The sequence below is a fragment of the Schistocerca serialis genome, chromosome 7 (assembly GCF_023864345.2).
Source record: "Schistocerca serialis cubense isolate TAMUIC-IGC-003099 chromosome 7, iqSchSeri2.2, whole genome shotgun sequence".
Taxonomy (NCBI): Eukaryota; Metazoa; Arthropoda; class Insecta; order Orthoptera; family Acrididae; genus Schistocerca; species Schistocerca serialis.
Genome location: NC_064644.1, coordinates 2,067,009 through 2,211,187, shown reverse-complemented (window position 1 = coordinate 2,211,187; position 144,179 = coordinate 2,067,009).

Genomic DNA, 144,179 nt, shown 5'->3' with positions numbered 1-144,179 from the left:
TCGGAAATGAGATTTTCGTATCCCAAAAGAAAATCCAGTCGTTTCCATAGAAACGTTACTCGATTTAGAAGGAAATGTCTTAGAACACATAGTACTCGTATTTCATAGCGACGCAATTTCCGTGTGAATTCGTCAATGTGTGGGAGTGAGGGATGCAGTAAAGAAGGATTAGTGGATCGGAAATGTGATTGTCGTATCCCAAAAGGAAATCCTGTCGTTTCCATCGAAACGTTACTCGATTTAGAAGGAAATGTCTTAGAACACATAATACTCGTATTTCGTAGCGACGGAACTTCCGTGTGAATTCGTCAATGTGTGGGAGTGAGGGATGCAGTAAGGAAGGATTAGTGGATCGGAAATGAGATTGTCGTATCCCAAAAGAAAATCTTGTCGTTTCCATAGAAACGTTACTCGATTTAGAAGGAAATGTGTTAGAACACATAGTACTCGTATTTCATAGCGACGCAATTTCCGTGTGAATTCGTCAATGTTTGAGAGTGAGGGATGCAGTAAAGAAGGATTATTGGATCGCGAAATGAGATTGTCGTATCCCAAAAGAAAATCTTGTCGTTTCCATAGAAACGTTACTCGATTTAGAAGGAAATGTCTTAGAACACATAGTACTCGTATTTCATAGCGACGCAATTTCCGTGTGAATTCGTCAATGTGTGGGAGTGAGGGATGCAGTAAAGAAGGATTAGTGGATCGGAAATGTGATTGTCGTATCCCAAAAGAAAATCCTGTCGTTTCAATAGAAACGTTACTCGATTTAGAAGGAAATGTCTTAGAACACATAGTACTCGTATTTCATAGCGACGCAATAACCGTGTGAATTCGTCATTGTGTGGGAGTGAGGGATGCAGTAAAGAAGGAATAGTGGATCGGAAATGAGATTGTCGTATCCCAAAAGATAATCCTGTCGTTTCCATAGAAACGTTACTCGATTTACAAGGAAATGTCTTAGAACACATAGTACTCGTATTTCATACCGACACAATTTCCGTGTGAATTCGTCAATGTGTGGGGGTGAGGGATGCAGTAAAGAAGGATTAGTGGATCGGAAATGTGATTGTCGTATCCCAAAAGAAAATCCTGTCGTTTCCATAGAAACGTTACTCGATTTAGAAGGAAATGTGTTAGAACACATAGTACTCGTATTTCATAGCGACGCAATTTCCGTGTGAATTCGTCAATGTTTGAGAGTGAGGGATGCAGTAAAGAAGGATTATTGGATCGCGAAATGAGATTGTCGTATCCCAAAAGAAAATCCTGTCGTTTCCATAGAAACGTTACTCGATTTAGAAGGAAATGTCTTAGAACACATAGTACTCGTATTTCATAGCGACGCAATTTCCGTGTGAATTCGTCAATGTGTGGGAGTGAGGGATGCAGTAAAGAAGGATTAGTGGATCGGAAATGTGATTGTCGTATTCCAAAAGAAAATCCTGTCGTTTCCATAGAAACGTTACTCGATTTACAAGGAAATGTCTTAGAACACATAGTACTCGTATTTCATAGCGACGCAATTTCCGTGTGAATTCTTCAATGTGTGGGAGTGAGGGATGCAGTAAAGAAGGATTAGTGGATCGGTAATGAGATTGTCGAATCCCAAAAGAAAATCCTGTCGTTTCCATAGAAGCGTTACTCGATTTAGAAGGAAATGTCTTAGAACACATAATACTCGTATATCGTAGCGACGGAATTTCCGTGTGAATTCATCAATGTGTGTTAGTGAGGGATGCAGTAAAGAAGGATTAGTGGATCGGAAATGAGATTTTCGTATCCCAAAAGAAAATCCAGTCGTTTCCATAGAAACGTTACTCGATTTAGAAGGAAATGTCTTAGAACACATAGTACTCGTATTTCATAGCGACGCAATTTCCGTGTGAATTCGTCAATGTGTGGGAGTGAGGGATGCAGTAAAGAAGGATTAGTGGATCGGAAATGTGATTGTCGTATCCCAAAAGGAAATCCTGTCGTTTCCATCGAAACGTTACTCGATTTAGAAGGAAATGTCTTAGAACACATAATACTCGTATTTCGTAGCGACGGAACTTCCGTGTGAATTCGTCAATGTGTGGGAGTGAGGGATGCAGTAAGGAAGGATTAGTGGATCGGAAATGAGATTGTCGTATCCCAAAAGAAAATCTTGTCGTTTCCATAGAAACGTTACTCGATTTAGAAGGAAATGTGTTAGAACACATAGTACTCATATTTCATAGCGACGCAATTTCCGTGTGAATTCGTCAATGTTTGAGAGTGAGGGATGCAGTAAAGAAGGATTATTGGATCGCGAAATGAGATTGTCGTATCCCAAAAGAAAATCCTGTCGTTTCCATAGAAACGTTACTCGATTTAGAAGGAAATGTCTTAGAACACATAGTACTCGTATTTCATAGCGACGCAATTTCCGTGTGAATTCGTCAATGTTTGAGAGTGAGGGATGCAGTAAAGAAGGATTAGTGGATCGGAAATGTGATTGTCGTATTCCACAAGAAAATCCTGTCGTTTCCATAGAAACGTTACTCGATTTACAAGGAAATGTCTTAGAACACATAGTACTCGTATTTCATAGCGACGCAATTTCCGTGTGAATTCTTCAATGTGTGGGAGTGAGGGATGCAGTAAAGAAGGATTAGTGGATCGGTAATGAGATTGTCGAATCCCAAAAGAAAATCCTGTCGTTTCCATAGAAGCGTTACTCGATTTAGAAGGAAATGTCTTAGAACACATAATACTCGTATATCGTAGCGACGGAATTTACGTGTGAATTCGTCAATGTGTGGGAGTGAGGGATGCAGTAAAGAAGGATTAGTGGATCGGAAATGAGATTTTCGTATCCCAAAAGAAAATCCTGTCGTTTCCATAGAAACGTTACTCGATTTAGAAGGAAATGTCTTAGAACACATAGTACTCGTATTTCATAGCGACGCAATTTCCGTGTGAATTCGTCAATGTGTGGGAGTGAGGGATGCAGTAAAGAAGGATTAGTGGATCGGAAATGTGATTGTCGTATCCCAAAAGGAAATCCTGTCGTTTCCATAGAAACGTTACTCGATTTACAAGGAAATGTCTTAGAACACATAGTACTCGTATTTCATAGCGACGCAATTTCCGTGTGAATTCTTCAATGTTTGGGAGTGAGGGATGCAGTAAAGAAGGATTAGTGGATCGGAAATGAGATTGTCGTATCCCAAAAGAAAATCCTGTCGTTTCCATAGAAACGTTACTCGATTTAGAAGGAAATGTCTTAGAACACTAAGTACTCGTATTTCATAGCGAAGCAATTTCCGTGTGAATTCGTCAACTTTTGGGAGTGAGGGATGCAGTAAAGAAGGATTAGTGGATCGGAAATGTGATTGTCGTATCCCAAAAGGAAATCCTGTCGTTTCCATAGAAACGTTACTCGATTTAGAAGGAAATGTCTTAGAACACATAGTACTCGTATTTCATAGCGACGCAATTTCCGTGTGAATTCTTCAATGTGTGGGAGTGAGGGATGCAGTAAAGAAGGATTAGTGGATCGGTAATGAGATTGTCGAATCCCAAAAGAAAATCCTGTCGTTTCCATAGAAGCGTTACTCGATTTAGAAGGAAATGTCTTAGAACACATAATACTCGTATATCGTAGCGACGGAATTTCCGTGTGAATTCATCAATGTGTGTTAGTGAGGGATGCAGTAAAGAAGGATTAGTGGATCGGAAATGAGATTTTCGTATCCCAAAAGAAAATCCAGTCGTTTCCATAGAAACGTTACTCGATTTAGAAGGAAATGTCTTAGAACACATAGTACTCGTATTTCATAGCGACGCAATTTCCGTGTGAATTCGTCAATGTGTGGGAGTGAGGGATGCAGTAAAGAAGGATTAGTGGATCGGAAATGTGATTGTCGTATCCCAAAAGGAAATCCTGTCGTTTCCATCGAAACGTTACTCGATTTAGAAGGAAATGTCTTAGAACACATAATACTCGTATTTCGTAGCGACGGAACTTCCGTGTGAATTCGTCAATGTGTGGGAGTGAGGGATGCAGTAAGGAAGGATTAGTGGATCGGAAATGAGATTGTCGTATCCCAAAAGAAAATCTTGTCGTTTCCATAGAAACGTTACTCGATTTAGAAGGAAATGTGTTAGAACACATAGTACTCATATTTCATAGCGACGCAATTTCCGTGTGAATTCGTCAATGTTTGAGAGTGAGGGATGCAGTAAAGAAGGATTATTGGATCGCGAAATGAGATTGTCGTATCCCAAAAGAAAATCCTGTCGTTTCCATAGAAACGTTACTCGATTTAGAAGGAAATGTCTTAGAACACATAGTACTCGTATTTCATAGCGACGCAATTTCCGTGTGAATTCGTCAATGTTTGAGAGTGAGGGATGCAGTAAAGAAGGATTAGTGGATCGGAAATGTGATTGTCGTATTCCACAAGAAAATCCTGTCGTTTCCATAGAAACGTTACTCGATTTACAAGGAAATGTCTTAGAACACATAGTACTCGTATTTCATAGCGACGCAATTTCCGTGTGAATTCTTCAATGTGTGGGAGTGAGGGATGCAGTAAAGAAGGATTAGTGGATCGGTAATGAGATTGTCGAATCCCAAAAGAAAATCCTGTCGTTTCCATAGAAGCGTTACTCGATTTAGAAGGAAATGTCTTAGAACACATAATACTCGTATATCGTAGCGACGGAATTTACGTGTGAATTCGTCAATGTGTGGGAGTGAGGGATGCAGTAAAGAAGGATTAGTGGATCGGAAATGAGATTTTCGTATCCCAAAAGAAAATCCTGTCGTTTCCATAGAAACGTTACTCGATTTAGAAGGAAATGTCTTAGAACACATAGTACTCGTATTTCATAGCGACGCAATTTCCGTGTGAATTCGTCAATGTGTGGGAGTGAGGGATGCAGTAAAGAAGGATTAGTGGATCGGAAATGTGATTGTCGTATCCCAAAAGGAAATCCTGTCGTTTCCATAGAAACGTTACTCGATTTACAAGGAAATGTCTTAGAACACATAGTACTCGTATTTCATAGCGACGCAATTTCCGTGTGAATTCTTCAATGTTTGGGAGTGAGGGATGCAGTAAAGAAGGATTAGTGGATCGGAAATGAGATTGTCGTATCCCAAAAGAAAATCCTGTCGTTTCCATAGAAACGTTACTCGATTTAGAAGGAAATGTCTTAGAACACTAAGTACTCGTATTTCATAGCGAAGCAATTTCCGTGTGAATTCGTCAACTTTTGGGAGTGAGGGATGCAGTAAAGAAGGATTAGTGGATCGGAAATGTGATTGTCGTATCCCAAAAGGAAATCCTGTCGTTTCCATAGAAACGTTACTCGATTTAGAAGGAAATGTCTTAGAACACATAGTACTCGTATTTCATAGCGACGCAATTTCCGTCTGAATTCGTCAATGTTTGGGAGTGAGGGATGCAGTAAAGAAGGATTAGTGGATCGGAAATGTGATTGTCGTATCCCAAAAGAAAATCCTGTCGTTTCCATAGAAACGTTGCTCGATTTAGAAGGAAATGTCTTAGAACACATAATACTCGTATTTCGTAGCGACGGAATTTCCGTGTGAATTCGTCAATGTGTGGGAGTGAGGGATGCAGTAAAGAAGGATTAGTGCATCGGAAATGTGATTGTCGTATCCCAAAAGAAAATCCTGTCGTTTCCATAGAGACGTTACTCGATTTAGAAGGAAATGTCTTAGAACACATAGTACTCGTATTTCATTGCGACGCAATTTCCGTGTGAATTCGTCAATGTTTGGAAGTGAGGGATGCAGTAAAGAAGGATTAGTGGATCGGAAATGAGATTGTCGTATCCCAAAAGAAAATCCTGTCGTTTCCATAGAAACGTTACTCGATTTAGAAGGAAATGTCTTAGAACACATAGTACTCGTATTTCATAGCGACGCAATTTCCGTGTGAATTCGTCAATGTGTGGGAGTGAGGGATGCAGTAAAGAAGGATTTGTGGATCGGAAATGAGATTGTCGTATCCCAAAAGAAAATCCTGTCGTTTCCATAGAAACGTTACTCGATTTAGAAGGAAATGTCTTAGAACACATAATACTCGTATTTCGTAGCGAAGGAATTTCGGTGTGAATTCGTCAATGTGTGGGAGTGAGGGATGCAGTACAGAAGGATTAGTGGATCGGAAATGTGATTGTCGTATCCCAAAAGAAAATCCTGTCGTTTCCATAGAAGCGTTACTCGATTTAGAAGGAAATGTCTTAGAACACATAATACTCGTACTTCGTAGCAACGGAATTTCCGTGTGAATTCGTCAATGTGTGGGAGTGAGGGATGCAGTAAAGAAGGATTAGTGGATCGGAAATGTGTTTGTCGTATCCCCAAAAGAAAATCCTGTCGTTTCCATAGAAACGTTACTCGATTTAGAAGGAAATGTCTTAGAACACATAGTACTTGTATTTCATAGCGGCGCAATTTCCGTGTGAATTCGTCAATGTGTGGGAGTGATGGATGCAGTAAAGAAGGATTAGTGGATCGGAAATGTGATTGTCGTATCCCAAAAGAAAATCCTGTCGTTTCCATAGAAACGTTACTCGATTTAGAAGGAAATGTCTTAGAACACATAATACTCGTACTTCGTAGCAACGGAATTTCCGTGTGAATTCGTCAATGTGTGGGAGTGAGGGATGCAGTAAAGAAGGATTAGTGGATCGGAAATGTGTTTGTCGTATCCCCAAAAGAAAATCCTGTCGTTTCCATAGAAACGTTACTCGATTTAGAAGGAAATGTCTTAGAACACATAGTACTTGTATTTCATAGCGGCGCAATTTCCGTGTGAATTCGTCAATGTGTGGGAGTGAGGGATGCAGTAAAGAAGGATTAGTGGATCGGTAATGAGATTGTCGTATCCCAAAAGAAAATCCTGTCGTTTCCATAGAAACGTTACTCGATTTAGAAGGAAATGTCTTAGAACACATCACATAATACTCGTACTTCGTAGCAACGGAATTTCCGTGTGAATTCGTCAATGTGTGGGAGTGAGGGATGCAGTAAAGAAGGATTAGTGGATCGGAAATGTGTTTGTCGTATCCCCAAAAGAAAATCCTGTCGTTTCCATAGAAACGTTACTCGATTTAGAAGGAAATGTCTTAGAACACATCACATAATACTCGTACTTCGTAGCAACGGAATTTCCGTGTGAATTCGTCAATGTGTGGGAGTGAGGGATGCAGTAAAGAAGGATTAGTGGATCGGAAATGTGTTTGTCGTATCCCCAAAAGAAAATCCTGTCGTTTCCATAGAAACGTTACTCGATTTAGAAGGAAATGTCTTAGAACACATAGTACTTGTATTTCATAGCGGCGCAATTTCCGTGTGAATTCGTCAATGTGTGGGAGTGAGGGATGCAGTAAAGAAGGGTTAGTGGATCGGAAATGAGATTGTCGTATCCCCAAAAGAAAATCCTGTCGTTTCCATAGAAACGTTACTCGATTTAGAAGGAAATGTCTTAGAACACATAGTACTTGTATTTCATAGCGGCGCAATTTCCGTGTGAATTCGTCAATGTGTGGGAGTGAGGGATGCAGTAAAGAAGGATTAGTGGATCGGTAATGAGATTGTCGTATCCCAAAAGAAAATCCTGTCGTTTCCATAGAAACGTTACTCGATTTAGAAGGAAATGTCTTAGAACACATCACATAATACTCGTACTTCGTAGCAACGGAATTTCCGTGTGAATTCGTCAATGTGTGGGAGTGAGGGATGCAGTAAAGAAGGATTAGTGGATCGGAAATGTGTTTGTCGTATCCCCAAAAGAAAATCCTGTCGTTTCCATAGAAACGTTACTCGATTTAGAAGGAAATGTCTTAGAACACATCACATAATACTCGTACTTCGTAGCAACGGAATTTCCGTGTGAATTCGTCAATGTGTGGGAGTGAGGGATGCAGTAAAGAAGGATTAGTGGATCGGAAATGTGTTTGTCGTATCCCCAAAAGAAAATCCTGTCGTTTCCATAGAAACGTTACTCGATTTAGAAGGAAATGTCTTAGAACACATAGTACTTGTATTTCATAGCGGCGCAATTTCCGTGTGAATTCGTCAATGTGTGGGAGTGAGGGATGCAGTAAAGAAGGATTAGTGGATCGGAAATGTGATTGTCGTATCCCAAAAGAAAATCCTGTCGTTTCCATAGAAACGTTACTCGATTTACAAGGAAATGTCTTAGAACACATAGTACTCGTATTTCATAGCGACGCAATTTCCGTGTGAATTCTTCAATGTTTGGGAGTGAGTGATGCAGTAAAGAAGGATTAGTGGATCGGAAATGAGATGGTCGTATCCCAAAAGAAAATCCTGTCGTTTCCATAGAAACGTTACTCGATTAAGAAGGAAATGTCTTAGAACACAAAGTACTCGTATTTGATAGCGAAGCAATTTCCGTGTGAATTCGTCAATGTTTGGGAGTGAGGGATGCAGTAAAGAAGGATTAGTGGATCGGAAATGTGATTGTCGTATCCCAAAAGAAAATCCTGTCGTTTCCATAGAAACGTTACTCGATTTAGAAGGAAATGTCTTAGAACACATAGTACTCATATTTCATAGCGACGCAATTTCCGTGTGAATTCGTCAATGTTTGGGAGTGAGGGATGCAGTAAAGAAGGATTAGTGGATCGGAAATGAGATTGTCGTATCCCAAAAGAAAATCCTGTCGTTTCCATAGAAACGTTACTCGATTTAGAAGGAAATGTCTTAGAACACATAATACTCGTGTTGCGTAGCGACGGAATTTCCGTGTGAATTCGTCAATGTGTGGGAGTGAGGGGTGCAGTAAAGAAGGATTAGTGGATCGGAAATGTGATTGTCGTATCCGAAAAGAAAATCCTGTTGTTTCCATAGAAACGTTACTCTATTTAGAAGGAAATGTCTTAGAGCACATAGTACTCGTATTTCATAGCGACGCAATTTCCGTGTGAATTCGTCAATGTGTGGGAGTGAGGGATGCAGTAAAGAAGGATTAGTGGATCGGAAATGTGATTGTCGTATCCCAAAAGAAAATCCTGTCGTTTCCATAGAAACGTTACTCGATTTACAAGGAAATGTCTTAGAACACATAGTACTCGTATTTCATAGCGACGCAATTTCCGTGTGAATTCGTCAATGTGTGGGAGTGAGGGATGCAGTAAAGAAGGATTAGTGGATCGGAAATGTGATTGTCGTATTCCAAAAGAAAATCCTGTCGTTTCCATAGAAACGTTACTCGATTTACAAGGAAATGTCTTAGAACACATAGTACTCGTATTTCATAGCGACGGAATTTCCGTGTGAATTCGTCAATGTTTGGGAGTGAGGGATGCAGTAAAGAAGGATTAGTGGATCGGAAATGAGATTGTCGTATCCCAAAAGAAAATCCTGTCGTTTCCATAGAAACGTTGCTCGATTTAGAAGGAAATGTCGTAGAACACATAGTACTCGTATTTCATAGCGACGCAATTTCCGTGTGAATTCGTCAATGTTTGAGAGTGAGGGATGCAGTAAAGAAGGATTATTGGATCGCGAAATGAGATTGTCGTATCCCAAAAGAAAATCCTGTCGTTTCCATAGAAACGTTACTCGATTTAGAAGGAAATGTCTTAGAACACATAGTACTCGTATTTCATAGCGACGCAATTTCCGTGTGAATTCGTCAATGTGTGGGAGTGAGGGATGCAGTAAAGAAGGATTAGTGGATCGGAAATGTGATTGTCGTATTCCAAAAGAAAATCCTGTCGTTTCCATAGAAACGTTACTCGATTTACAAGGAAATGTCTTAGAACACATAGTACTCGTATTTCATAGCGACGCAATTTCCGTGTGAATTCTTCAATGTGTGGGAGTGAGGGATGCAGTAAAGAAGGATTAGTGGATCGGAAATGAGATTGTCGAATGCCAAAAGAAAATCCTGTCGTCTCCATAGAAGCGTTACTCGATTTAGAAGGAAATGTCTTAGAACACATAATACTCGTATATCGTAGCGACGGAATTTCCGTGTGAATTAGTCAATGTGTGGCAGTGAGGGATGCAGTAAAGAAGGATTAGTGGATCGGAAATGAGATTTTCGTATCCCAAAAGAAAATCCTGTCGTTTCCATAGAAACGTTACTCGATTTAGAAGGAAATGTCTTAGAACACAAAGTACTCGTATTTGATAGCGAAGCAATTTCCGTGTGAATTCGTCAATGTTTGGGAGTGAGGGATGCAGTAAAGAAGGATTAGTGGATCGGAAATGTGATTGTCGTATCCCAAAAGAAAATCCTGTCGTTTCCATAGAAACGTTACTCGATTTAGAAGGAAATGTCTTAGAACACATAGTACTCATATTTCATAGCGACGCAATTTCCGTGTGAATTCGTCAATGTTTGGGAGTGAGGGATGCAGTAAAGAAGGATTAGTGGATCGGAAATGAGATTGTCGTATCCCAAAAGAAAATCCTGTCGTTTCCATAGAAACGTTACTCGATTAAGAAGGAAATGTCTTAGAACACAAAGTACTCGTATTTGATAGCGAAGCAATTTCCGTGTGAATTCGTCAATGTTTGGGAGTGAGGGATGCAGTAAAGAAGGATTAGTGGATCGGAAATGTGATTGTCGTATCCCAAAAGAAAATCCTGTCGTTTCCATAGAAACGTTACTCGATTTAGAAGGAAATGTCTTAGAACACATAGTACTCATATTTCATAGCGACGCAATTTCCGTGTGAATTCGTCAATGTTTGGGAGTGAGGGATGCAGTAAAGAAGGATTAGTGGATCGGAAATGAGATTGTCGTATCCCAAAAGAAAATCCTGTCGTTTCCATAGAAACGTTACTCGATTTAGAAGGAAATGTCTTAGAACACATAATACTCGTGTTGCGTAGCGACGGAATTTCCGTGTGAATTCGTCAATGTGTGGGAGTGAGGGGTGCAGTAAAGAAGGATTAGTGGATCGGAAATGTGATTGTCGTATCCGAAAAGAAAATCCTGTTGTTTCCATAGAAACGTTACTCTATTTAGAAGGAAATGTCTTAGAGCACATAGTACTCGTATTTCATAGCGACGCAATTTCCGTGTGAATTCGTCAATGTGTGGGAGTGAGGGATGCAGTAAAGAAGGATTAGTGGATCGGAAATGTGATTGTCGTATCCCAAAAGAAAATCCTGTCGTTTCCATAGAAACGTTACTCGATTTACAAGGAAATGTCTTAGAACACATAGTACTCGTATTTCATAGCGACGCAATTTCCGTGTGAATTCGTCAATGTGTGGGAGTGAGGGATGCAGTAAAGAAGGATTAGTGGATCGGAAATGTGATTGTCGTATCCCAAAAGAAAATCCTGTCGTTTCCATAGAAACGTTACTCGATTTACAAGGAAATGTCTTAGAACACATAGTACTCGTATTTCATAGCGACGGAATTTCCGTGTGAATTCGTCAATGTTTGGGAGTGAGGGATGCAGTAAAGAAGGATTAGTGGATCGGAAATGAGATTGTCGTATCCCAAAAGAAAATCCTGTCGTTTCCATAGAAACGTTGCTCGATTTAGAAGGAAATGTCGTAGAACACATAGTACTCGTATTTCATAGCGACGCAATTTCCGTGTGAATTCGTCAATGTTTGAGAGTGAGGGATGCAGTAAAGAAGGATTATTGGATCGCGAAATGAGATTGTCGTATCCCAAAAGAAAATCCTGTCGTTTCCATAGAAACGTTACTCGATTTAGAAGGAAATGTCTTAGAACACATAGTACTCGTATTTCATAGCGACGGAATTACCGTGTGAATTCGTCAACTTTTGGTAGTGAGGGATGCAGTAAAGGAGGATTAGTGGATCGGAAATGTGATTGTCGTATCCCAAAAGGAAATCCTGTCGTTTCCATAGAAACGTCACTCGATTTAGAAGGAAATGTCTTAGAACACATAGTACTCGTATTTCATAGCGACGCAATTTCCGTGTGAATTCGTCAATGTTTGGGAGTGAGGGATGCAGTAAAGAAGGATTAGTGGATCGGAAATGAGATTGTCGTATCCCAAAAGAAAATCCTGTCGTTTCCATAGAAACGTTACTCGATTTAGAAGGAAATGTCTTAGAACACATAGTACTCGTATTTCATAGCGACGCAATTTCCGTGTGAATTCGTCAATGTGTGGGAGTGAGGGATGCAGTAAAGAAGGATTAGTGGATCGGAAATGAGATTGTCGTATCCCAAAAGAAAATCCTGTCGTTTCCATAGAAACGTTACTCGACTTAGAAGGAAATGTCTTAGAACACATAGTACTCGTATTTCATAGCGACGCAATTTCCGTGTGAATTCGTCAATGTGTGGGAGTGAGGGATGCAGTAAAGAGGGATTAGTGGATCGGAAATGAGATTGTCGTATCCCAAAAGAAAATCCTGTCGTTTCCATAGAAACGTTACTCGAATTAGAAGGAAATGTCTTAGAACACATAATACTCGTATTTCGTAGCGAAGGAATTTCGGTGTGAATTCGTCAATGTGTGGGAGTGAGGGATGCAGTACAGAAGGATTAGTGGATCGGAAATGTGATTGTCGTATCCCAAAAGAAAATCCTGTCGTTTCCATAGAAACGTTACTCGATTTAGAATGAAATGTCTTAGAACACATAGTACTCGTATTTCATAGCGACGCAATTTCCGTGTGAATTCGTCAATGTTTGGGAGTGAGGGATGCAGTAAAGAAGGATTAGTGGATCGGAAATGAGATTGTCGTATCCCAAAAGAAAATCCTGTCGTTTCCATAGAAACGTTACTCGATTTAGAAGGAAATGTCTTAGAACACATAGTACTCGTATTTCATACCGACACAATTTCCGTGTGAATTCGTCAATGTGTGGGAGTGAGGGATGCAGTAAAGAAGGATTAGTGGATCGGAAATGTGATTGTCGTATCCCAAAAGAAAATCCTGTCGTTTCCGTAGAAACGTTACACGATTTACAAGGAAATGTCTTAGAACACATAGTAGTCGTATTTCATAGCAACGGAATTTCCGTGTGAATTCGTCAATGTGTGGGAGTAAGGGATGCAGTAAAGAAGGATTAGTGGATCGGAAATGTGTTTGTCGTATCCCCAAAAGAAAATCCTGTCGTTTCCATAGAAACGTTACTCGATTTAGAAGGAAATGTCTTAGAACACATAGTACTTGTATTTCATAGCGGCGCAATTTCCGTGTGAATTCGTCAATGTGTGGGAGTGAGGGATGCAGTAAAGAAGGATTAGTGGATCGGAAATGTGATTGTCGTATCCCAAAGGAAAATCCTGTCGTTTCCATAGAAACGTTACTCGATTTACAAGGAAATGTCTTAGAACACATAGTACTCGTATTTCATAGCGACGCAATTTCCGTGTGAATTCTTCAATGTTTGGGAGTGAGGGATGCAGTAAAGAAGGATTAGTGGATCGGAAATGAGATGGTCGTATCCCAAAAGAAAATCCTGTCGTTTCCATAGAAACGTTACTCGATTAAGAAGGAAATGTCTTAGAACACAAAGTACTCGTATTTGATAGCGAAGCAATTTCCGTGTGAATTCGTCAATGTTTGGGAGTGAGGGATGCAGTAAAGAAGGATTAGTGGATCGGAAATGTGATTGTCGTAACCCAAAAGAAAATCCTGTCGTTTCCATAGAAACGTTACTCGATTTAGAAGGAAATGTCTTTGAACACATAGTACTCGTACTTCACAGCGACGCAATTTCCGTGTGAATTCGTCAATGTTTGGGAGTGAGGGATGCAGTAAAGAAGGATTAGTGGATCGGAAATGAGATTGTCGTATCCCAAAAGAAAATCCTGTCGTTTCCATAGAAACGTTACTCGATTTAGAAGGAAATGTCTTAGAACACATAATACTCGTGTTTCGTAGCGACGGAATTTCCGTGTGAATTCGTCAATGTGTGGGAGTGAGGGGTGCAGTAAAGAAGGATTAGTGGATCGGAAATGTGATTGTCGTATCCGAAAAGAAAATCCTGTTGTTTCCATAGAAACGTTACTCTATTTAGAAGGAAATGTCTTAGAGCACATAGTACTCGTATTTCATAGCGACGCAATTTCCGTGTGAATTCGTCAATGTGTGGGAGTGAGGGATGCAGTAAAGAAGGATTAGTGGATCGGAAATGTGATTGTCGTATCCCAAAAGAAAATCCTGTCGTTTCCATAGAAACGTTACTCGATTTACAAGGAAATGTCTTAGAACACATAGTACTCGTATTTCATAGCGACGCAATTTCCGTGTGAATTCGTCAATGTGTGGGAGTGAGGGATGCAGTAAAGAAGGATTAGTGGATCGGAAATGTGATTATCGTATCCCAAAAGAAAATCCTGTCGTTTCCATAGAAACGTTACTCGATTTACAAGGAAATGTCTTAGAACACATAGTACTCGTATTTCATAGCGACGGAATTTCCGTGTGAATTCGTCAATGTTTGGGAGTGAGGGATGCAGTAAAGAAGGATTAGTGGATCGGAAATGAGATTGTCGTATCCCAAAAGAAAATCCTGTCGTTTCCATAGAAACGTTGCTCGATTTAGAAGGAAATGTCTTAGAACACATAATACTCGTATTTCGTAGCGACGGAATTTCCGTGTGAATTCGTCAATGTGTGGGAGTGAGGGATGCAGTGAAGAAGGATTAGTGGATCGGAAATGTGATTGTCGTATCCCAAAAGAAAATCCTGTCGTTTCCATAGAGACGTTACTCGATTTAGAAGGAAATGTCTTAGAACACATAGTACTCGTATTTCATTGCGACGCAATTTCCGTGTGAATTCGTCAATGTTTGGGAGTGAGGGATGCAGTAAAGAAGGATTAGTGGATCGGAAATGAGATTGTCGTATCCCAAAAGAAAATCCTGTCGTTTCCATAGAAACGTTACTCGATTTAGAAGGAAATGTCTTAGAACACATAGTACTCGTATTTCATAGCGACGCAATTTCCGTGTGATTTCGTCAATGTGTGGGAGTGAGGGATGCAGTAAAGAAGGATTAGTGGATCGGAAATGAGATTGTCGTATCCCAAAAGAAAATCCTGTCGTTTCCATAGAAACGTTACTCGATTTAGAAGGAAATGTCTTAGAACACATAATACTCGTATTTCGTAGCGAAGGAATTTCGGTGTGAATTCGTCAATGTGTGGGAGTGAGGGATGCAGTACAGAAGGATTAGTGGATCGGAAATGTGATTGTCGTATCCCAAAAGAAAATCCTGTCACTTCCATGGAAACGTTACTCGATTTAGAAGGAAATGTCTTAGAACACATAGTACTCGTATTTCATAGCGACGCAATTTCCGTGTGAATTCGTCAATGTTTGGGAGTGAGGGATGCAGTAAAGAAGGATTAGTGGATCGGAAATGAGATTGTCGTATCCCAAAAGAAAATCCTGTCGTTTCCATAGAAACGTTACTCGATTTAGAAGGAAATGTCTTAGAACACATAGTACTCGTATTTCATACCGACACAATTTCCGTGTGAATTCGCCAATGTGTGGGAGTGAGGGATGCAGTAAAGAAGGATTAGTGGATCGGAAATGTGATTGTCGTATCCCAAAAGAAAATCCTGTCGTTTCCATAGAAACGTTACACGATTTACAAGGAAATGTCTTAGAACACATAGTACTCGTATTTCATAGCGACGCAATTTCCGTGTGAATTCTTCAATGTGTGGGAGTGAGGGATGCAGTAAAGAAGGATTAGTGGATCGGTAATGAGATTGTCGTATCCCGAAAGAAAATCCTGTCGTTTCCATAGAAGCGTTACTCGATTTAGAAGGAAATGTCTTAGAACACATAATACTCGTATTTCGTAGCAACGGAATTTCCGTGTGAATTCGTCAATGTGTGGGAGTGAGGGATGCAGTAAAGAAGGATTAGTGGATCGGAAATGTGTTTGTCGTATCCCAAAAGAAAATCCTGTCGTTTCCATAGAAACGTTACTCGATTTAGAAGGAAATGTCTTAGAACACATAGTACTTGTATTTCATAGCGGCGCAATTTCCGTGTGAATTCGTCAATGTGTGGGAGTGAGGGATGCAGTAAAGAAGGATTAGTGGATCGGAAATGTGATTGTCGTATCCCAAAAAAAAATCCTGTCGTTTCCATAGAAACGTTACTCGATTAAGAAGGAAATGTCTTAGAACACAAAGTACTCGTATTTGATAGCGAAGCAATTTCCGTGTGAATTCGTCAATGTTTGGGAGTGAGGGATGCAGTAAAGAAGGATTAGTGGATCGGAAATGTGATTGTCGTATCCCAAAAGAAAATCCTGTCGTTTCCATAGAAACGTTACTCGATTTAGAAGGAAATGTCTTAGAACACATAGTACTCGTATTTCATAGCGACGCAATTTCCGTGTGAATTCGTCAATGTTTGGGAGTGAGGGATGCAGTAAAGAAGGATTAGTGGATCGGAAATGAGATTGTCGTATCCCAAAAGAAAATCCTGTCGTTTCCATAGAAACGCTACTCGATTTACAAGGAAATGTCTTAGAACACATAGTACTCGCATTTCATAGCGACGCAATTTCCGTGTGAATTCTTCAATGTTTGGGAGTGAGGGATGCAGTAAAGTAGGATTAGTGGATCGGAAATGAGATTGTCGTATCCCAAAAAAAAATCCTGTCGTTTCCAAAGAAACGTTACTCGATTTAGAAGGAAATGTCTTAGAACACAAAGTACTCGTATTTCATAGCGAAGCAATTTCCGTGTGAATTCGTCAATGTTTGGCAGTGAGGGATGCAGTAAAGAAGGATTAGTGGATCGGAAATGTGATTGTCGTATCCCAAAAGAAAATCCTGTCGTTTCCATAGAAACGTTACTCGATTTAGAAGGAAATGTCTTAGAACACATAGTACTGGTATTTCATAGCGACGCAATTTCCGTGTGAATTCGTCAATGTCTGGGAGTGAGGGATGCAGCAAAGAAGGATTAGTGGATCGGAAATGTGATTGTCGTATCCCAAAAGAAAATCCTGTCGTTTCCATAGAAACGTTACTCGATTTAGAAGGAAATGTCTTAGAACACATAGTACTCGTATTTCATAGCGACGCAATTTCCGTGTGAATTCGTCAATGTGTGGGAGTGAGGGATGCAGTAAAGAAGGATTAGTGGATCAGAAATGTGATTGTCGTATCCCAAAAGAAAATCCTGTCGTTTCCATAGAAACGTTACTCGATTTAGAAGGAAATGTCTTAGAACACATAGTACTCGTATTTCATAGCGACGCAATTTCCGTGTGAATTTGTTAATGTGTGGGAGTGAGGGATGCAGTAAAGAAGGATTAGTGGCTCGGAAATGAGATTGTCGTATCCCAAAAGAAAATCCTGTCGTTTCAATAGAAACGTTACTCGATTTAGAAGGAAATGTCTTAGAACACATAGTACTCGTATTTCATACCGACACAATTTCCGTGTGAATTCGTCAATGTGTGGGAGTGAGGGATGCAGTAAAGACTGATTAGTGGATCGGAAATGTGATTGTCGTATCCCAAAAGAAAATCCTGTCGTTTCCATAGAAACGTTACTCGATTTAGAAGGAAATGTCTTAGAACACATAGTTTTCATATTTCATAGCGACGCAATTTCCGTGTGAATTCGTCAATGTTTGGGAGTGAGGGATGCAGTAAAGAAGGATTAGTGGATCGGAAATGAGATTGTCGTATCCCAAAAGAAAATCCTGTCGTTTCCATAGAAACGTTACTCGATTTAGAAGGAAATGTCTTAGAACACATAGTACTCGTATTTCATAGCGACGCAATTTCCGTGTGAATTCGTCAATGTGTGGGAGTGAGGGATGCAGTAAAGAAGGATTAGTGTATCGGAAATGTGATTGTCGTATCCCAAAAGAAAATCCTGTCGTTTCCATAGAAACGTTACTCGATTTAGAAGGAAATGTCTTCTAACACATAGTACTCGTATTTCATAGCGACGCAATTTCCGTGTGAATTCTTCAATGTGTGGGAGTGAGGCATGCAGTAAAGATAGATTAGTGGATCGGTAATGAGATTGTCGTATCCCAAAAGAAAATCCTGTCGTTTCCATAGAAGCGTTACTCGATTTAGAAGGAAATGTCTTAGAACACATAATACTCGTATTTCGTAGCAACGGAATTTCCGTGTAAATTCGTCAATGTGTGGGAGTGAGGGATGCAGTAAAGAAGGATTAGTGGATCGGAAATGTGATTGTCGTATCCCAAAAGAAAATCCTGTCGTTTCCATAGAAACGTTACTCGATTTAGAAGGAAATGTCTTAGAACACATAATACTCGTATTTCGTAGCGACGGAATTTCCGTGTGAATTCGTCAATGTGTGGGAGTGAGGGATGCAGTAAAGAAGGATTAGTGGATCGGAAATGTGATTGTCGTATCCCAAAAGAAAATCCTGTCGTTTCCATAGAGACGTTACTCGATTTAGAAGGAAATGTCTTAGAACACATAGTACTCGTATTTCATAGCGACGCAATTTCCGTGTGAATTCGTCAATGTGTGGGAGTGAGGGATGCAGTAAAGAAGGATTAGTGGATCGGAAATGTGATTGTCGTATCCCAAAAGAAAATCCTGTCGTTTCCATAGAAGCGTTACTCGATTTAGAAGGAAATGTCTTAGAACACATAGTACTCGTATTTCATAGCGACGCAATTTCCGTGTGAATTCGTCAATGTGTGGGAGTGAGGGATGCAGTAAAGAAGGATTAGTGGATCGGAAATGAGATTGTCGTATCATAAAAGAATATCCAGTCGTTTCAATAGAAACGTTACTCAATTTAGAAGGAAATGTCTTAGAACACATAGTACTCGTATTTCATACCGACACAATTTCCGTGTGAATTCGTCAATGTGTGGGAGTGAGGGATGCAGTAAAGACTGATTAGTGGATCGGATATGTGATTGTCGTATCCCAAAAGAAAATCCTGTCGTTTCCACAGAAACGTTACTCGATTTAGAAGGAAATGTCTTAGAACACATAGTTTTCGTATTTCATAGCGACGCAATTTCCGTGTGAATTCGTCAATGTTTGGGAGTGAGGGATGCAGTAAAGAAGGATTAGTGGATCGGAAATGAGATTGTCGTATCCCAAAAGAAAATCCTGTCGTTTCCATAGAAACGTTACTCGATTTAGAAGGAAATGTCTTAGAACACATAGTACTCGTATTTCATAGCGACGCAATTTCCGTGTGAATTCGTCAAAGTGTGGGAGTGAGGGATGCAGTAAAGAAGGATTAGTGGATCGGAAATGTGATTGTCGTATCCCAAAAGAAAATCCTGTCGTTTCCATAGAAACGTTACTCGATTTACAAGGAAATGTCTTAGAACACATAGTACTCGTATTTCATGGCGACGCAATTTCCGGGTGAATTCTTCAATGTGTGGGAGTGAGGGATGCAGTAAAGAAGGATTAGAGGATCGGTAATGAGATTGTCGTATCCCAAAAGAAAATCCTGTCATTTCCATAGAAGCGTTACTCGATTTAGAAGGAAATGTCTTAGAACACATAATACTCGTATTTCGTAGCAACGGAATTTTCGTGTGAATTCGTCAATGTGTGGGAGAGAGGGATGCAGTAAAGAAGGATTAGTGGATCGGAAATGTGATTGTCGTATCCCAAAAGAAAATCCTGTCGTTTCCATAGAAACGTTACTCGATTTAGAAGGAAATGCCTTAGAACACATAGTGCTCGTATTTCATAGCGACGCAATTTCCGTATGAATTCGTCAATGTGTGGGAGTGAGGGATGCAGTAAAGAAGGATTAGTGGATCGGAAATGTGATTGTCGTATCCCAAAAGAAAATCCTGTCGTTTCCATAGAAACGTTACTCGATTTACAAGGAAATGTCTTAGAACACATAGTACTCGTATTTCATAGCGACGCAATTTCCGTGTGAATTCTTCAATGTTTGGGAGTGAGGGATGCAGTAAAGAAGGATTAGTGGATCGGAAATGAGATTGTCGTACCCCAAAAGAAAATCCTGTCGTTTCCATAGAAACGTTACTCGATTTAGAAGGAAATGTCTTAGAACACAAAGTACTCGTATTTCATAGCGAAGCCATTTCCGTGTGAATTCGTCAATGTTTGGCAGTGAGGGATGCAGTAAAGAAGGATTAGTGGATCGGAAATGTGATTGTCGTATCCCAAAAGAATATCCTGTCGTTTCCATAGAAACGTTACTCGATTTAGAAGGAAATGTCTTAGAACACATAGTACTCGTATTTCATAGCGACGCAATTTCCGTGTGAATTCGTCAATGTTTGGGAGTGAGGGATGCAGTAAAGAAGGATTAGTGGATCGGAAATGAGATTGTCGTATCCCAAAAGAAAATCCTGTCGTTTCCATAGAAACGTTACTCGATTTAGAAGGAAATGTCTTAGAACACATAATACTCGTATTTCGTAGCGACGGAATTTCCGTGTGAATTCGTCAATGTGTGGGAGTGAGGGATGCTGTAAAGAAGGATTAGTGGATCGGAAATGTGATTGTCGTATCCCAAAAGAAAATCCTGTCGTCTCCATAGAAACGTTACTCGATTTAGAAGGAAATGTCTTAGAACACATAGTACTCGTATTTCATAACGACGCAATTTCCGTGTGAATTCGTCAATGTGTGGGAGTGAGGGATGCAGTAAAGAAGGATTAGTGGATCGGAAATGTGATTGTCGTATCCCAAAAGGAAATCCTGTCGTTTCCATAGAAACGTTACTCGATTTACAAGGAAATGTCGTAGAACACATAGTACTCGTATTTCATAGCGACGCAATTTCCGTGTGAATTCTTCATTGTTTGGGAGTGAGGGATGCAGTAAAGAAGGATTAGTGGATCGGAAATGAGATTGTCGTATCCCAAAAGAAAATCCTGTCGTTTCCATAGAAACGTTACTCGATTTAGAAGGAAATGTCTTAGAACACAAAGTACTCGTATTTCATAGCGAAGCAATTTCCGTGTGAATTCGTCAACTTTTGGGAGTGAGGGATGCAGTAAAGAAGGATTAGTGGATCGGAAATGTGATTGTCGTATCCAAAAAGGAAATCCTGTCGTTTCCATAGAAATGTTCCTGGATTTAGAAGGAAATGTCTTAGAACACATAGTACTCGTATTTCATAGCGACGCAATTTCCGTGTGAATTCGTCAATGTTTGGGAGTGAGGGATGCAGTAAAGAAGGATTAGTGGATCGGAAATGAGATTGTCGTATCCCAAAAGAAAATCCTGTCGTTTCCATAGAAACGTTGCTCGATTTAGAAGGAAATGTCTTAGAACACATAATACTCGTATTTCGTAGCGACGGAATTTCCGTGTGAATTCGTCAATGTGTGGGAGTGAGGGATGCAGTAAAGAAGGATTAGTGGATCGGAAATGTGATTGTCGTATCCCAAAAGAAAATCCTGTCGTTTCCATAGAGACGTTACTCGATTTAGAAGGAAATGTCTTAGAACACATAGTACTCGTATTTCATAGCGACGCAATTTCCGTGTGAATTCGTCAATGTGTGGGAGTGAGGGATGCAGTAAAGAAGGATTAGTGGATCGGAAATGTGATTGTCGTATCCCAAAAGAAAATCCTGTCGTTTCCATAGAAACGTTACTCGATTTACAAGGAAATGTCTTAGAACACATAGTACTCGTATTTCATAGCGACGCAATTTCCGTGTGAATTCTTCAATGTGTGGGAGAGAGGGATGCAGTAAAGAAGGATTAGTGGATCGGTAATGAGATTGTCATATCCCAAAAGAAAATCCTGTCGTTTCCATAGAAGCGTTACTCGATTTAGAAGGAAATGTCTTAGAACACATAATACCCGTGTTTCGTAGCAACGGAATTTCCGTGTGAATTCGTCTATGTGTGGGAGAGAGGGATGCAGTAAATAAGGATTAGTGGATCGGAAATGTGATTGTCGTATCCCAAAAGAAAATCCTGTCGTTTCCATAGAAACGTTACTCGATTTAGAAGGAAATGTCTTAGCACACATAGTACTCGTATTTCATAGCGACGCAATTTCCGTGTGAATTCGTCAATGTGTGGGAGTGAGGGATGCAGTAAAGAAGGATTAGTGGATCGGAAATGTGATTGTCGTATCCCAAAAGAAAATCCTGTCGTTTCCATAGAAACGTTACTCGATTTACAAGGAAATGTCTTAGAACACATAGTACTCGTATTTCATAGCGACGCAATTTCCGTGTGAATTCTTCAATGTTTGGGAGTGAGGGATGCAGTAAAGAAGGATTAGTGGATCGGAAATGAGATTGTCGTACCCCAAAAGAAAATCCTGTCGTTTCCATAGAAACGTTACTCGATTTAGAAAGAAATGTCTTAGAACACAAAGTACTCGTATTTCATAGCGAAGCCATTTCCGTGTGAATTCGTCAATGTTTGGCAGTGAGGGATGCAGTAAAGAAGGATTAGTGGATCGGAAATGTGATTGTCGTATCCCAAAAGAAAATCCTGTCGTTTCCATAGAAACGTTACTCGATTTAGAAGGAAATGTCTTAGAACACATAGTACTCGTATTTCATAGCGACGCAATTTCCGTGTGAATTCGTCAATGTTTGGGAGTGAGGGATGCAGTAAAGAAGGATTAGTGGATCGGAAATGAGATTGTCGTATCCCAAAAGAAAATCCTGTCGTTTCCATAGAAACGTTACTCGATTTAGAAGGAAATGTCTTAGAACACATAATACTCGTATTTCGTAGCGACGGAATTTCCGTGTGAATTCGTCAATGTGTGGGAGTGAGGGATGCAGTAAAGAAGGATTAGTGGATCGGAAATGTGATTGTCGTATCCCAAAAGAAAATCCTGTCGTTTCCATAGAAACGTTACTCGATTTAGAAGGAAATGTCTTAGAACACATAGTACTCGTATTTCATAGCGACGCAATTTCCGTGTGAATTCGTCAATGTGTGGGAGTGAGGGATGCAGTAAAGAAGGATTAGTGGATCGGAAATGTGATTGTCGCATCCCAAAAGGAAATCCTGTCGTTTCCATAGAAACGTTACTCGATTTACAAGGAAATGTCTTAGAACACATAGTACTCGTATTTCATAGCGACGCAATTTCCGTGTGAATTCTTCAATGTTTGGGAGTGAGGGATGCAGTAAAGAAGGATTAGTGGATCGGAAATGTGATTGTCGTATCCCAAAAGAAAATCCTGTCGTTTCCATAGAAACGTTACTCGACTTAGAAGGAAATGTCTTAGAACACATAGTTTTCGTATTTCATAGCGACGCAATTTCCGTGTGAATTCGTCAATGTTTGGGAGTGAGGGATGCAGTAAAGAAGGATTAGTGGATCGGAAATGAGATTGTCGTATCCCAAAAGAAAATCCTGTCGTTTCCATAGAAACGTTACTCGATTTAGAAGGAAATGTCTTAGAACACATAGTACTCCTATTTCATAGCGACGCAATTTCCGTGTGAATTCGTCAATGTGTGGGAGTGAGGGATGCAGTAAAGAAGGATTAGTGGATCGGAAATGTGATTGTCGTATCCCAAAAGAAAATCCTGTCGTTTCCATAGAAACGTTACTCGATTTACAAGGAAATGTCTTAGAACACATAGTACTCGTATTTCATAGCGACGCAATTTCCGTGTGAATTCTTCAATGTGTGGGAGTGAGGGATGCAGTAAAGAAGGATTAGTGGATCGGTAATGAGATTGTCGTATCCCAAAAGAAAATCCTGTCGTTTCCATAGAAGCGTTACTCGACTTAGAAGGAAATGTCTTAGAACACATAATACTCGTATTTCGTAGCAACGGAATTTCCGTGTGAATTCGTCAATGTGTGGGAGTGAGGGATGCAGTAAAGAAGTATTAGTGGATCGGAAATGTGATTGTCGTATCCCAAAAGAAAATCCTGTCGTTTCCATAGAAACGTTACTCGATTTAGAAGGAAATGTCTTAGAACACATAGTACTCGTATTTCATAGCGACGCAATTTCCATGTGAATTCGTCAATGTGTGGGAGTGAGTGATGCAGAAAAGAAGGATTAGTGGATCGGAAATGTGATTGTCGTATCCCAAAAGAAAATCCTGTCGTTTCCATAGAAAAGTTACTCGATTTACAAGGAAATGTCTTAGAACACATAGTACTCGTATTTCATAGCGACGCAATTTCCGTGTGAATTCTTCAATGTTTGGGAGTGAGGGATGCAGTAAAGAAGGATTAGTGGATCGGAAATGAGATTGTCGTATCCCAAAAGAAAATCCTGTCGTTTCCATAGAAACGTTACTCGATTTAGAAGGAAATGTCTTAGAACACAAAGTACTCGTATTTCATAGCGAAGCCATTTCCGTGTGAATTCGTCAATGTTTGGGAGTGAGGGATGCAGTAAAGAAGGATTAGTGGATCGGAAATGTGATTGTCGTATCCCAAAAGAAAATCCTGTCGTTTCCATAGAAACGTTACTCGATTTAGAAGGAAATGTCTTAGAACACATAGTACTCGTATTTCATAGCGACGCAATTTCCGTGTGAATTCGTCAATGTTTGGGAGTGAGGGATGCAGTAAAGAAGGATTAGTGGATCGGAAATGAGATTGTCGTATCCCAAAAGAAAATCCTGTCGTTTCCATAGAAACGTTACTCGATTTAGAAGGAAATGTCTTAGAACACATAATACTCGTATTTCGTAGCGACGGAATCTCCGTGTGAATTCGTCAATGTGTGGGAGTGAGGGATGCAGTAAAGAAGGATTAGTGGATCGGAAATGTGATTGTCGTATCCCAAAAGAAAATCCTGTCGTTTCCATAGAAACGTTACTTGATTTACAAGGAAATGTCTTAGAACACATAGTAATCGTATTTCATAGCGACGCAATTTCCGTGTGAATTCGTCAATGTGTGGGAGTGAGGGATGCAGTAAAGAAGGATTAGTGGATCGGAAATGTGATTGTCGTATCCCAAATGGAAATCCTGTCGTTTCCATAGAAACGTTACTCGATTTACAAGGAAATGTCTTACAACACATAGTACTCGTATTTCATAGCGACGCAATTTCCGTGTGAATTCTTCAATGTTTGGGAGTGAGGGATGCAGTAAAGAAGGATTAGTGGATCGGAAATGAGATTGTCGTATCCCAAAAGAAAATCCTGTCGTTTCCATAGAAACGTTACTCGATTTAAAAGGAAATGTCTTAGAACACAAAGTACTCGTATTTCATAGCGAAGCAATTTCCGTGTGAATTCGTCAATGTTTGGGAGTGAGGGATGCAGTAAAGAAGGATTAGTGGATCGGAAATGTGATTGTCGTATCCAAAAAGGAAATCCTGTCGTTTCCATAGAAACGTTACTCGATTTAGAGGGAAATGTCTTAGAACACATAGTACTCGTATTTCATAGCGACGCAATTTCCGTGTGACTTCGTCAATGTTTGGGAGTGAGGGATGCAGTAAAGAAGGATTAGTGGATCGGAAGTGAGATTGTCGTATCCCAAAAGAAAATCCTGTCGTTTCCATAGAAACGTTACTCGATTTAGAAGGAAATGTCTTAGAACACATAGTACTCGTATTTCATAGCGACACAATTTCCGTGTGAATTCGTCAATGTGTGGGAGTGAGGGATGCAGTAAAGAAGGATTAGTGGATCGGAAATGTGATTGTCGTATCCCAAAGGAAAATCCTGTCGTTTCCATAGAAACGTTACTCGATTTATAAGGAAATGTCTTAGAACACATAGTACTCGTATTTCCTAGCGACGCAATTTCCGTGTGAATTCGTCAATGTTTGGGAGTGAGGGATGCAGTAAAGAAGGATTAGTGCATCGGAAATGAGATTGTCGTATCCCAAAAGAAAATCCTGTCGTTTCCATAGAAACGTTACTCGATTTAGAAGGAAATGTCTTAGATCACATAATACTCGTGTTTCGTAGCGACGGAATTTCCGTGTGAATTCGTCAATGTGTGGGAGTGAGGGTTGCAGTAAAGAAGGATTAATGGATCGGAAATGTGAATGTCGTATCCGAAAAGAAAATCCTGTCGTTTCCAAAGAAACGTTACTCTATTTAGAAGGAAATGTCTTAGAGCACGTAGTACTCGTATTTCATAGCGACGCAATTTCCGTGTGAATTCGTCAATGTGTGGGAGTGAGGGATGCAGTAAAGAAGGATTAGTGGATCGGAAATGTGATTGTCGTATCCCAAAAGAAAATCCTGTCGTTTCCATAGAAACGTTACTCGATATACAAGAAAATGTCTTAGAACACATAGTACTCGTATTTCATAGCGACGCAATTTCCGTGTGAATTCGTCAATGTGTTGGAGTGAGGGATGCAGTAAAGAAGGATTAGTGGATCGGAAATGTGATTGTCGTATCCCAAAAGAAAATCCTGTCGTTTCCATAGAAACGTTACTCGATTTACAAGGAAATGTCTTAGAACACCTAGTACTCGCATTTCATAGCGACGCAATTTCCGTGTGAATTCTTAAATGTTTGGGAGTGAGGGATGCAGTAAAGAAGGATTAGTGGATCGGAAATGAGATTGTCGTATCCCAAAAGAAAATCCTGTCGTTTCCATAGAAACGTTACTCGATTTAGAAGGAAGTGTCTTAGAACACAAAATACTTGTATTTCATAGCGAAGCAATTTCCGTGTGAATTCGTCAATGGTTGGGAGTGAGGGATGCAGTAAAGAAGGATTAGTGGATCGGAAATGTGATTGTCGTATCCCAAAAGAAAATCCTGTCGTTTCCATAGAAACGTTACCCGATGTAGAAGGAAATGTCTTAGAACACATAGTACTCGTATTTCATAGCGATGCAATTTCCGTGTGAATTCCTCAATGTGTGGGGGTGAGGGATGCAGTAAAGAAGGATTAGTGGATCGGAAATGTGATTGTCGTATCCCAAAAGAAAATCCTGTCGTTTCCATAGAAACGTTACTCGATTTAGAAGGAAATGTCTTAGAACACATAGTACTCGTATTTCATAGCGACGCAATTTCCGTGTGAATTCGTCAATGTGTGGGAGTGAGGGATGCCGTAAAGAAGGATTAGTGGATCGGAAATGAGATTGTCGTATCCCAAAAGAAAATCCTGTCGTTTCAATAGAAACGTTACTCGATTTAGAAGGAAATGTCTTAGAACACATAGTACTCGTATTTCATACCGACACAATTTCCGTAAGAATTCGTCAATGTGTGGGAGTGAGGGATGCAGTAAAGACTGATTAGTGGATCGGAAATGTGAATGTCGTATCCCAAAAGAAAATCCTGACGTTTCCATAGAAACGTTACTCGATTTAGAAGGAAATGTCTTAGAACAATTAGTTTTCGTATTTCATAGCGACGCAATTTCCGTGTGAATTCGTCAATGTTTGGGAGTGAGAGATGCAGTAAAGAAGGATTAGTGGATCGGAAATGAGATTGTCGTATCCCAAAAGAAAATCCTGTCGTTTCCATAGAAACGTTACTCGATTTAGAAGGAAATGTCTTAGAACACATAGTACTCGTATTTCATAGCGACGCAATTATCGTGTGAATTCGTCAATGTGTGGGAGTGAGGGATGCAGTAAAGAAGGATTAGTGGATCGGAAATGTGATCGTCGTATCCCAACAGAAAATCCTGTCGTTTCCATAGAAACGTTACTCGATTTACAAGGAAATGTCTTAGAACACATAGTACTCGTATTTCATAGCGACGCAATTTCCGTGTGAATTCTTCAATGTGTGGGAGTGAGGGATGCAGTAAAGAAGGATTAGTGGATCGGTAATTAGATTGTCGTATCCCAAAAGAAAATCCTGTCGTTTCCATAGAAGCGTTACTCGATTTAGAAGGAAATGTCTTAAAACACATAATACTCGTATTTCGTAGCAATGGAATTTCCGTGTGAATTCGTCAATGTGTGGGAGTGAGGGATGCAGTAAAGAAGGATTAGTGGATCGGAAATGTGATTGTCGTATCACAAAAGAAAATCCTGTCGTTTCCATAGAAACGTTACTCGATTTAGAAGGAAACGTCTTAGAACACATAGTACTCGTATTTCATAACGACGCAATTTCCGTGTGAATTCGTCAATGTGTGGGAGTGAGGGATGCAGTAAAGAAGGATTAGTGGATCGGAAATGTGATTGTCGTATCCCAAAAGAAAATCCTGTCGTTTCCATAGAAACGTTACTCGATTTACAAGGAAATGTCTTAGAACACATAGTACTCGTATTTCATAGCGACGCAATTTCCGTGTGAATTCTTCAATGTTTGGGAGTGAGGGATGCAGTAAAGAAGGATTAGTGGATCGGAAATGTGATTGTCGTATCCCAAAAGAAAATCCTGTCGTTTCCATAGAAACGTTACTCGATTTAGAAGGAAATGTCTTAGAACACATAGTACTCGTATTTCATAGCGACGCAATTTCCGTGTGAATTCGTCAATGTTTGGGAGTGAGGGATGCAGTAAAGAAGGATTAGTGGATCGGAAATGAGATTGTCGTATCCCAAAAGAAAATCCTGTCGTTTCCATAGAAACGTTACTCGATTTAGAAGGAAATGTCTTAGAACACATAATACTCGTATTTCGTAGCGACGGAATTTCCGTGTGAATTCGTCAATGTGTGGGAGTGAGGGATGCAGTAAAGAAGGATTAGTGGATCGGAAATGTGATTGTCGTATCCCAAAAGAAAATCCTGTCATTTCCATAGAAACGTTACTCGATTTAGAAGGAAATGTCTTAGAACACATAGTACTCGTATTTCATAGCGACGCAATTTCCGTGTGAATTCGTCAATGTGTGGGGGTGAGGGATGCAGTAAAGAAGGATTAGTAGATCGGAAATGTGATTGTCGTATCCCAAAAGAAAATCCTGTCGTTTCCATAGAAACGTTACTCGATTTAGAAGGAAATGTCTTAGAACACATAGTACTCGTATTTCATAGCGACGCAATTTTCGTGTGAATTCGTCAATGTGTGGGAGTGAGGGATGCAGTAAAGAAGGATTAGTGGATCGGAAATGAGATTGTCGTATCCCAAAAGAAAATCCTGTCGTTTCAATAGAAACGTTACTCGATTTAGAAGGAAATGTCTTGGAACACGTAGTACTCGTATTTCATACCGACACAATTTCCGTGTGAATTCGTCAATGTGTGGGAGTGAGGGATGCAGTAAAGACTGATTAGTGGATCGGAAATGTGATTGTCGTATCCCAAAAGAAAATCCTGTCGTTTCCATAGAAACGTTACTCGATTTAGAAGGAAATGTCTTAGAACAATTAGTTTTCGTATTTCATAGCGACGCAATTTCCGTGTGAATTCGTCAATGTTTGGGAGTGAGGGATGCAGTAAAGAAGGATTAGTGGATCGGAAATGAGATTGTCGTATCCCAAAAGAAAATCCTGTCGTTTCCATAGAAACGTTACTCGATTTAGAAGGAAATGTCTTAGAACACATAGTACTCGTATTTCATAGCGACGCAATTTCCGTGTGAATTCGTCAATGTGTGGGAGTGAGGGATGCAGTAAAGAAGGATTAGTGGATCGGAAATGTGATTGTCGTATCCCAAAAGAAAATCCTGTCGTTTCCATAGAAATGTTACTCGATTTAGAAGGAAATGTCTTAGAACACATAGTACTCGTATTTCATAGCGACGCAATTTCCGTGTGAATTCTTCAATGTGTGGGAGTGAGGGATGCAGTAAAGAAGGATTAGTGGATCGGTAATGAGATTGTCGTATCCCAAAAGAAAATCCTGTCGTTTCCATAGAAGCGTTACTCGATTTAGAAGGAAATGTCTTAGAACACATAATACTCGTATTTCGTAGCAACGGAATTTCCGTGTGAATTCGTCAAGGTGTGGGAGTGAGGGAAGCAGTAAAGAAGGATTAGTGGATCGGAAATGTGATTGTCGTATCCCAAAAGAAAATCCTGTCGTTTCCATAGAAACGTTACTCGATTTAGAAGGAAATGTCTTAGAACACACAGTACTCGTATTTCATAGCGACGCAATTTCCGTGTGAATTCGTCAATGTGTGGGAGTGAGGGATGCAGTAAAGAAGGATTAGTGGATCGGAAATGTGATTGTCGTATCCTAAAAGAAAATCCAGTCGTTTCCATAGAAACGTTACTCGATTTACAAGGAAATGTCTTAGAACACATAGTACTCGTATTTCATAGCGACGCAATTTCCGTGTGAATTCTTCAATGTTTGGGAGTGAGGGATGCAGTAAAGAAGGATTAGTGGATCGGAAATGAGATTGTCGTATCCCAAAAGAAAATCCTATCGTTTCCATAGAAACGTTACTCGATTTAGAAGGAATTGTCTTAGAACACAAAGTACTCGTATTTCATAGCGAAGCAATTTCCGTGTGAATTCGTCAATGTTTGGGAGTGAGGGATGCAGTTAAGAAGGATTAGTGGATCGGAAATGTGATTGTCGTATCCCAAAAGAATATCCTGTCGTTTCCATAGAATCGTTACTCGATTTAGAAGGAAATGTCTAAGAACACATAGTACTCGTATTTCATAGCGACGCAATTTCCGTGTGAATTCGTCAATGTTTGGGAGTGAGGGATGCAGTAAAGAAGGATTAGTGGATCGGAAATGAGATTGTCGTATCCCAAAAGAAAATCCTGTCGTTTCCATAGAAACGTTACTCGATTTAGAAGGAAATGTCTTAGAACACATAATACTCGTATTTCGTAGCGACGGAATTTCCGTGTGAATTCGTCAATGTGTGGGAGTGAGGGATGCAGTAAAGAAGGATTAGAGGATCGGAAATGTGATTGTCGTATCCCAAAAGAAAATCCTGTCGTTTCCATAGAAACGTTACACGATTTAGAAGGAAATGTCTTAGAACACATTGTACTCGTATTTCATAGCGACGCAATTTCCGTGTGAATTCGTCAATGTGTAGGAGTGAATGATGCAGTAAAGAAGGATTAGTGGATCGGAAATGTGATTGTCGTATCCCAAAAGAAAATCCTGTCGTTTCCATAGAAACGTTACTTGATTTAGAAGGAAATGTCTTAGAACACATAGTACTCGAATTTCATAACGACGCAATTTCCGTGTGAATTCGTCAATGTGTGGGAGTGAGGGATGCAGTAAAGAAGGATTAGTGGATCGGAAATGTGATTCTCGTATCCCAAAAGAAAATCCTGTCGTTTCCATAGAAACGTTACTCGATTTAGAAGGCAATGTCTTAGAACACAAAATACTCGTATTTCGTAGCGACGGAATTTCCGTGTGAATTCGTCAATGTGTGGGAGTTATGGATGCAGTAAAGAAGGATTAGTGGATCGGAAATGAGATTGTCGTATCCCAAAAGAAAATCCTGTCGTTTCCATAGAAACGTTACTCAATTTAAAAGGAAATGTCTTAGAACACATAGTACTCGTATTTCATACCGACGCAATTTCCGTGTGAATTCGTCAATGTGTGGGAGTGAGGGATGCAGTAAAGGAGGATTAGTAGATCGGAAATGTGATTGTCGTATCCCAAAAGAAAATCCTGTCGTTTCAATAGAAACGTTACTCGATTTAGAAGGAAATGTCTTAGAACACATAGTACTCGTGTTTCATACCGACACAATTTCCGTGTGAATTCGTCAATGTTTGGGAGTGAGGGATGCAGTAAAGAAGGATTAGTGGATCGGAAATGTGATTGTCGTATCCCAAAAGAAAATTCTGTCGTTTCCATAGAAACGTTACTCGATTTAGAAGGAAATGTCCTAGAACACATAGTACTCGTATTTCATAGCGACGCAATTTCCGTGTGAATTCGTCAGTGTTTAGGAGTGAGGGATGCAGTAAAGAAGGATTAGTGGATCGGAAATGTGATTGTCGTATCCCAAAAGAAAATCCTGTCGTTTCCATAGAAACGTTACTCGATTTAGAAGGAAATGTCTTAGAACACATAGTACTCGAATTTCAGAGCGACGCAATTTCCGTGTGAATTCGTCAATGTTTGGGAGTGAGGGATGCAGTAAAGAAGGATTAGTGGATCGGAAATGAGATTGTCGTATCCCAAAAGAAAATCCTCTCGTATCCATAGAAACGTTACTCGATTTAGAAGGAAATGTCTTAGAACACATAGTACTCGTATTTCATAGGGAAGCAATTTCCGTGTGAATTCGTCAATGTGTGGGAGAGAGGGATGCAGTAAAGAAGGATTAGTGGATCGGAAATGTGATTGTCGTATCCCAAAAGAAAATCCTGTCGTTTCCATAGAAACGTTACTCGATTTTCAAGGAAATGTCTTAGAACAGATATTACTCGTATTTCACAGCGACGCAATTTCCGTGTGAATTCTTCAATGTGTGGGAGTGAGGGATGCAGTAAAGAAGGATTAGTTGATCGGAAATGAGATTGTCGTATCCCAAAAGAAAATCCTGTCGTTTCCATAGAAACGTTACTCGATTTAGAAGGAAATGTCTTAGAACACATAGTACTCGTATTTCATACCGACGCAATTTCCGTGTGAATTCGTCAATGTGTGGGAGTGAGGGATGCAGTAAAGAAGGATTAGTGGATCGGAAATGTGATTGTCGTATCCCAAAAGAAAATCCTGTCGTTTCAATAGAAACGTTACTCGATTTAGAAGGAAATGTCTTAGAACACATAGTACTCGTATTTCATAGCGACGCAATTTCCGTGTGAATTCGTCAATGTGTGGGACTAAGGGATGCAGTAAAGAAGGATTAGTGGATCGGAAATGTGATTGTCGTATCCTAAAAGAAAATCCTGTCGTTTCCATAGAAACGTTACTCGATTTACAAGGAAATGTCTTAGAACACATAGTACTCGTATTTCATAGCGACGCAATTTCCGTGTGAATTCTTCAATGTGTGGGAGTGAGGGATGCAGTAAAGAAGGATTAGTGGATCGGTAATGAGATTGTCGTATCCCAAAAGAAAATCCTGTCGTTTCCATAGAAACGTTACTCGATTTAGAAGGAAATGTCTTAGAACACATAATACTCGTATTTTGTAGCGACGGAATTTCCGTGTGAATTCGTCAATGTGTGGGTGTGAGGGATGCAGTAAAGAAGGATTAGTGGATCGGAAATGTGATTGTCGTATCCCAAAAGAAAATCCTGTCGTTTCCATAGAAACGTTACTCGATTTAGAAGGAAATGTCTTAGAACACATAGTACTCGAATTTCATAGCGACGCAATTTCCGTGTGAATTCGTCAATGTTTGGGAGTGAGGGATGCAGTAAAGAAGGATTAGTGGATCGGAAATGAGATTGTCGTATCCCAAAAGAAAATCCTGTCGTTTCCATAGACACGTTACTCGATTTAGAAGGAAATGTCTTAGAACACATAGTACTCGTATTTCATAGCGAAGCAATTTCCGTGTGAATTCGTCAATGTGTGGGAGAGAGGGATGCAGTAAAGAAGGATTAGTGGATCGGAAATGTGATTGTCGTATCCCAAAAGAAAATCCTGTCGTTTCCATAGAAACGTTACTCGATTTTCAAGGAAATGTCTTAGAACAGATATTACTCGTATTTCATAGCGACGCAATTTCCCTGTGAATTCTTCAATGTGTGGGAGTGAGGGATGCAGTAAAGAAGGATTAGTGGATCGGAAATGAGATTGTCGTATCCCAAAAGAAAATACTGTCGTTTCCATAGAAACGTTACTCGATTTAGAAGGAAATGTCTTAGAACACATAGTTTTCGTATTTCATACCGACACAATTTCCGTGTGAATTCGTCAATGTGTGGGAGTGAGGGATGCAGTAAAGAAGGATTAGTGGATCGGAAATGTGATTGTCGTATCCCAAAAGAAAATCCTGTCGTTTCCATAGAAACGTTACTCGATTTAGAAGGAAATGTCTTAGCACACATAGTACTCGTATTTCATAGCGACGCAATCTCCGTGTGAATTCGTCAATGTTTGGGAGTGAGGGATGCAGTAAAGAAGGATTAGTGGATCGGAAATGAGATTGTCGTATCCCAAAAGAAAATCCTGTCGTTTCCATAGAAACGTTACTCGATTTAGAAGGAAATGTCTCAGAACACATAATACTCGTATTTCGTAGCGACGGAATTTCCGTGTGAATTCGTCAATGTTAGGGAGTGAGGGATGCAGTAAAGAAGGATTAGTGGATCGGAAATGTGATTGTCGTATCCCAAAAGAAAATCCTGTCGTTTCCATAGAAACGTTACTCGATTTACAAGGAAATGTCTTAGAACACATAATACTCGTATTTTGTAGCGACGGAATTTCCGTGTGAATTCGTCAATGTGTGGGTGTGAGGGATGCAGTAAAGCAGGATTAGTGGATCGGAAATGTGATTGTCGTATCCCAAAATAAAATCCTGTCGTTTCCATAGAAACGTTACTCGATTTAGAAGGAAATGTCTTAGAACACATAGTACTCGAATTTCATAGCGTCGCAATTTCCGTGTGAATTCGTCAATGTTTGGGAGTGAGGGATGCAGTAAAGAAGGATTAGTGGATCGGAAATGAGATTGTCGTATCCCAAAAGAAAATCCTGTCGTTTCCATAGAAACGTTACTCGATTTAGAAGGAAATGTCTTAGAACACATAGTACTCGTATTTCATAGCGAAGCAATTTCCGTGTGAATTCGTCAATGTGTGGGAGAGAGGGATGCAGTAAAGAAGGATTAGTGGATCGGAAATGTGATTGTCGTATCCCAAAAGAAAATCCTGTCGTTTCCATAGAAACGTTACTCGATTTTCAAGGAAATGTCTTAGAACAGATATTACTCGTATTTCATAGCGACGCAATTTCCCTGTGAATTCTTCAATGTGTGGGAGTGAGGGATGCAGTAAAGAAGGATTAGTGGATCGGAAATGAGATTGTCGTATCCCAAAAGAAAATACTGTCGTTTCCATAGAAACGTTACTCGATTTAGAAGGATATGTCTTAGAACACATAGTTTTCGTATTTCATACCGACACAATTTCCGTGTGAATTCGTCGATGTGTGGGAGTGAGGGATGCAGTAAAGATGGATTAGTGGATCGGAAATGTGATTGTCGTATCAGAAAAGACAATCCTGTCGTTTCCATAGAAACGTTACTCGATTTAGAAGGAAATCTCTTAGCACACATAGTACTCGTATTTCATAGCGACGCAATTTCCGTGTGAATTCGTCAATGTTTGGGAGTGAGGGATGCAGTAAAGAAGAATTAGTGGATCGGAAATGAGATTGTCGTATCCCAAAAGAAAATCCTGTCGTTTCCATAGAAACGTTACTCGATTTAGAAGGAAATGTCTTAGAACACATAATACTCGTGTTTTGTAGCGACGGAATTTCCGTGTGAATTCGTCAATGTGTGGGTGTGAGGGATGCAGTAAAGAAGGATTAGTGGATCGGAAATGTGATTGTCGTATCCCAAAAGAAAATCCTGTCGTTTCCATAGAAACGTTACTCGATTTAGAAGGAAATGTCTTAGAACACATAGTACTCGAATTTCATAGCGACGCAATTTCCGTGTGAATTCGTCAATGTTTGGGAGTGAGGGATGCAGTAAAGAAGGATTAGTGGATCGGAAATGAGATTGTCGTATCCCAAAAGAAAATCCTGTCGTTTCCATAGAAACGTTACTCGATTTAGAAGGAAATGTCTTAGAACACATAGTACTCGTATTTCATAGCGAAGCAATTTCCGTGTGATTTCGTCAATGTGTGGGAGAGAGGGATGCAGTAAAGAAGGATTAGTGGATCGGAAATGTGATTGTCGTATCCCAAAAGAAAATCCTGTCGTTTCCATAGAAACGTTACTCGATTTTCAAGGAAATGTCTTAGAACAGATATTACTCGTATTTCATAGCGACGCAATTTCCCTGTGAATTCTTCAATGTGTGGGAGTGAGGGATGCAGTAAAGAAGGATTAGTGGATCGGAAATGAGATTGTCGTATCCCAAAAGAAAATACTGTCGTTTCCATAGAAACGTTACTCGATTTAGAAGGAAATGTCTTAGAACACATAGTTTTCGTATTTCATACCGACACTATTTCCGTGTGAATTCGTCAAAGTGTGGGAGTGAGGGATGCAGTAAAGAAGGATTAGTGGATCGGAAATGTGATTGTCGTATCCCAAAAGAAAATCCTGTCGTTTCCATAGAAACGTTACTCGATTTAGAAGGAAATGTCTTAGAACACATAATACTCGTATTTCGTAGCGACGGAATTTCCGTGTGAATTCGTCAATGTGTGGGAGTGAGGGATGCAGTAAAGAAGGATTAGTGGATCGGAAATGTGATTTTCGTATCCCAAAAGAAAGTCCTGTCGTTTCCATAGAAACGTTACTCGATTTAGGAGGAAATGTCTTAGAACATATAGTACTCGTATTACATAGCGACGCAATTTCCGTGTGAATTCGTCAACGTGTGGCAGTGAGGGATGTAGTAAAGAAGGATTAGTGGATCGGAAATGAGATTGTCGTATCCCAAAAGAAAATCCTGTCGTTTCCATAGAAACGTTACTCGATTTAGAAGGAAATGTCTTAGAACACATAGTACTCGTATTTCATAGCGAAGCAATTTCCGTCTGAATTCGTCAATGTGTGGGAGTGAGGGATGCAGTAAAGAAGGGTTAGTGGATCGGAAATGTGATAGTCGGATCCCAAAAGAAAATCCTGTCGTTTCCATAGAAACGTTACTCGATTTAGAAGGAAATGTCTTAGAACACATAGTACTCGTATTTCATAGCGACGCAATTTCCGTGTGAATTCGTCAATGTGTAGGCGTGAGGGATGCAGTAAAGAAGGATTAGTGGATCGGAAATGTGATTGTCGTAACCCAAGAGAAAATCCTGTCGTTTCTATAGAAACGTAACTCGATTTAGAAGGAAATGTCTTAGAACACATAGTACTCGTATTTCATAGCGACGCAATAACCGTGTGAATTCGTCAATGTGTGGGTGTGAGGGATGCAGTAAAGGAGGATTAGTTGATCGGAAATGTGATTGTCGTATCCCAAAAGAAAATCCTGTCGTTTCCATAGAAACGTTACTCGATTTACAAGGAAATGTCTTAGAACACATAGTACTCGTATTTCATAGCGACGCAATTTCCGTGTGAATTCTTCAATGTGTGGGAGTGACGGATGCAGTAAAGAAGGATTAGTGGATCGGAAATGAGATTGTCGTATCCCAAAAGAAAATCCTGTCGTTTCCATAGAAGCGTTACTCGATTTAGAAGGAAATGTCTTAGAACACATAATACTCTTTTTTAGTAGCGACGGAATTTCCGTGTGAATTTGACAATGTGTGGGAGTGAGGGATGCAGTAAAGAAGGATTGGTGGATCAGAAAAGTGATTGTCGTATCCCAAAAGAAAATCCTGTCGTTTCCATAGAAACGTTACTCGATTTAGAAGGAAATGTCTTAGAACACATAATACTCGTATTTCGTAGCGACGGAATTTCCGTGTGAATTCGTCAATGTGTGGGAGTGAGGGATGCAGTAAAGAAGGATTAGTGGATCGGAAATGTGATTTTCGTATCCCAAAAGAAAATCCTGTCGTTTCCATAGAAACGTTACTCGATTTAGAAGGAAATGTCTTAGAACACATAATACTCGTATTTCGTAGCGACGGAATTTCCGTGTGAATTCATCAATGTGTGGGAGTGAGGGATGCAGTAAAGAAGGATTAGTGGATCGGAAATGTGATTTTCGTATCCAAAAAGAAAATCCTGTCGTTTCCATAGAAACGTTACTCGATTTAGGAGGAAATGTCTTAGAACATATAGTACTCGTATTTCATAGCGACGCAATTTCCGTGTGAATTCGTCAATGTTTGGGAGTGAGGGATGCAGTAAAGAAGGATTAGTGGATCGGAAATGAAATTGTCGTATCCCAAAAGAAAATCCTGTCGTTTCCATAGAAACGTTACTCGATTTAGAAGGAAATGTCTTAGAACGCATAGTACTCGTATTTCATAGCGACGCCATTTCCGTGTAAATTCGCAATGTGTGGGAGTGAGGGATGCAGTAAAGAAGGATTAGTTGATGGGAAATGTGATTGTCGTATCCCAAAAGAAAATCCTGTCGTTTCCATTGAAACGTTACTCGATTTACAAGGAAATGTCTTAGAACACATAGTACTCGTATTTCATAGCGACGCAATTTCCGTGTGAATTCTTCAATGTGTGGGAGTGAGGGATGCAGTAAAGAAGGATTAGTGGATCGGAAATGAGATTGTCGTATCCCAAAAGAAAATCCTGTCGTTTCCATAGAAGCGTTACTCGATTTAGAAGGAAATGTCTTAGAACACATAATACTCGTATTTCGTAGCGACGGAATTTCCGTGTGAATTCGTCAATGTGTGGGAGTGAGGGATGCAGTAAAGAAGGATTGGTGGATCAGAAAAGTGATTGTCGTATCCCAAAAGAAAATCCTGTCGTTTCCATAGAAACGTTACTCGATTTAGAAGGAAATGTCTTAGAACACATAATACTCGTATTTCATAGCGAAGCAATTTCCGTGTGAATTCGTCAATGTGTGGGAGTGAGGGTTGCAGTAAAGAAGGATTAGTGGATCGGAAATGTGACAGTCGTATCCCAAAAGAAAATCCTGTCGTTTCCATAGAAACGTTACTCGATTTAGAAGGAAATGTCTTAGAACACATAGTACTCGTATATCATAGCGAAGCAATTTCCGTGTGAATTCGTCAATGTGTGGGAGTGAGGGATGCAGTAAAGAAGGATTAGTGGATCGGAAATGTGATAGTCGTATCCCAAAAGAAAATCCTGTCGTTTCCATAGAAACGTTACTCGATTTAGAAGGAAATGTCTTAGAACACATAGTACTCGTATTTCATAGCGACGCAATTTCCGTGTGAATTCGTCAATGTGTAGGAGTGAGGGATGCAGTAAAGAAGGATTAGTGGATCGGAAATGTGATTGTCGTTACCCAACAGAAAATCCTGTCGTTTCCATAGAAACGTTACTCGATTTAGAAGGAAATGTCTTAGAACACATAGTACTCGTATTTCATAGCGACGCAATTTCAGTGTGAAGTCGTCAATGTTTGGGAGTGAGAGATGCAGTAAAGAAGGATTAGTGGATCGGAAATGAGATTGTCGTATCCCAAAAGAAAATCCTGTCGTTTCCATAGAAACGTTACTCGATTTAGAAGGATATGTCTTAGAACACATAGTACTCGTATTTCAAAGCGACGGAATTTCCGTGTGAATTCGTCAATGTGTGGGAGTAAGGGATGCAGTAAAGAAGGATTAGTGGATCGGAAATGTGATTGTCGTATCCCAAAAGAAAATCCTGTCGTTTCCATAGAAACGTTACTCGATTTAGAAGGAAATGTCTTAGAACACATAGTACTCGTACTTCATAGCGACGGAATTTCCGTGTGAATTCGTCAATGTTAGGGAGTGAGGGATGCAACAAAGAAGGATTAGTGGATCGGAAATGAGATTGTCGTATCCCGAAAGATAATCCGGTCGTTTCCATAGTAACGTTACTCTTTTTAGAAGGAAATGTCTTAGAACACATAGTACTCGTATTTCATAGCGAAGCAATTTCAGTGTGAATTCGTCAATGTGTACGAGTGAGGGATGCAGTAAAGAAGGATTAGTGGATCGGAAATGTGATTGTCGTTACCCAAAAGAAAATCCTGTCGTTTCCATAGAAACGTTACTCGATTTAGAAGGAAATGTCTTAGAACACATAGTACTCGTATTTCATAGCGACGGAATTTCCATGTGAATTCGTCAATGTGTGGGAGTGAGGGATGCAGTAAAGAAGGATTAGTGGATCGGAAATGAGATTGTCGTATCCCAAAAGAAAATCCTGTCGTTTCCATAGAAACGTTACTCGATTTAGAAGGAAATGTCTTAGAACACATAGTACTCGTATTTCATAGCGACGCAATTTCCGTGTGAATTCGTCAATGTGTGGGAGTGAGGGATGCAGTAAAGAAGGATTAGTGGATCGGAAATGAGATTGTCGTATCCCAAAAGAAAATCCTGTCGTTTCCATAGAAACGTTACTCGATTTAGAAGGAAATGTCTTAGAACACATAGTACTCGTATTTCAAAGCGACGCAATTTCCGTGTGAATTCGTCAATGTGTGGGAGTGAGGGATGCAGTAAAGAAGGATTAGTGGATCGGAAATGAGATTGTCGTATCCCAAAAGAAAATCCTGTCGTTTCCATAGAAACGTTACTCGATTTAGAAGGAAATGTCTTAGAACACATAGTACTCGTATTTCATAGCGACGCAATTTCCGTGTGAATTCGTCAATGTGTGGGAGTGAGGGATGCAGTAAAGAAGGATTAGTGGATCGGAAATGAGATTGTCGTATCCCGAAAGATAATCCTGTCGTTTCCATAGAAACGTTACTCTTTTACGAAGGAAATGTCTTAGAACACATAGTACTCGTATTTCATAGCGAAGCAATATCAGTGTGAATTCGTCAATGTGTAGGAGTGAGGGATGCAGTAAAGAAGGATTAGTGGATCGGAAATGTGATTGTCGTTACCCAAAAGAAAATCCTGTCGTTTCCATAGAAACGTTACTCGATTTAGAAGGAAATGTCTTAGAACACATAATACTCTTTTTTAGTAGCGACGGAATTTCCGTGTGAATTGGACAATGTGTGGGAGTGAGGGATGCAGTAAAGAAGGATTGGTGGATCAGAAAAGTGATTGTCGTATCCCAAAAGAAAATCCTGTCGTTTCCATAGAAACGTTACTCGATTTAGAAGGAAATGTCTTAGAACACATAATACTCGTATTTCGTAGCGACGGAATTTCCTTGTGAATTCGTCAATGTGTGGGAGTGAGGGATGCAGTAAAGAAGGATTAGTGGATCGGAAATGTGATTTTCGTATCCCAAAAGAAAATCCTGTCGTTTCCATAGAAACGTTACTCGATTTAGAAGGAAATGTCTTAGAACACATAATACTCGTATTTCGTAGCGACGGAATTTCCGTGTGAATTCATCAATGTGTGGGAGTGAGGGATGCAGTAAAGAAGGATTAGTGGATCGGAAATGTGATTTTCGTATCCAAAAAGAAAATCCTGTCGTTTCCATAGAAACGTTACTCGATTTAGGAGGAAATGTCTTAGAACATATAGTACTCGAATTTCATAGCGACGCAATTTCCGTGTGAATTCGTCAATGTTTGGGAGTGAGGGATGCAGTAAAGAAGGATTAGTGGATCGGAAATGAAATTGTCGTATCCCAAAAGAAAATCCTGTCGTTTCCATAGAAACGTTACTCGATTTAGAAGGAAATGTCTTAGAACGCATAGTACTCGTATTTCATAGCGACGCCATTTCCGTGTAAATTCGCAATGTGTGGGAGTGAGGGATGCAGTAAAGAAGGATTAGTTGATGGGAAATGTGATTGTCGTATCCCAAAAGAAAATCCTGTCGTTTCCATTGAAACGTTACTCGATTTACAAGGAAATGTCTTAGAACACATAGTACTCGTATTTCATAGCGACGCAATTTCCGTGTGAATTCTTCAATGTGTGGGAGTGAGGGATGCAGTAAAGAAGTATTAGTGGATCGGAAATGAGATTGTCGTATCCCAAAAGAAAATCCTGTCGTTTCCATAGAAGCGTTACTCGATTTAGAAGGAAATGTCTTAGAACACATAATACTCGTATTTCGTAGCGACGGAATTTCCGTGTGAATTCGTCAATGTGTGGGAGTGAGGGATGCAGTAAAGAAGGATTGGTGGATCAGAAAAGTGATTGTCGTATCCCAAAATAAAATCCTGTCGTTTCCATAGAAACGTTACTCGATTTAGAAGGAAATGTCTTAGAACACATAATACTCGTATTTCATAGCGAAGCAATTTCCGTGTGAATTCGTCAATGTGTGGGAGTGAGGGTTGCAGTAAAGAAGGATTAGTGGATCGGAAATGTGACAGTCGTATCCCAAAAGAAAATCCTGTCGTTTCCATAGAAACGTTACTCGATTTAGAAGGAAATGTCTTAGAACACATAGTACTCGTATATCATAGCGAAGCAATTTCCGTGTGAATTCGTCAATGTGTGGGAGTGAGGGATGCAGTAAAGAAGGATTAGTGGATCGGAAATGTGATAGTCGTATCCCAAAAGAAAATCCTGTCGTTTCCATAGAAACGTTACTCGATTTAGAAGGAAATGTCTTAGAACACATAGTACTCGTATTTCATAGCGACGCAATTTCAGTGCGAAGTCGTCAATGTTTGGGAGTGAGAGATGCAGTAAAGAAGGATTAGTGGATCGGAAATGAGATTGTCGTATCCCAAAAGAAAATCCTGTCGTTTCCATAGAAACGTTACTCGATTTAGAAGGATATGTCTTAGAACACATAGTACTCGTATTTCAAAGCGACGGAATTTCCGTGTGAATTCGTCAATGTGTGGGAGTAAGGGATGCAGTAAAGAAGGATTAGTGGATCGGAAATGTGATTGTCGTATCCCAAAAGAAAATCCTGTCGTTTCCATAGAAACGTTACTCGATTTAGAAGGAAATGTCTTAGAACACATAGTACTCGTACTTCATAGCGACGGAATTTCCGTGTGAATTCGTCAATGTTAGGGAGTGAGGGTTGCAACAAAGAAGGATTAGTGGATCGGAAATGAGATTGTCGTATCCCGAAAGATAATCCTGTCGTTTCCATAGTAACGTTACTCTTTTTAGAAGGAAATGTCTTAGAACACATAGTACTCGTATTTCATAGCGAAGCAATTTCAGTGTGAATTCGTCAATGTGTACGAGTGAGGGATGCAGTAAAGAAGGATTAGTGGATCGGAAATGTGATTGTCGTTACCCAAAAGAAAATCCTGTCGTTTCCATAGAAACGTTACTCGATTTAGAAGGAAATGTCTTAGAACACATAGTACTCGTATTTCATAGCGACGGAATTTCCATGTGAATTCGTCAATGTGTGGGAGTGAGGGATGCAGTAATGAAGGATTAGTGGATCGGAAATGAGATTGTCGTATCCCAAAAGAAAATCCTGTCGTTTCCATAGAAACGTTACTCGATTTAGAAGGAAATGTCTTAGAACACATAGTACTCGTATTTCATAGCGACGCAATTTCCGTGTGAATTCGTCAATGTGTGGGAGTGAGGGATGCAGTAAAGAAGGATTAGTGGATCGGAAATGAGATTGTCGTATCCCAAAAGAAAATCCTGTCGTTTCCATAGAAACGTTACTCGATTTAGAAGGAAATGTCTTAGAACACATAGTACTCGTATTTCAAAGCGACGCAATTTATGTGTGAATTCGTCAATGTGTGGGAGTGAGGGATGCAGTAAAGAAGGATTAGTGGATCGGAAATGAGATTGTCGTATCCCAAAAGAAAATCCTGTCGTTTCCATAGAAACGTTACTCGATTTAGAAGGAAATGTCTTAGAACACATAGTACTCGTATTTCATAGCGACGCAATTTCCGTGTGAATTCGTCAATGTGTGGGAGTGAGGGATGCAGTAAAGAAGGATTAGTGGATCGGAAATGAGATTGTCGTATCCCGAAAGATAATCCTGTCGTTTCCATAGAAACGTTACTCTTTTTAGAAGGAAATGTCTTAGAACACATAGTACTCGTATTTCATAGCGAAGCAATATCAGTGTGAATTCGTCAATGTGTAGGAGTGAGGGATGCAGTAAAGAAGGATTAGTGGATCGGAAATGTGATTGTCGTTACCCAAAAGAAAATCCTGTCGTTTCCATAGAAACGTTACTCGATTTAGAAGGAAATGTCTTAGAACACATAGTACTCGTATTTCATAGCGACGGAATTTCCATGTGAATTCGTCAATGTGTGGGAGTGAGGGATGCAGTAAAGAAGGATTAGTGGATCGGAAATGAGATTGTCGTATCCCAGAAGAAAATCCTGTCGTTTCCATAGAAACGTTACTCGATTTAGAAGGAAATGTCTTAGAACACATAGTACTCGTATTTCATAGCGACGCAATTTCCGTGTGAATTCGTCAACGTGTGGGAGTGAGGGATGCAGTAAAGAAGGATTAGTGGATCGGAAATGAGATTGTCGTATCCCAAAAGAAAATCCTGTCGTTTCCATAGAAACGTTACTCGATTTAGAAGGAAATGTCTTAGATCACATAGTACTCGTATTTCATAGCGACGCAATTTCAGTGTGAAGTCGTCAATGTTTGGGAGTGAGAGATGCAGTAAAGAAGGATTAGTGGATCGGAAATGAGATTGTCGTATCCCAAAAGAAAATCCTGTCGTTTCCATAGAAACGTTACTCGATTTAGAAGGAAATGTCTTAGAACACATAGTACTCGTATTTCAAAGCGACGGAATTTCCGTGTGAATTCGTCAATGTGTGGGAGTAAGGGATGCAGTAAAGAAGGATTAGTGGAGCGGAAATGTGATTGTCGTATCCCAAAAGAAAATCCTGTCGTTTCCATAGAAACGTTACTCGATTTAGAAGGAAATGTCTTAGAACACATAGTACTCGTATTTCATAGCGACGGAATTTCCGTGTGAATTCGTCAATGTGTGGGAGTGAGGGATGCAACAAAGAAGGATTAGTGGATCGGAAATGAGATTGTCGTATCCCGAAAGATAATCCTGTCGTTTCCATAGAAACGTTACTCTTTTTAGAAGGAAATGTCTTAGAACACATAGTACTCGTATTTCATAGCGACGCAATTTACGTGTGAATTCCTGAATATGTGGGAGTGAGGGATGCAGTAAAGAAGGATTAGTGGATCGGAAATGAGATTGTCGTATTCCAAAAGAAAATCCTGTCGTTTCCATAGAAACGTTACTCGATTTAGAAGGAAATGTCTTAGAACATATAGTTTTCGTATTTCATACCGACACTATTTCCGTGTGAATTCGTCAAAGTGTGGGAGTGAGGGATGCAGTAAAGAAGGATTAGTGGATCGGAAATGTGATTGTCGTATCCCAAAAGAAAATCCTGTCGTTTCCATAGAAACGTTACTCGATTTAGAAGGAAATGTCTTAGAACATATAGTTTTCGTATTTCATACCGACACTATTTCCGTGTGAATTCGTCAAAGTGTGGGAGTGAGGGATGCAGTAAAGAAGGATTAGTGGATCGGAAATGTGATTGTCGTATCCCAAAAGAAAATCCTGTCGTTTCCATAGAAACGTTACTCGATTTAGAAGGAAATGTCTTAGAACACATAATACTCGTATTTCGTAGCGACGGAATTTCCGTGTGAATTCGTCAATGTGTGGGAGTGAGGGATGCAGTAAAGAAGGATTAGTGGATCGGAAATGTGATTTTCGTATCCCAAAAGAAAGTCCTGTCGTTTCCATAGAAACGTTACTCGATTTAGGAGGAAATGTCTTAGAACATATAGTACTCGTATTACATAGCGACGCAATTTCCGTGTGAATTCGTCAACGTGTGGCAGTGAGGGATGTAGTAAAGAAGGATTAGTGGATCGGAAATGAGATTGTCGTATCCCAAAAGAAAATCCTGTCGTTTCCATAGAAACGTTACTCGATTTAGAAGGAAATGTCTTAGAACACATAGTACTCGTATTTCATAGCGAAGCAATTTCCGTCTGAATACGTCAATGTGTGGGAGTGAGGGATGCAGTAAAGAAGGGTTAGTGGATCGGAAATGTGATAGTCGGATCCCAAAAGAAAATCCTGTCGTTTCCATAGAAACGTTACTCGATTTAGAAGGAAATGTCTTAGAACACATAGTACTCGTATTTCATAGCGACGCAATTTCCGTGTGAATTCGTCAATGTGTAGGCGTGAGGGATGCAGTAAAGAAGGATTAGTGGATCGGAAATGTGATTGTCGTAACCCAAGAGAAAATCCTGTCGTTTCTATAGAAACGTAACTCGATTTAGAAGGAAATGTCTTAGAACACATAGTACTCGTATTTCATAGCGACGCAATAACCGTGTGAATTCGTCAATGTGTGGGTGTGAGGGATGCAGTAAAGAAGGATTAGTTGATCGGAAATGTGATTGTCGTATCCCAAAAGAAAATCCTGTCGTTTCCATAGAAACGTTACTCGATTTACAAGGAAATGTCTTAGAACACATAGTACTCGTATTTCATAGCGACGCAATTTCCGTGTGAATTCTTCAATGTGTGGGAGTGACGGATGCAGTAAAGAAGGATTAGTGGATCGGAAATGAGATTGTCGTATCCCAAAAGAAAATCCTGTCGTTTCCATAGAAGCGTTACTCGATTTAGAAGGAAATGTCTTAGAACACATAATACTCTTTTTTAGTAGCGACGGAATTTCCGTGTGAATTGGACAATGTGTGGGAGTGAGGGATGCAGTAAAGAAGGATTGGTGGATCAGAAAAGTGATTGTCGTATCCCAAAAGAAAATCCTGTCGTTTCCATAGAAACGTTACTCGATTTAGAAGGAAATGTCTTAGAACACATAATACTCGTATTTCGTAGCGACGGAATTTCCGTGTGAATTCGTCAATGTGTGGGAGTGAGGGATGCAGTAAAGAAGGATTAGTGGATCGGAAATGTGATTTTCGTATCCCAAAAGAAAATCCTGTCGTTTCCATAGAAACGTTACTCGATTTAGAAGGAAATGTCTTAGAACACATAATACTCGTATTTCGTAGCGACGGAATTTCCGTGTGAATTCATCAATGTGTGGGAGTGAGGGATGCAGTAAAGAAGGATTAGTGGATCGGAAATGTGATTTTCGTATCCAAAAAGAAAATCCTGTCGTTTCCATAGAAACGTTACTCGATTTAGGAGGAAATGTCTTAGAACATATAGTACTCGTATTTCATAGCGACGCAATTTCCGTGTGAATTCGTCAATGTTTGGGAGTGAGGGATGCAGTAAAGAAGGATTAGTGGATCGGAAATGAAATTGTCGTATCCCAAAAGAAAATCCTGTCGTTTCCATAGAAACGTTACTCGATTTAGAAGGAAATGTCTTAGAACGCATAGTACTCGTATTTCATAGCGACGCCATTTCCGTGTAAATTCGCAATGTGTGGGAGTGAGGGATGCAGTAAAGAAGGATTAGTTGATGGGAAATGTGATTGTCGTATCCCAAAAGAAAATCCTGTCGTTTTCATTGAAACGTTACTCGATTTACAAGGAAATGTCTTAGAACACATAGTACTCGTATTTCATAGCGACGCAATTTCCGTGTGAATTCTTCAATGTGTGGGAGTGAGGGATGCAGTAAAGAAGGATTAGTGGATCGGAAATGAGATTGTCGTATCCCAAAAGAAAATCCTGTCGTTTCCATAGAAGCGTTACTCGATTTAGAAGGAAATGTCTTAGAGCACATAATACTCGTATTTCGTAGCGACGGAATTTCCGTGTGAATTCGTCAATGTGTGGGAGTGAGGGATGCAGTAAAGAAGGATTGGTGGATCAGAAAAGTGATTGTCGTATCCCAAAAGAAAATCCTGTCGTTTCCATAGAAACGTTACTCGATTTAGAAGGAAATGTCTTAGAACACATAATACTCGTATTTCATAGCGAAGCAATTTCCGTGTGAATTCGTCAATGTGTGGGAGTGAGGGTTGCAGTAAAGAAGGATTAGTGGATCGGAAATGTGACAGTCGTATCCCAAAAGAAAATCCTGTCGTTTCCATAGAAACGTTACTCGATTTAGAAGGAAATGTCTTAGAACACATAGTACTCGTATATCATAGCGAAGCAATTTCCGTGTGAATTCGTCAATGTGTGGGAGTGAGGGATGCAGTAAAGAAGGATTAGTGGATCGGAAATGTGATAGTCGTATCCCAAAAGAAAATCCTGTCGTTTCCATAGAAACGTTACTCGATTTAGAAGGAAATGTCTTAGAACACATAGTACTCGTATTTCATAGCGACGCAATTTCCGTGTGAATTCGTCAATGTGTAGGAGTGAGGGATGCAGTAAAGAAGGATTAGTGGATCGGAAATGTGATTGTCGTTACCCAAAAGAAAATCCTGTCGTTTCCATAGAAACGTTACTCGATTTAGAAGGAAATGTCTTAGAACACATAGTACTCGTATTTCATAGCGACGCAATTTCAGTGTGAAGTCGTCAATGTTTGGGAGTGAGAGATGCAGTAAAGAAGGATTAGTGGATCGGAAATGAGATTGTCGTATCCCAAAAGAAAATCCTGTCGTTTCCATAGAAACGTTACTCGATTTAGAAGGATATGTCTTAGAACACATAGTACTCGTATTTCAAAGCGACGGAATTTCCGTGTGAATTCGTCAATGTGTGGGAGTAAGGGATGCAGTAAAGAAGGATTAGTGGATCGGAAATGTGATTGTCGTATCCCAAAAGAAAATCCTGTCGTTTCCATAGAAACGTTACTCGATTTAGAAGGAAATGTCTTAGAACACATAGTACTCGTACTTCATAGCGACGGAATTTCCGTGTGAATTCGTCAATGTTAGGGAGTGAGGGATGCAACAAAGAAGGATTAGTGGATCGGAAATGAGATTGTCGTATCCCGAAAGATAATCCTGTCGTTTCCATAGTAACGTTACTCTTTTTAGAAGGAAATGTCTTAGAACACATAGTACTCGTATTTCATAGCGAAGCAATTTCAGTGTGAATTCGTCAATGTGTACGAGTGAGGGATGCAGTAAAGAAGGATTAGTGGATCGGAAATGTGATTGTCGTTACCCAAAAGAAAATCCTGTCGTTTCCATAGAAACGTTACTCGATTTAGAAGGAAATGTCTTAGAACACATAGTACTCGTATTTCATAGCGACGGAATTTCCATGTGAATTCGTCAATGTGTGGGAGTGAGGGATGCAGTAAAGAAGGATTAGTGGATCGGAAATGATATTGTCGTATCCCAAAAGAAAATCCTGTCGTTTCCATAGAAACGTTACTCGATTTAGAAGGAAATGTCTTAGAACACATAGTACTCGTATTTCATAGCGACGCAATTTCCGTGTGAATTCGTCAATGTGTGGGAGTGAGGGATGCAGTAAAGAAGGATTAGTGGATCGGAAATGAGATTGTCGTATCCCAAAAGAAAATCCTGTCGTTTCCATAGAAACGTTACTCGATTTAGAAGGAAATGTCTTAGAACACATAGTACTCGTATTTCAAAGCGACGCAATTTCCGTGTGAATTCGTCAATGTGTGGGAGTGAGGGATGCAGTAAAGAAGGATTAGTGGATCGGAAATGAGATTGTCGTATCAGAAAAGAAAATCCTGTCGTTTCCATAGAAACGTTACTCGATTTAGAAGGAAATGTCTTAGAACACATAGTACTCGTATTTCATAGCGACGCAATTTCCGTGTGAATTCGTCAATGTGTGGGAGTGAGGGATGCAGTAAAGAAGGATTAGTGGATCGGAAATGAGATTGTCGTATCCCGAAAGATAATCCTGTCGTTTCCATAGAAACGTTACTCTTTTTAGAAGGAAATGTCTTAGAACACATAGTACTCGTATTTCATAGCGAAGCAATATCAGTGTGAATTCGTCAATGTGTAGGAGTGAGGGATGCAGTAAAGAAGGATTAGTGGATCGGAAATGTGATTGTCGTTACCCAAAAGAAAATCCTGTCGTTTCCATAGAAACGTTACTCGATTTAGAAGGAAATGTCTTAGAACACATAGTACTCGTATTTCATAGCGACGGAATTTCCATGTGAATTCGTCAATGTGTGGGAGTGAGGGATGCAGTAAAGAAGGATTAGTGGATCGGAAATGAGATTGTCGTATCCCAAAAGAAAATCCTGTCGTTTCCATAGAAACGTTACTCGATTTAGAAGGAAATGTCTTAGAACACATAGTACTCGTATTTCATAACGACGCAATTTCCGTGTGAATTCGTCAACGTGTGGGAGTGAGGGATGCAGTAAAGAAGGATTAGTGGATCGGAAATGAGATTGTCGTATCCCAAAAGAAAATCCTGTCGTTTCCATAGAAACGTTACTCGATTTAGAAGGAATTGTCTTAGATCACATAGTACTCGTATTTCATAGCGACGCAATTTCAGTGTGAAGTCGTCAATGTTTGGGAGTGAGAGATGCAGTAAAGAAGGATTAGTGGATCGGAAATGAGATTGTCGTATCCCAAAAGAAAATCCTGTCGTTTCCATAGAAACGTTACTCGATTTAGAAGGAAATGTCTTAGAACACATAGTACTCGTATTTCAAAGCGACGGAATTTCCGTGTGAATTCGTCAATGTGTGGGAGTAAGGGATGCAGTAAAGAAGGATTAGTGGATCGGAAATGTGATTGTCGTATCCCAAAAGAAAATCCTGTCGTTTCCATAGAAACGTTACTCGATTTAGAAGGAAATGTCTTAGAACACATAGTACTCGTATTTCATAGCGACGGAATTTCCGTGTGAATTCGTCAATGTGTGGGAGTGAGGGATGCAACAAAGAAGGATTAGTGGATCGGAAATGAGATTGTCCTATCCCGAAAGATAATCCTGTCGTTTCCATAGAAACGTTACTCTTTTTAGAAGGAAATGTCTTAGAACACATAGTACTCGTATTTCATAGCGACGCAATTTACGTGTGAATTCGTGAATATGTGGGAGTGAGGGATGCAGTAAAGAAGGATTAGTGGATCGGAAATGAGATTGTCGTATTCCAAAAGAAAATCCTGTCGTTTCCATAGAAACGTTACTCGATTTAGATGGAAATGTCTTAGAACACATAGTACTCGTATATCATAGCGACGGAATTTCCGTGAGAATTCGTCAATGTGTGGTAGTGAGGGATGCAGTAAACAAGGATTAGTGGATCGGAAATGTGATTGTCGTATCCCAAAAGGAAATCCTGTCGTTTCCATAGAAACGTTACTCGATTTTGAAGGAAATGTCTTAGAACACATAGTACTCGTATTTCATAGCGACGCAATTTCCGTGTGAATTCGTCAATGTGTGGGAGTGAGGGATGCAGTGAAGAAGGATTAGTGGATCGGAAATGAGATTGTCGTATCCCAAAAGAAAATCCTGTCGTTTCCATAGAAACGTTACTCGATTTAGAAGGAAATGTCTTAGAACACATAGTACTCGTATTTCATAGCGACGCAATTTCCGTGTGAATTCGTCAATGTTAGGGAGTGAGGGATGCAACAAAGAAGGATTAGTGGATCGGAAATGAGATTGTCGTATCCCGAAAGATAATCCTGTCGTTTCCACAGAAACGTTACTCTTTTTAGAAGGAAATGTCTTAGAACACATAGTACTCGTATTTCATAGCGAAGCAATTTCAGTGTGAATTCGTCAATGTGTAGGAGTGAGGGATGCAGTAAAGAAGGATTAGTGGATCGGAAATGTGATTGTCGTTACCCAAAAGAAAATCCTGTCGTTTCCATAGAAACGTTACTCGATTTAGAAGGAAATGTCTTAGAACACATAGTACTCGTATTTCATAGCGACGGAATTTCCATGTGAATTCGTCAATGTGTGGGAGTGAGGGATGCAGTAAAGAAGGATTAGTGGATCGGAAATGAGATTGTCGCATCCCAAAAGAAAATCCTGTCGTTTCCATAGAAACGTTACTCGATTTAGAAGGAAATGTCTTAGAACACATAGTACTCGTATTTCATAGCGACGCAATTTCCGTGTGAATTCGTCAATGTTAGGGAGTGAGGGATGCAACAAAGAAGGATTAGTGGATCGGAAATGAGATTGTCGTATCCCGAAAGATAATCCTGTCGTTTCCATAGAAACGTTACTCTTTTTAGAAGGAAATGTCTTAGAACACATAGTACTCGTATTTCATAGCGACGCAATTTACGTGTGAATTCGTGAATATGTGGGAGTGAGGGATGCAGTAAAGAAGGATTAGTGGATCGGAAATGAGATTGTCGTATCCCAAAAGAAAATCCTGTCGTTTCCATAGAAACGTTACTCGATTTAGATGGAAATGTCTTAGAACACATAGTACTCGTATATCATAGCGACGGAATTTCCGTGAGAATTCGTCAATGTGTGGTAGTGAGGGATGCAGTAAACAAGGATTAGTGGATCGGAAATGTGATTGTCGTATCCCAAAAGGAAATCCTGTCGTTTCCATAGAAACGTTACTCGATTTTGAAGGAAATGTCTTAGAACACATAGTACTCGTATTTCATAGCGACGCAATTTCCGTGTGAATTCGTCAATGTGTGGGAGTGAGGGATGCAGTAAAGAAGGATTAGTGGATCGGAAATGAGATTGTCGTATCCCAAAAGAAAATCCTGTCGTTTCCATAGAAGCGTTACTCGATTTAGAAGGAAATGTCTTAGAACACATAATACTCGTATTTCGTAGCGACGGAATTTCCGTGTGAATTCGTCAATGTGTGGGAGTGAGGGATGCAGTAAAGACGGATTGGTGGATCAGAAAAGTGATTGTCGTATCCCAAAAGAAAATCCTGTCGTTTCCATAGAAACGTTACTCGATTTAGAAGGAAATGTCTTAGAACACATAATACTCGTATTTCGTAGCGACGGAATTTCCGTGTGAATTCGTCAATGTGTGGGAGTGAGGGATGCGGTAAAGAAGGATTAGTGGATCGGAAATGTGATTTTCGTATCCCAAAAGAAAATCCTGTCGTTTCCATAGAAACGTTACTCGATTTAGAAGGAAATGTCTTAGAACACATAGTACTCGTATTTCATAGCGACGCAATTTCCGTGTGAATTCGTCAATGTGTGGCAGTGAGGGATGCAGTAATGATGGATTAGTGGATCGGAAATGAGATTGTCGTATCCCAAAAGAAAATCCTGTCGTTTCCATAGAAACGTTACTCGATTTAGAAGGAAATGTCTTAGAACACATAGTACTCGTATTTCATAGCGAAGCAATTTCCGTGTGAATTCGTCAATGTGTGGGAGTGAGGGTTGCAGTAAAGAAGGATTAGTGGATCGGAAATGTGATAGTCGTATCCCAAAAGAAAATCCTGTCGTTTCCATAGAAACGTTACTCGATTTAGAAGGAAATGTCTTAGAACACATAGTACTCGTATATCAAAGCGAAGCAATTTCCGTGTGAATTCGTCAATGTGTGGGAGTGAGGGATGCAGTAAAGAAGGATTAGTGGATCGGAAATGTGATTGTCGTATCCCAAAAGAAAATCCTGTCGTTTCCATAGAAACGTTACTCGATTTAGAAGGAAATGTCTTAGAACACATAGTACTCGTACTTCATAGCGACGCAATTTCCGTGTGAATTCGTCAATGTGTGGGAGTGAGGGATGCAACAGAGAAGGATTAGTGGATCGGAAATGAGATTGTCGTATCCCGAAAGATAATCCTGTCGTTTCCATAGAAACGTTACTCTTTTTAGAAGGAAATGTCTTAGAACACATAGTACTCGTATTTCATAGCGACGCAATTTACGTGTGAATTCGTGAATGTGTGGGAGTGAGGGATGCAGTAAACAAGGATTAGTGGATCGGAAATGTGATTGTCGTATCCCAAAAGGAAATCCTGTCGTTTCCATAGAAACGTTACTCGATTTTGAAGGAAATGTCTTAGAACACATAGTACTCGTATTTCATAGCGACGCAATTTCCGTGTGAATTCGTCAATGTGTGGGAGTGAGGGATGCAGTAAACAAGGATTAGTGGATCGGAAATGTGATTGTCGTATCCCAAAAGAAAATAATGTCGTTTCCATAGAAACGTTACTCGATTTAGGAGAAAATGTCTTACAACACATAGTACTCGTATTTCATAGCGACGCAATTTCCGTGTGAATTCGTCAATGTGTGGGAGTGAGGGATGCAGTAAAGAAGGATTAGTGGATCGGAAATGCGATTGTCGTATCCCTAAGAAGATCCTGTCGTTTCCATAGAAACGTTACTCGATTTAGAAGGAAATGTCTTAGAACACATAGTACTCGTATTTCATAGCGACGGAATTTCCGTGTGAATTCGTCAATGTGTGGGAGTGAGGGATGCAGTAAAGAAGGATTAGTGGATCGGAAATGAGATTGTCGTATCCCAAAAGAAAATCCTGTCGTTTCCATAGAAACGTTACTCGATTTAGAAGGAAATGTCTTAGAACACATAGTACTCGTATTTCATAGCGACGCAATTTCCGTGTGAATTCGTCAATGTTAGGGAGTGAGGGATGCAACAAAGAAGGATTAGTGGATCGGAAATGAGATTGTCGTATCCCGAAAGATAATCCTGTCGTTTCCATAGAAACGTTACTCTTTTTAGAAGGAAATGTCTTAGAACACATAGTACTCGTATTTCATAGCGACGCAATTTACGTGTGAATTCGTGAATATGTGGGAGTGAGGGATGCAGTAAAGAAGGATTAGTGGATCGGAAATGAGATTGTCGTATCCCAAAAGAAAATCCTGTCGTTTCCATAGAAACGTTACTCGATTTAGATGGAAATGTCTTAGAACACATAGTACTCTTATATCATAGTGACGGAATTTCCGTGAGAATTCGTCAATGTGTGGTAGTGAGGGATGCAGTAAACAAGGATTAGTGGATCGGAAATGTGATTGTCGTATCCCAAAAGGAAATCCTGTCGTTTCCATAGAAACGTTACTCGATTTTGAAGGAAATGTCTTAGAACACATAGTACTCGTATTTCATAGCGACGCAATTTCCGTGTGAATTCGTCAATGTGTGGGAGTGAGGGATGCAGTAAAGAAGGATTAGTGGATCGGAAATGAGATTGTCGTATCCCAAAAGAAAATCCTGTCGTTTCCATAGAAGCGTTACTCGATTTAGAAGGAAATGTCTTAGAACACATAATACTCGTATTTCGTAGCGACGGAATTTCCGTGTGAATTCGTCAATGTGTAGGAGTGAGGGATGCAGTAAAGAAGGATTGGTGGATCAGAAAAGTGATTGTCGTATCCCAAAAGAAAATCCTGTCGTTTCCATAGAAACGTTACTCGATTTAGAAGGAAATGTCTTAGAACACATAATACTCGTATTTCGTAGCGACGGAATTTCCGTGTGAATTCGTCAATGTGTGGGAGTGAGGGATGCAGTAAAGATGGATTAGTGGATCGGAAATGAGATTGTCGTATCCCAAAAGAAAATCCTGTCGTTTCCATAGAAACGATACTCTTTTTAGAAGGAAATGTCTTAGAACACATAGTACTCGTATTTCATAGCGACGCAATTTACGTGTGAATTCGTGAATGTGTGGGAGTGAGGGATGCAGTAAACAAGGATTAGTGGATCGGAAATGTGATTGTCGTATCCCAAAAGGAAATCCTGTCGTTTCCATAGAAACGTTAGTCGATTTTGAAGGAAATGTCTTAGAACACATAGTACTCGTATTTCATAGCGACGCAATTTCCGTGTGAATTCGTCAATGTGTGGGAGTGAGGGATGCAGTAAACAAGGATTAGTGGATCGGAAATGTGATTGTCGTATCCCAAAAGAAAATAATGTCGTTTCCATAGAAACGTTACTCGATTTAGGAGAAAATGTCTTACAACACATAGTACTCGTATTTCATAGCGACGCAATTTCCGTGTGAATTCGTCAATGTGTGGGAGTGAGGGATGCAGTAAAGAAGGATTAGTGGATCGGAAATGTGATTGTCGTATCCCTAAGAAGATCCTGTCGTTTCCATAGAAACGTTACTCGATTTAGAAGGAAATGTCTTAGAACACATAGTACTCGTATTTCATAGCGACGGAATTTCCGTGTGAATTCGTCAATGTGTGGGAGTGAGGGATGCAGTAAAGAAGGATTAGTGGATCGGAAATGAGATTGTCGTATCCCAAAAGAAAATCCTGTCGTTTCCATAGAAACGTTACTCGATTTAGAAGGAAATGTCTTAGAACACACAGTACTCGTATTTCATAGCGACGCAATTTCCGTGTGAATTCGTCAATGTGTGGGAGTGAGGGATGCAGTAAACAAGGATTAGTGGATCGGAAATGTGATTGTCGTATCCCAAAAGAAAATAATGTCGTTTCCATAGAAACGTTACTCGATTTAGGAGAAAATGTCTTACAACACATAGTACTCGTATTTCATAGCGACGCAATTTCCGTGTGAATTCGTCAATGTGTGGGAGTGAGGGATGCAACAAAGAAGGATTAGTGGATCGGAAATGAGATTGTCGTATCCCGAAAGATAATCCTGTCGTTTCCATAGAAACGTTACTCTTTTTAGAAGGAAATGTATTAGAACACATAGTACTCGTATTTCATAGCGACGCAATTTACGTGTGAATTCGTGAATATGTGGGAGTGAGGAATGCAGTAAAGAAGGATTAGTGGATCGGAAATGAGATTGTCGTATCCCAAAAGAAAATCCTGTCGTTTCCATAGAAACGTTACTCGATTTAGATGGAAATGTCTTAGAACACATAGTACTCTTATATCATAGCGACGGAATTTCCGTGAGAATTCGTCAATGTGTGGTAGTGAGGGATGCAGTAAACAAGGATTAGTGGATCGGAAATGTGATTGTCGTATCCCAAAAGGAAATCCTGTCGTTTCCATAGAAACGTTACTCGATTTTGAAGGAAATGTCTTAGAACACATAGTACTCGTATTTCATAGCGACGCAATTTCCGTGTGAATTCGTCAATGTGTGGGAGTGAGGGATGCAGTAAAGAAGGATTAGTGGATCGGAAATGAGATTGTCGTATCCCAGAAGAAAATCCTGTCGTTTCAATAGAAGCGTTACTCGATTTAGAAGGAAATGTCTTAGAACACATAATACTCGTATTTCGTAGCGACGGAATTTCCGTGTGAATTCGTCAATGTGTGGGAGTGAGGGATGCAGTAAAGAAGGATTGGTGGATCAGAAAAGTGATTGTCGTATCCCAAAAGAAAATCCTGTCGTTTCCATAGAAACGTTACTCGATTTAGAAGGAAATGTCTTAGAACACATAATACTCGTATTTCGTAGCGACGGAATTTCCGTGTGAATTCGTCAATGTGTGGGAGTGAGGGATGCAGTAAACAAGGATTAGTGGATCGGAAATGTGATTTTCGTATCCCAAAAGAAAATCCTGTCGTTTCCATAGAAACGTTACTCGATTTAGAAGGAAATGTCTTAGAACACATAGTACTCGTATTTCATAGCGACGCAATTTCCGTGTGAATTCGTCAATGTGTGGCAGTGAGGGATGCAGTAAAGATGGATTAGTGGATCGGAAATGAGATTGTCGTATCCCAAAAGAAAATCCTGTCGTTTCCATAGAAACGTTACTCGATTTAGAAGGAAATGTCTTAGAACACATAGTACTCGTATTTCATAGCGACGCAATTTCCGTGTGAATTCGTCAATGTGTGGCAGTGAGGGATGCAGTAAAGATGGATTAGTGGATCGGAAATGAGATTGTCGTATCCCAAAAGAAAATCCTGTCGTTTCCATAGAAACGTTACTCGATTTAGAAGGAAATGTCTTAGAACACATAGTACTCGTATTTCATAGCGAAGCAATTTCCGTGTGAATTCGTCAATGTGTGGGAGTGAGGGTTGCAGTAAAGAAGGATTAGTGGATCGGAAATGTGATAGTCGTATCCCAAAAGAAAATCCTGTCGTTTCCATAGAAACGTTACTCGATTTAGAAGGAAATGTCTTAGAACACATAGTACTCGTATATCAAAGCGAAGCAATTTCCGTGTGAATTCGTCAATGTGTGGGAGTGAGGGATGCAGTAAAGAAGGATTAGTGGATCGGAAATGTGATTGTCGTATCCCAAAAGAAAATCCTGTCGTTTCCATAGAAACGTTACTCGATTTAGAAGGAAATGTCTTAGAACACATAGTACTCGTATATCAAAGCGAAGCAATTTCCGTGTGAATTCGTCGATGTGTGGCAGTGAGGGATGCAGTAAAGAAGGATTAGTGGATCGGAAATGTGATTGTCGTATCCCAAAAGAAAATCCTGTCGTTTCCATAGAAACGTTACTCGATTTAGAAGGAAATGTCTTAGAACACATAGTACTCGTATATCAAAGCGAAGCAATTTCCGTGTGAATTCGTCAATGTGTGGGAGTGAGGGATGCAGTAAAGAAGGATTAGTGGATCGGAAATGTGATTGTCGTATCCCAAAAGAAAATCCTGTCGTTTCCATAGAAACGTTACTCGATTTAGAAGGAAATGTCTTAGAACACATAGTACTCGTACTTCATAGCGACGCAATTTCCGTGTGAATTCGTCAATGTGTGGGAGTGAGGGAAGCAACAGAGAAGGATTAGTGGATCGAAATGAGTTTGTCGTATCCCGAAAGATAATCCTGTCGTTTCCATTGAAACGTTACTCTTTTTAGAAGGAAATGTCTTAGAACACATAGTACTCGTATTTCATAGCGACGCAATTTACGTGTGAATTCGTGAATGTGTGGGAGTGAGGGATGCAGTAAACAAGGATTAGTGGATCGGAAATGTGATTGTCGTATCCCAAAAGGAAATCCTGTCGTTTCCATAGAAACGTTACTCGATTTTGAAGGAAATGTCTTAGAACACATAGTACTCGTATTTCATAGCGACGCAATTTCCGTGTGAATTCGTCAATGTGTGGGAGTGAGGGATGCAGTAAACAAGGATTAGTGGATCGGAAATGTGATTGTCGTATCCCAAAAGAAAATAATGTCGTTTCCATAGAAACGTTACTCGATTTAGGAGAAAATGTCTTACAACACATAGTACTCGTATTTCATAGCTACGCAATTTCCGTGTGAATTCGTCAATGTGTGGGAGTGAGGGATGCAGTAAAGAAGGATTAGTGGATCGGAAATGTGATTGTCGTATCCCTAAGAAGATCCTGTCGTTTCCATAGAAACGTTACTCGATTTAGAAGGAAATGTCTTAGAACACATAGTACTCGTATTTCATAGCGACGGAATTTCCGTGTGAATTCGTCAATGTGTGGGAGTGAGGGATGCAGTAAAGAAGGATTAGTGGATCGGAAATGTGATTGTCGTATCCCAAAAGAAAATCCTGTCGTTTCCATAGAAACGTTACTCGATTTAGAAGGAAATGTCTTAGAACATATAGTACTCGTATTTCGTAGAGACGGAATTTCCGTGTGAATTCGTCAGTGTGTGGGAGTGAGGGATGCAGTAAAGAAGGATTAGTGGATCGGAAATGAGATTGTCGTATCCCAAAAGAAAGTCCTGTCGTTTCCATAGAAACGTTACTCGATTTAGAAGGAAATGTCTTAGAACACATACTACTCGTATTTCATTGCGACGCATTTTCCGTGTGAATTCGTCAATGTGTGGGAGTGAGGGATGCAGTAAAGAAGGATTAGTGGATCGGAAATGTCATTGTCGTATCCCAAAAGAAAATCCTGTCGTTTCCATAGAAACGTTACTCGATTTAGAAGGAAATGTCTTAGAACACATATTACTCGTATTTCATAGCGGCGCAATTTCCGTGTGAATTCGTCAATGTGTGGGAGTGAGGGATGCAGTAAAGAAGGATTAGTGGATCGGAAAATGTGATTTTCGTATCCCAAAAGAAAATCTTGTCGTTTCCATAGAAACGTTACTCGATTTAGAAGGAAATGTCTTAGAACACATAGTATTTCATAGCGACGCAATTTCCGTGTGAATTCGTCAATGTTTGGGAGTGAGGGATGCAGTAAAGAAATATTAGTGGATCGGAAATGTGATTGTCGTATCCCAAAAGAAAATCCTGTCGCTTCCATAGAAACGTTACTCGATTTAGAAGGAAACGTCTTAGAACACATAGTACTCGTATTTCATAGCGACGCAATTTCCATGTGAATTCGTCAATGTGTGGGTGTGAGGGATGCAGTAAAGAAGGATTAGTGGATCGGAAATGAGATTGTCGTATCCCAAAGGAAAATCCTGTCGTTTCCATAGAAACGTTACTCGATTTAGAAGGAAATGTCTTAGAACACATAGTACTCGTATTTCATAGCGACGCAATTTCCGTGTGAATTCGTCAATGTGTGTTAGTGAGGGATGCAGTAAAGAAGGATTAGTGGATCGGAAATGTGATTTTCGTATCCCAAAAGAAAATCCTCTTGTTTCCATAGAAACGTTACTCGATTTAGAAGGAAATGTCTTAGAACACATAGTACTCGTATTTCATAGCGAAGCAATTTCCGTGTGAGTTCGACAATGTGTGGAAGTGAGGGATGCAGTAAAGAAGGATTAGTGGATTGGAAATGAGATTGTCGTATCCCAAAAGAAAATCCTGTCGTTTCCATAGAAACGTTACTCGATTTAGAAGGAAATGTCTTAGAACACATAGTACTCGTATTTCATAGCGAAGCAATTTCCGTGTGAATTCGTCAATGTTTGGGAGTGAGGGATGCAGTAAAGAAGGATTAGTGGATCGGAAATGAGATTGTCGGATCCCAAAAGAAAATCCTGTCGTTTCCATAGAAACGATACTCGATTCAGAAGGAAATGTCTTAGCACACATAGAACTCGTATTTCATAGCGACACAATTTCCGTGTGAATTCGTCAATGTGTAGGAGTGGGGGATGCAGTAAAGAAGGATTAGTGGATCGGAAGTGTGATTGTCGTATCCCTAAAGAAAATCCTGTCGTTTCCATACAAACGTTACTCGATTTAGAAGGAAATGTCTTAGAACACATAGTACTCGTATTTCAAAGCGACGGAATTTCCGTGTGTTTTCGTCAATGTGTGGGAGTGAGGGATGCAGTAAAGAAGGATTAGTGGATCGGAAATGTGATTGTCGTATCCCAAAAGAAAATCATGTCGTTTCCATAGAAACGTTACTCGATTTAGAAGGAAATGTCTTAGAACACATAGTACTCGTACTTCATAGCGACGGAATTTCCGTGTGAATTCGTCAATGTGTGGGAGTCAGGGATGCAGTAAAGAAGGATTAGTGGATCGGAAATGAGATTGTCGTATCCCAAAAGAAAATCCTGTCGTTTCCATAGAAACGTTACTCGATTTAGAAGGAAATGTCTTAGAACACATAGTACTCGTATTTCAAAGCGACGGAATTTCCGTGTGTTTTCGTCAATGTGTGGGAGTGAGGGATGCAGTAAAGAAGGATTAGTGGATCGGAAATGTGATTGTCGTATCCCAAAAGAAAATCATGTCGTTTCCATAGAAACGTTACTCGATTTAGAAGGAAATGTCTTAGAACACATAGTACTCGTATTTCATAGCGAAGCAATTTCCGTGTGAGTTCGACAATGTGTGGAAGTGAGGGATGCAGTAAAGAAGGATTAGTGGATTGGAAATGAGATTGTCGTATCCCAAAAGAAAATCCTGTCGTTTCCATAGAAACGTTACTCGATTTAGAAGGAAATGTCTTAGAACACATAGTACTCGTATTTCAAAGCGACGGAATTTCCGTGTGTTTTCGTCAATGTGTGGGAGTGAGGGATGCAGTAAAGAAGGATTAGTGGATCGGAAATGAGATTGTCGTATCCCAAAAGAAAATCCTGTTGTTTCCATAGAAACGTTACTCGATTTAGAAGGAAATGTCTTAGAACACATAGTACTCGTACTTCATAGCGACGGAATTTCCGTGTGAATTCGTCAATGTGTGGGAGTCAGGGACGCAGTAAAGAAGGATTAGTGGATCAGAAATGAGATTGTCGTATCCCAAAAGAAAATCCTGTCGTTTCCATAGAAACGTTACTCGATTTAGAAGGAAATGTCTTAGAACACATAGTACTCGTATTTCAAAGCGACGGAATTTCCGTGTGTTTTCGTCAATGTTTGGGAGTGAGAGATGCAGTAAAGAAGGATTAGTGGATCGGAAATGAGATTGTCGTATCCCAAAAGAAAATCCTGTCGTTTCCATAGAAACGTTACTCGATTTAGAAGGAAATGTCTTAGAACACATAGTACTCGTATTTCAAAGCGACGGAATTTCCGTGTGTTTTCGTCAATGTGTGGGAGTGAGGGATGCAGTAAAGAAGGATTAGTGGATCGGAAATGTGATTGTCGTATCCCAAAAGAAAATCATGTCGTTTCCATAGTAACGTTACTCGATTTAGAAGGAAATGTCTTAGAACACATAGTACTCGTATTTCAAAGCGACGGAATTTCCGTGTGTTTTCGTCAATGTGTGGGAGTGAGGGATGCAGTAAAGAAGGATTAGTGGATCGGAAATGAGATTGTCGTATCCCAAAAGAAAATCCTGTCGTTTCCATAGAAACGTTACTCGATTTAGAAGGAAATGTCTTAGAACACATAGTACTCGTATTTCAAAGCGACGGAATTTCCGTGTGTTTTCGTCAATGTGTGGGAGTGAGGGATGCAGTAAAGAAGGATTTGTGGATCGGAAATGTGATTGTCGTATCCCAAAAGAAAATCATGTCGTTTCCATAGAAACGTTACTCGATTTAGAAGGAAATGTCTTAGAACACATAGTACTCGTACTTCATAGCGACGGAATTTCCGTGTGAATTCGTCAATGTGTGGGAGTCAGGGATGCAGTAAAGAAGGATTAGTGGATCGGAAATGAGATTGCCGTATCCCAAAAGAAAATCCTGTCGTTTCCATAGAAACGTTACTCGATTTAGAAGGAAATGTCTTAGAACACAAAGTACTCGTATTTCAAAGCGACGGAATTTCCGTGTGTTTTCGTCAATGTGTGGGAGTGAGGGATGCAGTAAAGAAGGATTAGTGGATCGGAAATGTGATTGTCGTATCCCAAAAGAAAATCATGTCGTTTCCATAGAAACGTTACTCGATTTAGAAGGAAATGTCTTAGAACACATAGTACTCGTATTTCATAGCGAAGCAATTTCCGTGTGAGTTCGACAATGTGTGGAAGTGAGGGATGCAGTAAAGAAGGATTAGTGGATTGGAAATGAGATTGTCGTATCCCAAAAGAAAATCCTGTCGTTTCCATAGAAACGTTACTCGATTTAGAAGGAAATGTCTTAGAACACATAGTACTCGTATTTCAAAGCGACGGAATTTCCGTGTGTTTTCGTCAATGTGTGGGAGTGAGGGTGCAGTAAAGAAGGATTAGTGGATCGGAAATGAGATTGTCGTATCCCAAAAGAAAATCCTGTCGTTTCCATAGAAACGTTACTCGATTTAGAAGGAAATGTCTTAGAACACATAGTACTCGTACTTCATAGCGACGGAATTTCCGTGTGAATTCGTCAATGTGTGGGAGTCAGGGATGCAGTAAAGAAGGATTAGTGGATCGGAAATGAGATTGTCGTATCCCAAAAGAAAATCCTGTCGTTTCCATAGAAACGTTACTCGATTTAGAAGGAAATGTCTTAGAACACATAGTACTCGTATTTCAAAGCGACGGAATTTCCGTGTGTTTTCGTCAATGTTTGGGAGTGAGAGATGCAGTAAAGAAGGATTAGTGGATCGGAAATGAGATTGTCGTATCCCAAAAGAAAATCCTGTCGTTTCCATAGAAACGTTACTCGATTTAGAAGGAAATGTCTTAGAACACATAGTACTCGTATTTCAAAGCGACGGAATTTCCGTGTGTTTTCGTCAATTTGTGGGAGTGAGGGATGCAGTAAAGAAGGATTAGTGGATCGGAAATGTCATTGTCGTATCCCAAAAGAAAATCATGTCGTTTCCATAGAAACGTTACTCGATTTAGAAGGAAATGTCTTAGAACACATAGTACTCGTATTTCATAGCTACGCAATTTCCGTGTGAATTCGTCAATGTTTGGGAGTGAGGGATGCAGTAAAGAAGGATTAGTGGATCGGAAATGTGATTGTCGTATTCCAAAAGAAAATCCTGTCGTTTCCATAGAAACGTTACTCGATTTAGAAGGAAATGTCTTAGAACACATAGTACTCGTATTTCATAGCTACGCAATTTCCGTGTGAATTCGTCAATGTTTGGGAGTGAGGGATGCAGTAAAGAAGGATTAGTGGATCGGAAATGAGATTGTCGTATCCCAAAAGAAAATCCTTTCGTTTCCATAGAAACGTTACTCGATTTAGAAGGAAATGTCTTAGAACACATAGTACTCGTACTTCATAGCGACGGAATTTCCGTGTGAATTCGTCAATGTGTGGGAGTCAGGGATGCAGTAAAGAAGGATTAGTGGATCGGAAATGAGATTGTCGTATCCCAAAAGAAAATCCTGTCGTTTCCATAGAAACGTTACTCGATTTAGAAGGAAATGTCTTAGAACACATAGTACTCGTATTTCATAGCTACGCAATTTCCGTGTGAATTCGTCAATGTTTGGGAGTGAGGGATGCAGTAAAGAAGGATTAGTGGATCGGAAATGTGATTGTCGTATTCCAAAAGAAAATCCTGTCGTTTCCATAGAAACGTTACTCGATTTAGAAGGAAATGTCTTAGAACACATAGTACTCGTATTTCATAGCGAAGCAATTTCCGTGTGAAATCGTCAATGTGTGGGAGTGAGGGATGCAGTAAAGAAGGATTAGTGGATCGGAAATGTGATTGTCGTATCCCAAAAGAAAATCCTGTCGTTTCCATAGAAACGTTACTCGATTTAGAAGGAAATGTCTTAGAACACATAGTACTCGTATTTCATAGCGACGCAATTTCCGTGTGAATTCGTCAATGTTTGGGAGTGAGAGATGCAGTAAAGAAGGATTAGTGGATCGGAAATGTGATTGTCGTATTCCAAAAGAAAATCCTGTCGTTTCCATAGAAACGTTACTCGATTTAGAAGGAAATGTCTTAGAACACATAGTACTCGTATTTCATAGCGACGCAATTTCCGTGTGAATTCGTCAATGCGTGGGAGTGAGGGATGCAGTAAAGAAGGATTAGTGGATCGGAAATGTGATTGTCGTATTCCAAAAGAAAATCCTGTCGTTTCCATAGAAACGTTACTCGATTTAGAAGGAAATGTCTTAGAACACATAGTACTCGTATTTCATAGCTACGCAATTTCCGTGTGAATTCGTCAATGTTTGGGAGTGAGGGATGCAGTAAAGAAGGATTAGTGGATCGGAAATGTGATTGTCGTATTCCAAAAGAAAATCCTGTCGTTTCCATAGAAACGTTACTCGATTTAGAAGGAAATGTCTTAGAACACATAGTACTCGTATTTCATAGCGACGCAATTTCCGTGTGAATTCGTCAATGCGTGGGAGTGAGGGATGCAGTAAAGAAGGATTAGTGGATCGGAAATGTGATTGTCGTATTCCAAAAGAAAATCCTGTCGTTTCCATAGAAACGTTAGTCGATTTAGAAGGAAATGTCTTAGAACACATAGTACTCGTATTTCATAGCTACGCAATTTCCGTGTGAATTCGTCAATGTTTGGGAGTGAGGGATGCAGTAAAGAAGGATTAGTGGATCGGAAATGTGATTGTCGTATTCCAAAAGAAAATCCTGTCGTTTCCATAGAAACGTTACTCGATTTAGAAGGAAATGTCTTAGAACACATAGTACTCGTATTTCAAAGCGACGGAATTTCCGTGTGTTTTCGTCAATGTGTGGGAGTGAGGGTGCAGTAAAGAAGGATTAGTGGATCGGAAATGAGATTGTCGTATCCCAAAAGAAAATCCTGTCGTTTCCATAGAAACGTTACTCGATTTAGAAGGAAATGTCTTAGAACACATAGTACTCGTACTTCATAGCGACGGAATTTCCGTGTGAAATCGTCAATGTGTGGGAGTGAGGGATGCAGTAAAGAAGGATTAGTGGATCGGAAATGTGATTGTCGTATCCCAAAAGAAAATCCTGTCGTTTCCATAGAAACGTTACTCGATTTAGAAGGAAATGTCTTAGAACACATAGTACTCGTATTTCAAAGCGACGGAATTTCCGTGTGTTTTCGTCAATGTTTGGGAGTGAGAGATGCAGTAAAGAAGGATTAGTGGATCGGAAATGAGATTGTCGTATCCCAAAAGAAAATCCTGTCGTTTCCATAGAAACGTTACTCGATTTAGAAGGAAATGTCTTAGAACACATAGTACTCGTATTTCAAAGCGACGGAATTTCCGTGTGTTTTCGTCAATGTGTGGGAGTGAGGGATGCAGTAAAGAAGGATTAGTGGATCGGAAATGTCATTGTCGTATCCCAAAAGAAAATCCTGTCGTTTCCATAGAAACGTTACTCGATTTAGAAGGAAATGTCTTAGAACACATAGTACTCGTATTTCATAGCGACGCAATTTCCGTGTGAATTCGTCAATGTTTGGGAGTGAGGGATGCAGTAAAGAAGGATTAGTGGATTGGAAATGAGATTGTCGTATCCCAAAAGAAAATCCTGTCGTTTCCATAGAAACGTTACTCGATTTAGAAGGAAATGTCTTAGAACACATAGTACTCGTATTTCATAGCGACGCAATTTCCGTGTGAATTCGTCAATGCGTGGGAGTGAGGGATGCAGTAAAGAAGGATTAGTGGATCGGAAATGTGATTGTCGTATCCCAAAAGAAAATCCTGTCGTTTCCATAGAAACGTTACTCGATTTAGAAGGAAATGTCTTAGAACACATAGTACTCGTACTTCATAGCGACGGAATTTCCGTGTGAATTCGTCAATGTGTGGGAGTCAGGGATGCAGTAAAGAAGGATTAGTGGATCGGAAATGAGATTGTCGTATCCCAAAAGAAAATCCTGTCGTTTCCATAGAAACGTTACTCGATTTAGAAGGAAATGTCTTAGAACACATAGTACTCGTATTTCATAGCTACGCAATTTCCGTGTGAATTCGTCAATGTTTGGGAGTGAGGGATGCAGTAAAGAAGGATTAGTGGATCGGAAATGTGATTGTCGTATTCCAAAAGAAAATCCTGTCGTTTCCATAGAAACGTTACTCGATTTAGAAGGAAATGTCTTAGAACACATAGTACTCGTATTTCATAGCGAAGCAATTTCCGTGTGAAATCGTCAATGTGTGGGAGTGAGGGATGCAGTAAAGAAGGATTAGTGGATCGGAAATGTGATTGTCGTATCCCAAAAGAAAATCCTGTCGTTTCCATAGAAACGTTACCCGATTTAGAAGGAAATGTCTTAGAACACATAGTACTCGTATTTCATAGCGACGCAATTTCCGTGTGAATTCGTCAATGTTTGGGAGTGAGGGATGCAGTAAAGAAGGATTAGTGGATTGGAAATGAGATTGTCGTATCCCAAAAGAAAATCCTGTCGTTTCCATAGAAACGTTACTCGATTTAGAAGGAAATGTCTTAGAACACATAGTACTCGTATTTCATAGCGACGCAATTTCCGTGTGAATTCGTCAATGCGTGGGAGTGAGGGATGCAGTAAAGAAGGATTAGTGGATCGGAAATGTGATTGTCGTATCCCAAAAGAAAATCCTGTCGTTTCCATAGAAACGTTACTCGATTTAGAAGGAAATGTCTTAGAACACATAGTACTCGTATTTCATAGCGACGCAATTTCCGTGTGAATTCGTCAATGTTTGGGAGTGAGGGATGCAGTAAAGAAGGATTAGTTTATCGGAAATGAGATTGTCGTATCCCAAAAGAAAATCCTGTCGTTTCCATAGAAACGTTACTCGATTTAGAAGGAAATGTCTTAGAACACATAGTACTCGTATTTCATAGCGACGGAATTTCCGTGTGAATTCGTCAATGTGTGGGTGTGAGGGATGCAGTAAAGAAGGATTAGTGGATCGGAAATGCGATTGTCGTATCCCAAAAGAAAATCCTGTCGTTTCCACAGAAACGTTACTCGATTTAGAAGGAAATGTCTTAGAACACATAGAACTCGTATTTCATAGCGACGCAATTTCCGTGTGAATTCGTCAATGTTTAGGAGTGAGGGATGCAGTAAAGAAGGATTAGTGGATCGGAAATGTGAGTGTCGTATCCCAAAAGAAAATCCTGTCGTTTCCATAGAAACGTTACTCGATTTAGAAGGAAATGTCTTAGAACACATAGTACTCGTATTTCATAGCGACGGAAGTTCCGTGTGAATTCGTCAATGTTTGGGAGGGAGGGATGCAGTAAAGAAGGATTAGTGGATCGGAAATGTGATTGTCGTATCCCAAAAGAAAATCCTGTCGTTTCCATAGAAACGTTACTCGATTTAGAAGGAAATGTCTTAGAACACATAGTACTCGTATTTCATAGCGACGCTATTTCCCTGTGAATTCGTCAATGTGTGGGAGTGAGGGATGCAGTAAAGAAGGATTAGTGGATCGGAAATGTGATTGTCGTATCCCAAAAGAAAATCCTGTCGTTTCCATAGAAACGTTACTCGATTTAGAAGGAAATGTCTTAGAACACATAGTACTCGTATTTCATAGCGACGGAATTTCCGTGTGAATTCGTCAATGTTTGGGAGTGAGGGATGCATTAAAGAAGGATTAGTGGATCGGAAATGTGATTGTCGTATCCCAAAAGAAAATCCTGTCGTTTCCATAGAAACGTTACTCGATTTAAAAGGAAATGTCTTAGAACACATAGTACTCGAATTTCATAGCGACGCAATTTCCGTGTGAGTTCGTCAATGTGTGGGAGTGGGGGATGCAGTAAAGAAGGATTAGTGGATCGGAAATGAAATTGTCGTATCCCAAAAGATAATCCTGTCGTTTCCATAGAAACGTCACTCGATTTAGAAGGAAATGTCTTAGAACACATAGTACTCGTATTTCATAGCGACGCAATATCCGTGTGAATTCGTCAATGTGTGGGAGTGAGGGATGCAGTAAAGAAGGATTAGTGGATCGGAAAATGTGATTGTCGTATCCCAAAAGAAAATCCTGTCGTTTCCATAGAAACGTTACTCTATTTAGAAGGAAATGTCTTAGAACACATAGTACTCGTATTTCATAGGGACGCAATTTCCATGTGAATTCGTCAATGTGTGGGAGTGAGGGATGCAGTAAAGAAGGATTAGTGGATCGGAAATAAGATTGTCGTATCCCAAAGGAAAATCCTGTCGTTTCCATAGAAACGTTACTCGATTTAGAAGGAAATGTCTTAGAACACATAGTACTCGTAATTCATGGCGACGCAATTTCCGTGTGAATTCGTCAATGTGTGTTAGTGAGGGATGCAGTAAAGAAGGATTAGTGGATCGGAAATGTGATTGTCGTATCCCAAAAGAAAATCCTGTCGTTTCCATAGAAACGTTACTCGATTTAGAAGGAAATGTCTTAGAACACATAGTACTCGTATTTCATAGCGACGGAATTTCCGTGTGAATTCTAAAATGTTTGGGAGTGAGGGATGCAGTAAAGAAGGATTAGTGGATCGGAAATGTGATTGTCGTATCCCAAAAGAAAATCCTGTTGTTTCCATACAAACGTTACTCGATTTAGAAGGAAATGTCTTAGAACACATAGTACTCGTATTTCATAGCGACGCAATTTCCGTGTGAATTCGTCAATGTTTAGGAGTGAGGGATGCAGTAAAGAAGGATTAGTGGATCGGAAATGTAATTGTCGTATCCCAAAAGAAAATCCTGTCGTTTCCATAGAAACGTTACTCGATTTAGAAGGAAATGTCTTAGAACACATAGTACTCGTATTTCATAGCGACGGAAGTTCCGTGTGAATTCGTCAATGTTTGGGAGGGAGGGATGCAGTAAAGAAGGATTAGTGGATCGGAAATGTGATTGTCGTATCCCAAAAGAAAATCCTGTCGTTTCCATAGAAACGTTACTCGATTTAGAAGGAAATGTCTTAGAACACATAGTACTCGTATTTCATAGCGACGCTATTTCCCTGTGAATTCGTCAATGTGTGGGAGTGAGGGATGCAGTAAAGAAGGATTAGTGGATCGGAAATGTGATTGTCGTATCCCAAAAGAAAATCCTGTCGTTTCCATAGAAACGTTACTCGATTTAGAAGGAAATGTCTTAGAACACATAGTACTCGTATTTCATAGCGACGCAATTTCCGTGTGAATTCGTCAATGTTTGGGAGTGAGTGATGCAGTAAAGAAGGATTAGTGGATCGGAAATGTGATTGTCGTATCCCAAAAGAAAATCCTGTCGTTTCCATAGAAACGTTACTCGATTTAGAAGAAAATGTCTTAGAACATGTAGTACTCGTATTTCATAGCGACGGAATTTCCGTGTGAATTCGTCAATGTTTGGGAGTGAGGGATGCAGTAAAGAAGGATTAGTGGATTGGAAATGTGATTGTCGTATCCCAAAAGAAAATCCTGTCGTTTCCATAGAAACGTTACACGATTTAGAAGGAAATGTCTTAGAACACATAGTACTCGTATTTCATAGCGACGGAATTTCCGTGTGAATTCGTCAATGTTTGGGAGTGAGGGATGCATTAAAGAAGGATTAGTGGATCGGAAATGTGATTGTCGTATCCCAAAAGAAAATCCTGTCGTTTCCATAGAAACGTTACTCGCTTTAAAAGGAAATGTCTTAGAACACATAGTACTCGTATTTCATAGCGACGCAATTTCCGTGTGAGTTCGTCAATGTGTGGGAGTGGGGGATGCAGTAAAGAAGGATTAGTGGATCGGATCTGAAATTGTCGTATCCCAAAAGATAATCCTGTCGTTTCCATAGAAACGTTACTCGATTTAGAAGGAAATGTCTTAGAACACATAGTACTCGTATTTCATAGCGACGCAATTTCCGTGTGAATTCGTCAATGTGTGGGAGTGAGGGATGCAGTAAAGAAGGATTAGTGGATCGGAAAATGTGATTGTCGTATCCCAAAAGAAAATCCTGTCGTTTCCATAGAAACGTTACTCTATTTAGAAGGAAATGTCTTAGAACACATAGTACTCGTATTTCATAGGGACGCAATTTCCATGTGAATTCGTCAATGTGTGGGAGTGAGGGATGCAGTAAAGAAGGATTAGTGGATCGGAAATAAGATTGTCGTATCCCAAAGGAAAATCCTGTCGTTTCCATTGAAACGTTACTCGATTTAGAAGGAAATGTCTTAGAACACATAGTACTCGTAATTCATGGCGACGCAATTTCCGTGTGAATTCGTCAATGTGTGTTAGTGAGGGATGCAGTAAAGAAGGATTAGTGGATCGGAAATGTGATTGTCGTATCCCAAAAGAAAATCCTGTCGTTTCCATAGAAACGTTACTCGATTTAGAAGGAAATGTCTTAGAACACATAGTACTCGTATTTCATAGCGACGCAATTTCCGTGTGAATTCGTCAATGTTTGGGAGTGAGGGATGCAGTAAAGAAGGATTAGTGGATCGGAAATGTGATTGTCGTATCCCAAAAGAAAATCCTGTTGTTTCCATACAAACGTTACTCGATTTAGAAGGAAATGTCTTAGAACACATAGTACTCGTATTTCATAGCGACGCAATTTCCGTGTGAGTTCGTCAATGTGTGGGCGTGAGGGATGCAGTAAAGAAGGATTAGTGGATCGGAAATGAGATTGTCGTATCCCAAAAGAAAATCCTGTCGTTTCCATAGAAACGTTACTCGATTTAGAAGGAAATGTCTTAGAACACATAGTACTCGTATTTCATAGCGACGGAATTTCCGTATGAATTCGTCAATGTTTGGGAGTGAGGGATGCAGTAAAGAAGGATTAGTGGATCAGAAATGTGATTGTCGTATCCCAAAAGAAAATCCTGTCGTTTCCATAGAAACGTTACTCGATTTAGAAGGAAATGTCTTAGAACACATAGTACTCGTATTTCATAGCGACGCGATTTCCGTGTGAATTCGTCAATGTTTGGGAGTGAGGGACGCAGTAAAGAACGATTAGTGGATCGGAAATGTGATTGTCGTATCCCAAATGAAAATCCTGTTGTTTCCATAAAAACGTTACTCGATTTAGAAGGAAATGTCTTAGAACACATAGTACTCGTATTTCATAGCGACGCAATTTCCGTGTGAGTTCGTCAATTTGTGGGCGTGAGGGATGCAGTAAAGAAGGATTAGTGGATCGGAAATGAGATTGTCGTATCCCAAAAGAAAATCCTGTCGTTTCCATAGAAACGTTACTCGATTTAGAAGGAAATGTCTTAGAACACATAGTACTCGTATTTCATAGCGACGGAATTTCCGTGTGAATTCGTCAATGTTTGGGAGTGAGGGATGCAGTAAAGAAGGATTAGTGGATCGGAAATGTGATTGTCGTATCATAAAAGAAATACCTGTCGTTTCCATAGAAACGTTACTCGATTTAGAAGGAAATGTCTTAGAACACATATTACTCGTATTTCATAGCGACGCAATTTCCGTGTGAATTCGTCAATGTGTGTTAGTGAGGGATGCAGTAAAGAAGGATTAGTGGATCGGAAATGTGATTGTCGTATCCCAAAAGAAAATCCTGTCGTTTCCATAGAAACGTTACTCGATTTAGAAGGAAATGTCTTAGAACACATAGTACTCGTATTTCATAGCGACGGAATTTCCGTGTGAATTCGTCAATGTTTGGGAGTGAGGGATGCAGTAAAGAAGGATTAGTGGATCGGAAATGTGATTGTCGTATCCCAAAAGAAAATCCTGTTGTTTCCATAAAAACGTTACTCGATTTAGAAGGAAATGTCTTAGAACACATAGTACTCGTATTTCATAGCGACGCAATTTCCGTGTGAGTTCGTCAATGTGTGGGCGTGAGGGATGCAGTAAAGAAGGATTAGTGGATCGGAAATGAGATTGTCGTATCCCAAAAGAAAATCCTGTCGTTTCCATAGAAACGTTACTCGATTTAGAAGGAAATGTCTTAGAACACATAGTACTCGTATTTCATAGCGACGGAATTTCCGTGTGAATTCGTCAATGTTTGGGAGTGAGGGATGCAGTAAAGAAGGATTAGTGGATCGGAAATGTGATTGTCGTATCCCAAAAGAAAATCCTGTCGTTTCCATAGAAACGTTACTCGATTTAGAAGGAAATGTCTTAGAACACATAGTACTCGTATTTCATAGCGACGCAATTTCCGTGTGAATTCGTCAATGTTTGGGAGTGAGGGATGCAGTAAAGAACGATTAGTGGATCGGAAATGTGATTGTCGTATCCCAAAAGAAAATCCTGTCGTTTCCATAGAAACGTTACTCGCTTTAAAAGGAAATGTCTTAGAACACATAGTACTCGTATTTCATAGCGACGCAATTTCCGTGTGAGTTCGTCAATGTGTGGGAGTGGGGGATGCAGTAAAGAAGGATTAGTGGATCGGATCTGAAATTGTCGTATCCCAAAAGATAATCCTGTCGTTTCCATAGAAACGTTACTCGATTTAGAAGGAAATGTCTTAGAACACATAGTACTCGTATTTCATAGCGACGCAATTTCCGTGTGAATTCGTCAATGTGTGGGAGTGAGGGATGCAGTAAAGAAGGATTAGTGGATCGGAAAATGTGATTGTCGTATCCCAAAAGAAAATCCTGTCGTTTCCATAGAAACGTTACTCTATTTAGAAGGAAATGTCTTAGAACACATAGTACTCGTATTTCATAGGGACGCAATTTCCATGTGAATTCGTCAATGTGTGGGAGTGAGGGATGCAGTAAAGAAGGATTAGTGGATCGGAAATAAGATTGTCGTATCCCAAAGGAAAATCCTGTCGTTTCCATTGAAACGTTACTCGATTTAGAAGGAAATGTCTTAGAACACATAGTACTCGTAATTCATGGCGACGCAATTTCCGTGTGAATTCGTCAATGTGTGTTAGTGAGGGATGCAGTAAAGAAGGATTAGTGGATCGGAAATGTGATTGTCGTATCCCAAAAGAAAATCCTGTCGTTTCCATAGAAACGTTACTCGATTTAGAAGGAAATGTCTTAGAACACATAGTACTCGTATTTCATAGCGACGCAATTTCCGTGTGAATTCGTCAATGTTTGGGAGTGAGGGATGCAGTAAAGAAGGATTAGTGGATCGGAAATGTGATTGTCGTATCCCAAAAGAAAATCCTGTTGTTTCCATACAAACGTTACTCGATTTAGAAGGAAATGTCTTAGAACACATAGTACTCGTATTTCATAGCGACGCAATTTCCGTGTGAGTTCGTCAATGTGTGGGCGTGAGGGATGCAGTAAAGAAGGATTAGTGGATCGGAAATGAGATTGTCGTATCCCAAAAGAAAATCCTGTCGTTTCCATAGAAACGTTACTCGATTTAGAAGGAAATGTCTTAGAACACATAGTACTCGTATTTCATAGCGACGGAATTTCCGTATGAATTCGTCAATGTTTGGGAGTGAGGGATGCAGTAAAGAAGGATTAGTGGATCAGAAATGTGATTGTCGTATCCCAAAAGAAAATCCTGTCGTTTCCATAGAAACGTTACTCGATTTAGAAGGAAATGTCTTAGAACACATAGTACTCGTATTTCATAGCGACGCGATTTCCGTGTGAATTCGTCAATGTTTGGGAGTGAGGGACGCAGTAAAGAACGATTAGTGGATCGGAAATGTGATTGTCGTATCCCAAATGAAAATCCTGTTGTTTCCATAAAAACGTTACTCGATTTAGAAGGAAATGTCTTAGAACACATAGTACTCGTATTTCATAGCGACGCAATTTCCGTGTGAGTTCGTCAATTTGTGGGCGTGAGGGATGCAGTAAAGAAGGATTAGTGGATCGGAAATGAGATTGTCGTATCCCAAAAGAAAATCCTGTCGTTTCCATAGAAACGTTACTCGATTTAGAAGGAAATGTCTTAGAACACATAGTACTCGTATTTCATAGCGACGGAATTTCCGTGTGAATTCGTCAATGTTTGGGAGTGAGGGATGCAGTAAAGAAGGATTAGTGGATCGGAAATGTGATTGTCGTATCATAAAAGAAATACCTGTCGTTTCCATAGAAACGTTACTCGATTTAGAAGGAAATGTCTTAGAACACATATTACTCGTATTTCATAGCGACGCAATTTCCGTGTGAATTCGTCAATGTGTGTTAGTGAGGGATGCAGTAAAGAAGGATTAGTGGATCGGAAATGTGATTGTCGTATCCCAAAAGAAAATCCTGTCGTTTCCATAGAAACGTTACTCGATTTAGAAGGAAATGTCTTAGAACACATAGTACTCGTATTTCATAGCGACGGAATTTCCGTGTGAATTCGTCAATGTTTGGGAGTGAGGGATGCAGTAAAGAAGGATTAGTGGATCGGAAATGTGATTGTCGTATCCCAAAAGAAAATCCTGTTGTTTCCATAAAAACGTTACTCGATTTAGAAGGAAATGTCTTAGAACACATAGTACTCGTATTTCATAGCGACGCAATTTCCGTGTGAGTTCGTCAATGTGTGGGCGTGAGGGATGCAGTAAAGAAGGATTAGTGGATCGGAAATGAGATTGTCGTATCCCAAAAGAAAATCCTGTCGTTTCCATAGAAACGTTACTCGATTTAGAAGGAAATGTCTTAGAACACATAGTACTCGTATTTCATAGCGACGGAATTTCCGTGTGAATTCGTCAATGTTTGGGAGTGAGGGATGCAGTAAAGAAGGATTAGTGGATCGGAAATGTGATTGTCGTATCCCAAAAGAAAATCCTGTCGTTTCCATAGAAACGTTACTCGATTTAGAAGGAAATGTCTTAGAACACATAGTACTCGTATTTCATAGCGACGCAATTTCCGTGTGAATTCGTCAATGTTTGGGAGTGAGGGATGCAGTAAAGAACGATTAGTGGATCGGAAATGTGATTGTCGTATCCCAAAATAAAATCCTGTCGTTTCCATAGAAACGTTACTCGATTTAGAAGGAAATGTCTTAGAACACATAGTACTCGTATTTCATAGCGACGCAATTTCCGTGTGAATTCGTCAATGTGTGGGAGTGAGGGATGCAGTAAAGAAGGATTAGTGGATCTGAAATGATATTGTCGTATCCCAAAAGAAAATCCTGTCGTTTCCATAGAACGTTACTCGATTTAGAAGGAAATGTCTTAGAACACATAGTACTCGTAATTCATGGCGACGCAATTTCCATGTGAATTCGTCAATGTGTGTTAGTGAGGGATGCAGTAAAGAAGGATTAGTGGATCGGAATTGTGATTGTCGTATCCCAAAAGAAAATCCTGTCGTTTCCATAGAAACGTTACTCGATTTAGAAGGAAATGTCTTAGAACACATAGTACTCGTATTTCATAGCGACGGAATTTCCGTGTGAATTCGTCAATGTTTGGGAGTGAGGGATGCAGTAAAGAAGGATTAGTGGATCGGAAATGTGATTGTCGTATCCCAAAAGAGAATCCTGTTGTTTCCATAAAAACGTTACTCGATTTAGAAGGAAATGTCTTAGAACACATAGTACTCGTATTTCATAGCGACGCAATTTCCGTGTGAGTTCGTCAATGTGTGGGCGTGAGGGATGCAGTAAAGAAGGATTAGTGGATCGGAAATGAGATTGTCGTATCCCAAAAGAAAATCCTGTCGTTTCCATAGAAACGTTACTCGATTTAGAAGGAAATGTCTTAGAACACATAGTACTCGTATTTCATAGCGACGGAATTTCCGTGTGAATTCGTCAATGTTTGGGAGTGAGGGATGCAGTAAAGAAGGATTAGTGGATCGGAAATGTGATTGTCGTATCCCAAAAGAAAATCCTGTCGTTTCCATAGAAACGTTACTCGATTTAGAAGGAAATGTCTTAGAACACATAGTACTCGTATTTCATAGCGACGCAATTTCCGTGTGAATTCGTCAATGTTTGGGAGTGAGGGATGCAGTAAAGAACGATTAGTGGATCGGAAATGTGATTGTCGTATCCCAAAATAAAATCCTGTCGTTTCCATAGAAACGTTACTCGATTTAGAAGGAAATGTCTTAGAGCACATAGTACTCGTATTTCATAGCGACGCAATTTCCGTGTGAATTCGTCAATGTGTGGGAGTGAGGGATGCAGTAAAGAAGGATTAGTGGATCTGAAATGAGATTGTCGTATCCCAAAAGAAAATCCTGTCGTTTCCATAGAAACGTTACTCGATTTAGAAGGAAATGTCTTAGAACACATAGTTCTCGTATTTCATAGCGACGCAATTTCCGTGTGAATTCGTTAATGTGTGGGAGTGAGGGATGCAGTAAAGAAGGATTAGTGGATCGGAAATGAGATTGTCGTATCCCAAAAGAAAATCCTGTCGTTTCCATAGAAACGTTACTCGATTTAGAAGGAAATGTCTTAGAACACATAGTACTCGTATTTCATAGCGACGGAATTTCCGTGTGAATTCGTCAATGTTTGGGAGTGAGGGATGCAGTAAAGAAGGATTAGTGGATCGGAAATGTGATTGCCGTATCCCAAAAGAAAATTCTGTCGTTTCCATAGAAACGTTACTCGATTTAGAAGGAAATGTCTTAGAACACATAGTACTCGTATTTCATAGCGACGCAATTTCCGTGTGAATTCGTCAATGTTTGGGAGTGAGGGATGCAGTAAAGAAGGATTAGTGGATCGGAAATGTGATTGTCGTATCCCAAAAGAAAATCCTGTCGTTTCCATAGAAACGTTACTCGATTTAAAAGGAAATGTCTTAGAACACATAGTACTCGTATTTCATAGCGACGCAATTTCCGTGTGAGTTCGTCAATGTGTGGGAGTGGGGGATGCAGTAAAGAAGGATTAGTGTATCGGAAATGAGATTGGCGTATCCCAAAAGATAATCCTGTCGTTTCCATAGAAACGTTACTCGATTTAGAAGGAAATGTCTTAGAACACATAGTACTCGTATTTCATAGCGACGGAATTTCCGTGTGAATTCGTCAGTGTTTGGGAGTGAGGGATGCAGTAAAGAAGGATTAGTGGATCGGAAATGTGATTGTCGTATCCCAAAAGAAAATCCTGTCGTTTCCATAGAAACATTACTCGATTTAGAAATAAATATCTTAGAACACATGGTACTCGTATTTCATAGCGACGGAATTTCCGTGTGAATTCGTCAATGTTTGGGAGTGAGGGATGCAGTAAAGAAGGATTAGTGGATCGGAAATGTGATTGTCGTATCCCAAAAGAAAATCCTGTCGTTTCCATAAAAACGTTACTCGATTTAGCAGGAAATGTCGTAGAACACATAGTACTCGTATTTCATAGCGACGGAATTTCCGTGTGAATTCGTCAATGTTTGTGAGTGAGGGATGCAGTAAAGAAGGATTAGTGGATCGGAAATGTGATTGTCGTATCCCAAAAGAAAATCCTGTCGTTTCCATAAAAACGTTACTCGATTTAGCAGGAAATGTCGTAGAACACATAGTACTCGTATTTCATAGCGACGGAATTTCCGTGTGAATTCGTCAATGTTTGTGAGTGAGGGATGCAGTAAAGAAGGATTAGTGGATCGGAAATGTGATTGTCGTATCCCAAAGGAAAATCCTGTCGTTTCCATAGAAACGTTACTCGATTTGGAAGGAAATGTCTTAGAACACATAGTACTCGTATTTCACAGCGACGCAATTTCCGTGTGAATTCGTCAATGTGTGGGAGTGAGGGATGCAGTAAAGAAGGATTAGTGGATCGGAAATGAGATTGTCGTATCCCAAAAGAAAATCCTGCCGTTTCCATAGAAACGTTACTCGATTTAGAAGGAAATGTCTTAGAACACATAGTACTCGTATTTCATAGCGACGCAATTTCCGTGTGAATTCGTCAATGTTTGGGAGTGAGGGATGCAGTAAAGAAGGGTTAGTGGATCGGAAATGTGATTGTCGTATCCCAAAAGAAAATCCTGTCGTTTCCATAGAAACGTTACTCTATTTAGATGGAAATGTCTTAGAACACATAGTACTCGTATTTCATAGGTACGCAATTTCCATGTGAATTCGTCAATGTGTGGGAGTGAAGGATGCAGTAAAGAAGGATTAGTGGATCGGAAATGAGATTGTCGTATCCCAAAGGAAAATCATGTCGTTTCCATAGAAACGTTACTCGATTTAGAAGAAAATGTCTTAGAACACATAGTACTCGTATTTCATAGCGACGCAATTTCCGTGTGAATTCGTCAATGTGTGTTAGTGAGGGATGCAGTAAAGAAGGATTAGTGGATCGGAAATGTGATTGTCGTATCCCAAAAGAAAATCCTGTCGTTTCCATAGAAACGTTACTCGATTTAGAAGGAAATGTCTTAGAACACATAGTACTCGTATTTCATAGCGACGGAATTTCCGTGTGAATTCGTCAATGTTTGGGAGTGAGGGATGCAGTAAAGAAGGATTAGTGGATCGGAAATGTGATTGTCGTATCCCAAAAGAAAATCCTGTCGTTTCCATAGAAACGTTACTCGATTTAGAAGGAAATGTCTTAGAACACATAGTACTCGTATTTCATAGCGACGCAATTTCCGTGTGAGTTCGTCAATGTGTGGGCGTGAGGGATGCAGTAAAGAAGGATTAGTGGATCGGAAATGAGATTGTCGTATCCCAAAAGAAAATCCTGTCGTTTCCATAGAAACGTTACTCGATTTAGAAGGAAATGTCTTAGAACACATAGTACTCGTATTTCATAGCGACGCAATTTCCGTGTGAATTCGTCAATGTTTGGGAGTGAGGGATGCAGTAAAGAAGGATTAGTGGATCGGAAATGTGATTGTCGTATCCCAAAAGAAAATCCTGTCGTTTCCATAGAAACGTTACTCGATTTAAAAGGAAATGTCTTAGAACACATAGTACTCGTATTTCATAGCGACGCAATTTCCGTGTGAGTTCGTCAATGTGTGGGAGTGGGGGATGCAGTAAAGAAGGATTAGTGTATCGGAAATGAGATTGGCGTATCCCAAAAGATAATCCTGTCGTTTCCATAGAAACGTTACTCGATTTAGAAGGAAATGTCTTAGAACACATAGTACTCGTATTTCATAGCGACGGAATTTCCGTGTGAATTCGTCAGTGTTTGGGAGTGAGGGATGCAGTAAAGAAGGATTAGTGGATCGGAAATGTGATTGTCGTATCCCAAAAGAAAATCCTGTCGTTTCCATAGAAACATTACTCGATTTAGAAATAAATATCTTAGAACACATGGTACTCGTATTTCATAGCGACGGAATTTCCGTGTGAATTCGTCAATGTTTGGGAGTGAGGGATGCAGTAAAGAAGGATTAGTGGATCGGAAATGTGATTGTCGTATCCCAAAAGAAAATCCTGTCGTTTCCATAAAAACGTTACTCGATTTAGCAGGAAATGTCGTAGAACACATAGTACTCGTATTTCATAGCGACGGAATTTCCGTGTGAATTCGTCAATGTTTGTGAGTGAGGGATGCAGTAAAGAAGGATTAGTGGATCGGAAATGTGATTGTCGTATCCCAAAAGAAAATCCTGTCGTTTCCATAAAAACGTTACTCGATTTAGCAGGAAATGTCGTAGAACACATAGTACTCGTATTTCATAGCGACGGAATTTCCGTGTGAATTCGTCAATGTTTGTGAGTGAGGGATGCAGTAAAGAAGGATTAGTGGATCGGAAATGTGATTGTCGTATCCCAAAGGAAAATCCTGTCGTTTCCATAGAAACGTTACTCGATTTAGAAGGAAATGTCTTAGAACACATAGTACTCGTATTTCACAGCGACGCAATTTCCGTGTGAATTCGTCAATGTGTGGGAGTGAGGGATGCAGTAAAGAAGGATTAGTGGATCGGAAATGAGATTGTCGTATCCCAAAAGAAAATCCTGCCGTTTCCATAGAAACGTTACTCGATTTAGAAGGAAATGTCTTAGAACACATAGTACTCGTATTTCATAGCGACGCAATTTCCGTGTGAATTCGTCAATGTTTGTGAGTGAGGGATGCAGTAAAGAAGGGTTAGTGGATCGGAAATGTGATTGTCGTATCCCAAAAGAAAATCCTGTCGTTTCCATAGAAACGTTACTCTATTTAGATGGAAATGTCTTAGAACACATAGTACTCGTATTTCATAGGTACGCAATTTCCATGTGAATTCGTCAATGTGTGGGAGTGAAGGATGCAGTAAAGAAGGATTAGTGGATCGGAAATGAGATTGTCGTATCCCAAAGGAAAATCATGTCGTTTCCATAGAAACGTTACTCGATTTAGAAGAAAATGTCTTAGAACACATAGTACTCGTATTTCATAGCGACGCAATTTCCGTGTGAATTCGTCAATGTGTGTTAGTGAGGGATGCAGTAAAGAAGGATTAGTGGATCGGAAATGTGATTGTCGTATCCCAAAAGAAAATCCTGTCGTTTCCATAGAAACGTTACTCGATTTAGAAGGAAATGTCTTAGAACACATAGTACTCGTATTTCATAGCGACGGAATTTCCGTGTGAATTCGTCAATGTTTGGGAGTGAGGGATGCAGTAAAGAAGGATTAGTGGATCGGAAATGTGATTGTCGTATCCCAAAAGAAAATCCTGTCGTTTCCATAGAAACGTTACTCGATTTAGAAGGAAATGTCTTAGAACACATAGTACTCGTATTTCATAGCGACGCAATATCCGTGTGAGTTCGTCAATGTGTGGGCGTGAGGGATGCAGTAAAGAAGGATTAGTGGATCGGAAATGAGATTGTCGTATCCCAAAAGAAAATCCTGTCGTTTCCATAGAAACGTTACTCGATTTAGAAGGAAATGTCTTAGAACACATAGTACTCGTATTTCATAGCGACGGAATTTCCGTGTGAATTCGTCAATGTTTGGGAGTGAGGGATGCAGTAAAGAAGGATTAGTGGATTGGAAATGTGATTGTCGTATCCCAAAAGAAAATCCTGTCGTTTCCATAGAAACGTTACTCGATTTAGAAGGAAATGTCTTAGAACACATAGTACTCGTATTTCATAGCGACGCAATTTCCGTGTGAATTCGTCAATGTTTGGGAGTGAGGGATGCAGTAAAGAACTATTAGTGGATCGGAAATGTGATTGTCGTATCCCAAAATAAAATCCTGTCGTTTCCATAGAAACGTTACTCGATTTAGAAGGAAATGTCTTAGAACACATAGTACTCGTATTTCATAGCGACGCAATTTCCGTGTGAATTCGTCAATGTGTGGGAGTGAGGGATGCAGTAAAGAAGGATTAGTGGATCGGAAATGTGATTGTCGTATCCCAAAAGAAAATCCTGTCGTTTCCATAGAAATGTTACTCGATTTAGAAGGAAATGTCTTAGAACACATAGTACTCGTATTCCATAGCGACGCAATTTCCGTGTGAATTCGTCAATGTGTGGAGTGAGGGATGCAGTAAAGAACGATTAGTGGATCGGAAATGTGATTGTCGTATCCCAAAAGAAAATCCTGTCGTTTCCATAGAAACGTTACTCGATTTAAAAGGAAATGTCTTAGAACACATAGTACTCGTATTTCATAGCGACGCAATTTCCGTGTGAGTTCGTCAATGTGTGGGAGTGGGGGATGCAGTAAAGAAGGATTAGTGGATCGGAAATGAGATTGTCGTATCCCAAAAGAAAATCCTGTCGTTTCCATAGAAACTTTACTCGATTTAGAAGGAAATGTCTTAGAACACATAGTACTCGTATTTCATAGCGACGGAATTTCCGTGTGAATTCGTCAATGTTTGGGAGTTAGGGATGCAGTAAAGAAGGATTAGTGGATCGGAAATGTGATTGTCGTATCCCAAAAGAAAATCCTGTCGTTTCCATAGAAACGTTACTCGATTTAGAAATAAATGTCTTGGAACACATAGTACTCGTATTTCATAGCGACGGAATTTCCGTGTGAATTCGTCAATGTTTGGGAGTGAGGGATGCAGTAAAGAAGGATTAGTGGATCGGAAATGTGATTGTTGTATCCCAAAAGAAAATCCTGTCGTTTCCATAGAAACGTTACTCGATTTAGCAGGAAATGTCTTAGAACACATAGTACTCGTATTTCATAGCGACGGAATTTCCGTGTGAATTCGTCAATGTTTGGGAGTGAGGGATGCAGTAAAGAAGGATTAGTGGATCGGAAATGTGATTGTCGTATCGCAAAGGAAAATCCTGTCGTTTCCATAGAAACGTTACTCGATTTAGAAGGAAATGTCTTAGAACACATAGTACTCATATTTCATAGCGACGCAATTTCCGTGTGAATTCGTCAATGTGTGGGAGTGAGGGATGCAGTAAAGAAGGATTAGTGGATCGGAAATGAGATTGTCGTATCCCAAAAGAAAATCCTGTCGTTTCCATAGAAACGTTACTCGATTTAGAAGGAAATGTCTTAGAACACATAGTACTCGTATTTCATAGCGACGGAATTTCCGTGTGAATTCTAAAATGTTTGGGAGTGAGGGATGCAGTAAAGAAGGATTAGTGGATCGGAAATGTGATTGTCGTATCCCAAAAAAAATCCTGTCGTTTCCACAGAAACGTTACTCGATTTAGAAGGAAATGTCTTAGAACACATAGTACTCGCACTTCATAGCGACGCAATTTCCGTGTGAATTCGTCAATGTTTGGGAGTGAGGGATGCAGTAAAGAACGATTAGTGGATCGGAAATGTGATTGTCGTATCCGAAAAGAAAATCCTGTCGTTTCCATAGAAACGTTACTCGATTTAGAAGGAAATGTCTTAGAACACATAGTACTCGTATTTCATAGCGACGCAATTTCCGTGTGAATTCGTCAATGTGCGGGAGTGAGGGATGCAGTAAAGAAAGATTAGTGGATCTGAAATGAGATTGTCGTATCCCAAAAGAAAATCCTGTCGTTTCCATAGAAACGTTACTCGATTTAGAAGGAAATGTCTTAGAACACATAGTTCTCGTATTTCATAGCGACGCAATTTCCGTGTGAATTCGTTAATGTGTTGTGGTAGTGAGGGATGCAATAAAGAAGGATTAGTGGATCGGAAATGAGATTGTCGTATTCCAAAAGAAAATCCTGTCGTTTCCATAGAAACGTTACTCGATTTAGAAGGAAATGTCTTAGAACACATAGTACTCGTATTTCATAGCGACGGAATTTCCGTGTGAATTCCTCAATGTTTGGGAGTGAGGGATGCAGTAAAGAAGGATTAGTGGATCAAAAATGTGATTGTCGTATCCCAAAAAAAATCCTGTCGTTTCCACAGAAACGTTACTCGATTTAGAAGGAAATGTCTTAGAACACATAGTACTCGCACTTCATAGCGACGCAATTTCCGTGTGAATTCGTCAATGTTTGGGAGTGAGGGATGCAGTAAAGAACGATTAGTGGATCGGAAATGTGATTGTCGTATCCGAAAAGAAAATCCTGTCGTTTCCATAGAAACGTTACTCGATTTAGAAGGAAATGTCTTAGAACACATAGTACTCGTATTTCATAGCGACGCAATTTCCGTGTGAATTCGTCAATGTGTGGGAGTGAGGGATGCAGTAAAGAAAGATTAGTGGATCTGAAATGAGATTGTCGTATCCCAAAAGAAAATCCTGTCGTTTCCATAGAAACGTTGCTCAATTTAGAAGGAAATGTCTTAGAACACATAGTTCTCGTATTTCATAGCGACGCAATTTCCGTGTGAATTCGTTAATGTGTTGTGGGAGTGAGGGATGCAATAAAGAAGGATTAGTGGATCGGAAATGAGATTGTCGTATTCCAAAAGAAAATCCTGTCGTTTCCATAGAAACGTTACTCGATTTAGAAGGAAATGTCTTAGAACACATAGTACTCGTATTTCATAGCGACGGAATTTCCGTGTGAATTCCTCAATGTTTGGGAGTGAGGGATGCAGTAAAGAAGGATTAGTGGATCGGAAATGTGATTGCCGTATCCGAAAAGAAAATCCTGTCGTTTCCATAGAAACGTTACTCGATTTAGAAGGAAATGTCTTAGAACACATAGTACTCGTATTTCATAGCGATGTAATTTCCGTGTGAATTCGTCAATGTTTGGGAGTGAGGGATGCAGTAAAGAAGGATTAGTGGATCGGAAATGTGATTGTCGTATCCCAAAAGAAAATCCTGTCGTTTCCATAGAAACGTTACTCGATTGAGAAGGAAATGTCTTTGAACACATAGTACTCGTATTTCATAGCGACGCAATTTCCGTGTGAGTTCGTCAATGTGTGGGCGTGAGGGATGCAGTAAAGAAGGATTAGTGGATCGGAAATGAGATTGTCGTATCCCAAAAGAAAATCCTGTCGTTTCCATAGAAACGTTACTCGATTTAGAAGGAAATGTCTTAGAACACATAGTACTCGTATTTCATAGCGACGGAATTTCCGTGTGATTTCGTCAATGTTTGGGAGTGAGGGATGCAGTAAAGAACGATTAGTGGATCGGAAATGTGATTGTCGTATCCCAAAATAAAATCCTGTCGTTTCCATAGAAACGTTACTCGATTTAGAAGGAAATGTCTTAGAACACATAGTACTCGTATTTCATAGCGACGCAATTTCCGTGTGAATTCGTCAATGTGTGGGAGTGAGGGATGCAGTAAAGAAGGATTAGTGGATCGGAAATGTGATTGTCGTATCCCAAAAGAAAATCCTGTCGTTTCCATAGAAATGTTACTCGATTTAGAAGGAAATGTCTTAGAACACATAGTACTCGTATTTCATAGCGACGCAATTTCCGTGTGAATTCGTCAATGTTTGGGAGTGAGGGATGCAGTAAAGAACGATTAGTGGATCGGAAATGTGATTGTCGTATCCCAAAAGAAAATCCTGTCGTTTCCATAGAAACGTTACTCGATTTAAAAGGAAATGACTTAGAACACATAGTACTCGTATTTCATAGCGACGCAATTTCCGTGTGAGTTCGTCAATGTGTGGGAGTGGGGGATGCAGTAAAGAAGGATTAGTGGATCGGAAATGAGATTGTCGTATCCCAAAAGAAAATCCTGTCGTTTCCATAGAAACTTTACTCGATTTAGAAGGAAATGTCTTAGAACACATAGTACTCGTATTTCATAGCGACGCAATTTCCGTGTGAGTTCGTCAATGTGTGGGAGTGGGGGATGCAGTAAAGAAGGATTAGTGGATCGGTAATGAGATTGTCGTATCCCAAAAGAAAATCCTGTCGTTTCCATAGAAACTTTACTCGATTTAGAAGGAAATGTCTTAGAACACATAGTACTCGTATTTCATAGCGACGGAATTTCCGTGTGAATTCGTCAATGTTTGGGAGTGAGGGATGCAGTAAAGAAGGATTAGTGGATCGGAAATGTGATTGTCGTATCCCAAAGGAAAATCCTGTCGTTTCCATAGAAACGTTACTCGATTTAGAAGGAAATGTCTTAGAACACATAGTTCTCGTATTTCATAGCGACGCAATTTCCGTGTGAATTCGTTAATGTGTTGTGGGAGTGAGGGATGCAGTAAAGAAGGATTAGTGGATCGGAAATGAGATTGTCGTATTCCAAAAGAAAATCCTGTCGTTTCCATAGAAACGTTACTCGATTTAGAAGGAAATGTCTTAGAACACATAGTACTCGTATTTCATAGCGACGGAATTTCCGTGTGAATTCCTCAATGTTTGGGAGTGAGGGATGCAGTAAAGAAGGATTAGTGGATCGGAAATGTGATTGCCGTATCCCAAAAGAAAATCCTGTCGTTTCCATAGAAACGTTACTAGATTTAGAAGGAAATGTCTTAGAACACATAGTACTCGTATTTCATAGCGACGGAAGTTCCGTGTGAATTCGTCAATGTTTGGGAGTGAGGGATGCAGTAAAGAAGGATTAAAGGATCGGAAATGTGATTGTCGTATCCCAAAAGAAAATCCTGTCGTTTCCATAGAAACGTTACTCGATTTAGAAGGAAATGTCTTAGAACACATAGTACTCGTATTTCATAGCGACGCAATTTCCGTGTGAGTTCGTCAATGTGTGGGCGTGAGGGATGCAGTAAAGAAGGATTAGTGGATCGGAAATGAGATTGTCGTATCCCAAAAGAAAATCCTGTCGTTTCCATAGAAACGTTACTCGATTTAGAAGGAAATGTCTTAGAACACATAGTACTCGTATTTCATAGCGACGGAATTTCCGTGTGAATTCGTCAATGTTTGGGAGTGAGGGATGCAGTAAAGAAGGATTAGTGGATCGGAAATGTGATTGTCATATCCCAAAAGAAAATCCTGTAGTTTCCATAGAAACGTTACTCGATTTAGAAGGAAATGTCTTAGAACACATAGTACTCGTATTTCATAGCGACGGAATTTCCGTGTGAATTCGTCAATGTTTGGGAGTGAGGGATGCAGTAAAGAACGATTAGTGGATCGGAAATGTGATTGTCGCATCCCAAAATAAAATCCTGTCGTTTCCATAGAAACGTTACTTGATTTAGAAGGAAATGTCTTAGAACACATAGTACTCGTATTTCATAGCGACGCAATTTCCGTGTGAATTCGTCAATGTGTGGGAGTGAGGGATGCAGTAAAGAAGGATTAGTGGATCGGAAATGTGATTGTCGTATCCCAAAAGAAAATCCTGTCGTTTCCATAGAAATGTTACTCGATTTAGAAGGAAATGTCTTAGAACACATAGTACTCGTATTTCATAGCGACGCAATTTCCGTGTGAATTCGTCAATATTTGGGAGTGAGGGATGCAGTAAAGAACGATTAGTGGATCGGAAATGTGATTGTCGTATCCCAAAAGAAAATCCTGTCGTTTCCATAGAAACGTTACTCGATTTAAAAGGAAATGTCTTAGAACACATAGTACTCGTATTTCATAGCGACGCAATTTCCGTGTGAGTTCGTCAATGTGTGGGAGTGGGGGATGCAGTAAAGAAGGATTAGTGGATCGGAAATGAGATTGTCGTATCCCAAAAGAAAATCCTGTCGTTTCCATAGAAACTTTACTCGATTTAGAAGGAAATGTCTTAGAACACATAGTACTCGTATTTCATAGCGACGGAATTTCCGTGTGAAATCGTCAATGTTTGGGAGTGAGGGATGCAGTAAAGAAGGATTAGTGGATCGGAAATGTGATTGTCGTATCCCAAAAGAAAATCCTGTCGTTTCCATAGAAACGTTACTCGATTTAGAAATAAATGTCTTAGAACACATAGTACTCGTATTTCATAGCGACGGAATTTCCGTGTGAATTCGTCAATGTTTGGGAGTGAGGGATGCAGTAAAGAAGGATTAGTGGATCGGAAATGTGATTGTTGTATCCCAAAAGAAAATCCTGTCGTTTCCATAGAAACGTTACTCGATTTAGCAGGAAATGTCTTAGAACACATAGTACTCGTATTTCATAGCGACGGAATTTCCGTGTGAATTCGTCAATGTTTGGGAGTGAGGGATGCAGTAAAGAAGGATTAGTGGATCGGAAATGTGATTGTCGTATCCCAAAGGAAAATCCTGTCGTTTCCACAGAAACGTTACTCGATTTAGAAGGAAATGTCTTAGAACACATAGTACTCGTATTTCATAGCGACGCAATTTCCGTGTGAATTCGTCAATGTGTGGGAGTGAGGGATGCAGTAAAGAAAGATTAGTGGATCGGAAATGAGATTGTCGTATCCCAAAAGAAAATCCTGTCGTTTCCATAGAAACGTTACTCGATTTAGAAGGAAATGACTTAGAACACATAGTACTCGTATTTCATAGCGACGCAATTTCCGTGTGAGTTCGTCAATGTGTGGGAGTGGGGGATGCAGTAAAGAAGGATTAGTGGATCGGAAATGAGATTGTCGTATCCCAAAAGAAAATCCTGTCGTTTCCATAGAAACTTTACTCGATTTAGAAGGAAATGTCTTAGAACACATAGTACTCGTATTTCATAGCGACGGAATTTCCGTGTGAATTCGTCAATGTTTGGGAGTGAGGGATGCAGTAAAGATGGATTAGTGGATCGGAAACGTGATTGTCGTATCCCAAAAGAAAATCCTGTCGTTTCCATAGAAACGTTACTCGATTTAGAAATAAATGTCTTAGAACACATAGTACTCGTATTTCATAGCGACGGAATTTCCGTGTGAATTCGTCAATGTTTGGGAGTGAGGGATGCAGTAAAGAAGGATTAGTGGATCGGAAATGTGATTGTTGTATCCCAAAAGAAAACCTGTCGTTTCCATAGAAACGTTACTCGATTTAGCAGGAAACGTCTTAGAACACATAGTACTCGTATTTCATAGCGACGGAATTTCCGTGTGAATTCGTCAATTTTTGGGAGTGAGGGATGCAGTAAAGAAGGATTAGTGGATCGGAAATGCGATTGTCGTATCCCAAAGGAAAATCCTGTCGTTTCCATAGAAACGTTACTCGATTTAGAAGGAAATGTCTTAGAACACATAGTACTCGTATTTCATAGCGACGGAATTTCCGTGTGAATTCTAAAATGTTTGGGAGTGAGGGATGCAGTAAAGAAGGATTAGTGGATCGGAAATGTGATTGTCGTATCCCAAAAAAAATCCTATCGTTTCCATAGAAACGTTACTCGGTTTAGAAGGAAATGTCTTAGAACACATAGTACTCGCACCTCATAGCGACGCAATTTCCGTGTGAATTCGTCAATGTTTGGGAGTGAGGGATGCAGTAAAGAACGATTAGTGGATCGGAAATGTGATTGTCGTATCCGAAAAGAAAATCCTGTCGTTTCCATAGAAACGTTACTCGATTTAGAAGGCAATGTCTTAGAACACATAGTACTCGTATTTCATAGCGACGCAATTTCCGTGTGAATTCGTCAATGTGTGGGAGTGAGGGATGCAGTAAAGAAAGATTAGTGGATCTGAAATGAGATTGTCGTATCCCAAAAGAAAATCCTGTCGTTTCCATAGAAACGTTACTCGATTTAGAAGGAAATGTCTTAGAACACATAGTTCTCGTATTTCATAGCGACGCAATTTCCGTGTGAATTCGTTAATGTGTTGTGGGAGTGAGGGATGCAGTTAAGAAGGATTAGTGGATCGGAAATGAGATTGTCGTATTCCAAAAGAAAATCCTGTCGTTTCCATAGAAACGTTACTCGATTTAGAAGGAAATGTCTTAGAACACATAGTACTCGTATTTCATAGCGACGGAATTTCCGTGTGAATTCGTCAATGTTTGGGAGTGAGGGATGCAGTAAAGAAGGATTAGTGGATCGGAAATGTGATTGCCGTATCCCAAAAGAAAATCCTGTCGTTTCCATAGAAACGTTACTAGATTTAGAAGCAAATGTCTTAGAACACATAGTACTCGTATTTCATAGCGACGGAAGTTCCGTGTGAATTCGTCAATGTTTGGGAGTGAGGGATGCAGTAAAGAAGGATTAGTGGATCGGAAATGTGATTGTTGTATCCCAAAAGAAAATCCAGTCGTTTCCATAGAAACGTTACTCGATTTAGAAGGAAATGTCTTAGAACACATAGTACTCGTATTTCATAGCGATGCAATTTCCGTGTGAATTCGTCAATGTGTGGGAGTGAGGGATGCAGTAAAGAAGGATTAGTGGATCGGGAATGTGATTGTCGTATCCCAAAAGAAAATCCTGTCGTTTCCATAGAAACGTTACTCGATTTAGAAGGAAATGTCTTAGAACACATAGTACTCGTATTTCATAGCGACGGAATTTCCGTGTGAATTCGTCAATGTTTGGGAGTGAGGGATGCAGTGAAGTAGGATTAGTGGATCGGAAATGTGATTGTCGTATCCCACAAGAAAATCCTGTCGTTTCCATAGAAACGTTACTCGATTTAAAAGGAAATGTCTTAGAACACATAGTACTCGTATTTCATAGCGACGCAATTTCCGTGTGAGTTCGTCAATGTGTGGGAGTGGGGGATGCAGTAAAGAAGGATTAGTGGATCGGAAATGAGATTGTCGTATCCCAAAAGAAAATCCTGTCGTTTCCATAGAAACGTTACTCGATTTAGAAGGAAATGTCTTAGAACACATAGTACTCGTATTTCATAGCGACGCAATTTCCGTGTGAATTCGTCAATGTTTGGGAGTGAGGGATCCAGTAAAGAAGGATTAGTGGATCGGAAATGTGATTGTCGTATCCCAAAAGAAAATCCTGTCGTTTCCATAGAAACGTTACTCGATTTAGAAGGAAATGTCTTAGAACACATAGTACTCGTATTTCATAGCGACGGAATTTCCGTGTGAATTCGTCAATGTTTGGGAGTGAGGGATGCAGTAAAGAAGGATTAGTGGATCGGAAATGTGATTGTCGTTTCCCAAAAGATAATCCTGTCGTTTCCCTAGAAACGTTACTCGATTTAGTAGGAAATGTCTCAGAACACATAGTACTCGTATTTCATAGCGACGGAATTTCCGTGTGAATTCGTCAATGTTTGGGAGTGAGGGATGCAGTAAAGAAGGATTAGTGAATCGGAAATGAGATTGTCGTATCCCAAAAGAAAATCCTGTCGCTTCCATAGAAACGTTACTCGATTTAGAAGGAAATGTCTTAGAACACATAGTTCTCGTATTTCATAGCGACGCAATTTCCGTGTGAATTCGTCAATGTGTGGGAGTGAGGGATGCAGTAAAGAAGGATTAGTGGATCGGAAATGAGATTGTCGTATCCCAAAAGAAAATCCTGTCGTTTCCATAGAAACGTTACTCGATTTAGAAGGAAATGTCTTAGAACACATAGTACTCGTATTTCATAGCGACGGAATTTCCGTGTGAATTCGTCAATGTTTGGGAGTGAGGGATGCAGTAAAGAAGGATTAGAGGATCGGAAATGTGATTGCCGTATCCCGAAAGAATATCCAGTCGTTTCCATAGAAACGTTACTCGATTTAGAAGGAAATGTCTTAGAACACATAGTACTCGTATTTCATAGCGACGCAATTTCCGTGTGAATTCGTCAATGTTTGGGAGTGAGGGATGCAGTAAAGAAGGATTAGTAGATCGGAAATGAGATTGTCGTATCCCAAAAGAAAATCCTGTCGTTTCCATAGAAACGTTACTCGATTTAGAAGGAAATGTCTTAGAACACATAGTACTCGTATTTCATAGCGACGGAATTTCCGTGTGAATTCGTCAACGTGTGGGAGTGAGGGATGCAGTAAAGAAGGATTAGTGGATCGGAAATGCGATTGTCATATCCCAAAAGAAATTCCTGTCGTTTCCATAGAAACGTTACTCGATTTAGAAGGAAATGTCTTAGAACACATAGTACTCGTATTTCATAGCGACGCAATTTCCGTGTGAATTCGTCAATGTTAGGGAGTGAGGGATGCAATAAAGAAGGATTAGTGGATCGGAAATGAGATTGTCGTATCCCAAAAGATAATCCTGTCGTTTCCATAGAAACGTTACTCGATTTAGAAGGAAATGTCTTAGAACACATAGTACTCGTATTTCATAGCAACGCAATTTACGTGTGAATTCGTGAATGTGTGGGAGTGAGGGATGCAGTAAAGAAGGATTAGTGGATCGGAAATGAGATTGTCGTATCCCAAAAGAAAATCCTGTCGTTTCCATAGAAACGTTACTCGATTTAGAAGGAAATGTCTTAGAATACATAGTACTCGTATTTCATAGCGACGGAATTTTCGTGTGAATTCGTCAGTGTTTGAGAGTGAGGGATGCAGTAAAGAAGGATTAGTGGATCGGAAATGTGATTGTCGTATCCCAAAAGAAAATCCTGTCGTTTCCATAGAAACGTTACTCGATTTAGCAGGAAATGTCTTAGAATACATAGTACTCGTATTTCATAGCGACGGAATTTTCGTGTGAATTCGTCAGTGTTTGAGAGTGAGGGATGCAGTAAAGAAGGATTAGTGGATCGGAAATGTGATTGTCGTATCCCAAAAGAAATTCCTGTCGTTTCCATAGAAACGGTACTCGATTTAGAAGGAAATGTCTTAGAACACATAGTACTCGTATTTCATAGCGACGCAATTTCCGTGTGAATTCGTCAATGTTAGGGAGTGAGGGATGCAATAAAGAAGGATTAGTGGATCGGAAATGAGATTGACGTATCGCAAAAGATAATCCTGTCGTTTCCATAAAAACGTAACTCGATTTAGAAGGAAATGTCTTAGAACACATAGTACTCGTATTTCATAGCGACGCAATTTACGTGTGAATTCGTGAATGTGTGGGAGTGAGGGATGCAGTAAAGAAGGATTAGTGGATCGGAAATGAGATTGTCGTATCCCAAAAGAAAATCCTGTCGTTTCCACAGAAAAGTTACTCGATTTAGAAGGAAATGTCTTAGAACACATAGTACTCGTATATCATAGCGACGGAATTTCCGTGTGAATTCGTCAATGTGTGGTAGTGAGGGATGCAGTAAACAAGGTTTAGTGGATCGGAAATGTGATTGTCGTATCCCAAAAGAAAATCCTGTCGTTTCCATAGAAACGTTACTCGATTTAGAAGGAAATGTCTTAGAACACATAGTACTCGTATTTCATAGCGACTCAACTTCCGTGTGAATTCGTCAATGTGTGGGAGTGAGGGATGCAGTAAACAAGGATTAGTGAATCGGAAATGTGATTGTCGTATCCCAAAAGAAAATCCTGTCGTTTCCATAGAAACGTTGCTCGATTTAGAAGGAAATGTCTTAGAACACATAGTACTCGTATTTCATAGCGACGCAACTTCCGTGTGAATTCGTCAATGTGTGGAGTGAGGGATGCAGTAAAGAAGGATTAGTGAATCGGAAATGAGATTGTCGTATCCCAAAAGAAAATCCTGTCGCTTCCATAGAAACGTTACTCGATTTAGAAGGAAATGTCTTAGAACACATAGTTCTCGTATTTCATAGCGACGCAATTTCCGTGTGAATTCGTCAATGTGTGGGAGTGAGGGATGCAGTAAAGAAGGATTAGTGGATCGGAAATGAGATTGTCGTATCCCAAAAGAAAATCCTGTCGTTTCCATAGAAACGTTACTCGATTTAGAAGGAAATGTCTTAGAACACATAGTACTCGTATTTCATAGCGACGGAATTTCCGTGTGAATTCGTCAATGTTTGGGAGTGAGGGATGCAGTAAAGAAGGATTAGTGGATCGGAAATGAGATTGTCGTATCCCAAAAGAAAATCCTGTCGTTTCCATAGAAACGTTACTCGATTTAGAAGGAAATGTCTTAGAACACATAGTACTCGTATTTCATAGCGACGGAATTTCCGTGTAAATTCGTCAATGTGTGGGAGTGAGGGATGCAGTAAAGAAGGATTAGTGGATCGGAAATGCGATTGTCGTATCCCAAAAGAAATTCCTGTCGTTTCCATAGAAACGGTACTCGATTTAGAAGGAAATGTCTTAGAATACATAGTACTCGTATTTCATAGCGACGCAATTTCCGTGTGAATTCGTCAATGTTAGGGAGTGAGGGATGCAATAAAGAAGGATTAGTGGATCGGAAATGAGATTGTCGTATCGCAAAAGATAATCCTGTCGTTTCCATAAAAACGTTACTCGATTTAGAAGGAAATGTCTTAGAACACATAGTACTCGTATTTCATAGCGACGCAATTTACGTGTGAATTCGTGAATGTGTGGGAGTGAGGGATGCAGTAAAGAAGGATTAGTGGATCGGAAATGAGATTGTCGTATCCCAAAAGAAAATCCTGTCGTTTCCATAGAAAAGTTACTCGATTTAGAAGGAAATGTCTTAGAACACATAGTACTCGTATATCATAGCGACGGAATTTCCGTGTGAATTCGTCAATGTGTGGTAGTGAGGGATGCTGTAAACAAGGATTAGTGGATCGGAAATGTGATTGTCGTATCCCAAAAGAAAATCCTGTCGTTTTCATAGAAACGTTACTCGATTTAGAAGGAAATGTCTTAGAACACATAGTACTCGTATTTCATAGCGACACAACTTCCGTGTGAATTCGTCAATGTGTGGGAGTGAGGGATGAATTAAACAAGGATTAGTGGATCGGAAATGTGATTGTCGTATCCCAAAAGAAAATCCTGTCGTTTTCATAGAAACGTTACTCGATTTAGAAGAAAATGTCTTAGAACACATAGTACTCGTATTTCATAGCGACGCCATTTCCGTGTGAATTCGTCAATGTGTGGGAGTGAGGGATGCAGTAAACAAGGATTAGTGGATCGGAAATGTGATTGTCGTATCCCAAAAGAAAATCCTGTCGTTTCCATAGAAACGTTACTCGATTTAGAAGGAGATGTCTTAGAACATATAGTACTCGTATTTCATAGAGACGGAATTTCCGTGTGAATTCGTCAATGTTTGGGAGTGAGGGATGCAGTAAAGAAGGATTAGTGGATCGGAAATGTGATTGCCGTATCCCAAAAGAAAATCCTGTCGTTTCCATACAAACGTTACTCGATTTAGAAGGAAATGTCTTAGAACACATAGTACTCGTATTTCATAGCGACGGAATTTCCGTGTGAATTCGTCAATGTTTGGGAGTGAGGGATGCAGTAAAGAAGGACTAGTGGATCGGAAATGTGATTGCCGTATCCCAAAAGAAAGTCCTGTCGTTTCCATGGAAATGTTACTCGATTTAGAAGGAAATGTCTTAGAACACATAGTACTCGTATTTCATAGCGACGCAATTTCCGTGTGAACTCGTCAATGTTTGGGAGTGAGGGATGCAGTAAAGAAGGATTAGTGGATCGGAAATGAGATTGTCGTATCCCAAAAGAAAATCCTGTCGTTTCCATAGAAACGTTACTCGATTTAGAAGGAAATGTCTTAGAACACATAGTACTCGTATTTCATAGCGACGGAATTTCCGTGTAAATTCGTCAATGTGTGGGAGTGAGGGATGCAGTAAAGAAGGATTAGTGGATCGGAAATGCGATTGTCGTATCCCAAAAGAAATTCCTGTCGTTTCCATAGAAACGGTACTCGTTTTAGAAGGAAATGTCTTAGAACACATAGTACTCGTATTTCATAGCGACGCAATTTCCGTGTGAATTCGTCAATGTTAGGGGGTGAGGGATGCAATAAAGAAGGATTAGTGGATCGGAAATGAGATTGTCGTATCGCAAAAGATAATCCTGTCGTTTCCATAAAAACGTTACTCGATTTAGAAGGAAATGTCTTAGAACACATAGTACTCGTATTTCATAGCGACGCAATTTACGTGTGAATTCGTGAATGTGTGGGAGTGAGGGATGCAGTAAAGAAGGATTAGTGGATCGGAAATGAGATTGTCATATCCCAAAAGAAAATCCTGTCGTTTCCATAGAAAAGTTACTCGATTTAGAAGGAAATGTCTTAGAACACATAGTACTCGTATATCATAGCGACGGAATTTCCGTGTGAATTCGTCAATGTGTGGTAGTGAGGGATGCTGTAAACAAGGATTAGTGGATCGGAAATGTGATTGTCGTATCCCAAAAGAAAATCCTGTCGTTTCCATAGAAACGTTACTCGATTTAGAAGGAAATGTCTTAGAACACATAGTACTCGTATTTCATAGCGACACAACTTCCGTGTGAATTCGTCAATGTGTGGGAGTGAGGGATGAATTAAACAAGGATTAGTGGATCGGAAATGTGATTGTCGTATCCCAAAAGAAAATCCTGTCGTTTTCATAGAAACGTTACTCGATTTAGAAGAAAATGTCTTAGAACACATAGTACTCGTATTTCATAGCGACGCAATTTCCGTGTGAATTCGTCAATGTGTGGGAGTGAGGGATGCAGTAAACAAGGATTAGTGGATCGGAAATGTGATTGTCGTATCCCAAAAGAAAATCCTGTCGTTTCCATAGAAACGTTACTCGATTTAGAAGGAAATGTCTTAGAACATATAGTACTCGTATTTCATAGAGACGGAATTTCCGTGTGAATTCGTCAATGTTTGGGAGTGAGGGATGCAGTAAAGAAGGATTAGTGGATCGGAAATGTGATTGCCGTATCCCAAAAGAAAATCCTGTCGTTTCCATACAAACGTTACTCGATTTAGAAGGAAATGTCTTAGAACACATAGTACTCGTATTTCATAGCGACGCAATTTCCGTGTGAATTCGTCAATGTTTGGGAGTGAGGGATGCAGTAAAGAAGGATTAGTGGATCGGAAATGTGATTGTCGTATCCCAAAAGAAAATCCTGTCGTTTCCATAGAAACGTTACTCGATTTAGAAGGAAATGTCTTAGAACACATAGTACTCGTATTTCATAGCGACGGAATTTCCGTGTGAATTCGTCAATGTGTGGGAGTGAGGGATGCAGTAAAGAAGGATTAGTGGATCGGAAATGCGTTTGTCGTATCCCAAAAGAAATTCCTGTCGTTTCCATAGAAACGTTACTCGATTTAGAAGGAAATTTCTTAGAACACATAGTACTCGTATTTCATAGCAACGCAATTTCCGTGTGAATTCGTCAATGTTTGGGAGTGAGGGATGCAATAAAGAAGGATTAGTGGATCGGAAATGTGATTGTGGTATCCCAAAAGATAAACCTGTCGTTTCAATAAAAACGTTACTCGATTTAGAAGGAAATGTCTTAGAACACATAGTACTCATATATCATAGCGACGGAATTTCCGTGTGAAATCGTCAATGTGTGGTAGTGAGGGATGCAGTAAACAAGGATTAGTGGATCGGAAATGTGATTGTCGTATCCCAAAAGAAAATCCTGTCGTTTCCGTAGAAACGTTACTCGATTTAGAAGGAAATGTCTTAGAACATATAGTACTCGTATTTCATAGAGACGGAATTTCCGTGTGAATTCGTCAATGTTTGAGAGTGTGGGATGCAGTAAAGAAGGATTAGTGGATCGGAAATGAGATTGTCGTATCCCAAAAGAAAATCCTGTCGTTTCCATGGAAACGTTACTCGATTTAGAAGGTAATGTCTTAGAACACATAGTACTCGTATTTCATAGCGACGCAATTTCCGTGTGAATTCGTCAATGTGTGGGAGTGAGGGATGCAGTAAAGAAGGATTAGTGGATCAGAAATGTGATTGTCGTATCCCAAAAGAAAATCCTGTCGTTTCCATAGAAACGTTACTCGATTTAGAATGAAATGTCTTAGAACACATAGTACTCGTATTTCATAGCGACGGTATTTCCGTGTGAATTCGTCAATGTTTGGGAGTGAGGGATGCAGTAAAGAAGGATTAGTGGATCGGAAATGTGATTGTCGTATCCCAAAAGAAAATCCTGTCGTTTCCATAGAAACGTTACTCGATTTAGAAGGAAATGTCTTAGAACACATAGTATTCGTATTTCATAGCAACGCAATTTCCGTGTGAATTCGTCAATGTTTGGGAGTGAGGGATGCAGTAAAGAACGATTAGTGGATCGGAAATGTGATTGTCGTATCCCAAAAGAAAATCCTGTCGTTTCCATAGAAACGTTACTCGATTTAGAAGGAAATGTCTTAGAACACATAATACTCGTATTTCATAGCGACGTAATTTCCGTGTGAATTCGTCTATGTTTGGGAGTGAGGGATGCAGTAAAGAACGATTAGTGGATCGGAAATGAGATTGTCGTATCCCAAAAGAGAATCCTGTCGTTTCCATAGTAACGTTACTCGATTTAGAAGGAAATGTCTTAGAACACATAGTACTCGTATTGCATAGCGACGGAATTTCCGTGTGAATACTAAAATGTTTGGGAGTGCGGGATGCAGTAAAGAAGGATTAGTGGATCGGAAATGTGATTGTCGTATCCCAAAAAAAAATCCTGTCGTTTCCATAGAAACGTTACTCGATTTAGAAGGAATGTCTTTGAACACATAGTTCTCGTATTTCATAGCTACGCAATTTCCGTGTGAATTCGTCAATGTGTGGGAGTGAGGGATGCAGTAAAGAAGGATTAGTGGATTGGAAATGAGATGGTCGTATCCCAAAAGAAAATCCTGTCGTTTCCATAGAAACGTTACTCGATTTAGAAGGAAATGTCTTAGAACACATAGTACTCGTATTTCATAGCGACGGAATTTCCGTGTGAATTCGTCAATGTTTGGGAATGAGGGATGCAGTAAAGAAGGATTAGTGAATCGGAAATGTGATTGCCGTATCCCAAAAGAAAATCCTGTCGTTTCCATAGAAACGTTACTCGATTTAGAAGGAAATGTCTTAGAACACATAGTACTCGTATTTCATAGCGACGCAATTTCCGTGTGAATTCGTCAATGTTTGGGAGTGAGGGATGCAGTAAAGATGGATTAGTGGATCGGAAATGAGATTGTCGTATCCCAAAAGAAAATCCTGTCGTTTCCATAGAAACGTTACTCGATTTAGAAGGAAATGTCTTAGAACACATAGTACTCGTATTTCATAGCGACGGAATTTCCGTGTGAATTCGTCAATGTGTGGGAGTGAGGGATGCAGTAAAGAAGGATTAGTGGATCGGAAATGCGATTGTCTTATCCCAAAAGAAATTCCTGTCGTTTCCATAGAAACGCTACTCGATTTAGAAGGAAATGTCTTAGAACACATAGTACTCGTATTTCATAGCGACGCAATTTCCGTGTGAAGTCGTCAATGTTAGGGAGTGAGGGATGCAATAAAGAAGGATTAGTGGATCGGAAATGAGATTGTCGTACCCCAAAAGATAATCCTGTCGTTTCCATAGAAACGTTACTTGATTTAGAAGGAAATGTCTTAGAACACATAGTACTCGTATTTCATAGCGAAGCAATTTCCGTGTGAATTCGTCAATGTGTGATAGTGAGGGCTGCAGTAAAGAAGGATTAGTGGATCAGAAATGTGATTGTCGTATCCCAAAAGAAAATCCTGTCGTTTCCATAGAAACGTTACTCGATTTAGAAGGAAATGACTTAGATCATATAGTACTCGTATTTCATAGAGACGCAATTTCCGTGTGAATTCGTCAATGTGTGGGAGTGAGGGATGCAGTAAAGAACGATTAGTGGATCGGAAATGTGATTGTCGTATCCCAAAAGAAAATCCTGTCGTTTCCATAGAAACGATACTCGATTTAGAAGGAAATGTCTTAGAACTCATAATACTCGTATTTCATAGCGACGTAATTTCCGTGTGAATTCGCCAATGTTTGGGAGTGAGGGATGCAGTAAAGAAGGATTAGTTGATCGGAAATGAGATTGTCGTATCCCAAAAGAGAATCCTGTCGTTTCCATAGAAACGTTACTCGATTCAGAAGGAAATGTCTTAGAACACATAGTACTCGTATTGCATAGCGACGGAATTTCCGTGTGAATACTAAAATGTTTGGGAGTGAGGGATGCAGTAAAGAAGGATTAGTGGATCGGAAATGAGATTGTCGTATCCCAAAAGAAAATACTGTCGTTTAAATTGAAACTTTACTCGATTTAGAAGGAAATGTCTTAGAACACATAGTACTCGTATTTCATAGCGACGGAATTTCCGTGTGAATTCGTCAATGTTTGGGAGTGAGGGATGCAGTAAAGAAGGATTAGTGGATCGGAAAAGTGATTGCCGTATCCCAAAAGAAAATCCTGTCGTTTCCATAGAAACGTTACTCGATTTAGAAGGAAATGTCTTAGAACACATAGTACTCGTATTTCATAGCAACGCAATTTCCGTGTGAATTCGTCAATGTTTGGGAGTGAGGGATGCAGTAAAGAAGGATTAGTGGATCGGAAATGGGATTGTCGTATCCCAAAAGAAAATCCTGTCGTTTCCATAGAAACGTTACTCGATTTAGAAGGAAATGTCTTAGAACACATAGTACTCGTATTTCATAGCGACGGAATTTCCGTGTGAATTCGTCAATGTGTGGGAGTGAGGGATGCAGTAAAGAAGGATTAGTGGATCGGAAATGCGATTGTCGTATCCCAAAAGAAATTCCTGTCGTTTCCATAGAAACGCTACTCGATTTAGAAGGAAATGTCTTAGAACACATAGTACTCGTATTTCATAGCGACGCAATTTCCGTGCGAATTCGTCAATGTTAGGGAGTGAGGTATGCAATAAAGAAGGATTAGTGGATCGGAAATGAGATTGTCGTACCCCAAAAGATAATCCTGTCGTTTCCATAGAAACGTTACTCGATTTAGAAGGAAATGACTTAGAACACATAGTACTCGTATTTCATAGCGACGCAATTTACGTGTGAATTCGTGAATGTGTGGGAGTGAGGGATGCAGTAAAGAAGGATTAGTGGATCGGAAATGAAATTGTCGTATCCCAAAAGAAAATCCTGTCGTTTCCATAGAAAAGTTACTCGATTTAGAAGGAAATGTCTTAGAACACATAGTACTCGTATATCATAGCGACGGAATTTCCGTGTGAATTCGTCAATGTGTGGTAGTGAGGGATGCAGTAAACAAGGATTAGTGGATCGGAAATGTGTTTGTCGTATCCCAAAAGAAAATCCTGTCGTTTCTATAGAAACGTTACTCGATTTAGAAGGAAATGTCTTAGAACACATAGTACTCGTATTTCATAGCGACGCAATTTCCGTGTGAATTCGTCAATGTGTGGGAGTGAGGGATGCAGTAAACAAGGATTAGTGGATCAGAGATGTAATTGTCGTATCCCAAAAGAAAATCCTGTCGTTTCCATAGAAACGTTACTCGATTTAGAAGAAAATGTCTTAGAACACATAGTACTCGTATTTCATAGCGACGCAATTTCCGTGTGAATTCGTCAATGTGTGGGAGTGAGGGATGCAGTAAAGAAGGATTAGTGGATCGGAAATGTGATTGTCGTATCCCAAAAGAAAATCCTGTCGTTTCCATAGAAACGTTACTCGATTTAGAAGGAAATGTCTTAGAACATATAGTACTCGTATTTCATAGAGACGGAATTTCCGTGTGAATTCGTCAGTGTTTGGGAGTGAGGGATGCAGTAAAGAAGGATTAGTGGATCGGAAATGAGATTGTCGTATCCCAAAAGAAAATCCTGTCGTTTCCATAGGAACGTTACTCGATTTAGAAGGTAATGTCTTAGAACACATAGTACTCGTATTTCATAGCGACGCAATTTCCATGTGAATTCGTCAATGTGTGGGAGTGAGGGATGCAGTAAAGAAGGATTAGTGGATCAGAAATGTAATTGTCGTATCCCAAAGGAAAATCCTGTCGTTTCCATAGAAACGTTACTCGATTTAGAAGGAAATGTCTTAGAACACATAGTACTCGTATTTCATAGCGACGGAATTTCCGTGTGAATTCGTCAATGTTTGGGAGTGAAGGATGCAGTAAAGAAGGATTAGTGGATCGGAAATGAGATTGTCGTATCCCAAAAGAAAATACTGTCGTTTCCATAGAAACGTTACTCGATTTAGAAGGAAATGTCTTAGAACAAATAGTACTCGTATTTCATAGCGACGCAATTTCCGTGTGAATTCGTCAATGTTTGGGAGTGAGGGATGCAGTAAAGAACGATTAGTGGATCGGAAATGTGATTGTCGTATCCCAAAAGAAAATCCTGTCGTTTCCATAGAAACGTTACTCGATTTAGAAGGAAATGTCTTAGAACTCATAATACTCGTATTTCATAGCGACGTAATTTCCGTGTGAATTCGCCAATGTTTGGGAGTGAGGGATGCAGTAAAGAAGGATTAGTTGATCGGAAATGAGATTGTCGTATCCCAAAAGAGAATCCTGTCGTTTCCATAGAAACGTTACTCGATTCAGAAGGAAAAGTCTTAGAACACATAGTACTCGTATTGCATAGCGACGGAATTTCCGTGTGAATACTAAAATGTTTGGGAGTGAGGGATGCAGTAAAGAAAAATTAGTGGATCGGAAATGTGATTGTCGTATCCCAAAAAAAAATCCTGTCGTTTCCATAGAAACGTTACTCGATTTAGAAGGAAATGTCTTAGAACACATAGTACTCGTATTTCATAGCGACGCAATTTCCGTGTGAATTCTTCAATGTGTGGGAGTGAGGGATGCAGTAAAGAAGGATTAGTGGATCGGAAATGTGATTGTCGTATCCCGAAAGAAAATCCTGTCGATTCCATAGAAACGTTACTCGATTTAGAAGGAAATGTCTTAGAACACATAGTTCTCGTATTTCATAGCGACGAAATTTCCGTGTGAATTCGTCAATGTGTGGGACTGAGGGATGCAGTAAAGAAGGATTAGTGGATCGGAAATGAGATTGTCGTATCCCAAAAGAAAATCCTGTCGTTTCCATAGAAACGTAACTCGATTTAGAAGGAAATGTCTTAGAACACATAGTACTCGTATTTCATAGCGACGGAAGTTCCGTGTGAATTCGTCAATGTTTGGGAGTGAGGGATGCAGTAAAGAAGGATTAGTGGATCGGAAATGTGATTGTCGTATCCCAAAAGAAAATCCTGTCGTTTCCATAGAACTGTTACTCGATTTAGAAGGAAATGTCTTAGAACACATAGTACTCGTATTTCATAGCGACGGAATTTCCGTGTGAATTCGTCAATGTTTGGGAGTGAGGGATGCAGTAAAGAAGGATTAGTGGATCGGAAATGTGATTGACGTATCCCAAAAGAAAATCCTATCGTTTCCATAGAAACGTTACTCGATTTAGAAGGAAATGTCTTAGAACACATAGTACTCGTATTTCATAGCGACGGAATTTCCGTGTGAATTCGTCAATGTTTGGGAGTGAGGGATGCAGTAAAGAAGGATTAGTGGTTCGGAAATGTGATTGCCGTATCCCAAAAGAAAATCCTGTCGTTTCCATAGAAACATTACTCGATTTAGAAGGAAATGTCTTAGAACACATAGTATTCGTATTTCATAGCGCCGGAATTTCCGTGTGAATTCGTCAATGTTTGGGAGTGAGGGATGCAGTAAAGAAGGATTAGTGGATGGGAAATGAGATTGTCGTATCCCAAAAGAAAATCCTGTCGTTTCCATAGAAACGTTACTCGATTTAGAAGGAAATGTCTTAGAACACATAGTACTCGTATTTCATAGCGACGGAATTTCCGTGTGAATTCGTCAATGTGTGGGAGTGAGTTATGCAGTAAAGAAGGATTAGTGGATCGGAAATGCGATTGTCGTATCCCAAAAGAAATTCCTGTCGTTTCCATAGAAACGTTACTCGATTTAGAAGGAAATGTCTTAGAACACATAGTACTCGTATTTCATAGCGACGCAATTTCCGTGTGAATTCGTCAATGTTAGGGAGTGAGGGATGCAATAAAGAAGGATTAGTGGATCGGAAATGAGATTGTCGTATCCCAAAAGATAATCCTGTCGTTTCCATAGAAACGTTACTCGATTTAGAAGGAAATGTCTTAGAACACATAGTACTCGTATTTCATAGCGACGGAATTTCCGTGTGAATTCGTCAATGTGTGGTAGTGAGGGATGCAGTAAACAAGGATTAGTGGATCGGAAATGTGATTGTCGTATCCCAAAAGAAAATCCTGTCGTTTCCATAGAAACGTTACTCGATTTAGAAGGAAATGTCTTAGAACACATAGTACCCGTATTTCATATCGACGCAATTTCCGTGTGAATTCGTCAATGTGTGGGAGTGAGGGATGCAGTAAAGAACGATTAGTGGATCGGAAATGTGATTGTCGTATCCCAAAAGAAAATCCGGTCGTTTCCATAGAAACGTTACTCGATTTAGAAGAAAATGTCTTAGAACACATAGTACTCGTATTTCATAGCGACGCAATTTCCGTGTGAATTCGTCAATGTGTGGGAGTGAGGGATGCAGTAAAGAAGGATTACTGGATCGGAAATGTGATTGTCGTATCCCAAAAGAAAATCCTGTCGTCTCCATAGAAACGTTACTCGATTTAGAAGGAAATGTCTTAGGACATACAGTACTCGTATTTCATAGAGACGGCATTTCCGTGTGAATTCGTCAATGTTTGGGAGTGAGGGATGCAGTAAAGAAGGATTAGTGGATCGGAAATGAGATTGTCGTATCCCAAAAGAAAATCCTGTCGTTTCCATAGAAACGTTACTCGATTTAGAAGGTAATGTCTTAGAACACATAGTACTCGTATTTCATAGCGACGCAATTTCCGTGTGAATTCGCCAATGTTTGGGAGTGAGGGATGCAGTAAAGAACGAATAGTGGATCGGAAATGTGATTGTCGTATCCCAAAAGAAAATCCTGTCGTTTCCATAGAAACGTTACTCGATTTAGAAGGAAATGTCTTAGAACACATAGTACTCGTATTTCATAGCGACGTAATTTCCGTGTGAATTCGTCAATGTTTGGGAGTGAGGGATGCAGTAAAGAAGGATTAGTGGATCGGAAATGAGATTGTCGTATCCCAAAAGAGAATCCTGTCGTTTCCATAGAAACGTTACTCGATTTAGAAGGGAATGTATTAGAACACATAGTACTCGTATTTCATAGCGACGCTATTTCCGTGTGAATTCGTCAATGTGTGGGAGTGAGGGATGCAGTAAAGAAGGATTAATGGATCAGAAATGTGATTGTCGTATCCCAAAAGAAAATCCTGTCGTTTCCATTGAAACGTTACTCGATTTAGAAGGAAATGTCTTAGAACACATAGTACTCGTATTTCATAGCGACGCAATTTCCGTGTGAATTCGTCAAAGTTTTTATGAGTGAGGGATGCAGTGAAGAACGAATAGTGGATCGGAAATGTGATTGTCGTATCCCAAAAGAAAATCCTGTCGTTTCCATAGAAACGTTACTCCATTTAGAAGGAAATGTCTTAGAACACATAGTACTCATATTTCACAGCGACGTAATTTCCGTGTGAATTCGTCAATGTTTGGGAGTGAGGGATGCAGTAAAGAAGGATTAGTGGATCGGGCATGAGATTGTCGTATCCCAAAAGAGAATCCTGTCGTTTCCATAGAAACGTTACTCGATTTAGAAGGGAATGTCTTAGAACACATAGTACTCGTATTTCATAGCGACGGAATTTCGGTGTGAATACTGGAATGTTTGGGAGTGAGGGATGCAGTAAAGAAGGATTAGTGGATCGGAAATGTGATTGTCGTATCCCAAAAAAAAATCCTGTCGTTTCCATAGAAACGTTACTCGATTTAGAAGGTAATGTCTTAGAACACATAGTACTCGTATTTCATAGCGACGCAATTTCCGTGTGAATTCGTCAATGTGTTGGAGTGAGGGATGCAGTAAAGAAGGATTAGTGGATCGGAAATGAGATTGTCGCATCCCAAAAGAAAATCCTGTCGTTTCCATAGAAACGTTACTCGATTTAGAAGGAAATGTCTTAGAACACATAGTTCTCGTATTTCATAGCGACGCAATTTCCGTGTGAATTCGTCAATGTGTGGGAGTGAGGGATGCAGTAAAGAAGGATTAGTGGATCGGAAATGAGATTGTTGTATCCCAAAAGAAAATCCTGTCGTTTCCATATAAACGTTACTCGATTTAGAAGGAAATGTCTTAGAACACATAGTACTCGTATTTCATAGCGATGGAATTTCCGTGTGAATTCGTCAATGTTTGGGAGTGAGGGATGCAGTAAAGAAGGATTAGTGGATCGGAAATGTGATTGTCGTATCCCAAAAGAAAATCCTGTCGTTTCCATAGAAACGTTACTCGAATTAGAAGGAAATGTCTTATAACACATAGTACTCGTATTTCATAGCGACGCAATTTCCGTATGAATTCGTCAATGTTTGGGAGTGAGGGATGCAGTAAAGAAGGATTAGTGGATCGGAAATGTGATTGTCTTATCCCAAAAGAAAATCCTGTCGTTTCCATAGAAACGTTACTCGATTTAGAAGGAAATGTCTTAGAACACATAGTACTCGTATTTCATAGCGACGGAAGTTCCGTGTAAAGCCGTCAATGTTTGGGAGTGAGGGATGCAGTAAAGAAGGATTAGTGGATCTGAAATGTGATTGTCGTATCCCAAAAAAAAAATCCTGTCGTTTCCATAGAAACGTTACTCGATTTAGAAGGAAATGTCTTAGAACACATAGTACTCGTATTTCATGGCGACGGAATTTCCGTGTGAATTCGTCAATGTTTGGGAGTGAGGGATGGAGTAAAGAAGGATTAGTGGATCGGAAATGTGATTGTCGTATCCCAAAAGCAAATCCTGTCGTTTCCATAGAAACGTTACTCGATTTAAAAGGAAATGTCTTAGAACACATAGTACTCGTATTTCATAGCGACGCAATTTCCGTGTGAATTCGTCAATGTGTGGGAGTGAGGGATGCAGTAAAGAAGGATTAGTGGATCGGAAATGTGATTGTCGTATCCCAAAAGAAAATCCTGTCGTTTCCATAGAAACGTTACTCGATTTAGAAGGAAATGTCTTAGAACACATAGTACTCGTATTTCATAGCGACGGAATTTCCGTGTGAATTCGTCAATGTTTGGGAGTGAGGGATGCAGTAAAGAAGGATTAGTGGATCGGAAATGTGATTGTCGTTTCCGAAAAGAAAATCCTGTCGTTTCCATAGAAACGTTACTCGATTTAGAAGGAAATGTCTTAGAACACATAGTACTCGTATTTCATAGCGCCGGAATTTCCGTGTGAATTCGTCAATGTTTGGGAGTGAGGGATGCAGTAAAGAAGGATTAGTGGATCGGAAATGTGATTGTCGTATCCCAAAAGAAAATCCTGTCGTTTCCATAGAAACGTTACTCGATTTAGAAGGAAATGTCTTAGAACACATAGTACTCGTATTTCATAGCGACGCAATTTCCGTGTGAATTCGTCAATGTTAGGGAGTGAGGGATGCAATAAAGAAGGATTAGTGGATCGGAAATGAGATTGTCGTATCCCAAAAGATAATCCTGTCGTTTCCATAGAAACGTTACTCGATTTAGAAGGAAATGTCTTAGAACACATAGTACTCGTATTTCATAGCGACGGAATTTCCGTGTGAATTCGTCAATGTGTGGTAGTGAGGGATGCAGTAAACAAGGATTAGTGGATCGGAAATGTGATTGTCGTATCCCAAAAGAAAATCCTGTCGTTTCCATAGAAACGTTACTCGATTTAGAAGGAAATGTCTTAGAACACATAGTACCCGTATTTCATATCGACGCAATTTCCGTGTGAATTCGTCAATGTGTGGGAGTGAGGGATGCAGTAAAGAACGATTAGTGGATCGGAAATGTGATTGTCGTATCCCAAAAGAAAATCCGGTCGTTTCCATAGAAACGTTACTCGATTTAGAAGAAAATGTCTTAGAACACATAGTACTCGTATTTCATAGCGACGCAATTTCCGTGTGAATTCGTCAATGTGTGGGAGTGAGGGATGCAGTAAAGAAGGATTACTGGATCGGAAATGTGATTGTCGTATCCCAAAAGAAAATCCTGTCGTCTCCATAGAAACGTTACTCGATTTAGAAGGAAATGTCTTAGGACATACAGTACTCGTATTTCATAGAGACGGCATTTCCGTGTGAATTCGTCAATGTTTGGGAGTGAGGGATGCAGTAAAGAAGGATTAGTGGATCGGAAATGAGATTGTCGTATCCCAAAAGAAAATCCTGTCGTTTCCATAGAAACGTTACTCGATTTAGAAGGTAATGTCTTAGAACACATAGTACTCGTATTTCATAGCGACGCAATTTCCGTGTGAATTCGCCAATGTTTGGGAGTGAGGGATGCAGTAAAGAACGAATAGTGGATCGGAAATGTGATTGTCATATCCCAAAAGGAAATCCTGTCGTTTCCATAGAAACGTTACTCGATTTAGAAGGAAATGTCTTAGAACACATAGTACTCGTATTTCATAGCGACGTAATTTCCGTGTGAATTCGTCAATGTTTGGGAGTGAGGGATGCAGTAAAGAAGGATTAGTGGATCGGAAATGAGATTGTCGTATCCCAAAAGAGAATCCTGTCGTTTCCATAGAAACGTTACTCGATTTAGAAGGGAATGTATTAGAACACATAGTACTCGTATTTCATAGCGACGCAATTTCCGTGTGAATTCGTCAATGTGTGGGAGTGAGGGATGCAGTAAAGAAGGATTAATGGATCAGAAATGTGATTGTCGTATCCCAAAAGAAAATCCTGTCGTTTCCATTGAAACGTTACTCGATTTAGAAGGAAATGTCTTAGAACACATAGTACTCGTATTTCATAGCGACGCAATTTCCGTGTGAATTCGTCAAAGTTTTTATGAGTGAGGGATGCAGTGAAGAACGAATAGTGGATCGGAAATGTGATTGTCGTATCCCAAAAGAAAATCCTGTCGTTTCCATAGAAACGTTACTCCATTTAGAAGGAAATGTCTTAGAACACATAGTACTCGTATTTCACAGCGACGTAATTTCCGTGTGAATTCGTCAATGTTTGGGAGTGAGGGATGCAGTAAAGAAGGATTAGTGGATCGGGCATGAGATTGTCGTATCCCAAAAGAGAATCCTGTCGTTTCCATAGAAACGTTACTCGATTTAGGAGGGAATGTCTTAGAACACATAGTACTCGTATTTCATAGCGACGGAATTTCGGTGTGAATACTGGAATGTTTGGGAGTGAGGGATGCAGTAAAGAAGGATTAGTGGATCGGAAATGTGATTGTCGTATCCCAAAAAAAAATCCTGTCGTTTCCATAGAAACGTTACTCGATTTAGAAGGTAATGTCTTAGAACACATAGTACTCGTATTTCATAGCGACGCAATTTCCGTGTGAATTCGTCAATGTGTTGGAGTGAGGGATGCAGTAAAGAAGGATTAGTGGATCGGAAATGAGATTGTCGCATCCCAAAAGAAAATCCTGTCGTTTCCATAGAAACGTTACTCGATTTAGAAGGAAATGTCTTAGAACACATAGTTCTCGTATTTCATAGCGACGCAATTTCCGTGTGAATTCGTCAATGTGTGGGAGTGAGGGATGCAGTAAAGAAGGATTAGTGGATCGGAAATGAGATTGTTGTATCCCAAAAGAAAATCCTGTCGTTTCCATAGAAACGTTACTCGATTTAGAAGGAAATGTCTTAGAACACATAGTACTCGTATTTCATAGCGATGGAATTTCCGTGTGAATTCGTCAATGTTTGGGAGTGAGGGATGCAGTAAAGAAGGATTAGTGGATCGGAAATGTGATTGTCGTATCCCAAAAGAAAATCCTGTCGTTTCCATAGAAACGTTACTCGAATTAGAAGGAAATGTCTTATAACACATAGTACTCGTATTTCATAGCGACGCAATTTCCGTATGAATTCGTCAATGTTTGGGAGTGAGGGATGCAGTAAAGAAGGATTAGTGGATCGGAAATGTGATTGTCTTATCCCAAAAGAAAATCCTGTCGTTTCCATAGAAACGTTACTCGATTTAGAAGGAAATGTCTTAGAACACATAGTACTCGTATTTCATAGCGACGGAAGTTCCGTGTAAAGCCGTCAATGTTTGGGAGTGAGGGATGCAGTAAAGAAGGATTAGTGGATCTGAAATGTGATTGTCGTATCCCAAAAAAAAAATCCTGTCGTTTCCATAGAAACGTTACTCGATTTAGAAGGAAATGTCTTAGAACACATAGTACTCGTATTTCATGGCGACGGAATTTCCGTGTGAATTCGTCAATGTTTGGGAGTGAGGGATGCAGTAAAGAAGGATTAGTGGATCGGAAATGTGATTGTCGTTTCCGAAAAGAAAATCCGGTCGTTTCCATAGAAACGTTACTCGATTTAGAAGGAAATGTCTTAGAACACATAGTACTCGTATTTCATAGCGCCGGAATTTCCGTGTGAATTCGTCAATGTTTGGGAGTGAGGGATGCAGTAAAGAAGGATTAGTGGATCGGAAATGTGATTGTCGTATCCCAAAAGAAAATCCTGTCGTTTCCATAGAAACGTTACTCGATTTAGAAGGAAATGTCTTAGAACACATAGTACTCGTATTTCATAGCGACGGAATTTCCGTGTGAATTCGTCAATGTTTGGGAGTGAGGGATGCAGTAAAGGATTAGTGGATCGGAAATGAGATTGTCGTATCCCAAAAGAGAATCCGGTCGTTTCCATAGAAACGTTACTCGATTTAGAAGGAAATGTCTTAGAACACATAGTACCCGTATTTCATAGCGACGGAATTTCCTTGTGAATTCTAAAACTTTTGGGAATGAAGGATGCAGTAAAGAAGGATTAGTGGATCGGAAATGTGATTGTCGTATCCCAAAAAAAAATCATGTCGTTTCCATAGAAACGTTACTCGATTTAGAAGGAAATGTCTTAGAACACATAGTACTCGTATTTCATAGCGACGCAACTTCCGTGTGAATTCGTCAATGTGTGGGAGTGAGGGATGCAGTAAAGAAGGATTAGTGGATCGGAAATGTGATTGTCGTATCCCAAAAGAAAATCCTGTCGTTTCCATAGAAACGTTACTCGATTTAGAAGGAAATGTCTTAGAACACATAGTACTCGTATTTCATAGGGATGGAATTTCCGTGTGAATTCGTCAGTGTTTGGGAGTGAGGGATGCTGTAAAGAAGGATTAGTGGATCGGAAATGTGATTGTCGTATCCCAAAAGAAAATCCTGTCGTTTCCATAGAAACGTTACTCGATTTAGAAGGAAATGTCTTAGAACACATAGTACTCGTATTTCATAGCGATGGAATTTCCGTGTGAATTCGTCAATGTTTGGGAGTGAGGGATGCAGTAAAGAAGGATTAGTGGATCGGAAATGTGATTGTCGTATCCCAAAAGAAAATCCTGTCGTTTCCATAGAAACGTTACTCGGATTAGAAGGAAATGTCTTATAACACATAGTACTCGTATTTCATAGCGACGCAATTTCCGTATGAATTCGTCAATGTTTGGGAGTGAGGGATGCAGTAAAGAAGGATTAGTGGATCGGAAATGTGATTGTCGTATCCCAAAAGAAAATCCTGTCGTTTCCATAGAAACGTTACTCGATTTAGAAGGAAATGTCTTAGAACACATAGTACTCGTATTTCATAGCGACGGAATTTCCGTGTGAATTCGTCAATGTTTGGGAGTGAGGGTTGCAGTAAAGAAGGATTAGTGGATCGGAAATGTGATTGACGTATCCCAAAAGAAAATCCTGTCGTTTCCATAGAAACGTTACTCGATTTAGAAGGAAATGTCTTAGAACACATAGTACTCGTATTTCATAGCGACGCAACTTCCGTGTGAATTCGTCAATGTGTGGGAGTGAGGGATGCAGTAAAGAAGGATTAGTGAATCGGAAAAGAGATTGTCGTATCCCAAAAGAAAATCCTGTCACTTCCATAGAAACGTTACTCGATTTAGAAGGAAATGTCTTAGAACACATAGTTCTCATATTTCATAGCGACGCAATATCCGTGTGAATTCGTCAATGTGTGGGAGTGAGGGATGCAGTAAAGAAAGATTTGTGGATCGGAAATGAGATTGTCGTATCCCAAAAGAAAATCCTGTCGTTTCCATAGAAGCGTTACTCGATTTAGAAGGAAATATCTTAGAACACATAGTACACGTATTTCATAGCGACGGAATTTCCGTGTGAATTCGTCAATGTTTGGGAGTGAGGGATTCAGTAAAGAAGGATTAGTGGATCAGAAATGTGATTGCCGTATCCCAAAGAAAATCCTGTCGTTTCCATAGAAACGTTACTCGATTTAGAAGGAAATGTCTTAGAACACATAGTGTTCGTATTTCATAGCGACGCAATTTCCGTGTGAATTCGTCAATGTTTGGGAGTGAGGGATGCAGTAAAGAAGGATTAGTGGATCGGAAATGAGATTGTCGTATCCCAAAAGAAAATTGTGTCGTTTCCATAGAAACGTTACTCGATTTAGAAAAAAATGTCTTAGAACACATAGTACTCGTATTTCATAGCGACGGAATTTCCGTGTGAATTCGTCAATGTGTGGCAGTGAGGGATGCTGTAAAGAAGGATTAGTGGATCGGAAATGCGATTGTCGTATCCCAAAAGAAATTCCTGTCGTTTCCATAGAAACGTTACTCGATTTAGAAGGAAATGTCTTAGAACACATAGTACTCGTATTTCATAGCGACGCAATTTCCGTGTGAATTCGTCAATGTTAGGGAGTGAGGGATGCAATAAAGAAGGATTAGTGGATCGGAAATGAGATTGTCATATCCCAAAAGATAATCCTGTCGTTTCCATAGAAACGTTACTCGATTTAGAAGGAAATGTCTTAGAACACGTAGTACTCGTATTTCATATCGCCGTAATTTCCGTGTGAATTCGTCAATGTTTGGGAGTGAGGGATGCAGTAAAGAAGGATTAGTGGATCGGAAATGAGATTGTCGTATCCCAAAAGAGAATCCTGTCGTTTCCATAGAAACGTTACTCGATTCAGAAGGGAATGTCTTAGAACACATAGCACTCGTATTTCATAGCGACGGAATTTCCGTGTGAATACTAGAATGTTTGGGAGTGAGGGATGCAGTAAAGAAGGATTAGTGGATCGGAAATGTGATTGTCGTATCCCAAAAAAAAATCCTGTCGTTTCCATAGAAACGTTACTAGATTTAGAAGGAAATGTCTTAGAACACATAGTACTCGTATTTCATAGCGACGCAATTTCCGTGTGTATTCGACAATGTGTTGGAGTGGGGGATGCAGTAAAGAAGGATTAGTGGATCGGAAATGAGATTGTTGTATCCCAAAAGAAAATCCTGTCGTTTCCATAGAAACGTTACTCGATTTAGAAGGAAATGTCTTAGATCACATAGTTCTCGTATTTCATAGCGACGCAATTTCCGTGTGAATTCGTCAATGTGTGGGAGTGAGGGATGCAGTAAAGAAGGATTAGTGGATCGGAAATGAGATTGTCGTATCCCAAAAGAAAATCCTGTGGTTTCCATAGAAACGTTACTCGATTAAGAAGGAAATGTCTTAGAACACATAGTACTCGTATTTCATAGCGACGCAATTTCCGTATGAATTCGTCAATGTTTGGGAGTGAGGGATGCAGTAAAGAAGGATTAGTGGATCGGAAATGTGATTGTCGTATCCCAAAAGAAAATCCTGTCGTTTCCATAGAAACGTTACTCGATTTAGAAGGAAATGTCTAAGAACACATAGTACTCGTATTTCATAGCGACGGAAGTTCCGTGTGAATTCGTCAATGTTTGGGAGTGAAGGATGCAGTAAAGAAGGATTAGTGGATCTGAAATGTGATTGTCGTATCCCAAAAGAAAATCCTGTCGTTACCATAGCAACGTTACTCGATTTAGAAGGAAATGTCTTAGAACACATAGTACTCGTATTTCATAGCGACGGAATTTCCGTGTGAATTCGTCAATGTTTGGGAGTGAGGGATGGAGTAAAGAAGGATTAGTGGATCGGAATTGTGATTGTCGTATCCCAAAAGCAAATCCTGTCGTTTCCATAGAAACGTTACTCGATTTAAAATGAAATGTCTTAGAACACATAGTACTCGTATTTCATAGCGACGCATTTTCCGTGTGAAGTCGTCAATGCGTGGGAGTGAGGGATGCAGTAAAGAAGGATTAGTGGATCGGAAATGTGATTGTCGTATCCCAAAAGAAAATCCTGTCGTTTCCATAAAAACGTTACTCGATTTAGAAGGAAATGTCTTAGAACACATAGTACTCGTATATCATAGCGACGGAATATCCGTGTGAATTCGTCAATGTTTGGGAGTGAGGGATGCAGTAAAGAAGGATTAGTGGATCGGAAATGTGATTGTCGTTTCCCAAAAGAAAATCCTGTCGTTTCCATAGAAACGTTACTCGATTTAGAAGGAAATGTCTTAGAACACATAGTACTCGTATTTCATAGCGCCTGAATTTCCGTGTGAATTCGTCAATGTTTGGGAGTGAAGGATGCAGTAAAGAAGGATTAGTGGATCGGAAATGTGATTGTCGTATCCCAAAAGAAAATCCTGTCGTTTCCATAGAAACGTTACTCGATTTAGAAGGAAATGTCTTAGAACACATAGTACTCGTATTTCATAGCGACGGAATTTCCGTGTGAATTCGTCAATGTGTGGGAGTGAGGGAAGCAGTAAAGAAGGATTAGTGGATCGGAAATGAGATTGTCGTATCCCAAAAGAAAATCCTGTCGTTTCCATAGAAACGTTACTCGATTTAGAAGGAAATGTCTTAGAACACATAGTACTCGTATTTCATAGCGACGGAATTTCCGTGCGAAATCGTCAATGTTTGGGAGTGAGGGATGCAGTAAAGATGGATTAGTGGATCGGAAATGTGATTGTCGTATCCCAAAAGAAAATGCTGTCGTTTCCATAGAAACGTTACTCGATTTAGAAGGAAATGTCTTAGAACACATAGTACTCGCATTTCATAGCGACGGAATTTCCGTGTGAATCCGTCAATGTTTGGGAGTGAGGGATGCAGTAAAGAAGGATTAGTGGATCGGAAATGTGATTGTCGTATCCCAAAAGAAAATCCTGTCGTTTCCATAGAAACGTTACTCGATTTAGAAATAAATGTCTTAGAACACATAGTTCTCGTATTTCATAGCGACGGATTATCCGTGTGAATTCGTCAATGTTTGGGAGTGAGGGATGCAGTAAAGAAGGATTAGTGGATCGGAAATGAGATTGTCGTATCCCAAAAGAGAATCCTGTCGTTTCCATAGAAACGTAACTCGATTTAGAAGGAAATGTCTTAGATCACATAGTACCCGTATTTCATAGCGACGGAATTTCCATGTGAATTCTAAAATTTTTGGGAGTGAGGGATGCAGTAAAGAAGGATTAGTGGATCGGAAATGTGATTGTCGTATCCCAAAAAAAAATCATGTCGTTTCCATAGAAACGTTACTCCATTTAGAAGGAAATGTCTTAGAACACATAGTTCTCGTATTTCATAGCGACGCAATTTCCGTGTGAATTCGTCAATGTGTGGGAGTGAGGGATGCAGTAAAGAAGGATTAGTGGATCGGAAATGAGATTGTCGTATCCCAAAAGAAAATCCTGTCGTTTCCATAGAAACGTTACTCGATTTAGAAGGAAATGTCCTAGAACACATAGTACTCGTATTTCATATCGACGGAATTTCCGTGTGAATTCGTCAATGTGTGGGAGTGAGGGATGCAGTAAAGAAGGATTAGTGGATCAGAAATGAGATATTGTCGTATCCCAAAAGAAAATCCTGTCGTTTCCATAGAAACGTTACTCGATTTAGAAGGAAATGTCTTAGAACACATAGTACTCGTATTTCATAGCAACGGAATTTCCGTGTGAATTCGTCAATGTTTGGTAGTGAGGGATGCAGTAAAGAAGGTTTAGTGGATCGGAGATGTGATTGTCGTATCCCAAAAGAAAATCCTGTCGTTTCCATAGAAACGTTACTCGATTTAGAAGGAAATGTCTTATAACACATAGTACTCGTATTTCATAGCGACGCAACTTCCGTGTGAATTCGTCAATGTGTGGGAGTGAGGGATGCAGTAAAGAAGGATTAGTGAATCGGAAATGAGATTGTCGTATCCCAAAAGAAAATCCTGTCGCTTCCATAGTAACGTTACTCGATTTAGAAGGAAATGTCTTAGAACACATTGTTCTCGTATTTCATAGCGACGCAATTTCCGTGTGAATTCATCAATGTGTGGGAGTGAGGGATGCAGTAAAGAAGGATTAGTGGATCGGAAATGAGATTGTCGTATCCCAAAAGAAAATCCTGTCGTTTCGATAGAAACGTTACTCGATTTAGAAGGAAATGTCTTAGAACACATAGTACTCGTATTTCATAGCAACGGAATTTCCGTGTGAATTCGTCAATGTTTGGGAGTGAGGGATGCAGTAAAGAAGGATTAGTGGATCGGAAATGTGATTGTCGTATCCCAAAAGAAAATCCTGTCGTTTCCATAGAAACGTTACTCGATTTAGAAGGAAATGTCTTAGAACACATAGTACTCGTATTTCATAGCGACGCAACTTCCGTGTGAATTCGTCAATGTGTGGGAGTGAGGGATGCAGTAAAGAAGGATTAGTGAATCGGAAATGAGATTGTCGTATCCCAAAAGAAAATCCTGTCGCTTCCATAGTAACGTTACTCGATTTAGAAGGAAATGTCTTAGAACACATAGTTCTCGTATTTCATAGCGACGCAATTTCCGTGTGAATTCATCAATGTGTGGGAGTGAGGGATGCAGTAAAGAAGGATTAGTGGATCGGAAATGTGATTGTCGTATCCCAAAAGAAAATCCTGTCGTTTCGATAGAAACGTTACTCGATTTAGAAGGAAATGTCTTAGAACACATAGTACTCGTATTTCATAGCAACGGAATTTCCGTGTGAATTCTTCAATGTTTGGGAGTGAGGGATGCAGTAAAGAAGGATTAGTGGATCGGAAATATGATTGTCGTATCCCAAAAGAAAATCCTGTCGTTTCCATAGAAACGTTACTCGATTTAGAAGGAAATGTCTGAGAACACATAGTACTCGTATATTATAGCGACGGAATTTCCATGTGAATTCGTCAATGTTTGGGAGTGTGGGATGCAGTAAAGAAGGATTAGTGGATCGGAAATGTGACTGTCGTATCCCAAGAGAAAATCCTGTCGTTTCCATAGAAACGTTACTCGATATAGATGGAAATGTTTTAGAACACATAGTACTCGTATTTCATAGCGACGCAATTTCCGTGTGAATTCGTCAATGTGTGGGAGTGAGGGATGCAGTAAAGTAGGATTAGTGGATCGGAAATGAGATTGTCGTATCCCAAAAGAAAATCCTGTCGTTTCCATAGAAACGTTACTCGATTTAGAAGGAAACGTCTTAGAACACATAGTACTCGTATTTCATTGCGACGCAATTTCCGTGTGAATTCGTCAATGTGTGGGAGTGAGGGATGCAGTAAAGAAGGATTAGTGGATCGGAAATGAGATTGTCGTATCCCAAAAGAAAATTATGTCGTTTCCATAGAAACGTTACTCGATTTAGAAGGAAATGTCTTAGAACACATAGTACTCGTATTTCACAGCGACGCATCTTCCGTGTGAATTCGTCAATGTTTGGGAGTGAGGGATGCAGTAAAGAAGGATTAGTGGATCGGAAATGTGATTGTCGTATCCCAAAAGAAAATCCTGTCGTTTCCATAGAAACGTTACTCGATTTAGAAGGAAATGTCTTAGAACACATAGTACTCGAATTTCATATCGACGGAATTTCCGTGTGAATTCGTCAATGTTTGGGATTGAGGGATGCAGTAAAGAAGGATTAGTGGATCGGAAATGTGATTGTCGCATCCCAAAAGAAAATCCTGTCGTTTCCATAGAAACGTTACTCGATTTAGAAGGAAATGTCTTAGAACACATAGTACTCGTATTTCATAGTGACGGAATTTCCGTATGAATTTGTCAATGTGTGGGAGTGAGGGATGCTGTAAAGAAGGATTAGTGGATCGGAAATGAGTTTGTCGTATCCCAAAAGAAAATCCTGTCGTTTCCATAGCAACGTTACTCGATTTAGAAGGAAATGTCTTAGAACACATAGTACTCGCATTTCATAGCGACGCAACTTCCGTGTGAATTCGTCAATGTTTGGGAGTGAGGGATGCAGTAAAGAACGATTAGTGGATCGGAAATGAGATTGTCGTATCCCAAAAGAAAATCCTGTCGTTTCCATAGAAACGTTACTCGATTTAGAAGGAAATGTCTTAGAACACATAGTACTCGCATTTCATAGCGACGCAATTTCCGTGTGAATTCGTCAATGTTTGGGAGTGAGGGATGCAGTAAAGAAGGATTAGTGGATCGGAAATGTGATTGTCGTATCCCAAAAGAAAATCATGTCGTTTCCATAGAAACGTCACTCGATTTAGAGGGAAATGTCTTAGAACACATAGTACTCGTATTTCATAGCGACGCAATTTCCGTGTGAATTCGTCAATGAGTTGGAGTGAGGGATGCAGTAAAGAAGGATTAGTGGATCGGAAATGAGATTGTCGTATCCCAAAAGAAAATCCTGTCGTTTCCATAGAAACGTTACTCGATTTAGAAGGAGAAGTCATAGAACCCATAGTACTCGTATTTCATAGCGACACAATTTCCGTGTGAATTCGTCAATGAGTTGGTGTGAGGGATGCAGTAAAGAAGGATCAGTGGATCGGAAATGAGATTTTCGTATCCCAAAAGAAAATCCTGTCGTTTCCATAGAAACGTTACTCGATTTAGAAGGAAATGTCTTAGAACACATAGTACTCGTATTTCATAGCGACGCAATTTCCGTGTGAATTCGTCAATGTGTGGGAGTGAGGGGTGCAGTAAAGAACGATTAGTGGATCGTAAATGAGATTGTCGTATCCCAAACGAAAATCCTGTCGTTTATATAGAAACGTTACACGATTTGGAAGGAAATGTCTTAGAACACATAGTACTGGTATTTCATAGCGACGGAATTTCCGTGTGAATTCGTCAATGTTTGGGAGTGAGGGATGCAGTAAAGAACGATTAGTGGATCGGAAATGTGATAGTGGTATCCCAAAAGAAAATCCTGTCGTTTCCATAGAAACATTACTCGATTTAGAAGGAAATGTCTTAGAACACATAGTACTCGCATTTCATAGCGACGCAACTTCCGTGTGAATTCGTCAATGTTTGGGAGTGAGGGATGCAGTAAAGAAGGATTAGTGGATCGGAAATGTGATTGTCGTATCCCAAAAGAAAATCCTGTAGTTTCCATAGAAACGTTACTCGATTTAGAAGGAAATGTCTTAGAACACATAGTACTCGTATTTCACAGCGACGCAACTTCCGTGTCAATTCGTCAATGTTTGGGAGTGAGGGATGCAGTAAAGAAGGATTAGTGGATCGGAAATGAGATTGTCGTATCCCAAAAGAAAATTGTGTCGTTTCCATAGAAACGTTACTCGATTTAGAAGGAAATGTCTTAGAACACATAGTACTCGTATTTCATAGCGACGGAATTTCCGTGTGAATTCGTCAATGTGTGGCAGTGAGGGATGCTGTAAAGAAGGATTAGTGGATCGGAAATGCGATGTCGTATCCCAAAAGAAATTCCTGTCGTTTCCATAGAAACGTTACTCGATTTAGAAGAAAATGTCTTAGAACACATAGTACTCGTATTTCATAGCGACGCAATTTCCGTGTGAATTCGTCAATGTTAGGGAGTGAGGGATGCAATAAAGAAGGATTAGTGGATCGGAAATGAGATTGTCATATCCCAAAAGATAATCCTGTCGTTTCCATAGAAACGTTACTCGATTTAGAAGGAAATGTCTTAGAACACGTAGTACTCGTATTTCATATCGCCGTAATTTCCGTGTGAATTCGTCAATGTTTGGGAGTGAGGGATGCAGTAAAGAAGGATTAGTGGATCGGAAATGAGATTGTCGTATCCCAAAAGAGAATCCTGTCGTTTCCATAGAAACGTTACTCGATTCAGAAGGGAATGTCTTAGAACACATAGTACTCGTATTTCATAGCGACGGAATTTCCGTGTGAATACTAGAATGTTTGGGAGTGAGGGATGCAGTAAAGAAGGATTAGTGGATCGGAAATGTGATTGTCGTATCCCAAAAAAAAAATCCTGACGTTTCCATAGAAACGTTACTAGATTTAGAAGGAAATGTCTTAGAACACATAGTACTCGTATTTCATAGCGACGCAATTTCCGTGTGTATTCGACAATGTGTTGGAGTGGGGGATGCAGTAAAGAAGGATTAGTGGATCGGAAATGAGATTGTTGTATCCCAAAAGAAAATCCTGTCGTTTCCATAGAAACGTTACTCGATTTAGAAGGAAATGTCTTAGATCACATAGTTCTCGTATTTCATAGCGACGCAATTTCCGTGTGAATTCGTCAATGTGTGGGAGTGAGGGATGCAGTAAAGAAGGATTAGTGGATCGGAAATGAGATTGTCGTATCCCAAAAGAAAATCCTGTCGTTTCCATAGAAACGTTACTCGATTAAGAAGGAAATGTCTTAGAACACATAGTACTCGTATTTCATAGCGACGCAATTTCCGTATGAATTCGTCAATGTTTGGGAGTGAGGGATGCAGTAAAGAAGGATTAGTGGATCGGAAATGTGATTGTCGTATCCCAAAAGAAAATCCTGTCGTTTCCATAGAAACGTTACTCGATTTAGAAGGAAATGTCTTAGAACACATAGTACTCGTATTTCATAGCGACGGAAGTTCCGTGTGAATTCGTCAATGTTTGGGAGTGAAGGATGCAGTAAAGAAGGATTAGTGGATCTGAAATGTGATTGTCGTATCCCAAAAGAAAATCCTGTCGTTACCATAGCAACGTTACTCGATTTAGAAGGAAATGTCTTAGAACACATAGTACTCGTATTTCATAGCGACGGAATTTCCGTGTGAATTCGTCAATGTTTGGGAGTGAGGGATGGAGTAAAGAAGGATTAGTGGATCGGAATTGTGATTGTCGTATCCCAAAAGCAAATCCTGTCGTTTCCATAGAAACGTTACTCGATTTAGAAGGAAATGTCTTAGAACACATAGTACTCGTATTTCATAGCGACGGAATTTCCGTGTGAATTCGTCAATGTGTGGGAGTGAGGGAAGCAGTAAAGAAGGATTAGTGGATCGGAAATGTGATTGTCGTATCCCAAAAGAAAATGCTGTCGTTTCCATAGAAACGTTACTCGATTTAGAAGGAAATGTCTTAGAACACATAGTACTCGCATTTCATAGCGACGGAATTTCCGTGTGAATCCGTCAATGTTTGGGAGTGAGGGATGCAGTAAAGAAGGATTAGTGGATCGGAAATGTGATTGTCGTATCCCAAAAGAAAATCCTGTCGTTTCCATAGAAACGTTACTCGATTTAGAAATAAATGTCTTAGAACACATAGTTCTCGTATTTCATAGCGACGGATTATCCGTGTGAATTCGTCAATGTTTGGGAGTGAGGGATGCAGTAAAGAAGGATTAGTGGATCGGAAATGAGATTGTCGTATCCCAAAAGAGAATCCTGTCGTTTCCATAGAAACGTAACTCGATTTAGAAGGAAATGTCTTAGATCACATAGTACCCGTATTTCATAGCGACGGAATTTCCATGTGAATTCTAAAATTTTTGGGAGTGAGGGATGCAGTAAAGAAGGATTAGTGGATCGGAAATGTGATTGTCGTATCCCAAAAAAAAATCATGTCGTTTCCATAGAAACGTTACTCCATTTAGAAGGAAATGTCTTAGAACACATAGTTCTCGTATTTCATAGCGACGCAATTTCCGTGTGAATTCGTCAATGTGTGGGAGTGAGGGATGCAGTAAAGAAGGATTAGTGGATCGGAAATGAGATTGTCGTATCCCAAAAGAAAATCCTGTCGTTTCCATAGAAACGTTACTCGATTTAGAAGGAAATGTCTTAGAACACATAGTACTCGTATTTCATATCGACGGAATTTCCGTGTGAATTCGTCAATGTGTGGGAGTGAGGGATGCAGTAAAGAAGGATTAGTGGATCAGAAATAAGATATTGTCGTATCCCAAAAGAAAATCCTGTCGTTTCCATAGAAACGTTACTCGATTTAGAAGGAAATGTCTTAGAACACATAGTACTCGTATTTCATAGCAACGGAATTTCCGTGTGAATTCGTCAATGTTTGGTAGTGAGGGATGCAGTAAAGAAGGTTTAGTGGATCGGAGATGTGATTGTCGTATCCCAAAAGAAAATCCTGTCGTTTCCATAGAAACGTTACTCGATTTAGAAGGAAATGTCTTATAACACATAGTACTCGTATTTCATAGCGACGCAACTTCCGTGTGAATTCGTCAATGTGTGGGAGTGAGGGATGCAGTAAAGAAGGATAAGTGAATCGGAAATGAGATTGTCGTATCCCAAAAGAAAATCCTGTCGCTTCCATAGTAACGTTACTCGATTTAGAAGGAAATGTCTTAGAACACATTGTTCTCGTATTTCATAGCGACGCAATTTCCGTGTGAATTCATCAATGTGTGGGAGTGAGGGATGCAGTAAAGAAGGATTAGTGGATCGGAAATGAGATTGTCGTATCCCAAAAGAAAATCCTGTCGTTTCGATAGAAACGTTACTCGATTTAGAAGGAAATGTCTTAGAGCACATAGTACTCGTATTTCATAGCAACGGAATTTCCGTGTGAATTCGTCAATGTTTGGGAGTGAGGGATGCAGTAAAGAAGGATTAGTGGATCGGAAATGTGATTGTCGTATCCCAAAAGAAAATCCTGTCGTTTCCATAGAAACGTTACTCGATTTAGAAGGAAATGTCTTAGAACACATAGTACTCGTATTTCATAGCGACGCAACTTCCGTGTGAATTCGTCAATGTGTGGGAGTGAGGGATGCAGTAAAGAAGGATTAGTGAATCGGAAATGAGATTGTCGTATCCCAAAAGAAAATCCTGTCGCTTCCATAGTAACGTTACTCGATTTAGAAGGAAATGTCTTAGAACACATAGTTCTCGTATTTCATAGCGACGCAATTTCCGTGTGAATTCATCAATGTGTGGGAGTGAGGGATGCAGTAAAGAAGGATTAGTGGATCGGAAATGTGATTGTCGTATCCCAAAAGAAAATCCTGTCGTTTCGATAGAAACGTTACTCGATTTAGAAGGAAATGTCTTAGAACACATAGTACTCGTATTTCATAGCGACGCAATTTCCATGTGAATTCGTCAATGTTTGGGAGTGAGGGATGCAGTAAAGAAGGATTAGCGGATCGAAAATCTGATTGCCGTATCCCAAAAGAAAATCCTGTCGTTTCCATAGAAACGTTACTCGATTTAGAAGGAAATGTCTTAGAACACATAGTACTCGTATTTCATAGCGACGCAATTTCCGTGTGAATACGTCAATGTGTGGGAGTGAGGGATGCAGTAAAGAAGGATTAGTGGATCGGAAATGAGATGGTCGTATCCCAAAAGAAAATCCTGTCGTTTCCATAGAAACGTTACTCCATTTAGAAGGAAATGTCTTAGAACACATAGTACTCGTATTTCATAGCAACGGAATTTCCGTGTGAATTCTTCAATGTTTGGGAGTGAGGGATGCAGTAAAGAAGGATTAGTGGATCGGAAATGTGATTGTCGTATCCCAAAAGAAAATCCTGTCGTTTCCATAGAAACGTTACTCGATTTAGAAGGAAATGTCTGAGAACACATAGTACTCGTATATTATAGCGACGGAATTTCCATGTGAATTCGTCAATGTTTGGGAGTGTGGGATGCAGTAAAGAAGGATTAGTGGATCGGAAATGTGACTGTCGTATCCCAAGAGAAAATCCTGTCGTTTCCATAGAAACGTTACTCGATATAGATGGAAATGTTTTAGAACACATAGTACTCGTATTTCATAGCGACGCAATTTCCGTGTGAATTCGTCAATGTGTGGGAGTGAGGGATGCAGTAAAGTAGGATTAGTGGATCGGAAATGAGATTGTCGTATCCCAAAAGAAAATCCTGTCGTTTCCATAGAAACGTTACTCGATTTAGAAGGAAACGTCTTAGAACACATAGTACTCGTATTTCATTGCGACGCAATTTCCGTGTGAATTCGTCAATGTGTGGGAGTGAGGGATGCAGTAAAGAAGGATTAGTGGATCGGAAATGAGATTGTCGTATCCCAAAAGAAAATTATGTCGTTTCCATAGAAACGTTACTCGATTTAGAAGGAAATGTCTTAGAACACATAGTACTCGTATTTCACAGCGACGCATCTTCCGTGTGAATTCGTCAATGTTTGGGAGTGAGGGATGCAGTAAAGAAGGATTAGTGGATCGGAAATGTGATTGTCGTATCCCAAAAGAAAATCCTGTCGTTTCCATAGAAACGTTACTCGATTTAGAAGGAAATGTCTTAGAACACATAGTACTCGAATTTCATATCGACGGAATTTCCGTGTGAATTCGTCAATGTTTGGGATTGAGGGATGCAGTAAAGAAGGATTAGTGGATCGGAAATGTGATTGTCGCATCCCAAAAGAAAATCCTGTCGTTTCCATAGAAACGTTACTCGATTTAGAAGGAAATGTCTTAGAACACATAGTACTCGTATTTCATAGTGACGGAATTTCCGTATGAATTTGTCAATGTGTGGGAGTGAGGGATGCAGTAAAGAAGGATTAGTGGATCGGAAATGAGTTTGTCGTATCCCAAAAGAAAATCCTGTCGTTTCCATAGAAACGTTACTCGATTTAGAAGGAAATGTCTTAGAACACATAGTACTCGCATTTCATAGCGACGCAACTTCCGTGTGAATTCGTCAATGTTTGGGAGTGAGGGATGCAGTAAAGAACGATTAGTGGATCGGAAATGAGATTGTCGTATCCCAAAAGAAAATCCTGTCGTTTCCATAGAAACGTTACTCGATTTAGAAGGAAATGTCTTAGAACACATAGTACTCGCATTTCATAGCGACGCAATTTCCGTGTGAATTCGTCAATGTTTGGGAGTGAGGGATGCAGTAAAGAAGGATTAGTGGATCGGAAATGTGATTGTCGTATCCCAAAAGAAAATCATGTCGTTTCCATAGAAACGTCACTCGATTTAGAGGGAAATGTCTTAGAACACATAGTACTCGTATTTCATAGCGACGCAATTTCCGTGTGAATTCGTCAATGAGTTGGAGTGAGGGATGCAGTAAAGAAGGATTAGTGGATCGGAAATGAGATTGTCGTATCCCAAAAGAAAATCCTGTCGTTTCCATAGAAACGTTACTCGATTTAGAAGGAGAAGTCATAGAACCCATAGTACTCGTATTTCATAGCGACGCAATTTCCGTGTGAATTCGTCAATGAGTTGGTGTGAGGGATGCAGTAAAGAAGGATTAGTGGATCGGAAATGAGATTTTCGTATCCCAAAAGAAAATCCTGTCGTTTCCATAGAAACGTTACTCGATTTAGAAGGAAATGTCTTAGAACACATAGTACTCGTATTTCATAGCGACGCAATTTCCGTGTGAATTCGTCAATGTGTGGGAGTGAGGGGTGCAGTAAAGAACGATTAGTGGATCGTAAATGAGATTGTCGTATCCCAAACGAAAATCCTGTCGTTTATATAGAAACGTTACACGATTTGGAAGGAAATGTCTTAGAACACATAGTACTGGTATTTCATAGCGACGGAATTTCCGTGTGAATTCGTCAATGTTTGGGAGTGAGGGATGCAGTAAAGAACGATTAGTGGATCGGAAATGTGATAGTGGTATCCCAAAAGAAAATCCTGTCGTTTCCATAGAAACATTACTCGATTTAGAAGGAAATGTCTTAGAACACATAGTACTCGCATTTCATAGCGACGCAACTTCCGTGTGAATTCGTCAATGTTTGGGAGTGAGGGATGCAGTAAAGAAGGATTAGTGGATCGGAAATGTGATTGTCGTATCCCAAAAGAAAATCCTGTCGTTTCCATAGAAACGTTACTCGATTTAGAAGGAAATGTCTTAGAACACATAGTACTCGTATTTCACAGCGACGCAACTTCCGTGTCAATTCGTCAATGTTTGGGAGTGAGGGATGCAGTAAAGAAGGATTAGTGGATCGGAAATGTGATTGTCGTATCCCAAAAGAAAATCCTGTCGTTTCCATAGAAACGTTACTCGATTTAGAAGGAAATGTCTTAGAACACATAGTACTCGAATTTCATAGCGACGGAATTTCCGTGTGAATTCGTCAATGTTTGGGAGTGAGGGATGCAGTAAAGAAGGATTAGTGGATCGGAAATGTGATTGTCGCATCCCAAAAGAAAATCCTGTCGTTTCCATAGAAACGTTACTCGATTTAGAAGGAAATGTCTTAGAACACATAGTACTCGTATTTCATAGTGACGGAATTTCCGTATGAATTCGTCAATGTGTGGGAGTGTGGGATGCAGTAAAGAAGGATTAGTGGATCGGAAATGAGTTTGTCGTATCCCAAAAGAAAATCCTGTCGTTTCCATAGAAACGTTACTCGATTTAGAAGGAAATGTCTAAGAACACATAGTACTCGTATTTCATAGCGCCGCAATTTCCGTGTGAATTCGTCAATGTTTGGGAGTGAGGGATGCAGTAAAGAACGATTAGTGGATCGGAAATGTGATTGTCGTATCCCAAAAGAAAATCCTGTCGTTTCCATAGAAACGTTACTCGATTTAGAAGGAAATGTCTTAGATCACATAGTACTCGTATTCCTTTGCGACGCAATTTCCGTGTGAATTCGTCAATGTTTGGGAGTGAGGGATGCAGTAAAGAACGTTTAGTGGATCGGAAATGTGATTGTCGTATCCCAAAAGAAGATCCTGTCGTTTCCATAGAAACGTTACTCGATTTAGAAGGAAACGTCTTAGAACACTTAGTACTCGTATTTCATAGCGACGGAATTTCCGTGTGAATTCGTCAATGTTTGAAAGTGAGGGATGCAGTAAAGAACGATTAGTGGATCGGAAATGAGATTGTCGTATCGCAAAAGAAAATCCTGTCGCTTCCATAGAAACGTTACTCGATTTAGAAGGAAATGTCTTAGAACACATAGTACTCGTATTTCATAGCGACGTAATTTCCGTGTGAATTCGTCAATGTTTGGGAGTGAGGGATGCAGTAAAGAAGGATTAGTGGATCGGAAATGTGATTGTCGTATCCCAAAAGAAATTCCTGTCGTTTCCATAGAAACGTTACTCGATTTAGAAGGAAATGTCTTAGAACACATAGTACTCGTATTTCATAGCGACGCAATTTCCGTGTGAATTCGTCAATGTTTGGGAGTGAGGGATGCAGTAAAGAACGATTAGTGGATCGGAAATGTGATTGTCGTATCCCAAAAGAAAATCCTGTCGTTTCCATAGAAACGTTACTCGATTTAGAAGGAAATGTCTTAGAACACATAGTACTCGTATTTCATAGCGACGCAATTTCCGTGTGAATTCGTCAATGTTTGGGAGTAAGGGATGCAGTAAAGAACGATTAGTGGATCGGAAATGTGATTGTCGTATCCCAAAAGAAAATCCTGTCGTTTCCATAGAAACGTTACTCGATTTAGAAGGAAATGTCTTTGAACACATAGTACTCGCATTTCATAGCGACGCAACTTCCGTGTGAATTCGTCAATGTTTGGGAGTGAGTGATGCAGTAAAGAACGATTAGTGGATCGGAAATGAGATTGTCGTATCCCAAAAGAAAATCCTGTCGTTTCCATAGAAACGTTACTCGATTTAGAAGGAAATGTCTTAGAACACATAGTACTCGCATTTCATAGCGACGCAACTTCCGTGTGAATTCGTCAATGTTTGGGAGTGAGGGATGCAGTAAAGAACGATTAGTGGATCGGAAATGTGATTGTCGTATCCCAAAACAAAATCCTGTCGTTTCCATAGAAACGTTACTCGATTTAGAAGGAAATGTCTTAGAACACATAGTACTCGCATTTCATAGCGACGCAACTTCCGTGTGAATTCGTCAATGTTTGGGAGTGAGTGATGCAGTAAAGAACGATTAGTGGATCGGAAACGAGATTGTCGTATCCCAAAAGAATATCCTGTCGTTTCCATAGAAACGTTACTCGATTTAGAAGGAAATGTCTTAGAACACATAGTACTCGCATTTCATAGCGACGCAACTTCCGTGTGAATTCGTCAATGTTTGGGAGTGAGGGATGCAGTAAAGAACGATTAGTGGATCGGAAATGAGATTGTCGTATCCCAAAAGAAAATCCTGTCGTATCCATAGAAACGTTACTCGATTTAGAAGGAAATGTCTTAGAACACATGGTACTCGCATTTCAAAGCGACGCAACTTCCGTGTGAATTCGTCAATGTTTGGGAGTGAGGGATGCAGTAGAGAACGATTAGTGGATCGGAAATGTGATTGTCGTATCCCAAAAGAAAATCCTGTCGTTTCCATAGAAACGTTACTCGATTTAGAAGGGAATGTCTTAGAACACATAGTACTCGTATTTCGTAGCGACGCAATTTCCGTGTGAATTCGTCAATGTTTGGGAGTGAGGGATGCAGTAAAGAACGATTAGTGGATCGGAAATGAGATTGTCGTATCCCAAAAGAAAATCCTGTCGTTTCCATAGAAACGTTACTCGATTTAGAAGGAAATGTCTTAGAACACATAGTACTCGTATTTCATAGCGACGCAATTTCCGTGTGAATTCGTCAATGTTTGGGAGTGAGGGATGCAGTAAAGAACGATTAGTGGATCGGAAATGTGATTGTCGTATCCCAAAAGAAAATCCTGTCGTTTCCATAGAAACGTTACTCGATTTAGAAGGAAATGTCTTAGAGCACATAGTACTCGTATTTCATGGCGACGCAATTTCCGTGTGAATTCGTCAACGTTTGGGAGTGAGGGATGCAGTAAAGAACGATTAGTGGATCGGAAATGTGATTGTCGTATCCCAAAAGAAAATCCTGTCGTTTCCATAGAAACGTTACTCGATTTAGAAGGAAATGTCTTAGAACACATAGTACTCGTATTTCATAGCGACGCAACTTCCGTGTGAATTCGTCAATGTTTGGGAGTGAGTGATGCAGTAAAGAACGATTAGTGGATCGGAAATGAGATTGTCGTATCCCAAAAGAAAATCCTGTCGTTTCCATAGAAACGTTACTCGATTTAGAAGGAAATGTCTTAGAACACATAGTACTCGCATTTCATAGCGACGCAACTTCCGTGTGAATTCGTCAACGTTTGGGAGTGAGTGATGCAGTAAAGAACGATTAGTGGATCGGAAATGTGATTGTCGTATCCCAAAAGAAAATCCTGTCGTTTCCATAGAAACGTTACTCGATTTAGAAAGAAATGTCTTAGAACACATAGTACTCACATTTCATAGCGACGCAACTTCCGTGTGAATTCGTCAATGTTTGGGAGTGAGGGATGCAGTAAAGAACGATTAGTGGATCGGAAATGAGATTGTCGTATCCCAAAAGAAAATCCTGTCGTTTCCATAGAAACGTTACTCGATTTAGAAAGAAATGTCTTAGAACACATAGTACTCGTATTCCATAGCGACGCAATTTCCGTGTGAATTCGTCAATGTTTGGGAGGAGGGATGCAGTAAAGAACGATTAGTGGATCGGAAATGTGATTGTCGTATCCCAAAAGAAAATCCTGTCGTTTCCATAGAAACGTTACTCGATTAAGAAGGAAATGTCTTAGAGCACATAGTACTCGTATTTCATAGCGACGCAATTTCCGTGTGAATTCGTCAATGTGTGGGAGTGAGGGATGCAGTAAAGAAAGATTAGTGGATCGGAAATGTGATAGTCATATCCCAAAAGAAAATCCTGTCGTTTCCATAGAAACGTTACTCGATTTAGAAGGAAATGTCTTAGAACACATAGTACTCGTATTTCATAGCGACGCAATTTCCGTGTGAATTCGTCAATGTTTGGGAGTGAGGGATGCAGTAAAGAACGATTAGAGGATCGGAAATGTGATTGTCGTATCCCAAAAGAAAATCCTGTCGTTTCCATAGAAACGTTACTCGATTTAGAAGGAAGTGTCTTAGAACACATAGTACTCGTATTTCATTGCGACGCAATTTCCGTGTGAATTCGTCAATGTTTGGGAGTGAGGGATGCAGTAAAGATAGATTAGTGGATCGGAAATGAGTTTGTCGTATCCCAAAAGAAAATCCTGTCGTTTCCATAGAAACGTTACTCGATTTAGAAGGAAATGTCTTAGAACACATAGTACTCGTATTTCATAGCGACGCAATTTCCGTGTGGATTCGTCAATGTTTGGGAGTGAGGGATGCAGTAAAGAACGGTTAGTGGATCGGAAATGTGATTGTCGCATCCCAAAAGAAAATCCTGTCGTTTCCATAGAAACGTTACTCGATTTAGAAGGAAATGTCTTAGAACACATAGTACTCGTATTTCATAGCGACGCAATTTCCGTGTGAATTCGTCAATGTTTGGGAGTGAGGGATGCAGTAAAGAACGATTAGTGGATCGGAAATGTGATTGTCGTATCCCAAAAGAAAATCCTGTCGTTTCCATAGAAACGTTACTCGATTTAGAACGAAATGTCTTAGAACACATAGTACTCGTATTTCATAGCGACGCAATTTCCGTGTGAATTCGTCAATGTTTGGGAGTGAGGGATGCAGTAAAGAACGATTAGTGGATCGGAAATGTGATTGTCGCATCCCAAAAGAAAATCCTGTCGTTTCCATAGAAACGTTACTCGATTTAGAAGGAAATGTCTTAGAACACATAGTACTCGTATTTAATTGCTACGCAATTTCCGTGTGAATTCGTCAATGTTTGGGAGTGAGGGATGCAGTAAAGGAGGATTAGTGGATCGGAAATGAGTTTGTCGTATCCCAAAAAAAATCCTGTCGTTTCCATAGAAACGTTACTCGATTTAGAAGGAAATGTCTTAGAACACATAGTACTCGTATTTCATAGCGACGCAAATTCCGTGTGAATTCGTCAATGTTTGGGAGTGAGGGATGCAGTAAAGAAAGATTAGTGGATCGGAAATGTGATTGTCGTATCCCAAAAGAAAATCCTGTCGATTCCATAGAAACGTTACTCGATTTAGAAGGAAATGTCTTAGATCACATAGTACTCGTATTTAATAGCGACGCAATTTCCGTGTGAATTCGTCAATGTTTGGGAGTGAGGGATGCAGTAAAGAACGATTAGTGGATCGGAAATGTGATTGTCGTATCCGAAAAGAAAATCCTGTCGTTTCCATAGAAACGTTACTCGATTTAGAAGGAAATGTCTTAGAACACATAGTACTCGTATTTCATTGCGACGCAATTTCCGTGTGAATTCGTCAATGTTTGGGAGTGAGGGATGCAGTAAAGAACGATTAGTGGATCGGAAATGTGATTGTCGTATCCAAAACGAAAATCCTGTCGTTTTCATAGAAACGTTACTCGATTTAGAAGGAAATGTCTTAGAACACATAGTACTCGTATTTCATAGCGACGCAATTTCCGTGTGAATTCGTCAATGTTTGGGAGTGAGGGATGCAGTAAAGAACGATTAGTGGATCGGAAATGAGATTGTCGTATCCCAAAAGATGATCCTGTCGTTTCCATAGAAACGTTACTCGATTTAGAAGGAAATGTCTTAGAACACATAGTACTCGTATTTCATAGCGACGGAATTTCCGTGTGAATTCGTCAATGTTTGGGAGTGAGGGATGCAGTAAAGAAGGATTAGTGGATCGGAAATGTGATTGTCGTATCCCAAAAGAAATTCCTGTCGTTTCCATATAAACGTTACTCGATTTGGAAGGAAATGTCTTAGAACACATAGTACTCGTATTTCATAGCGAAGCAATTACCGTGTGAATTCGTCAATGTTTGGGAGTGAGGGATGGAGTAAAGAACGATAAGTGGATCGGAAATGTGATTGTCGTATCCCAAAAGAAAATCGTGTCGATTCCATAGAAACGTTACTCGATTTAGAAGGAAATGTCTTAGAACACATAGTACTCGTATTTCATTGGGACGCGATTTCCGTGTGAATTCGTCAATGTTTGGGAGTGAGGGATGCAGTAAAGAACGATTAGTGGATCGGAAATGTGATTGTCGTATCCCAAAAGAAGATCCTGTCGTTTCCATAGAAACGTTATTCGATTTAGGAGGAAATGTCTTAGAACACATAGTACTCGTATTTCATAGCGACGCAATTTCCGTGTGAATTCGTCAATGTTTGGGAGTGAGGGATGCAGTAAAGAACGTTTAGTGGATCGGAAATGAGATTGTCGTATCCCAAAAGAAAATCCTGTCGTTTCCATAGAAACGTTACTCGATTCAGAAGGAAATGTCTTAGAACACATAGTACTCGTATTTCATAGCGACGGAATTTCCGTGTGAATTCGTCAATGTTTGGGAGTGAGGGATGGAGTAAAGAAGGATTAGTGGATCGGAAATGTGATTGTCGTATCCCAAAAGCAAATCCTGTCGTTTCCATAGAAACGTTACTCGATTTAGAAGGAAATGTCTTAGATCACATAGTACTCGTATTTAATAGCGACGCAATTTCCGTGTGAATTCGTCAATGTGTATGAGTGAGGGATGCAGTAAAGAAGGATTAGTGGATCGGAAATGTGATTGTCGTATCCCAAAAGAAAATCCTGTCGTTTCCATAGAAACGTTACTCGATTTAGAAGGAAATGTCTTAGAACACATAGTACTCGCATTTCATAGCGACGCAACTTCCGTGTGAATTCGTCAATGTTTGGGAGTGAGTGATGCAGTAAAGAACGATTAGTGGATCGGAAATGAGATTGTCGTATCCCAAAAGAAAATCCTGTCGTTTCCATAGAAACGTTACTCGATTTAGAAGGAAATGTCTTAGAACACATAGTACTCGCATTTCATAGCGACGCAACTTCCGTGTGAATTCGTCAATGTTTGGGAGTGAGGGATGCAGTAAAGAACGATTAGTGGATCCGAAATGAGATTGTCGTATCCCAAAAGAAAATCCTGTCGTTTCCATAGAAACGTTACTCGATTTAGAAGGAAATGTCTTAGAACACATAGTACTCGTATTTCATAGCGACGCAATTTCCGTGTGAATTCGTCAATGTTTGGGAGTGAGGGATGCAGTAAAGAACGATTAGTGGATCGGAAATGAGATTGTCGTATCCCAAAAGATGATCCTGTCGTTTCCATAGAAACGTTACTCGATTTAGAAGGAAATGTCTTAGAACACATAGTACTCGTATTTCATAGCGAAGCAATTACCGTGTGAATTCGTCAATGTTTGGGAGTGAGGGATGGAGTAAAGAACGATAAGTGGATCGGAAATGTGATTGTCGTATCCCAAAAGAAAATCGTGTCGATTCCATAGAAACGTTACTCGATTTAGAAGGAAATGTCTTAGAACACATAGTACTCGTATTTCATTGGGACGCGATTTCCGTGTGAATTCGTCAATGTTTGGGAGTGAGGGATGCAGTAAAGAACGATTAGTGGATCGGAAATGTGATTGTCGTATCCCAAAAGAAGATCCTGTCGTTTCCATAGAAACGTTATTCGATTTAGGAGGAAATGTCTTAGAACACATAGTACTCGTATTTCATAGCGACGCAATTTCCGTGTGAATTCGTCAATGTTTGGGAGTGAGGGATGCAGTAAAGAACGTTTAGTGGATCGGAAATGAGATTGTCGTATCCCAAAAGAAAATCCTGTCGTTTCCATAGAAACGTTACTCGATTCAGAAGGAAATGTCTTAGAACACATAGTACTCGTATTTCATAGCGACGGAATTTCCGTGTGAATTCGTCAATGTTTGGGAGTGAGGGATGGAGTAAAGAAGGATTAGTGGATCGGAAATGTGATTGTCGTATCCCAAAAGCAAATCCTGTCGTTTCCATAGAAACGTTACTCGATTTAGAAGGAAATGTCTTAGATCACATAGTACTCGTATTTAATAGCGACGCAATTTCCGTGTGAATTCGTCAATGTGTATGAGTGAGGGATGCAGTAAAGAAGGATTAGTGGATCGGAAATGTGATTGTCGTATCCCAAAAGAAAATCCTGTCGTTTCCATAGAAACGTTACTCGATTTAGAAGGAAATGTCGTAGAACACATAGTACTCGTATTTCATAGCGACGCAATTTCCGTGTGAATTCGTCAATGTTTGGGAGTGAGGGACGCAGTAAAGAACGATTAGTGGATCGGAAATGAGATTGTCGTATCCCAAAAGAAAATCCTGTCGTTTCCATAGAAAAGTTACTCGATTTAGAAGGAAATGTCTTAGGGCACATAGTACTCGTATTTCATAGCGACGGAATTTCCGTGTGAATTCGTCAATGTTTGGGAGTGAGGGATGCAGTAGAGAACGATTAGTGGATCGGATATGTGATTGTCGTATCCCAAAAGAAAATCCTGTCGTTTCCATAGAAACGTTACTCGATTTAGAAGGAAATGTCTTAGAACACATAGTACTCGTATTTCATTGCGACGAAATTTCCGTGTGAATTCGTCAATGTTTGGGAGTGAGGGATGCAGTAAAGAACGATTAGTGGATCGGAAATGTGATTGTTGTATCCCAAAAGAAAATCCTGTCGTTTGCATAGAAACGTTACTCGATTTAGAAGGAAATGTCTTAGAGCACATAGTACTCGTATTTCATGGCGACGCAATTTCCGTGTGAATTCGTCAATGTTTGGGAGTGAGGGATGCAGTAAAGAACGATTAGTGGATCGGAAATGTGATTGTCGTATCCCAAAAGAAAATCCTGTCGTTTCCATAGAAACGTTACTCGATTTAGAAGGAAATGTCTTAGAACACATAGTACTCGCATTTCATAGCGACGCAACTTCCGTGTGAATTCGTCAATGTTTGGGAGTGAGTGATGCAGTAAAGAACGATTAGTGGATCGGAAATGAGATTGTCGTATCCCAAAAGAAAATCCTGTCGTTTCCATAGAAACGTTACTCGATTTAGAAGGAAATGTCTTAGAACACATAGTACTCGCATTTCATAGCGACGCAACTTCCGTGTGAATTCGTCAATGTTTGGGAGTGAGGGATGCAGTAAAGAACGATTAGTGGATCCGAAATGAGATTGTCGTATCCCAAAAGAAAATCCTGTCGTTTCCATAGAAACGTTACTCGATTTAAAAGGAAATGTCTTAGAACACATAGTACTCGTATTTAATAGCGACGCAATTTCCGTGTGAATTCGTCAATGTGTGGGAGTGAGGGATGCAGTAAAGAAGGATTAGTGGATCGGAAATGTGATTGTCGTACCCCAAAAGAAAATCCTGTCGTTTCCATAGAAACGTTACTCGATTTAGAAGGAAATGTCGTAGAACACATAGTACTCGTATTTCATAGCGACGCAATTTCCGTGTGAATTCGTCAATGTTTGGGAGTGAGGGACGCAGTAAAGAACGATTAGTGGATCGGAAATGTGATTGTCGTATCCCAAAAGAAAATCCTGTCGTTTCCATAGAAAAGTTACTCGATTTAGAAGAAAATGTCTTAGGGCACATAGTACTCGTATTTCATAGCGACGCAATTTCCGTGTGAATTCGTCAATGTTTGGGAGTGAGGGATGCAGTAAAGAACGATTAGTGGATCGGAAATGAGATTGTCGTATCCCAAAAGAAAATCCTGTCGTTTCCATAGAAACGTTACTCGATTTAGAAGGAAATGTCTTAGAACACATAGTACTCGTATTTCATAGCGACGGAATTTCCGTGTGAATTCGTCAATGTTTGGGAGTGAGGGATGCAGTAAAGAAGGATTAGTGGTTCGGAAATGTGATTGTCGTATCCCAAAAGAAATTCCTGTCGTTTCCATAGAAACGTTACTCGATTTAGAAGGATATGTCTTAGAACACATAGTACTCGTATTTCATAGCGACGCAAATTCCGTGTGAATTCGTCAATGTTTGGGAGTGAGGGATGCAGTAGAGAACGATTAGTGGATCGGAAATGTGATTGTCGATCCCAAAAGAAAATCCTGTCGTTTCCATAGAAACGTTACTCGATTTAGAAGGAAATGTCTTAGAACACATAGTACTCGTATTTCATAGCGACGGAATTTCCGTGTGAATTCGTCAATGTTTGGGAGTGAGGGATGCAGTTAAGAAGGATTAGTGGTTCGGAAATGTGATTGTCGTATCCCAAAAGAAATTCCTGTCGTTTCCATAGAAACGTTACTCGATTTAGAAGGATATGTCTTAGAACACATAGTACTCGTATTTCATAGCGACGCAATTTCCGTGTGAATTCGTCAATGTTTGGGAGTGAGGGATGCAGTAGAGAACGATTAGTGGATCGGAAATGTGATTGTCGTATCCCAAAAGAAAATTCTGTCGTTTCCATGGAAACGTTACTCGATTTAGAAGGAAATGTCTTAGAACACATAGTACTCGTATTTCATAGCGACGCAATTTCCGTGTGAATTCGTCAATGTTTGGGAGTGAGGGATGCAGTAAAGAACGATTAGTGGATCGGAAATGTGATTGTCGTATCCCAAAAGAAAATCCTGTCGTTTCCATAGAAACGTTACTCGATTTAGAAGGAAATGTCTTAGAGCACATAGTACTCGTATTTCATGGCGACGCAATTTCCGTGTGAATTCGTCATTGTTTGGGAGTGAGGGATGCAGTAAAGAACGATTAGTGGATCGGAAATGTGATTGTCGTATCCCAAAAGAAAATCCTGTCGTTTCCATAGAAACGTTACTCGATTTAGAAGGAAATGTCTTAGAGCCCATAGTACTCGCATTTCATAGCGACGCAACTTCCGTGTGAATTCGTCAATGTTTGGGAGTGAGTGATGCAGTAAAGAACGATTAGTGGATCGGAAATGAGATTGTCGTATCCCAAAAGAAAATCCTGTCGTTTCCATAGAAACGTTACTCGATTTAGAAGGAAATGTCTTAGAACACATAGTACTCGCATTTCATAGCGACGCAACTTCCGTGTGAATTCGTCAATGTTTGGGAGTGAGGGATGCAGAAAAGAACGATTAGTGGATCGGAAATGAGATTGTCGTATTCCAAAAGAAAATCCTGTCGTTTCCATAGAAACGTTACTCGATTTAGAAAGAAATGTCTTAGAACACATAGTACTCGTATTCCATAGCGACGCAATTCCCGTGTGAATTTGTCAATGTTTGGGAGTGAGGGATGCAGTAAAGAACGATTAGTGGATCGGAAATGTGATTGTCGTATCCCAAAAGAAAATCCTGTCGTTTCCATAGAAACGTTGCTCGATTTAGAAGGAAATGTCTTAGAACACATAGTACTCGTATTTCATAGCGACGCAATTTCCGTGTGAATTCGTCAATGTTTGGGAGTGAGGGATGCAGTAAAGAACGATTAGTGGATCGGAAATGTGATTGTCGCATCCCAAAAGAAAATCCTGTCGTTTCCATAGAAATGTTACTCGATTTAGAAGGAAATGTCTTAGAACACATAGTACTCGTATTTCATAGCGACGCAATTTCCGTGTGAATTCGTCAATGTTTGGGAGTGAGGGATGCAGTAAAGAACGATTAGTGGATCGGAAATGTGATTGTCGTATCCCAAAAGAAAATCCTGTCGTTTCCATAGAAACGTTACTCGATTTAGAACGAAATGTCTTAGAACACATAGTACTCGTATTTCATAGCGACGCAATTTCCGTGTGAATTCGTCAATGTTTGGGAGTGAGGGATGAAGTAAAGAACGATTAGTGGATCGGAAATGTGATTGTCGCATCCCAAAAGAAAATCCTGTCGTTTCCATAGAAACGTTACTCGATTTAGAAGGAAATGTCTTAGAACACATAGTACTCGTATTTCATTGCGACGCAATTTCCGTGTGAATTCGTCAATGTTTGGGAGTGAGGGATGCAGTAAAGAAGGATTAGTGGATCGGAAATGAGTTTGTCGTATCCCAAAAAAAATCCTGTCGTTTCCATAGAAACGTTACTCGATTTAGAAGGAAATGTCTTAGAACACATAGTACTCGTATTTCATACCGACGCAAATTCCGTGTGAATTCGTCAATGTTTGGGAGTGAGGGATGCAATAAAGAAAGATTAGTGGATCGGAAATGTGATTGTCGTATCCCAAGAGAAAATCCTGTTGATTCCATAGAAACGTTACTCGATTTAGAAGGAAATGTCTTAGAACACATAGTACTCGTATTTCATAGCGACGCAATTTCCGTGTGAATTCGTCAATGTTTGGGATAGAGGGATGCAGTAAAGAACGATTAGTGGATCGGAAATGTGATTGTCGTATCCCAAAAGAAAATCCTGTCGTTTCCATAGAAACGTTACTCTATTTAGAAGGAAATGTCTTAGAACACATAGTACTCGTATTTCATTGCGACGCAATTTCCGTGTGAATTCGTCAATGTTTGGGAGTGAGGGATGCAGTAAAGAACGATTAGTGGATCGGAAATGTGATTGTCGTATCCCAAAAGAAAATCCTGTCGTTTCCATAGAAACGTTACTCGATTTAGAAGGAAATGTCTTAGAACACATAGTACTCGTATTTCATAGCGACGCAATATCCGTGTGAATTCGTCAATGTTTGGGAGTGAGGGATGCAGTAAAGAACGATTAGTGGGTCGGAAATGAGATTGTCGTATCCCAAAAGAAGATCCTGTCGTTTCCATAGAAAAGTTATTCCATTTAGAAGGAAATGTCTTAGAACACATAGTACTCGTATTTCATAGCGACGCAATTTCCGTGTGAATTCGTCAATGTTTGGGAGTGAGGGATGCAGAAAAGAACGATTAGTGGATCGGAAATGAGATTGTCGTATTCCAAAAGAAAATCCTGTCGTTTCCATAGAAACGTTACTCGATTTAGAAGGAAATGTCTTAGAACACATAGTACTCGTATTTCATAGCGACGCAATATCCGTGTGAATTCGTCAATGTTTGGGAGTGAGGGATGCAGTAAAGAACGATTAGTGGGTCGGAAATGAGATTGTCGTATCCCAAAAGAAGATCCTGTCGTTTCCATAGAAAAGTTATTCCATCTAGAAGGAAATGTCTTAGAACACATAGTACTCGTATTTCATAGCGACGCAATTTCCGTGTGAATTCGTCAATGTTTGGGAGTGAGGGATGCAGAAAAGAACGATTAGTGGATCGGAAATGAGATTGTCGTATTCCAAAAGAAAATCCTGTCGTTTCCATAGAAACGTTACTCGATTTAGAAAGAAATGTCTTAGAACACATAGTACTCGTATTCCATAGCGACGCAATTCCCGTGTGAATTCGTCAATGTTTGGGAGTGAGGGATGCAGTAAAGAACGATTAGTGGATCGGAAATGTGATTGTCGTATCCCAAAAGAAAATCCTGTCGTTTCCATAGAAACGTTGCTCGATTTAGAAGGAAATGTCTTAGAACACATAGTACTCGTATTTCATAGCGACGCAATTTCCGTGTGAATTCGTCAATGTTTGGGAGTGAGGGATGCAGTAAAGAACGATTAGTGGATCGGAAATGTGATTGTCGCATCCCAAAAGAAAATCCTGTCGTTTCCATAGAAACGTTACTCGATTTAGAAGGAAATGTCTTAGAACACATAGTACTCGTATTTCATAGCGACGCAATTTCCGTGTGAATTCGTCAATGTTTGGGAGTGAGGGATGCAGTAAAGAACGATTAGTGGATCGGAAATGTGATTGTCGTATCCCAAAAGAAAATCCTGTCGTTTCCATAGAAACGTTACTCGATTTAGAACGAAATGTCTTAGAACACATAGTACTCGTATTTCATAGCGACGCAATTTCCGTGTGAATTCGTCAATGTTTGGGAGTGAGGGATGAAGTAAAGAACGATTAGTGGATCGGAAATGTGATTGTCGCATCCCAAAAGAAAATCCTGTCGTTTCCATAGAAACGTTACTCGATTTAGAAGGAAATGTCTTAGAACACATAGTACTCGTATTTCATTGCGACGCAATTTCCGTGTGAATTCGTCAATGTTTGGGAGTGAGGGATGCAGTAAAGAAGGATTAGTGGATCGGAAATGAGTTTGTCGTATCCCAAAAAAAATCCTGTCGTTTCCATAGAAACGTTACTCGATTTAGAAGGAAATGTCTTAGAACACATAGTACTCGTATTTCATACCGACGCAAATTCCGTGTGAATTCGTCAATGTTTGGGAGTGAGGGATGCAATAAAGAAAGATTAGTGGATCGGAAATGTGATTGTCGTATCCCAAGAGAAAATCCTGTCGATTCCATAGAAACGTTACTCGATTTAGAAGGAAATGTCTTAGAACACATAGTACTCGTATTTCATAGCGACGCAATTTCCGTGTGAATTCGTCAATGTTTGGGATAGAGGGATGCAGTAAAGAACGATTAGTGGATCGGAAATGTGATTGTCGTATCCCAAAAGAAAATCCTGTCGTTTCCATAGAAACGTTACTCTATTTAGAAGGAAATATCTTAGAACACATAGTACTCGTATTTCATTGCGACGCAATTTCCGTGTGAATTCGTCAATGTTTGGGAGTGAGGGATGCAGTAAAGAACGATTAGTGGATCGGAAATGTGATTGTCGTATCCCAAAAGAAAATCCTGTCGTTTCCATAGAAACGTTACTCGATTTAGAAGGAAATGTCTTAGAACACATAGTACTCGTATTTCATAGCGACGCAATATCCGTGTGAATTCGTCAATGTTTGGGAGTGAGGGATGCAGTAAAGAACGATTAGTGGGTCGGAAATGAGATTGTCGTATCCCAAAAGAAGATCCTGTCGTTTCCATAGAAAAGTTATTCCATTTAGAAGGAAATGTCTTAGAACACATAGTACTCGTATTTCATAGCGACGCAATTTCCGTGTGAATTCGTCAATGTTTGGGAGTGAGGGATGCAGTAAAGAACGATTACTGGATCGGAAATGTGATTCTCGTATCCCAAAAGAAAATCGTGTCGATTCCATAGAAACGTTACTCGATTTAGAAGGAAATGTCTTAGAACACATAGTACTCGTATTTCATTGCGACGCGATTTCCGTGTGAATTCGTCAATGTTTGGGAGTGAGGGATGCAGTAAAGAACGATTAGTGGATCGGAAATGTGATTGTCGTATCCCAAAAGAAGATCCTGTCGTTTCCTTAGAAACGTTATTCGATTTAGAAGGAAATGTCTTAGAACACATAGTACTCGTATTTCATAGCGACGCAATTTCAGTGTGAATTCGTCAATGTTTGGGAATGAGGGATGCAGTAAAGAACGATTAGTGGATCGGAAATGAGATTGTCGTATCCCAAAAGAATATCCTGTCGTTTCCATAGAAACGTTACTCGATTTAGAAGGAAATGTCTTAGAACACATAGTTCTCGTATTTCATAGCGACGGAATTTCCGTGTGAATTCGTCAATGTTTGGTAGTGAGGGATGGAGTAAAGGAGGATTAGTGGATCGGAAATGTGATTGTCGTATCCCAAAAGCAAATCCTGTCGTTTCCATAGAAACGTGACTCGATTTAAAAGGAAATGTCTTAGAACACATAGTACTCGTATTTAATAGCGACGCAATTTCCGTGTGAATTCGTCAATGTGTGGGAGTGAGGGATGCAGTAAAGAAGGATTAGTGGATCGGAAATGTGATTGTCGTATCCCAAAAGAAAATCCTGTCGTTTCCATAGAAACGTCACTCGATTTAGAAGGAAATGTCTTAGAACACATAGTACTCGTATTTCATAGCGACGCAATTTCCGTGTGAATTCGTCAATGTTTGGGAGTGAGGGATGCAGTAAAGAACGATTAGTGGATCGGAAATGTGATTGTCGTATCCCAAAAGAAAATCCTGTCGTTTCCGTAGAAAAGTTACTCGATTTAGTAGGAAATGTCTTAGAACACATAGTACTCGCATTTCATAGCGACGCAACTTCCGTGTGAATTCGTCAATGTTTGGGAGTGAGTGATGCAGTAAAGAACGATTACTGGATCGGAAATGAGATTGTCGTATCCCAAAAGAAAATCCTGTCGTTTCCATAGAAACGTTACTCGATTTAGAAGGAAATGTCTTAGAAAACATAGTACTCGCATTTCATAGCAACGCAACTTCCGTGTGAATTCGTCAATGTTTGGGAGTGAGAGATGCAGTAAAGAACGATTAGTGGATCGGAAATGAGATTGTCGTATCCCAAAAGAAAATCCTGTCGTTTCCATAGAAACGTTACTCGATTTAGAAGGAAATGTCTTAGAACACAATGTACTCGCATTTCATAGCGACGCAACTTCCGTGTGAATTCGTCAATGTTTGGTAGTGAGTGATGCAGTAAAGAACGATTAGTGGATCGGAAATGTGATTGTCGTATCCCAAAAGATAAACCTGTCGTTTCCATAGAAACGTTACTCGATTTAGAAAGAAATGTCTTCGAACACATAGTACTCGTATTTCATAGCGACGCAATTTCCGTGTGAATTCGTCAATGTTTGGGAGTGAGGGATGCAGTAAAGAACGATTAGTGGATCGGAAATGTGATTGTCGTATCCCAAAAGAAAATCCTGTCGTTTCCATAGAAACGTTACTCGATTTAGAAGGAAATGTCTTAGAGCACATAGTACTCGTATTTCATAGCGACGCAATTTCCGTGTGAATTCGTCAATGTTTGGGGGTGAGGGATGCAGTAAAGAAAGATTAGTGGATCGGAAATGTGATTGTCGTATCCCAAAAGGAATTCCTGTCGTTTCCATAGAAACGTTACTCGATTTAGAAGGAAATGTCTTAGAACACATAGTACTCGCATTTCATAGCGACGCAACTTCCGTGTGAATTCGTCAATGTTTGGGAGTGAGGGATGCGGTAAAGAACGATTAGTGGTTCGGAAATGAGATTGTCGTATCCCAAAAGAAAATCCTGTCGTTTCCATAGAAACGTTACTCGATTTAGAAGGAAATTTCTTAGAACACATAGTACTCGCATTTCATAGCGACGCAATTTCCGTGTGAATTCGTCAATGTTTGGGAGTGAGGGATGCAGTAAAGAAGGATTAGTGGATCGGAAATGTGATTGTCGTATCCCAAAAGAAAATCATGTCGTTTCCATAGAAACGTTACTCGTTTTAGAAGGAAATGTCTTAGAACACATAGTACTCGTATTTCATAGCGACGCAATTTCCGTGTGAATTCGTCAATGTCTGGGAGTGAGGGATGCAGTAAAGAACGATTAGTGGTTCGGAAATGAGATTGTCGTATCCCAAAAGAAAATCCTGTCGTTTCCATTGAAACGTTACTCGATTTAGAAGGAAATGTCTTAGAACACATAGTACTCGCATTTCATAGCGACGCAACTTTCGTGTGAATTTGTCAATGTTTGGGAGTGAGTGATGCAGTAAAGAACGATTAGTTTATCGGAAATGAGGTTGTCGTATCCCAAAAGAAAATCCTGTCGTTTCCATAGAAACGTTACTCGATTTAGAAGGAAATGTCTTAGAACACATAGTACTCGCATTTCATAGCGACGCAACTTCCGTGTGAATTCGTCAATGTTTGGGAGTGAGTGATGCAGAAAAGAACGATTAGTGGATCGGAAATGTGATTGTCGTATCCCAAAAGAAAATCCTTTCGTTTCCATAGAAACGTTACTCGATTTAGAAGGAAATGTCTTAGAACACATAGTACTCGCATTTCATTGCGACGCAACTTCCGTGTGAATTCGTCAATGTTTGGGAGTGAGGGATGCAGTAAAGAACGATTAGTGGATCGGAAATGAGATTGTCGTATCCCAAAAGAAAATCCTGTCGTTTCCATAGAAACGTTACTCGATTTAGAAAGAAATGTCTTAGAACACATAGTACTCGTATTTCATAGCGACGCAATTTCCGTGTGAATTCGTCAATGTTTGCGAGTGAGGGATGCAGTTAAGAACGATTAGTGGATCGGAAATGTGATTGTCGTATCCCAAAAGAAAATCCTGTCGTTTCCATAGAAACGTTACTCGATTTAGAAGGAAATGTCTTAGAGCACATAGTACTCGTATTTCATAGCGACGCAATTTCCGTGTGAATTCGTCAATGTTTGGGAGTGAGGGATGCAGTAAAGAACGATTAGTGGATTAGAAATGTGATTGTCGTATCCCAAAAGAAAATCCTGTCGTTTCCATAGAAACGTTACTCGATTTAGAAGGAAATGTCTTAGAACACATAGTACTCGTATATCATAGCGACGCAATTTCCGTGTGAATTAGTCAATGTTTGGGAGTGAGTGATGCAGTAAAGAACGATTAGTGGATCGGAAATGTGATTGTCGTATCCCAAAAGAAAATCCTGTCGTTTCCATAGAAACGTTACTCGATTTAGAAGGAAATGTCTTAGAACACATAGCACTCGCATTTCATAGCGACGCAACTTCCGTGTGAATTCGTCAATGTTTGGGAGTGAGGGATGCAATAAAGAACGATTAGTGGATCGGAAATGAGATTGTCGTATCCCACAAGAAAATCCTGTCGTTTCCATAGAAACGTTACTCGATTTAGAAGGAAATGTCTTAGAACACATAGTACTCGCATTTCATAGCGACGCAACTTCCGTGTGAATTCGTCAATGTTTGGGAGTGAGGGATGCAATAAAGAACGATTAGTGGATCGGAAATGAGATTGTCGTATCCCAAAAGAAAATCCTGTCGTTTCCATAGAAACGTTACTCGATTTAGAAGGAAATGTCTTAGAACACATAGTACTCGTATTTCATAGCGACGCAATTTCCGTGTGAATTCGTCAATGTTTGGGAGTGAGGGATGCAGTAAAGAACGATTAGTGGATCGGAAA